The 144,179-nt window shown below is 42.2% G+C and overlaps 1 protein-coding gene across 4 annotated transcripts; it reads right to left on the reverse strand.

The window, feature by feature from the left end:
- Window positions 1–47,357: 47,357 nt before the first annotated feature.
- Window positions 47,358–112,445, reverse strand: KATNAL1 (katanin catalytic subunit A1 like 1). Of its 4 annotated transcripts, none has more exons than XM_060080184.1 (11): window positions 112,111–112,445; window positions 99,752–99,924; window positions 97,780–97,940; window positions 82,739–82,907; window positions 65,768–65,895; window positions 65,266–65,371; window positions 60,694–60,852; window positions 59,831–59,957; window positions 58,182–58,316; window positions 51,743–51,869; window positions 47,358–50,367 (listed from the first exon to the last, which is right to left on the reverse strand). In XM_060080184.1, the coding sequence occupies exons 2-11, from the start codon at window positions 99,911–99,913 to the stop codon at window positions 50,169–50,171; spliced, it is 1,473 nt and encodes a 490-aa protein (XP_059936167.1). In that variant the 5' UTR covers window positions 99,914–99,924; window positions 112,111–112,445; the 3' UTR covers window positions 47,358–50,168. The 4 variants fall into 4 exon arrangements, with proteins under 4 accessions (XP_059936167.1, XP_059936168.1, XP_059936166.1 ...); XM_060080185.1 differs by lacking the exon at window positions 112,111–112,445 and adding an exon at window positions 111,735–111,793; XM_060080183.1 differs by lacking the exon at window positions 112,111–112,445 and adding an exon at window positions 111,562–111,635.
- Window positions 112,446–144,179: the final 31,734 nt, after the last annotated feature.

Here is a 144,179-nt window from a genome sequence, read left to right on the forward strand (position 1 = left end):
GCGGTCTGCCCCCAGGTCCATACACTTAGCCCCACGCTGGATTGTTCCAGACCCGACACCACCTCCTGCAAGACCCTCACCAGTCTCCGTTTTCACCACGCTCCACCGTACCTACATTCCATGCACCCAGGCCTTCGTGAAGCGGCTGGGCCCACGCTGACCTCAGGGCCTTTGTGCATGCTGACCCTCTGCCTGTGTCTTCATCCCACTCGCTACCTGGCTGCATCCTCCCCCTTTGCCCCTCCGCCTACACATCCCCTCCTCAAAGGGACACCCTGACCACCTAGTCCAGGGACAGCACAACTGTCTTGGAGAGAGGGGGTTTGTTCATTTCCCACGGTCTGTGAGACCCGTGAGGACGCGCCCGGGTCCACTCCCTTCACCGTGGTCCACACTGGCACAGGGAGCTCGATGTCCATCTCTACTCAGGGTGGGGTACCTGTCAGAGGTGCCTGGGAGGGGACTTCAAGGCTGAAGTGAGAACTAGAAGAGGTCATACTGGAGGGCTAGCTGTCCAGCCGGCGACGGCCTCGGGTGTGGGCACGGCAAAGGCGAGGCTGAGAGTAAGGCGGCCCACCCCGCCTGGAGCGGTGGCAACTTGCCTCGAACCCACCAACTGCTCCCCACAAAGGGCCGGGGACGTTCCGGATCAGAGCTCGTAGGTGGTGTGCCATGGGGCCAACCAGTGCAGAGGAAGGGAACCGCCTAGACTTCCATCCGGGCCCCCTGTTGAAATGGACATGTAACTAGATGGTCCTTATCCACCAAGGGGCCTCATTGTCACCCACTCCTGGCTGCTGGGGAGGACCATCCATTCTGTCCTCTGGGCTCAGGGTCACCACACCGTCCAGTTCATAATCTCACCTTTACAGGACCCGGCGCAGTACAGGGGCGACTCACCAGCCTGGCCGTCGGGAAAGCAGGTTTGTGATCTGCCGTTACCTCCCTGATCTTGGACACGTCAGTTACCCTCTCTGGGCATGAAAATCTTCATCTTTCAAGTAAGAGGCTTAGATTAGGAAGGCAGTCTTTCAACATTTTTTTAAACAGTTGGATACTTTTTTTAATTAAAAAAATTGAACAAATCTTTTAAAAACTGAAATCTTTATGGAACTTCAATACCAAGAGCAGATAATGGTAAAACGCCGCTGCTGTAATAGGGATGGGCGGGCGCACCTATTCACTGTCCCCCCAAACTCCCTCACCCCATGGCTCCAAAGAACTGCCAGGGCCCCAAGGAGCGCAGTTTGAAACCTCCTGATGCAGGTGCTCACCAGGGACGTCCCTGCAGTGTCCCCCGTGCTCCCTGGAGGCAAGAGGCCTGAGATAGGGCTGGACCCCAGAGCTGCCAGGAGATGTCCCTGGGCCCTAAGGGCGTGGTGGCAGCACGGTCATTTTCCACGCAGCCGGGAGGCCACGGAATTCCTTCCACTCTGGGGCAGCTGTCACCAGGCATTAACGGTTGGCTTGTCTAAGCGTGAACGCTGGGGAGTCCCGACCAGAGGTGTGATGCGTTGCCTCGGCAGGTACGTGTGCTTGTGCTGCTGCAGTAAAGGTGCTGTCAGCCCGTACACGGGGCCTGATGAATGTCGGCTTTGGCAAGTCCTAACCCAGGCACTGATGCTAAATCACAGACAACATCCACTGAGCCCATCACCCCACAAACATCCACATCCGTGAATGAGAACGCCTCAGGGCTGTGACTAATTAATGCTGATCAAAAACAATTAAATATTAAATGTCAAAAAAAAAAAAAAGAACACCTCAGGGGAAGGGTACCACTTTGTGGTTCGCAGCCCAAGCTGTGCAGGCAGCTAGATTTAGGTCAAATCCCCCAGCTCGTTTTCTCATCTGTAAAATGGGAAAAATAATATCGACCTCCTAGGGTTGTTGTTGGAGTAAAGGAGAAAGCGTGCGCACAGCTCACAGCATGCTCAGATACCATTGTTATGAACGTCACGGGGCCTGTTTCCAAACAGCTGCCAGGAGGCATCACACACAAAGAGAACACACAACTACAGAAAACCCTGGACAGCACCCCAGCCATTTCTTAACCTGGATCTTAGAGCTATCTGTCTGCCTGTTTTGAATGCTAGATATGCTGCATATAAAATTATAGAGATAATCTGAGGGGTTTTTTAGAATTAATTAATTAACTTATTTTTGCTGCACGCGGGCTTTCTCTAGTTGCAGCGAGTGGGGGCTACTCTTCGTTGCGGTGCGTGGGCTTCTCGTTGCGGTGGCTTCTCTTGTTGTGGAGCACAGGCTCTAGGCGCGTGGGCTTCAGTAGTTGTGGCTCACGGGCTCTAGAATGTAGGCTCAGTAGTTGTGGCGCGCGGGCTTAGTTGCTCCGCGGCATGTGGGATCTTCCGGGACCAGGGTTCAAACCCGTGTCCCATGCATTGGCAGGTGGATTCTCAACCACTGCGCCACCAGGGAAGTCCTAATCTGAGGTTTTAAATGATGTTATCTGCCTGCCTCCAGAGAAGATTTACTTTTATTTTGAGTAGGCACTTGGGCAGATTATCTTAACCCATCCTACATGAGCTGATTCAAAGCTGGTTTCAGTCTGTGAAGGCTGGTCCATTCGTGATTCACCCTTATGCTTGGGGGTGACCCCTCTGTTGCCCCACTCAAAAGCCTGGAGTGTTTACTAAGCCCCCTCCTCCTTGGCAGGACCCAAGCTCAAATGTTTGTTCCTCTAGCCTCATGGGACTGAAAGTTCTACTCAGTTTCTCAGCCCCTCAGCTGGCACTTAGAAATTAGCAAATGCCTCATGGGGTAGGGGAACGGAAGGCTCCCCTCTCTGTAACTCCCCCTTCTCCTTGATTTTGGCCCCTCAAGTCCTGGCTGCCTTGGGAGCTCTCCGATAGCTTCAACAGAGTCTGTAAAAATAGTTCATCTGGTTTTTCTAGTTGTTCTCAAGGTGGGAGTTGATATGGTTATTAGGTAGTTCACCATACTGGAAGTGAAAGTCTCTATTTGAGTTAATGCTCATTTAGGTTTTTGGGGTTTTTTTAATTGTTCTGTTTTCCCATGCTTTGTTAATTTAAAGGTCTCACCGGGATGGTTGTGGGAAGTGAGCATCCATCTCTTTCATTCCAGTCTAGGATCAAATTCCTCAGGAGGCAGAAAGGTAGGATATGAGGAGGGTGTCTGGTCATGGATTCAGATGGCACCTTGTCATAACCCAAAGTCAAAGAAGGCATGTTGACTGCAGATTTCCTCAGCAGCTGAATTGTGGAGGCATTTTTCCTCAGCAAGTCCACACACTAGTTTGATTAATGCTAACTTATCCTCCAAATAATACAGCTTAGAAACAAGGTAAGAGAGCCATCTCCTGGTAAGAAATATGGTGATGTTGAGACTTACAGAGATTCTCAAACTGTGTGGGACCCGGAGGGTCCTGGGAAGACGGGGTTTGGGAAGGTGTTCAGAGTGAGTGCATTCCTGCCTCTGTCTTCACATCACCTTCAACCAGTGCAGCTCCCACTTTGTCCATTTTATGCACTGGATTTCTGATCCAGGTTTCCACCATGTGGAATCTGAGAAATTGTTCCATCAAACAAGTTTGAAACAGTTTCATCTTATCGATAATCTGAGTTCTCCAGACATAAGTGACTTTCCTAGGGCCGTACAAACGATTCCTGGTAACACCAGGACAAAACCCAGCTGTTCTGACCCCAGTTCAAGCACTTTCCACCACCCCACACTCTGTCACTTGGAGATTCAGTTTCCCAAAGGTTCTTTGCTTTAGAAAAATGTTTCTCTTTAAGAGCACTGTTCCTTGCTTTTTGTAGAGCTTTGTGGGCTCTTCTCATGAGCTCCCCCTGGAGGACATGGAGTGAACAAGGCTGCTGTCTTTCCACTGATGGGACCAGAGGCAGCAAAGCTCCCTGGAAGCACAGTAGTGCTTTGCAGCAGATGCCCCGGGAGACCGTGCCATCCTAGCTCTCGTGACTCACCATGTGACCTTGACAAGTCAGGCCGCCTCGCTGGTCCCAGTTTTCTCCTCCACAAAATTAGAAAACCAGGAAGCTGAAGATCTTTGCACTTTGTTGTAGGGGGTCCTTCAGAGAATCCCCCAAGAAGGCCCGAGGCACCCCGACGTGGGCACGTGATTCCTCCTTCTCTTGGGAAGCCAAGGATGTCAACAAACCCAGATTATTGGTCCGTTCCAAGAGATGAGCTACATCTCTGCCTCAAGGGAGGAGGATATATAACCTCAGAGTTCTGGGCTAACCTGTATCCCCCCCCAATTCCTGTATTGAAGCCCTAACCCCCAGTACCTCAGAAGGTGACTGTATTTGGAGGAAGGGCCTTTAAAGGGGTTAATTAAGGTAATACAATCACTAGTTTGGGTCCCAATCCAATATGACTGGTGCCCTTATAAGAAGCCAAGGAGAGAGGCCTCAGGAAAACCCAAATCTGCCGACACCTTGATCTTGGACTTCCAGCCTCCAGAACTGTGAGCAAATAAATTCCTGTTGTTCAAGCCCCCCAGTCTGTGGTACCTTGTACGGCAGCCCTAGCAATCTAAAACAATCAGCAAATTCCCTGCTCAATGACTGACCACCCCCCACCCCCACTTTGGGAATCATCCCTGTTTGCTTTTTTTTTTTTTTTTTTGCGGTACGCGGGCCTCTCACTGTTGTGGCCTCTCCCGTTGCGGAGCCCAGGCTCCAGACGCGCAGGCTCAGCGGCCATGGCTCACGGGCCCAGCCACTCCGCGGCATGTGGGATCCTCCTGGACTGGGGCACAAACCCGTGTCCCCTGCATTAGCAAGCAGACTCTCAACCACTGCACCACCAGTGAAGCCCGAGAAAGACTCTTAAACAGAACTCACTCCCTCTCCATTCTGATTAAGCAACAGAGTCTGTCCTTATGTGCATTGGTGGTCTTTACATCATAGCCCAAGGTAAGGGCTGCTGAGAGTCTAACATCCCATAATTAGTCCCCCACTGTCATCGGGACTAAAACCAGACAAAACCCAACATGCCTCGATAGGACCCACAAGAGACGACTGCTTGCATGACATGATCTGGGAAAGCCCCACAGGCTGGCCCACTCTCAAATTATCTCTTCCAGTCTGTGTCAGGCACAGTCCCCATGAGACCCGTATCAGAATGGACACAGGTCACCAGAGAGGGAAGCTGGCCCATGATCAGTAATCACCACCTTCGTACTGCCAGCCCGCCTTAATGAGAAGAGAGCTCTATGGGGGAATAGGACACAGACACTCTTTGATAGAAGTAGGAGAGTCAGGGAAAGATGCTAGAAACGGGGTATCACCTGGGATCATCACCTGGAATCACCAGGTCTCAGTGAGATGCTAGGGGAAGCCCCAGTGTCCCCCGAGTCAGACAGCCCGGCTTCCAATCCAGCGCCTCCACTCACCTATAGCTCTGTGATATTGAGAAGATTACGTAACTTCTCTAAGTAACAGCATCTAGAAAATGCAGATATTTTCTACTCCGTGGTGTTGGAGGCCTAAAGGAGCTCCCATGGGGAAGACTAAACAGTGCCTGGCTCGCTAACTATGCCTTTCTCTCCTCTGTGGGCAGGACTGTGGCGGCTTCCTCTTCCTCGTGGCCCTTTGGCCTCTTCCTCAGGGTACCCTCTCCCAAATCTCCCCCATCTTGCCTTTGCTTTTCCTCTAGTGACAGTTCAGGCAACATTAAGGGTCGATTCACCTGCAGCAGCTCTGGGCTGCAGTTGCAAGTGGATGCCCCTACCTGAGGCGCGCACACCGGAAATACTAACAAAGGCCAAATAGAATGACTTCTATGTCTTTTTTACTCCCCAAGGACTATCTACAAGGGCAACTCAGATGGCTATTAATTTTTTAATTGTGTTACAATCAGATCTACCTTTAGGCTTAATTGCAAGACTTGCATTTTTCACCTCTGAATCAATAGTGAGTTGTTAATTTTCTATTTCACCACGTGATGCTGTGCACAGTTATAATGTCAACAGTCTAGGAAGCCCCTGCTGTTCCCCAGCAGCATGCCGGGCACTAGGAAAACAGATTTGAGACTAATCCGTACCCTCTTGGCATTCACAGCCTAGGTGAGGAAATGGAAATTATGTATAAGAAGGATGAAAAGTGTATCAAAGAGAAAATGGTTAGGTGGTAAATGGGAAAGGCAGGTGGTGAGCCTGATAGGAGACTGACGTGCCCTTGGGACTTAGAACTGGAGGAAATCCGATTGCTGAGGCAACTATAAATCTACACAGGACAGGAGGTAGGGAAAGTTTCCTTAAAGGGAGAGGGTGGAAGGGAGCCTTGGCTGTAATCTTACAGAAGGTGTTCAAAGCTGAGGAATAAAGGTGTCAATCTGGAGCGACAGACATGGTAACCACAAAGGCAATGGTCCCCCCAAAGCAGGGGGCCTCCATCCCAGGGGGTACCAAAATGATCCACTGGGTAATGGGACAAAAACTAGAACTTCTCTGTACATCTTGTTTATCCTTTAAAATCTCTATATGTGGGTATGCTTTTTTTAAAAAAACATCTTTATTGGAGTATAATTGCTTTACAATGGTGTGTTAGTTTCTGCTTTATAACAAAGTGAATCAGCTATACAAATACATATATCCCCATATCTCCCTCTTGTGTCTCCCTCCCTCCTACCCACCCTATCCCACCCCTCTAGGTGGTCACAAAGCACTGAGCTGATCTCCCTGTGCTATGTGGCTGCTTCCCACAACCTATCTACTTTATGTTTGGTAGTGTATATATGTCCATGCCACTCTCTCACTTTGTCCCAGCTTACCCCTCTCCCTCCCTGTGTCCTCAAGTCCATTCTCTACGTCTGCATCTTTATTCCTATTCTGCTCCTAGGTTCATCAGAACCATTTTTTTTTAGATTCCATATATATGTGTTAGCATATGGTATTTGTTTTTCTCTTTCTGTCTTACTTCACTCTATATGACAGACTCTAGGTCCATCCACCTCACTACAAATAACTCAATTTCGTTTCTTTTTATGGCTGAGTAATATTCCATTGTATATATGTGCCACATCTTCTTTATCCATTCATCTGTCGATGGACACTTAGGTTGCTCTCATGACCTGGCTATTGTAAATAGAGCTGCAATGAACATTGGGGTGCATGTGTCTTTTTGAATTATGGTTTTCTCAGGGTATATGCCCAGTAGTGGGATTGCTGGGTCGTATGGTAATTCTATTTTTAGTTTTTTAAGGAACCTCCATACTGTTCTCCATAGTGGCTGTATCAATTTACATTCCCACCAACAGTGCAAGAGGGTTCCCTTTTCTCCACACCCTCTCCAGCATTTATTCTTTGTAGATTTTTTGATGATGGCATTCTGACTGCTGTGAGGTGATACCTCACTGTAGTTTTGACTTGCATTTCTCTAATGATCAGTGATGTTGAGCATCCTTTCATGTGTTTATTGGCAGTCTGAATATCTTCTTTGGAGAAATGTCTATTTAGGTCTTCTGCCCATTTTTGGATTGGGTTGTTTTTTTTGTTATTGAGCTGCATGAGCTGCTTGTAAATTTTGGAGATTTTTTTTTTTTTTCTTTTGGTGGTACGCGGGCCTCTCACTGTTGTGGCCTCTCCCATTGCAGAGCACAGGCTCCGGACGTGCAGGCTTAATGGCCATGGCTCATGGGCCCAGCCGCTGCGCGGCATGTGGGATCTTCCCGGACCGGGGCACGAACCCGCATCCCCTGCATTGGCAGGTGGACTCTCAACCGCTGCGCCACCAGGGAAGCCCTAAATTTTGGAGATTAATCCTTTGTCAGCTGCTTCATTTGCAAATATTATCTCCCATTCTGAGGGTTGTCTTTTTGCCACACCACATGGCTTGCAGGATCTTAGCTCCCCCAACCAGGAACTGAACCTGGGCCCACGGCAGTGAAAGTGCCATGTCCTAACCACTGGACAGCCAGAGAATTCCCCAGATATGTTTTTTTTTTTTTTTTTTAATTTGGCTGCACTGGGTCTTAGTTGTGGCATGTGGGATATTTTTACTTGTGGCATGCGGGATCTTTAGTTGTGGCATGCAGACTCTTAGTTGCGGCATGCATGTGGGATCTTAATTCCCTGACCAGGGATTGAACCCAGGCCCCCTGCATTGGGAGCATGGAGTCTTAGCCACTGAATCACCAGGGAAGTCCCTACCTGGGTATGCTTTCCAATGTGCAAAATATACTAGTCCAGAAGAATATGATTTGTAAATAATTAAATAGGTTCTTTGGGATTTCACACTCAAAATGTGTCTTTGCTGTGGAGCAGAAAAGTAATGATCAAAGTAATCTGGTGAGGGCTTCCCTGGTGGCGCAGTGGTTGAGAGTCCGCCTGCCGATGCAGGGGACACGGGTTCATGCCCCTGTCTGCGAAGATCCTACATGCTGCGGAGTGGCTGGGCCCGTGAGCCATGGATGCTGAGCCTGCGTGTCCAGAGCCTGTGCTCCGCAACGGGGGAGGCCACAACAGTGAGAGGCCCACGTAATGCAAAAAAAAAAAAAAAAAAGTAATCTGGTGACCACTGTAAAATCATTGGGGCTGGATTCTGCCCCCCCCCCCATATTCATATGAAATCCTAACCCTCACTACCTCAGAATGTGACTGTATTTGGAGAGGGGGTCATTCAAGTGGTAATTAAATTAAAATGAGGTCACTAGGGGGGGTCCTAATCCAATATGACCAGTATCCTTATAAGAAGAGGAAATTTAGACACAAACAGACAGAGGGGAGACCACATGAGGGAGAAGACGGCCGTCTGCAAGCCAAGGAGAGAGGCCTCAGAGGAAATCAACCCTCCTGACATCTTCATCTTGGACTTCCAGCCTCCAGAACTGTGAGAAAATGCATTTCTGTTGTTTAAGCCCCCCAGTCTGTGGCACTTTGTGAAGTGCCTAGCACTTTGTGAAGGTAGCTCTAGCATACTAAGACAACGGCCCTCATTCTGACCCCTGCTGGAAGGAGATTGGAAATCTCTCCCATCTGAGTCGAATCCTTCCCTCTTTGTATAGAGTCCTGTGGGTTCTCCATCTTCTGGCCTCACTATTCTAAGTGTACCTCATGGTGGAGTCCTTTGTAAGCAGCAAAGACATAGGAAATACCTCTCCTGCCTGGTCCCACACTACCGCCAGCCCAGCCTTCCACTTGCCCACCCCCACCGTATACACCTGGCCGTGGAGACACTTATTCCAGCCCCACCAGGACTGAGGCCATTGCTGGGTCAGTGACTTGCCCAATTTCACTAAATAAGTTGTTGGCTAAGACTGGTGTCAAAATCCATCCCTAATTATTCAATCTATAACCTTGGCAAACGTGTTCCCAATGTGTGCCAAGTGACTTCAAAACATTTTTGACCAGCTTCCCCTCTCCTAGAATAAGTATCCATTAGTAGCCTGAAAAAAAAAACCCTAAGAGTTCATTAAAATTATTAGTTGCCAGTGTGAATGTCTTTCTTTCACCTGAGCCCTCTTGGCTGGAGTTAATTTGTCATGATACTGTAGCTCAAATTTTATAATTAATTTGTCATGATACTGTAACCCAAATTTTATAATTACCTGGTTGTGGCACAGTCAAAAACTTTCAAGTGGTATAAAATGTCTGCTCTAAAGCAGGGTTAGAGGTTTGGAAAATAAACCATTTAAAAGAAGTTCTAAGTCTAGCCATCCTACTTAAACCTGTTACTCTTAGTGTAATTGGTCATGTGCATCTGTGCAGTTTTTTGGGGTTTTTTGTTTTTTAATTTATTTTTGGCTGCGTTGGGTCTTTGTTGCTGTGCGCGGGCTTTCTCTAGTTGCGGTGAGCGGGGGCTACTCTTCGTTGTGGTGCACGGGTTTCTCATTGTGGTAGCTTCTCTTGTTGCAGAGCACAGGCTCTAGGTGCACGGGCTTCAGGAGTTGTGGCGCGCAGGCTCAGTAGTTGTGGCGCACGGGCTTAGTTGCTCGGCGGCATGTGGGATCTTCCCGGACCAGGGCTTGAACCCGTGTCCCCTGCATTGGCAGGTGGATTCTTAACCACTGCACCACCAGGGAAGCCCTGTGCAGTATTTTTCTAGTAGTTGACACACAATGTGTTAGAATATTTGGCAAAAAAGAAGCATGAGATATTTTTATTCAGATTTTGATTCCTAAGCAAAAATGCACAAACGTAAAAAGAAATTCTTCCTGGGAGGTGATATTGATCTCATGAGGGGCAGTGGACACTGTTGTGAAGAAAACTCACTGGCTTTAAGCAAGGTATTTACGTCCTTTGGCCTCAATTGTCCCATCAACAAAGTGGGATTAAAACAGTTTCCTCGCCTGGGTGCTATAAGCATTGTGTTTGGTACCTAGTTAAGCTCAGGAATAGTCAAGAAATAACTTTTGGGAAAAAAAAAAAACGTAAAGTTGCATGACATACAGGCATACACATTTCTATTCCATTAATATCCTGTGACAAAGTGAGATGCAGAAATCTAATGAAAGGATACAATAGGAGCTGATTTTTCATTGAGAGTGGAAAAGTGGTTTCTTTCTCCATCCCAGAACCAAGGGCTGGTCAGAGGAAAGAATGGGGACAATTTCAACAGAAAATAACCAAATGTCGGAAGAAAATTTGCAAAAACAATTGATTTCCTTCCCAAGGACTGGAAGTGGCATAGGCAGTTGGGCAATAAAGGAGCTGCAGTCATTTTCTGTCCCATTTCTACAAATGGCAACAAAAACATGATGGCGGAGAACAACGCCAAGTGACAATCTTCATTTCATTCCTCGGGGATAGAAAACACATCCGTTTATTAAGTCTTTAAAAGCTATAACCACAGATTGCAGCAACAAGACGCTACAGAGAAAAGAGTGCTTGGGTTGAGCCAACCGTCTGTGGCAACCAAATGAAAAGATGATTCCCGTATGGAGGCGCAGCGGGCCAGTCCCCGGGAAGAGCATGAACGGAGTTCTCATTTACAGCGGAGATGCTGACATACGGTGTGTTTTCCTCCGCAGACAGGCAAGCTCCCTGGAAAAGGAAGATTAACGCAAGCGGAGAATATGAACTCTCCCTAGCAAACCATGTCCATTTTCTGCCTGGGGAGACCTCTAAGAAGTGGACGGCCCTGACCCTGGATTAGGAGGATGTGAATGGGTTCTGCCCCAAGTGCTGCCCCTGTTTCCCACCTCCGCCCAGCTTGACTTTCGCAGTGAAGCCTCACTTGCCCCATCATCCCTGGGCAAGAGCTTGTCCACCGTTTTACCAAAAACAGAGCCTTTCCCATTTAAACTGCAAAGGTTTGTTTATGTCAAGTTTAACATATTTTTGTAGAAATCTTTTCAAAATGAACATCAGACCCCCCTGAACTGAACATTAGTGAGATGGCACGTGAGTAAGTACAGAGCGCGTGGCACAGAACACACACCAGGCGGTGCCCTATGCCTGTTGCTCTGTTTATTCCTTTTTATAATTCAAGGTCATCAATGTGACTATTGCTGATGGAGGGACGCCTCTGCAGAAGTGGACAAGGTGCAAGATGAAGTGGAGAGATATAGAGGACTATGCTTTTCGAGTATTTGTGTCTGTGGTTTCTCTCCCCTCCCCCCTTTCACCATTAGGCTATTCATGGTCATTTCTCAGTCCCCTTCTCTACACTGTTTCGGGTACACAGGCTCAGTACCTTCCCTGAACAACAGATTTGTTCATAAAACTCTCTACGAGCAAACTCCACGAGGGCACTGACTGGGTAACGCCACCAGACACGCCCTGACACGGCAGCTGTTCTGCTTCCCCAAACCTCTGTCTCCCACTCTTGCCCCTCTCAGCAAGAGAAACGCCACCCTTCCAGCTGTTGAAGCCTCCAGACACGAAGTCCTTCTTGACAAGCCTCCTTCCTCGCTCCCCACCCCCAGGCAATCAGCAAATCCTGTAGCCCCTCCTTTCAGCATAGAGGCAGAAGCTGATCACGCCTCACCTCATCCTCCGCTACCACCTTGGCCCAAGGCACCGCCTCCTCTCCCCCAGATTACTGGCCTTGCCTTCCTATTCTCAGCTCATAAGCAGAGGGCATCCTTTTAATCATGTCACTCCTCAAACTCCTTTTAGTGCCCTGCGAGGGCCACTCACCTGGATCCTCATGACCGCGCTGCCCTTGTATCTGTACCCTCTTCCTCCTGGCTCACTCAGCTTCACCCAGCGCCCTGGCGCCCTTGCTGTGCTTCGCACAAGCCAGACACTTTGCTGCCTCGGGGCCTCTGCACTGGCCCTTTCTTCTGTCTACAGTGCTATTCACCTAGATGTGGACATGATTCTTCTCCCAGCTTCAGATCCCTGCTCAAACACTACTTTCTAGCAAGGCCCTCTCTCTTCCTCTCCTTATTCTGCTTGAACACTTGTCACTACCCAACAAAAAGTAGAGTTTGCTTGTATATCTTGTTTATTGCTTCCACCAACTAGAATGTGAGCTCCATGAGAACAGGGATTTTTTTTTTCATATCTTGTTCACTACTATATCCCTAACTCCTAAAACAGTACCTGGCACACAGCTGGTCATCAATAAATATTTGCTGAGTGAAGATTGTTTTACTGTAGTCACTGAGCCTGCTCCTAGACATATTGGGTAGTGATTAAGAGCAAGGATTTTAAAGTCAGACTAATGAAGATTCAAAAACCTGCTCTAACCCCATTTTAGCTGCGTGACCTTAGGCAAGGTGTGAACTTCTCTAAATGTAGTTTTATCCTCCTTAAAACAGGCATGACGGTGTACAAAAAAGTCTGTAAAGCACTGAGCACAGAACCTAGCAAACTCATCATTCAGTACATATGCCTTGTTATGAGTATTCTTCCCATGGCCAGCCCTCAGGGCAGGTGGCTATCATCTGTCCCCTGTTGACCACAAAACCCCCAGCTCATCTCCTTGACTCCAGCGTTTCCCCACACCCCAGCATCTTCTACACACTAGGACCAGAAATGATCTTCCAGAACACAAATCTAATTGGTAATACAGAGATCCAAAGAATCTCTCTTCCAAAAAAACCGACAATAAATTGTCAAAACCAACTTGGCCAGAAGTCACAAAGTTATCCAAAGGCTCGCAGTAATCTGGGAAGCTTTTATTCAACTTAAATGGCTAAATCTTGGTAAGAACAGTGAGGCTTATGGTGTTTTAACTTGCCCTGTTCCAATCTACCCACCTCCAGCTCCATGGTTGCCTTGAAAACCAGTCCTAGTAAAACCAGTCGCCTGAGAGCCATCAGACAGATGGAAATGGAGTCGGAGCTCCTCTGAAGCTTCGTTCCTGGGGAACTGTCAGTACTTGACCTCTCTGGTAGCTCCCTGGAAGACTCCACTTGCAAAGTCATCGTTGTTTCACCTGACTTGGCGTTCACTCCACCAAAATGCCTTTTCCCCGGGGGTGATGGTCAAAAGAAACATTTTGCGGCTGGGAGCTCTGTGGCTGCCTGAGGGCAGTGAACAACGGGGACAAACAATTAGCCAAAGAGCTTCAGAGGAAAAGCTGAGGAATGAATCTCCAGAGGGGCTTTGAAAAGCTTCCACATATTCATGGTAATCTCGAAGGCCACGTGCGTGTGCAGGGCTATGAGCGTGCCTAGGGCTGTGCGTATGCTCACAAAAGACCTCAGAAGGCCCTACGTGCTCACCTATAGCTGTCCTTGATGCTCTGCACAAGCAAGAAGTGAAAGCTGAGGCACAGCTGTCGACTGCCCGGCTGAGTGTTGGAGATGAGCCCCACCAAGCACACAGAGCCCTTGGCAAAGACTGGGAGATTTATTGGTTCTAGAAATTTAAGGAAATATCTGTCCATTCATTAACTGACCACTGAGCTAACTGAGCACAGAGTACGATGACTAAACATGAAAAAGATTACAGACTTTACAGAATTAGTTCAGAAAAGCTATTAAAAAAAAAAACCAAGGGCTTCGCTGGCGGTGCAGTGGTTGAGAGTCCGCCTGCCGATGCAGGGGACTTGGGCCTCTCACTATTGTGGTCTCTCCCTTTGCGGAGCACAGGCTCCGGACGCGCAGGCTCAGCGGCCATGGCTCACGGGCCCAGCCGCTCCGCAGCATGTGAGATCCTCCCGGACCGGGGCACGAACCCGCGTCCCCTGCATTGGCAGGCGGACTCTCAACCACTGCGCCACCAGGGAAGCCCTACAGGCGGTTTTTAATGGACACGCTTAACACCAAACCGGTAGGTGGGGTCCGAGTGGCCATTTTTTAAAATGGCTCAGCTCTGAACTGGTTAATTTTTGCTCGTGTTCAATAACTTTTAAAAATTAGAATATGCTCAGGGTTAAAAGACTTTCTCAATATCCCTGCCTCACAACTAAGAAGGAGCGTAGTTAGAATCCACTGCGTGTCATAACCTCAAGGTGACATTCTGACCCGACTTTGGAATGAACAGACTTAAAACAGTATTTCACAAGAAGAAACAATTCTATTATATCCTAAATTTTAAGAGCTTTTAACTTTGCCTTTTTTCTCCTCTTGTAACTATTAATGTAGATGGAGCATGGAAATCATCTTGCGGGAAGAATAGCATCCTTTGTTGGCTTATGTTTTTTCCTTTTGTTCACTATTGTGAAATGGAATTCTTTAATAGATGATGCTTAATGTTCTGTGTTAACCTCTCTTAAGGCTCTGTTGAGCATGACAAATGTGTGGATGATTACTTTTCGGTTTTCATTGAGAAGATAAAACATTAATATATTAAGTTTGTATTTTAAGCAAGTTCTTCTACACGAGGCCTTTAATTGTTTAGCCTTGTCGTTGACACATAGGAGTTCAGTTGCCCAGTTTCCAGCCGATGCGGCCCTTTCCCTTCAAGGTTCTGGGCTTCTCCACCGCCTTCTCCATCTGGCTTTCCCAGGAGGTAGAGTTGGTGTCCAGAGCAGTTCCCTCATGTGCTCACTTCTAACTGAGAACTACAGAGCAGTGGGGTGTCCCTCACAATTCGGGGGAGTAAGGGGTGCTGCTTTTGAATCGCACACTTCTCTCTAGCGTGAGCTCAATCCAACACACGAAGGATTGCAGATTCACTTCCTGTCTCATCAACTTGTCATGGAAAGTTTCGAGCTGCAAAACAGCCTGTTCTTTTACCTGCAAAGCTTGAAGCTCTTGGATCGAAGAAGGAAATAGCTTATTTGGGTTGAAAAAAGACAATTTGATTTTAGGATGGTTAAACACAGGGTTACTGAAACATTAAAACCAAACAACTTTTAGCCTAATAAGAGATTCGGGTGGTTCCGCTGGTAACTCATTAATGCCACCTAAAGCCAGGCCTCCTTCCTTTGGAGATGTACAATATTGAGGGGCTTACTGGGTGAGGGGAGAGGAAGCCGCCTTAGAGGCTCTCATGAGACAGGTCAGGAGAGCATATTGTGGAACAGGACTGTGAGCCGTGAGACAACAGCCACGTGGTCCAAAGTTATCTTATGCACAGATACACGTGTGCGCGTGAACAGACGCCCCCTCCCCTCCACACGCACACAGCCTACAAGCCTGTCGGTGTCTGCAAAAGTCACTTGCCTGCAAAGCCAACAGGACTCTCACTAACCACGTGGTCTGGCGAGACTCTGACAGATTAGGTTCGACCATAGTGATTTAAAACCTTATTATTACCGGGTTATTCAATTACTCACTGTGTGATCTTAGACAAAGTACCCAACCTTTCTGAGCCTCAGTTTCTTAATCTATGAAATTGATTAAATAATTCCTTTTAGGCAGGGTTGTTGGTGAGGATTAGCAATAACAGCTGAAACATCCAGCACAGTAAGTGGAACATAGCCAGTGCCCAATACACAGTGCAAATTGCTATGACTTTTATTCTCTCTTTTTTTTTTTTTTCCGGTACGCGGGCCTCTCACTGTTGTGGCCTCTCCCGTTACGGAGCACAGGCTCCGGACACGCAGGCTCAGCGGCCACAGCTCACGGGCCCAGCCGCTCCACGGCACGTGGGATCCTCCCGGACCAGGGCATGAACCCGTGTCCCCTGCATCGGCAGGCGGACTCTCAATTGCCGTGCCACCAGGGAAGCCCCCCTTTTATTCTTATTTTTAATCAGGGGATGAAGATCAGGGATTTGAGGAAAATGAATGTCAATTGTCTTTTTAAAAGAAATGTTGCAGGGCTAAAGTAGTTTTTCTTTAAAACGTTGCCTACAGTGTCCTTACCAGATCTTTAAGATTGTGACCCTGTGTGTGTGTGTGTGTGAGATAAAACCTGCTTTAACAGCTATTTTTTAAATTAATTATTTAATTATTTTTGGCTGCATTGGGTCTTTGTTGCTGCGTGTGGGTTTTCTCTAGTTGCGGCGAGCGGGGGCTACTCTTTGTTGCAGTGCGCGGGCTTCTGATTGCGGTGGCTTCTCTTGTTGTGGAGCACAGGCTCTAGGCGCGTGGGCTCAGTAGTTGTGGCTCGCAGGCTCTAGAGTACAGGTTCAGTAGTTGTGGCGCACGGGCTTAGTTGCTCCGCAGCATGTGGGATCTTCCCGGACCAGGGATCGAACCTGTGTCCCCTGAATTGGCAGGCGATTCTTAACCGCTGCACCTCCAGGGAAGTCCCACAGCTATTTTTAAATCTTTTAAAATGTGTTGAAATTACATGTTTACAGGAAAGGATGGGACTTGTTTCTGTTTCTGCAGGTAAGAAGCTTGCGAGTTGCCCCTCTGTCCTAACAAGTAAAAGTCGAACAGACTGAAAACCAACCCTACGATCCAATAACAGAGGGAGGGGACACAGGACAAACCTTGGCCCCCAAGATTTGGAGAGACATCCAGGCAAGTACAGGGAGGGGCAGCTGCCCAGAGCAGACTCAGTGGGAACCAGTGCCAGGAACCAGTGCCGGGAGGAAAACCTCAGCTGTGACGGACAAACCCCCAGAGGCTCCGCACAGACAAGACTGAGAGCTAAAAACTCCAGGGGGACCCAATCATAGGGGGCCCACAATCCTATGAGATTTACCTCCAGGAACTCGGCCAGGTTCCCACAGTAAATATCAGAGAAAAGCACCATCCCCTGCTCCCAGCAGCCGGAGGGGAAAAGGAACTGTGCTGAAATACCCAAGACATATTTCTCTTGGGACTGACACATACATACTACTATACATAAAATAGATAACTAATAAAGACCTACTGTATAGCACGGGGAACTCTACTCAATATTCTGCAATGGCCTATATGGGAAAAGAATCTAAGAAAGAATGAACATATGTATATGTATAACTGATTCACTGTGCTGTACACCTGAAACTAACACAACATTATAAGTTAACTCGACTCCAGTAAAAATAAAATAGAATAAAAGGAAATACACCGGAGCCCTCTATTCTTCTTAACAAGGCCTGCCATCGGGGAAACTAGGTAACAAGACCTGCTGGGGTATGCTCAGAGCCAGACTGACTGGGGAAGGGACACAGTCACCTCCAGCCCACCCTAGCCATCCTGTCCCACCTAAAAGAGGAGAAAAAAACCCTGAGAAACACTTGTGAAGCTCACAGGCCAGAGGCACAGACTCACGAAAGCACTGTCACCTAATCATAGAATTAGAACACGTCCCCACCCTTCACACCTCAGCGCCACATCACCGAAGGCCTATTTACGGCAGTTCCTTTTATCCAGCACACCATGTCTAGCTATTAAGAAAAATTACAAGGTCTACCAAGAGGCAAAAACCACAGAGACAGAGTGAGCATCAGAACCAGACATGGAAAGCACATTGGAATGATCAGACCAGGAATTTAAAACAACTCTGATTAATATGCTAAGGACTCTAGTGGAGAAAGAAGCAGCACACAGGACAGATGGGCAATGAAAGCGGCGAGACTGAACTCCTAAGACGGAACCAGAAAGAAAGGCTAGAGATCAAAAGCGCTGTAACAGAAATGAAGAATGCCTTTGATGGGCTTAGAGGCAGACCTTGTTTTATTGCACTTTGCTTTATTTTGAGTCACAGATACTGCGTTTGTTTTACCCGTTGAAGCAACCCTGCATAGAACAAATCTATCTGCACTATTTTCCCAACAGCATTTGCTCACTTTTATGTGTCTGTGTCACGTTTTGGTAATTCTCACAATATTTCAAGCTTTTTCATTATTATTATATTGGTTAGAGTGCTACGCGATCAGTGATCTTTGATGTTCCTATTGTAATTGTTTTGGAATGCTTCATACCACACCCACAGAAGATGGAGAACTTAATAAATGTGTGTTCTCCCCCCCCCTTTTTTTGGCTGCGCCACATGGCTTGTGGGATCTTAGTTCCCCAACCAGAGATTGAACCCACACCCTTGGCAGTGAAATCACGGAGTCCTAACCACTGGACCGCCAGGGAATTCCCAATAAATGTGTGTTCTGTCTGCTCACCAGGGCTATTACCCTCTCTCCCTCCCTATTCCTTGAGACACAACAATATTGAAATTAGGCCAATTAATAACCCTACAATGGCCTTTAAGTGTTCAAGTGAAAGAAAGCATTGAACATCTCTCATTTTAAATTAAAAGCTAGAAATGATTAAGCTTAGTGAGGAAGGCATATTGAAAGACTAGATAGGCCGAAAGCTAGGCTTCTTGAGCCAGTTAGCCAAGTTGTGAATAAAAAGGAAAAGTTCTTAAAGGAAAATGAGCATTGGCTTCAATTTAAAGTCACCATCTACATTAGTCCTTAACCAGAGTGTCAGCCTGTCCTCTGAAGCCAGGCATTGACTTTTCCTCTCCAGCTATGAAAGTCCTAGAAGGCTGTTTAGCCCACGTTGAAAACCTGGATGACAGCACGTCTGTTTACAACATGGTTTACTGAATATTTTAAACCCACAGTTGAGACCTACTGTACAGAAGAAGAAGAAAAAAGATTCCTTTCAAAATATTACTGCTCACTGGTGACTGTTGAGAAAAAAACCCCACCCACCTGGAATTCTGTACCCTACAAAATTATCCTTCAAAAGTGGAGGAGAAATAAAGACTTTTTCAGACAAACATGCAGGAAATTTGTTGTCAGTAGACCTGCAATATATGTCAAAAGAAGTTCTTTCAAGAGAATGAAAAAATATAGGTCAGAAACTCAGATCTATGTAAAGAAAGAAAGAATATCAAAGAAAGAACAAGTGGGGACTTCCCTGGTGGCACAGTGGTTAAGAATCCGCCTGCCAATGCAGGGGACACGGGTTCGAGCCGTGGTCCGAGAAGATCCCACATGCCACGGAGCAACTAAGCCCATGCAGCACAACTGCTGAGCCTGTGCTCTAGAGCCCGCAAGCCACAACTACTGAAGCCCGCGTGCCTAGAGCCCGTGCTCCGCAACAAGAGAAGCCACCGCAATGAGAAGCCCGCGCACTGCAATGAAGAGTAGCCCCCACTCGTCGCAACTAGAGAAAACCCACACGCAGCAATGAAGACCCAATGCAGCCAAAAATAAATAAATAAATAAATAAATAAAAGAATAAGTGAAGGTAAAAAACCAAAAACTTTTATTTTTCTTATTATCAATAATATTAGCAAAAACATATTGATTATGTATACTTATGTATTTGGTAACCTAGGTGAAATAGACCAATACCTTCAAAGACACAATCTGTCAAAAAAAATGGAAGATATGAATAGGCCTGTATCTATTAAAGAAATTGAATCAAGAATTAAAACCTTCCAACCCAGAAATCACCATGCCCAGATGGGTTCACTGGTGAATTCAACCGAACATTTAGAAAGAAATTATACCAATTTCCTACTATCTATTTCAGAGGATAGAAACAAAGGGAATACCTCTAGCTCATTCTATGAGGCCACTATTATCCTGATACCAAAATCATACAAAGACACTACAAATAAAAAAATTAAAGATCAGTATCTTTCATGAATATAGAAGCAAAAATCCTCAACAAAATATTAGCAAATTGAATCCAAAAAAGTGTAAAAAGAATTATACACCATGACCTAGTGGGATTTATTCCTAGTATGCAAAGCTGGTTCAACATTCAAAAATCAATTAATATAACCCATCACAACAAGAGACTGAAAAAGGAGCATGAGAATGTTCTGGAAGAGTTTAAGCCCAGCTCTCACCATTCCCCACCACCCTGTCTTGGGATTACTGAAGCCCACCTGTTCCCACAGAAATAGGCAGCAACAGCCCAGTTCTTGGTAGTATCACCTCCCCCCACCCCAGCTGAGCTGAGGTGCTGATGACCCCAGGACTGGAGCCTGGCAACCTGGGGGCCCTGAGGGTTTAAAGGTACAGCTCTGGGCAGTGCCATCGGTGAGGGGTGGCTGCAGTGTTTCTGTGGTTCCCGGGGCTTTACTCGGGAGCTTCCCTCTGCTCCCCTTAAACTCACGGCGGGAGACACACGAGGGCCTCCATCGTGGCTTCTTGGTAACACACGTTAGCAGAGAGGGAAGCGGACACGGTCAGGGAAACAGAGCTCCTAGGGCAAACCACACCTCTGCAGAGAACAACCACTAGAAGAAAGACATCAAGCCAACAGCATGCATCCCTGAAGCAGAAGTGTTGGGATAAATGGACCAAGGGGTAAGTTAACACAATAAATAAGCTGAAAGAGGTAAGAGAGCATAAAAGTCATGTGAACCGGGAAAAGAAGTTACCGAATAAGAAGCAAGTGCCTGATATACTCAAAGTGGGGCAGGAGGTCATTCCGAGATCCAGTGGAATTCTCAGCACAGCAGCTGGAACTCCAGCTCCCTTGTCTACCCCCCAGCGAGAGTGAGAGAGGTTACGGGGCTACCATTAGCCGCAGCCTTCCTCAGATGTTAAGGGTGTCCTCTGCAGACCTTCATCTGTCCCTCACCACACACCAGCGAGCTGCAGCGCAGACGTGGAGAACAGCGCACTGCACCACGTAGAGAGTTTATTTCTAAACCACGGGTCCGACTGGGTTATTCTCCAGCTTAAACACGTTTAGTGGCTTTCTGTCATCAGCAGAAGGAACTCAGAATGACATGTGAAGCTCTTTACATCCTGGCCCCAAACTACCTCCTGCCATTTCTCCTCTAAGCACCTTACGATCTAACAACACGGAAGTCTGCATCCCAGATGGCACAGCAAAGAGGTTCCTTCCAAGCACTGATTCTGCAGATCTGTGATCGCTGCCTGGAACCTCTCGGTGGGGAGGAGTGGGACAGACGGCCGTGGTCCATCGGCGTGTCTGCCAGGGGCTCACGAGGTGGGGAAAGCTTGCCGTGCTGTGAAGCAATGAGCCTCTGCCAGAAGTCCTCACACATACCATGGTTTTTCATAGCTTCGTGCCTTAGAAAATGCTGCTGCGCTCGCCTAGAAGGTTCTATCCCACTCTATCCACCAATTAAACTCCTACACATCCTTCTAGGCCCCAGCCCCTCACCAGGAGCCTTAGCGCCTTCCTTTCCACGAGGCCGCAGCTATGATTACAGGCACACATCACACAGCGCTGGGGTGTTGTCTATGGATTCATCTCTCCAACCGTGAACGCCTGGAGGGCAGGGACCAGGTTTCACTCTCCTCTTCATCCCCTGTGGGATGTGCAGTGCCTGTCACATAGAGACCATTTAATAAATGCTCGAGTTATTAATTAAATATGAACGTCTAGCTAGCTAATTAATCATAATGGATAATTATACATTACTAGAGGATCTGTCCAGGATGATTCCTTGGAATTCCTGCCTTGAGGGAAAGTAAAATTAGTCTAGTCTGGCTGGTCCTAGAGGCAGCTCAGCATCATTTAATTACAGGTCTTGTTAGGCCTCCTCTGAGCACCTGCCTGTCCTCTAGACTGAGGCTCCCCGCTGAAGGGTCCCCCGGTTTCCACCGCAGAGGCTGCCGGCCTAGCAGTGCCAGCCAGTGTCAAGCAGGGAATGTGTCCGAGATTAAAGGTTTGGTTTTCAAATCTCCTAGACCCCCAAAGATGACCCTGTACTGTGGAGGGAGACTTCACGTTCTTTAACAGGCAAAAGACCCGGGGCTGTCTGACCAGCCAGAATGAATGATTTTCGATATCAAGCTGAGCTTCCTGGAGGGTCGGGGCTCCATCCAGAGTGAGCACAGGGGTCCTGGGCGCCGTTGACTGTCTCGTCTCTCACTGCGCCCTCCCCCAGGCACATCCCCTGGGCTGCTTCGTCTCTGGGGGAGGTGTTTCCTCAACCTGGAATTCTCACCCCACTCCCGCCCCGCCCACCATCTACTGGTAAACACCTACTCACTGGTCTTTTAAAACTCAGGTCAGTAGGTTCATTTGTACCATTTTTTTAGATTCCATACATAAGCGATGTCATATGATATCTGTCTTTCTCTGTCTCACTTACTTCAAGCAGCAGGTCAAACGAACCTACTTACAAAGCAGAAATAGACCCAGATGTAGAAGACAAACTTATGGGTACCAGGGAGGGAAGGGAGGGAGGGATAAGTTGGCAGGTTGGGATTGACGTATACACACTAGTATGTATAAAATAGATAGATAAGATAGATAGGGCCTTCCCTGGTGGCGCAGTGGTTGAGAGTCCGCCTGCGGATGCAGGGGACACGGGTTCGTGCCCCGGTCCGGGAGGATCCCACATGCCGCGGAGCGGCTGGGCCCGTGAGCCATGGCCACTGAGCCTGCGCGTCCGGAGCCTGTGCTCCGCAACGGGAGAGGCCACAACAGTGAGAGGCCCGCATACTGCAAAAAAAAAAAAAAAAAAAAAAAGATAGATAGATAAGGACCTACTGTAGAGCACAGGGAACTCTACTCAATACTCTGTAATGACCTATATGGGAAAAGAATCTAAAAAAGAGTGGATATATGTATATGTATAACTGATTCGCTTTGCTGTACAGCAGAAACTAACACAACATCGTAAATCAACTATACTCCAATAAAAGTTAATTTTTAAAAATAACTTAAAAAAAAAAAATTCAGGTCAGGCATCACCTTGCTGAGGAATCCTCTCTGATCCCCCAGCCCCCAGGCCCAGGCCCCAGGAAGCACGGACCCTCCTTCTTTCAGGCCCTTCTAGCCAAGCCCCTCCCACTTGATGGTGTTATTTGTGGGACTGAGTCTGCAAAGATCCCTGCTGGGAGGCCAGGACAGTTAGGGACAAAGGGACAGGTTCTCCCACCATCGCAGGAAACAGTCCCAGGCCAAAGCCTGAGACAGCTACCCCAGCAGCAGGGCAGGCAGGCGGGGGCAGCTGGCACAGCCATGGTGGGCTGTGTGGTCCTGCTGGGCGTAGACCATCAAAGGCGGGCAGGGCCGGGCTTTGGTGCAAGCAGAGAGGGCTGGCCCCACTGAGGCTTCAGGCCTCCCCTGGGAATTTGTTTGCCCTCAATGTCGACATGCATCTTTGAAGCACTTCTTCCTTCCTGCCTCTGCTAGAGAAAGGAAACTAAGTTGGAGCACAAGAATAGATTGCCAGGTAGGGATTCCCTGGCCGTCCAGTGATTAGGCCTCTGCGCTTTCACTGCTGAGGGTGTGGGTTCAATGGGGAACTAAGATCCCGCAAGCTGTGGGACGTGGCCAAATTAAAAAAAAATATTGCCAAATCAATTAGGAATGCCAAATATATTGCATTCCTTTATTGCAAGGAATGCAAACCTCCTTGGCAGGCTGTAGAGGCCACCTGGGGTTGACGCGAGCTCAACCTGCCTCGCTGAGGGATGGGAGCCCCACGGGGTGACAACAGCCAGAGGCAGCAGAGAACACGCCCCCCGCCCCCCATCAGAAGAGCTTCGGAGCTAAGAGATCCTGAGTCAGTTGACCATAGGAGGATAAGAATTAGAGAAAATGGTACCAACTTTTTGTAGGCATTTCTTCCATGGTTGTTTTTCAAGAACTATCTGCTTCAGGAGTTAATACTAAGCTCAACTTTTTTAGGGGAGAGAACTCTTTCTGAAAATTACAGACAGAAAAGCATCTGGAATTCCCTCCCCCTCCCCTAAACCTGGTTTTGATTTCAGCCTGCCCATCCCGGCTGGGCGGCCAGGCACCCTAAGCACGGTGCAAGAGCGGGGCTCCTAGAGTTACAGAAACAGTGTTTTACAGCTGGCTTAGCTTTTAAAGATTAACTTAGAAAAATAGTAAATGCATAGCACTTATTATGTGCTGGGCCCTGTTCTAAAGTCTTCACGTGAATTATTTATTTAATCTTCCCAACAACCTTCTCGGGTAGCTACCATTATGATCTCCGTTTAACAGATAAGGAACCTGCGGCTGAAAAGTGCCAGCGACTTGCCCCAGGTCTCCCAGCTAGAGGCAGAAACAGCTGGGGTGAACAGCCAGCCAGCGGCCGGCCTCCAGAGCGCCCGCTTTGAACCACCACACCGTCCCACCTTCAGCATGAAAGCCAGGGTGAGGTGTGCAGGACACAGAGGATGGTCACCCCATCACGGTGGGGTGACGGAAAGGCTAAATTGGATTTGGGGGTGACTCTTCCAGGGCGAGGATGGATGAGGGAAAGGAATGAGAAGCCGGGGTGTCCGTGGGGCTCTGGTGAAAGAAGCGATCGCCTGGGATGACTAAGGGTAGCCAGGGGGCCGGTGTGGACGCGTCGGAGGGACAGTCACGGGTCAGAACTAGAGAGACGCAGAAGACAAGCAAAGCCAAGATGCATCCCTAAGTGGAGGATGAGAGCGGGTGCCACCGAGGGCCGAAACCACCACGGACAAGGAACCAGGAGGTGGGAACCCATGTGCAGAGGCGGTGATGGCCCAGCTGCAGCGTCCTGGTGTGTCCAAAGATCAGCCACCTGAAGGCCACGGGGTCAGGCTGGGCACGAGGAGGAGGTCTCGGTCAGGGGTGTCATATGGTAAGATGACCACAGGTGTTTGAAGTCTGACCACCGGCGCTGAAAACTGCACCCTAGAGAGACAAATCAGGATGGACTCCTTGGGAGCACGTGGTCAGGAAACACTTGGACTGGCCTCTGAATCCCACTGGGTGGGGAGGCCATGATTTTGGGCTTCTCCCTAAAAGGCCCCGGGGAAAATCTCCCTTCTGCGGCCACGGACTCACCTGCCGTGACCTCACTCACTGAGAGTGCTGATGACAGGGCAAACCTGCCACCAGGTCACGTCCTATACATTTTGGGCACTAAGCAAGTATTAAGCTATAAAGCAGGAGCATGGAAATCATTAGCAATGTACCAGTGATCTCATAATGTCACTGTGGAGACTTCCCAAGGAAAATAATTTCCTTTCCAGACACCAAGTATCATAATGATACAACCAAGACGGGTTTCTGTTTATTCCTGGCCAGTCTCCCTCAGATTTATGTTCCAATCCTGAGAGGGGGCCTCTCACTGCATTTCGGCACATTACTTAATCGAATGGTATGCTGGTTGACCCCAGTGTGTCTTAAGGTTGCGGTTATTTATGGATATGGTTTCGCCTGTGAGGTCACTGTGAGGCCTGATCTGCATATATCTGTCAGGAGAGCTGGGGTGCTATTTGCATAAGAAGCCCTAGATCTCTTGGGAGGGCCCACAAAGAGGACCGCTGCACTGCTGTTTAGGGACCAGCTACCCAAGGGAAGACTCTAGTCAAGCCCCAGAGGAGAGCACTTTGGGAACGCGGGGTCCCCACCCCACCTCAAGTCTAAAGTGAGCCAGTGAACACGGGCTCTGCTACAGAGGGCATCTCAGTGGGTACCGTGCATCATGGCACCACAAGAGGCTGCAGTCTTCCCAGGCCCTTCCTGGGAAAGGGGGTGTCCTTATGAGCCACACTGCACTGCAGTGGACTTTCACTAAATTTTATGAAAACCGTTTCTTAAGCACCTCCTGGGGCAGGTGGGGCGAGAGAGCAAGACCAGTAGGTGTGATTCCTGACCTCGAAGTCCCTTAACGGTCCTGTGAGGAAGAGAGACTTGTGCCGTGGAAGCCGGAGCAGTGGTTTATCTTATTGCTTTATGTCTTCCTGGTGGCCTGAGCCTTCTGTCATATGTAATGCCCCTCTTTGTCTCTAGGAATTTTCTTTGCTGTGAAGTCTACTTTACCAAATGTCAATATAGCCACTCCTGCTTTTTATTATTATTATTTGCATGGTATATCTTTTTCTATTCTTTTACTTTCAACCTACCCATGCTGTTGTATTTGGAGTTTCTTGTAAACAACATATGTTGGATTTTTTTATCCATTCAATGTCTGTCTTTTAATTGGTGTACTTAGACCATTCACATTTAAGGTAATTATTGATGTTTCAGGGCTTAAATCTGCCGCTTTATTATTTGTTTTCTGTTTGTTTCTTCTAACTCCACCATTTCTCTTTTCTTAGCTTCCTCTGGTTACTTGAGCATTTTTTAGGGTTCCGTCTTGATATATTTATAACGTCTTTGAGTATTTTGTTTGGCATAGTTTTCTCAGTAGTTGCTGTAGACATTACAATATACATATATAATTTATCACAGTCTACTGGTATCAGTGGTACTGGTGCCACTTTGAGTGAAGTATAGAAACCTTATTAGTCCTTTTACCTTCCCCATTTTTAAAAGTTCATTTTCTTAAGTATTTCCTCCTCCACATATATTGAATACTAGTCAAATGATGTTATAATTGCTTCAACCATCAAATATGTTTTAAGAAACTCATGAGAAGTAGGATAGTCTACTTACCCCTATTCTTACCCATTCTGAGGTTCTTGTTAAAGCTCCGAGGCTTCTTCTGTTATGTCCTTTATGTCTAGAGAACTTTCTAAAAGGATAGGTTTACTAGCAACAAAATCTCCTCGTTTTTTTTGTCTGAGAATGTCTTTATTTCCCCTTCATTCTTGAAAGATATTTTCAATAGATACAGAATTTGTGGTTGACAGTTCTTTGCTTTCAATACTTGAAAAATGTTGTGCCACTTCCTTCTGGCCACCATGTTTTCAGATGAGAAATCTGCTGTCATTTGATTATTGTCTCCATATAAGTAAAGCCTTGTTTCTCTCTGGCTGCTGTCAAGAATTTTCTTTTTTTGGTCTTTAGCTTTTAAAAGTTTATTACACATCTTGCCGTGGGTTTCACACCATTTGGGTTCATCCCATTTGGATTTCACTCAGCATCTTGAATCAACAGATTCTTGGCTCAACCCCACGGGTAACCGTCCCCGCAAAAGTAGGGCACCTACTCCCACTGCCCCTTGTCTCCCAGGATCAGTGTGAGCTCAGCTTCCCTCCAGGCTCCCACCGACACCTGGCAGTGGGGAGGTGAAGGGCTGACTCATGCTGTTTTGCTACTGCAGGGGTGGGGCAGACGCTCAGCTCCTTCCTGGGTCCTGCTGACACAGGGAAGTGGAAGAGGTGAATCAGCCTGCTGTCTAGCCCCATTCTGCTTCCCACCTCATTCTGTCTCCGATACCAGAGACAGGAATGTGGGGCTCAACTAGCTACTGGACTCCACCGCCACTACCCTGGCAGGGAAATTGGAGCTCTGCCTACTTCCGCTGAGCAGGGCACAGAAGATCAAGTACCCACTTGGTCCCTAGACATCACCCAGCCAGAGGATTAGAGCATCACTGCTTCTACCAAGTCAGAGAGGGAAGATTAGCCCTCTGCTTAGCTGTACTGAGCAGGGTCATCAGAGTGCTGCCGCCCGCTTCCACAGGGCAGCGGGGTTGTGGCAGAAGACCAGCTTCCTGCCTGGCCCTGCTGAAACTCGGGGGTGGAGGTGTAGTCTTTCCACTGGTGTTTGGCCAGAGCAAGGCGAGTATTGCCAAAAAGGGTTTCTGTTGTTAGGTCACCCCGTTCTCAGTCTTCGGGCTATGGGGAACAGGCTTTTCTTGAAGATATTTTTGGTCTGGGTGGGCCTGTGGGCAATTCCAGGTGGGACGTTTATGTAGAACCCTGTCTGGAATATACTGGAGGCAATAAAGAAACCCCGGGGCCCCACCACTGTGATGTTCCTCAAGTCCTGAGGACCCTGGGAAGTCTGCTTTCTTCTTTCTGCCTTTCAGAGCCTCCTTATGCTTTTCTGTTATGTCCACAGTCTTTTAGCTGTGAGAGGGAGATGCTGGGAGGAATGCAGCTACTTCATCTTGGCTGGAACCGAAGTCTGACCGTATCTGGCATATTTAGGAGAGATCAGATATGTTCCGAGAGACCCATAGTTCCCCTTGGGGTTACAGGCAATCTCAGAGTTCCCTCCTGACCAAGTGGGGTGGAGAAGTAGCTGAAAGAGCCAGTGAGCTTGCCAAAAGGTTACCATGACACGATAGGAAGTTTTTATTGCTTTGAACATAATGCCTTTCCCACAAATTAACACTAAGTCATGATCCAGGAACCCTGCACACTGAGCCAGTTTCAAAACATAAACTACAAACTTTATAGAGCACAGCTCACTTTCTCATGTTGGTCGGATACATTTGGTTGTTATTAATTACTCAGTAGGTGACCCAAGGCACTTAAAACACCACCATGAACACCATAAGTGAGTCAATGTTTCTAGAACCTAAATTCTAACATTTCTTAACTGTGGCTTTTTCAGCCTTGATCTTCAAAGGTATTTTATGAAGCATAACACACACAAGGCACCATGGTTGCATCCAAGCACGACGGGAGCAGCACGTGCGGTTAACTGATACGGGCTTTACTGGGAACTTGGTGTGAAGAAACTGAGTCAATAAGATGCCCATTGAAAAGGAGGACTTTGATATGCTGCAAGAAACAGTGACTTTTGTCCTCAATTTCTGACATGTCTTTTAACATGACGTTTTTAAACATCTGTTTCTGAAGCAGAGAAGGAAATCTCTAAGCAGCCATAACTCTTTGGTTGTGTCCCATGGCAACTACAGGCTGTATTTTTTTTTAATCCAACCAGGAAATCTTTCTTCTTCCTTTTAAACTAGTTCAAAGCAGAGCATTTAACGGGCATTTATATGTAGGGAGAGTTTGAGAGGCCACTTTTACAAATGGTGTCATGAGATGAGTCATGGTAAAGGATGTGATTCTGCTTTTGGCAGGTTTATGAATGGGGCTGCTTTATTAGCAAGCTGGGGACGAGGGGGTGCCACCTGATATTCTGAGTCAGTCCCACAGAAAAGGAAGGCAAATTGCAAGTGTACTTGTCAGGTACCTCGCTTCTGGGCACCTCTTTGAAGCAAGAGTAACTGTTCTGGCCCTTTGTTTGACTGAATGGCTTTCAGAACTGTGTTTCCAATCTCTACGACAGAAGCTTATATGGCTTCAGTGGCCGTGGATTACACAGAGAGGGGGTGTGTGTGTGTGCGTGTGTGTGTGTGCCTGCACAGTAGGGGGAGGTCAAGGTGGGTTTTTTTTCTCGGTGAAATATATGAGGTGCCATATGGTGGAACAACCTGAGAATACCAGGTGTGCCTGCATCGGAATCTAATGTGCTGTTACCATGGAGACCAGAGCTCCCTCGGCTATGCAGGACCTCTACTTCCCCCATCGGAGGCGCTTACTTGTCTAACAGAAACAGGGGCTCTGACATACAAAAGAAGTAAACCTTGCAGGTAAGCCTTCAGCAATTTCTAATTTGTTTTTCCTTGATTCTTTCTAAAGAGTTTTCTCCCTCTCTACTCATGGCTTATTTGAGCAAAGGCTTTGTTGAACTAGCAATAATAATAGCGGCATTTATTAAGATGGTGCTTTGTGTTATACATACTCTATCTACCCTCTGGAGGGAGTGTTTTATCTATATTTTTACAGAGGAGAAAACCAAGGCTTCAAGAAAATAGGATCTTTTCCCAAGTCATAAATCTCATAAACAGCTGTCCAAGTTGGAACTTGAACCCAGATCCATCTGACTTCAGCCTGTGCACTTAACTCCCTGCCAAAGGGCACTGAATTCATTACATCTGGAGTATGTCTTTTCAAAGGATCTCAAGCTTTTTAGTCCTATGAACTAAGAACTGAGAAGTAAAAGAAAAAGGATGTGAAGTTCCTGAAAGCTTTAGAATAGCCAAGTAATGACCTATTAACGGGACTAGCCACAACCACATTGAGAACAAATGGCTAAGATTTACTGAGCATCTGTATGTGTCACTCATTCTTTCAGAGAATACATATTGAGACCTACTTTATGCCAAGCATTGTTCTAAGTCCCGTGGATGCAATGGTGAGCAAAACTAATGAATCAGACAAAAATCCCTGCCTTACACTCCCCAGTTTGTGTCTGCGTCAGACACTTGGCCATGGGAACTCAGAAGTGGTAAAACATGGTCCTTACCCTGGAGTTTATGATTAAGAAGCCAAGACAGACGCACAGATAACCTAACTGTACTGCACTGAGATAAGTACTAGACTCCAGAGGGGTATGAAGTTCTGGGAATGGTGGCTACTGGGTGGGCATGGGGGCTTCCAAGTTTCTTCTTGCTAGCTTTAGATGGCTAGAGCCCTCAAGAGATTCCAGACCCACTGACCTGCCTGGAGGTCCTCTGGGACCCTCATGGCCAACTCTTGAGAAACAGGAACCCCTCAGGTAGCACATTCTCATGCAGGTCTTTGTCCTGTAGGGACTATCTTACCAGGTCTCCCTCACTTGTGTATCAGGCAATTGATAAGTATAGGATTTTACATCTGTTCCTAACTCACTGCATTTCTTTACATTTCATTTTGCTCATTCTAGCTCTTCCTTCCACCTGAGCTCTTTTTAAACATTATTTCAATAACCTTAAATATAATCTGTTCTTCCCAGCTTTGGGTCATCTAGAAATTTGATATCTTCACCTTCTATTAAAACACTGGGAGAACAGGGTCAAGGACAGGCCTAGAGAAAGGTATTAAAGCCTTCTTCCCAGGCCAGCAGAAATCCACCAGATAATACCCTTTGGTATAGTCATTTGACCAGCCAAGTACCCACATAACTATCACTGAGGTTACATCTCTCTACAGTGTCCATAAGGACGTCACTGGAGATGTTACCAAATGCCTTGGCAAAGTTCCTCCTTCCATCCCCACAGACACACACACACACACACACACACACACACACACACTTCTATCTTGGTAGATGGTTGAGGAGATTGCAGTTGCTATAAAATTCAAAATGTAAGATAAGAATACCGAATTATCTGGCTTTAGCCATGACAGTAAACTCAGGCCTGTTGTTTACACGTGAGTTTTGCTGAAATGGTGCCAGACTGTCAAACACAAATGAAAAGTTACCAAACAATTGTCCCACTTTGTTTTATTAATTTTTGAGTAGACAAGCAGTATCGGAGCCACACATAAATGGAGTTCATTGTTAGCATTAAATAAAACAACAAAGTAAATCTAATATATTTTAATGAAATGCACGGCCATGATTGTGCTGTATGGTAATTAAATAGAATTATAAGACATTAACAGCAATTGAAATAACTTTCTTACACAGTGGAAAATCCTGGGGGTGAGAACTCGGTGAAGGAAGATCCTTAAAAAAAAGGAAAAGATATGGGTAGGGGGAGGAAATTAGGGCCATCTAATAAGATCAGGGTTAGGGGTGGGTTTTGCCCTTATTTAAGCCAAGCAATTCCAAAGACTGGAGTTTCCAATCCCTGCCCCTGACTAAATTTACAAGCTGGGGATTTGGGCAGGGAGAATAGAGTCTAAGAATATTTGTTCAGCTCTTCTAAGAGAAAAGAAACTAAAGAGTTCTAAAAATCAAAAATCAACTAGAGCTGATTCTAGGAGTATTGTTAAGATGCTAAAAGGTGAAAGGCAGTGCCTTCCCTCTATTACAGCAACAAGAGGAAAGCGGGCCTTCCTGTTCAAGAACTTGGTGAGTCAGTTCAGATTATCTAGGAATCCATTAAAAGTTCAGGCACCTAGATCACTCCGAAGCCTACTGATCAAGACCTCAAGGAAGGGGGTTTAGGCATGTGTATTTTTAAAAGTTCCCTAAGTGGTCCTGACAATTACCCAAGTTGATTATCTAGAACCTTTATGCAGATAAATTCTGCACCTAAGGGTACTTACAAATCACAGCCAAAGAGAGAAGAAAGATGGGGGAAAGCAAGCTGAAGAAGTAGAAAACCCCAAGGGCTACAAGGCCAATGTGTGTAAGAAAGTTTAACCAGGTTGCCTTCCTAACGCCTACCACCACTCAGGGGAAAGGCACTCTGACGGAGACGGTCGAGGGGGAGCTCATTTTGATGCAGCATTGAGCAGGCCGTGTGGGATGTTAAAACATGAGGCTTGAGAAAAGCTAAGTGAGGGCACGAGCACTTCATTTGTGGAGAGAAGATGTTTTAGGAGGCGAGAGGAAGTGATAAAACAGAAAGAGGCCTTTCCAAAATGTAGTCAGACTGATCTTGCCTCTCGTCTGCAGAAGCCAAAGCAATTTTCAGTTAACTCCTTCCTCCTCTTTTCCCTTTCACTGCCACAGGCTAAGGGTGGAAACTCTGTGTCCAGGGAGGGGCGCTCTCTCTAGCCTAGAGCACAGCCCATAGGAGCCACAAAACCTCAACTACGCTGGCAGCTCTACAAGAAATTCCGTACTTCTGTGACCTATTTCGTCTAACACACTCACAAATGCAAACAAATATTTAAATTATGCTGGTCACAGATCTAAGAGATTTTAGAATGTGAAGTGTGATTGTCAACCAAGCTTTGTGCAGGTAGGTGCTTGCCTGTGAGCTGCCCCTCAGAGAAAGGGACTGCACTGTACACTGAAGGCTTACTGGGGCACATGGGCAGTCACCCCATTCGCTTTCCTTCTGAATCTTATTTGTGAGCCTCTCGTGCAATAGGCACTGTGTTTCCCCGGTAACCAGCCCCTCCCCAAAGTAGAGACAGCTCCTATTTTGCCTCTTTCTGTTGTGTCCCAGTCACAGTCCTCTACACGAGGCTCTTCCAGTAACTTCCATCTACTTTATCACTTTTTCGTTGGTCCCTGACCTCAGAACTTGAAATCTCTGAAGAGCAGAAGTGGGGTGCTAGGAAAGCCAGTGGCTAACTAAAGGTTATCCACATTTCCCACAGGCGGTGCTGGGTCTTGCTATTTTTTATCAGCTGAAGCCCACGAGGACATTAGAAGCCCATGGAATCCCCAGCGAATGGCTCTCACACACTTTAACATCTCCAGTATTGACAGTCATCCACCTACTGTTCCCCCCCAAAGGCTAAACATACTCCATACAGGTTTTATTTTAAATCAAATCAGCACAGGGTGCAGACTATAAAATAGAGATGCAATCTGCCTTGGCAGGAACTGTGACTTACTATTGTACTAAACAACTCCTGGTGTTCTGTTGATGCTACATGGTAAATTTAAATAAGTTGCCTCTAATATGAATGTAGCTGGGAAAAAAATTGATAGAAAATTGCACCCGTTTTCGTCCCAAGACCGACTACTCAGGTTCTGTGTTATTTCTGTCTCCAGAAGGGGTATGATTTCAGCAATGGTAAAAGCATTTTCTTATCCGATTAGCAAAGCACTTCTTCCCTGAGATTTTCACAAGTTGATGTTATGAAGAGAGAACTGCTGTGAGGTCTTGCTGTGTGACCTTGGGTAAGTCACCTCCCTAGGCCTTGGTTCCTCCACTAGAAAAATAAGAGCACGAGATCTCTAAATGTCCATCCAGCCCTACAGCTTTCTGGCCTTCTAATTCTAAAACTTCCAAAAATGAAAATTAAAAACAGAAAGCCAGTTGAACAGCCTGGTCAGCCAGGATGACAAAGTGGCTGTTAAGGGCAGTTACATGGGTGGGCACCACCTGTGCGGAGCGCATTCCTGTTCCCAATTACTCACCCCCTCCCCGGAGGAGGCTTGTACATCTCTAGCGTCCGCCATGGGACGCCTCTTGGAGAGAATATTTCCCAGTCCCACTGACAAAAGGTTTGGCCATATGACTTGTTTTGACCACCGGAACGTAACAGACACGATGTATACGACATCTCAAGAGGAGTTCGAAGAGTCTCTGAGGGCTTCTGAGACCTCCTGCTCTCCCCGCTGTGCCACGAGGACAGGGGCCACTGAAGGTTTTAGGGATCTCAAGAAGACACTGTGCAGGGAGCACAATCAGAGCGAAAGCAGAGCTGCAGATGACAGGAGAATAGGAAGCGTACCTTTTTTATTGCAGCCACTGAAATGTGGAGGTCATTTCACTCCCTCGGTCTCACCTAGAGGAAGCTGACTGACCCGCCGCTCCACGGGGCACATATGATAAACACCCAAAGAAGGACAAGGATGACCTGGCTAAGGTGTGCTCTTTGGATGAGCGCTCCTGGCGGCGGCCGCCTTGTAACTCGGCACCATGGACACCGGAAATACTCAACTCTCCGCATTTGCAGCACCGGCTGCCTCAGACAGGAATTTGGGGCTGGCAAGACGCCACCGTTACGGTGAGGCCCTCGGTTCACTATGCATCTAACTGGCGCTCAATCGGGTAAAGAGGGGCCCTGGACTTATCAGCCAGGATTCCCACGTGTCTGCAGAAAACCTTGATCCTATCCCTGAAGCCAAGTCATGCCACCTTCGAAACCTCACAGCGGTTCTCAGTTCAGAGAGGTCATCTCCAGGGGCCAGTCTGTGCTTCTATTGTTTTGCGGTTGTTCATCTGAATGAAAACGCGGTATTTTAAGATTTCGCATAGAACAAATGGCTTCTCACTCAGAATGAGGAACGCCAGATTCAACGATCTGCAAGGTCCCTTTCAGTTCTGAAACAGATCAGGCTTAAACCATTACCTAATCTGGACATCACTGTCCTCACCATTTGACAGGCGGATATCGTATCTATTAGTGGCACACATCAACTTTATGCAGCAAATCAGGGCAGAAAACAGATGAATTTTCCAAGTGAACTGACATCACAGTCTAGGTGAGATGAACATGGTTACAAGGCAAACCTGCGCCTACTTATCAGTCTTTGTTCAGAGTAATGTGTATTTTACTTTAAGAGAAAAAAAGAGAAAGAGAACTAATTCGATTTACATGTGAACACAGTCAAAATAAAGAACTCAAATCTGTTTTCATTCTTATACAGCCTGAGGGCAATGGCCAAAAGAAATTACTATTAAGTGTGAGTCATGCAAAATAGATTGTGTGAATTTCAATTTGAAATGTGTGAAGTTAATATACAACTGCAAATTAAGAAGTGCCTTTTGATTTATAAAGTAGGCTTGATCCACACGTGGAAAAAATTCTATCCCATAGACAACTCCAAGATGGGCTCCCAGGCTGCATGCGGACCTGGAGAAATGGAGGGGAATTTCGTAGCACTGAGAAGACCCTGTGACTGTGGAGCAGTGCCGTCATCCACGGCAGTCACAACCACAGCACCCAAGGCGTGCTGCTGTGGGGCCTGTATGCGCAGGGACTGTGGCCGGGCCACTGCCCCTCCTGAGAAGACCGGCAAGGCAGTCTCGTGACAACTCCACAACCAGTGCTCAAGATAAGGGACCTTTAAGCTACATACAAATGAACGGAAATGAAGTTTTGTGTTTACTAAGGCCAGGTCCACAGACCAACATCCAACTTTGCCATCATCACACAGTGAATGTTTCTTCGTGTCAGTGTTCTTCACAAGGGCTTGGCTTCCGGGGTCACAGTGAAGAAAGAGTCTTCTTGTAGGATTCTCACTGCCCGCTGGGGACGGAGCCCCTCCTGTGTGCGGAGTCCTGCGGGGGAGACGGCAATGACCCCCCGCTCCCTGCCCACCCAGAGCTCCCCGTCTAGTGTGTAACAGAACCTGCTCTGGTAAAAGGCAGCTAATAACTGTAACACAAGTCAGCAGGAAGACAGTGACCGTCACCGCTACTGGACTAGTATCCCCACTCTCGCCACACGGTAAACTCCTATTCGTGATTCAGGACATCACCTCCTCTGTGCTTCTCCTCCACACCATGGCTCAGTCACATGCTCACGGTGGCTGATGCATCTAGGATTCGGTGATGGTTTGTTTCAGGGCTTTCTCTACCGGGATGAGTTCCTTAAGGCAATGGCTGTGCCTCAAATCTACTGGGCATTCAATAAGTTAAACTGACTTTATATAGGTCTAAATAATAGACCTGCATAAATCAATTAATATCTGTATGAGATTCAAATTAGAAAACCTGGAGAAATAAGTCCTGGCTAGACCTTTCCAGGCGCCCTTTGTGCACAATCCCCCATGGATTACACAGAAAACTTCCTTACCCAGAAAACCTTGGAAAACTCCCCTTTATGGAAACTGAAACCCTCTGACATCATGTAATGCTTTTTCTTTCTGTGAAAAGCAAATGGGACTAACAAACTGCAACTCTGGTCTGTGATTCTTAAGCCAAGTACACGAAGCTCTACCTGTGTGACCTTCTCTAGGACATATGCATGTATCTGCAGTAAGGAAAGACAGTGAGACACAGTGTAGTTTGTAAATTCCATATTTAAAGTGCCTCTTCTTGAGAAATTACGCTTGCTTTTTTTGGTTCCTATTGTAAAGAGGGAGAAATTTGAGCCTTAGTCTGCTAAATGAGGCAAGAGAGTCCGAGCTGAGCGCTACTACAGCTCGTGTTTTGGTTCACGAAAGGTACTAAAAGCAGTGAGAACAGGACCCTCTCTTCATCCTGCCTCTCTTACCTTTGCTGGAAAAATAGCCTAAGAGCTCTCACAAGCATCTGGCAAAACACTTCTGTGTACACGGGTCTACCATGACCACTAGGGAAGCCACGCCAATATGGGGGTGATTGCAGAATCTCACCTTTGGTGAAAGGCTGAAAGCAGTGTGAGTACCACCTAGACACAGCTCAGGCTGTGTGTGTCAGGGAATGAAAGGGTAGTGGGACACTTTGGTCTATTTCTGGTGTCCTAAAATTTCTGTTACATCACAATAAAAGTATCGGAGCAAACTCTAGCTCAGGGAAGACAGTGGTCCCTAATTGTGGCAGATCCAAAGCAGCCATTCTCCCCTTGAGTCCAAATGGCGCACTGCCAAGCAAACAGACCCCATGCGCTCTGAGCACAGGGTCAGGAGTCTTCCTCACCACTGCATCTACGTATCTGAGAGGGACTGACAAAGAGCCAGGCTAGGCATCCAGAACTGCTTTATTTGCAGGAACAAACAAAACCCATATTAAATAAAAAGAGCTAACCAGTGATGTGCTGTGAACTGGCTCTGCAAGGGGGCGTGTGGAGGAGGAATCCTCACTTGTGCTGTTTGCTGATTTCTACGGTGTAAATACTCTCACTATAGCCAATTTCAAGCTATCAACAGGTTGAAAGACTTGCAGCATTAAAAAATATTCAACAATTGGCTCCGAGGGACATCCATGGTGGCGCAGTGGTTAAGAATCCACCTGCCAATGCAGGGGTCACGGGTTCGAGCCCTGGTCCGGGAAGATCCCACATGCCGCGGAGCAACTAAGCCCGTGTGCCACAACTACTGAGCCTGCGCTCTAGAGCCCACGAGCCACAGCTACTGAAGCCCGAGCACCTAGAGCCCGTGCTCCTCAACAAGAGAAACCACCGCAATGAGAAGCCCGCGCACCGCAGCAAAGAGTAGCCCCCGCTCGCCGCAACTAGAGAAAGCCCGCGCGCAGCAAGGAAGACCCAACGCAGCCAAAGAAAAAAAATTAAAAAACTTAAAAAAAAAATTGGCTCTGAGAAAGCGTGTGAGGAGCCAGCTCGAGCACACCAGCGCGGCTCACATTTACTACAGGTTTATTATGGGGCCAGAAACTGATAAGCACTTTATATTTCAAGTATCTCATTTCATCTTCCCAGCAGTCCTGTAAGGAAGGTCCACCATCATCATCTCCATCTGAAGGTGAGACGACAGAGGCACAGAGAGGATAAGCAACTTGCCCCGTGTCACCCAGCTGGGGAGCGGCGGAGCTGGGGCTGGAATCCCGGTCCTGACTCCCGAGCTGAAGCTCTCCCAGCCCCACAGTGCTCTCCTGGGACAGATCCTTGTTCCCAAAACAACAGAACTCTAGCCAAAGGGCCAGGACGGTGTGATGACCAGAGTGTGCACGGCCCAAATAAGACCAGACATTGGCAGTTCAGGCCAACCTCCCTCACCCAGTCACGGAACACACGGAGATTCCTTCCCTTTGAAAACTCAACCTCCTCCTTTCTTGATTCTTCCTTCCAGTCTGACTCTCACCCCTTTGCACTTCCCTGTCAGGAACGAGAGCCTCTGTCCTGCTCTTGGTCCCCCAACAAGCCCACTCACATTCAGCTGACCAGCTCTATCCCTCCGCGAACAAGGACAGGTCGGCCAGCAGCGCCCTCCTTGGGAGCGACAGCTACCTGCACGTGCCCCCAACCAGGACAGGAACAAACGTTCCCAGTGCAGGAAGCAGCGAGCACACCGCCCGGGGCACGCTTTCCACACATGGTGGAGGAACCGTGGCGGAAGCGGCCCAGGATCCCTGATAAATGAAGAGGAAGAAATGGACAGTGATATATTCATATCATATCCAGAAATCAGGAATTATTCCAAGTCTGAGGAGAAGTGAAAACCCAGGACGGGAAGTAAACTTGTCCTAAGTCATTTAAGGACCATCACCTCCAGACTAAGCAGAATCAGGAAAACAATCAGTGGCACTGACTATGAACTGGAATGTATGGGCAGGTGAGGGTCAGGGTGGCGGGCGGAGGGGAGACTCCCAGGCCCTGACCTCGAGGATTTGTTTCCATTGATCTGTGATTTTGTTGCCGAAAGCAGTGAGGTTATTATTAGAAACTCTAATATGTGCAATTTAAACCTGAAACAATTTTCCCTATTTAAATCTCTTCCACATTGCAATTATTCAAAAAATAGTGATCAAATGAATGGAAGGAATATATTTATATAAAGAAAATAGTTGGAATTTTGTGTTTCTAGGCTATGTTATTCACAGTGCAAATTATGAAACACATATATGCCTGTGTAATACATTATGAAGCTAATTCACAAAGATAGATTTTAGAGGTCTTGGGCAAACTCATCTTAAGAGGAACCCGTTTTGTGTTCCAGCTCTTACCAGGTTTAGGTTAGATTCTCCTCACTAGTGGAACTGTAGCCATTCACATTATAATGTGCACACGAGTATTCTTTAGAATAAAATGAAATGTAAACTAATGGTGAAAAAAAAATAATAAAAATCTTCCAAATGAAGAGGTTCAGTGGGCTTTGAAACTATTCATACAAAATGCAACCTTCCAATCAATTTGCAAGAACTGACTGACACCAGGGAAGATGCAAATTTAACAGCCAAAGTTAAATGAAAAGTTCTGCATAATTAGGGGCTGTGATTAAAAAATGAAGCTCATGATTTATAACCGCAGCCAATGATTTATTTCTTCCACTTGGATCGACACACTTTTGTGAGGTAACTTTTTCATCGACAAAAGTCATTAAAACTAAGCACTAAAGTTAACTAAATCGCTGTACCTAGTTAGCCTAGTCCAAGGTTGTTTTTTAAAAAGTGAACCATATTTAATCTCACGGTTCTCGATAAAAATATTATTCATGATTTTTGGAGGGCATTTTGTGCCAATAAAATTATTTTTCATGTTTTCATATTTACAGTCCTTAACTTTTCTAATTTTGTGCATATTTTTATAAATTACAAATATTCTGTAGATTATCAGTATAGTAAATATATTGTAATATAGTGTAAACTATCGTGTAAAACTCACAAACATCTTACTGATGGAGAGGCAGTGTCACAGGAGTTTGTACAGCACTGTCCCGGGTCACACGAAATGACCAGCACAATCCTGCCCTACAAGGCACACGCAATGAGCCACGTGTGAGTCAAGAGCCACGACTGACTTTCAGGCCGAGGGCTTTCAGGAGGCAGAGGTCAAGGCAAGCACTGCCTGGATTTCTATAAATACTGCTCTTCAAAAACTACCTTAATATATTTGTAAGCATGTTTCCTTTGTAAAGTAAAATAATTATCATATAAAAGCAAAAGGTAAAAGTCTCCCTTCCTGCAAGAGGCTTTTCATTTTAGTTTGATAAAGAAAAATTCAGGTGCTAAATTTCAAAAGGAATTCATCTATCATAAAAGATTTTTCTAAAATATTAAAAGTTCATTTACAGTACAAACTAATAAAATGTATAAGAAACTGGTATACTTTGAAATGCACAGAAAAGATATTTTCATTGTTTAATAATCCCACACTAAAAAAAATCAGGCGGAAAATGAGTTTTTATTGAGAATAGGAACTAAAGAGGTTGTTTCTTATGAGAAGCAAATATGTATTTCATACCATTCCCTAATGAGAACCTAGGAAAATGGTGCTTTTCTTTTACCATGAATATTTCTGGATGCAGTTTCTAGCCTTGAGCAAAGTCCATTCTTAGGTTGCTAGTTTCTGCAAATCTCTTCCAGAGCCGCTCTGCTGGATGACATTTTGCCCAATTAGTTGTCAGCATATTTCCTTTTACCTTCACTGCAATAACCTTACTTTTTCTAAGAAGATTTCACACCATCAACCCGTTCATTTAAAACTATACAAAAAGCTGTTCTCAAAGACCCACTGCTAGGCAACAGAAACCTGTGAACTAAATCTCAGGTGAAAAACAGTTCTCTTCGAAGAGAGATGAGAACAATTACGGTCATTTCCCAGGAAATTATTAATTTAATCCAGAATACATCATCATCTTGTTAGAATTTCTAAATAGAGGTCAAAACAAAAAAGACAACCTACAAGGACTTAAGCATTTTAATGAGTGTGTACATGTATATCTGAATACGTACAAACATGTATACACATTCAGCACACGACAGATCCCTGATGAACAGCTAATTCGGTTTGCTGTGTTTGATCAACGCATGTCTGTCCCCTGTGCTACAACTCCGGGAGACGGCACGGAATGTCGGTGTGCTGGGTTTTCAAGAGAGCACTGTTATTACCAGCTCTTTACAGAGAGACACAAACGAAGCCAGTTCTTACAGTAAAGGCAGAATAACTTGTACTAAATTCAGAACTAGCTTAGATTTTGAAACATGGGCTCTGCACATTGTAAACCAAACTAAAACATTTCACACACATTTATCTTTGAGGGAAAAAAGTTTGATTGGGGAAAAGGCTTTTAAAGGCTTACGGATTTCATGAGAAGGGTTTCCCAAGGCCTTAGAAACCAAGTTGTTCTTAAAAAGTAATTTCTACGAGTTAAGCACAAATGAATCATAAACTTATGGATTGAATTCACCTTGAAATACACAAGGGTTTAAAAATTAAAGGAAATATGCTTGGTAAAGTATGTTTGAGAAGTGTTATAAAATATATTTCAGAATGTTTGAAAAATAGCTGGAGGTATTTTACAAATCCCAAATGAAGCTTGATTCACCCATCTCTAATTACAACTCTAATTACTAACACTATAGTTTAGGATTTATGTTATGGAATACAGTAGTCATACCATGATTAGTTATTTGTTGAAAGAAGTTATTTAAGATGTGCTGATTGAAAGCATTTTGAACGTTCAGAGCTAAACTCAGCTCTGGGGTAGTTCTTCAAACACAGACACTGAAGCCAGGGCAAGTACACGGGGCTGCTCTCCTGGTAACTGATGGCGACCATACGTACAGCTGAGGACTTTGGAGCTGCCGCCCCCTCTATGCAGAACACGGTTGGGAATCTTATTAGCAAAAATAAACGACTGAGCTCTATATCACTTAAGTTGGTGATTTAAATATGATTCATGGAAACTCTTAGAATGATCAGTTCATTTCATAAAACCGGCCCTGAAAAAGAAATAGCTGTATATTTACACTCTGATATAACGTAGGGCAACTATATTCCCAAAGTCATGTTAATCCCACAACACAAGCCATTATTTTTTCCTATTATTATAAACATAAATACTGTAACAGAATATATCACTGTAGTCTGCCCAAAAGTCTCCTGGTAAAAAAAAAGTGTTACAGGAAAGGGATGGTAAAACGGTGATTAATAACCTCAGAAAAATGGGTGAATGTTAATATACTTATTTCAAGAATTGAGTACTTTTGCATTTAACGTTGTTGAAAGTAACCTTGGAATATGGCAAAGGACTAGGCTCTGGAACTAGATTGACTTAGGTTCCATTTTTTCTTCTACTTCTTAGGAGCCAAATGACTAGAGCAAATCACTCTATAAGCCTCAGTTTCTTTCTCTGCAACAAGAGAATAATAGTAAATACACCTTAGAACTAATGTGTGGATTTAATAAAGCAATAAAAGTACAGTATCTTGCATACAGTAAACATTATAAATGTTAGCGCCAGTCCTATGACGTTAATTTATCTGATACTTCTTATTCTTAACTATCATCAACTTAGGTGAACAGTCTGTATTGGCACCATGTCGCAGAGGCTTTAAGGTCCTTAATAAATGTTCCCCTGTCTGGCTTGCTTTCTTTATACCTTACCTGCAGCATTTGTTAAGATCAGAAATAGATATAAGTCCTATTTCCCAGTTCCGAATGTGATCTTGAACACAGATCTTAAAATCTCCCTGGGCACAGTTCCTTTACCTGTGACACGAGGGGACTGGACCAAGTCATTTGCTCCCAGGTTTGGGTCTGCTGGTCCAGGAGCATCTGACCGTGGTGATACCCAGGTAGGTAGGGAGGAAATCACAGTGCACCAGTCTCCTGAATCTGAGCCTGGGTTGATGCAATCAGCCAGGTGAGACTTGAGCCCACCCTGCCTTTCCACCCATCCATTTGCAAGGCAGCAGCTGCCGCTGGCCAGGCAACGCTTCTATCTTCCCTCGCGTTTCCATCTGAACTCCTGGCCCTGAGCAGGCCCCCCAGCACTCCAGTGTGCTCTGCCGTGAGCCATCTCAAGGCGGCACTGGCCGTACACCTGGAGAAAGTAGGAAGGACTGAAGGGAAGGCCCTAGCCACACATGTGTCCTACTTTTGTCCTTAATTAATTTTGTACCTCATTCTTTTTCTTCATATCCTTTAAGAGATCAAAACCTCAAGGGTGACAGCAAGAAAAAAAGTGGAGCCACGGAATTAAATTGTTGCTATAGATGCCTTCCAGCTATAAATATTATACAACTGCATGACAAAGTAATGATGCATAAATATCTACTTCACACTTGGTCTACCTGGAACACTCTGGGAACTAAAGATAAAGCTAGAAAGGGCACAGATGGCCTAGATAAATGACAGAAACACGAACGCTCAAAGAACAGATCTCCCTATCACTCCTCATCCCCAAATGGCTGTACTCCTAATTTACCCACAATCCTAACACGCCTAACAACTGTTTCTTTTCGTTAGGTTCACTGAAGACTGCAGGTCGGAAATTGGAAGAGAAATAAAGGTTGACAGCCTGATAACAGAAGAGTAAAAATGCTACAGAAGCAAACACCAAAACTCAAAGACCACTGAGTGACAGGCAGAAAAGCCTTGCTGTCCCTGCACTAGCTGCTGAGGGGAGCACAGCACATCACTCTGAATCACAAAGAAAAGGTTCCGTTCAAATTCTCTACTTTACAAAGTCAGAGAACAAGTGTGCTATCTTTTAGAAAGGTTTCAATAAAAACCAATTAAAAATAGATAAGCATATGAAAAGATGTTCAACATCATGTCATTAGAGAACTGAAAATTAAAACAGTAATGAGAACCCACGACACACCTATCAGCGTGGCACAGTCAGAACCCCGACAACACCAAATGCCGGTGAGGACGTGGAGCAACGGGGACGCTCACTCGTCACCGGTGGGAAGGCAAACGGTGCAGCCACTCGGAAAGGCAGGCTGGCAGTTTCTCACAAGACTAAACATACTCTTACCATACATTCCACCAACAGTACGCTTAGGTATTTACTCAAATGAGTTGAAAGCTTATGTCCAAACAAAACCCTGCACAGGAATGTTTACAGCAGTTTTATTCCTAAATGCTAAAACCTGGAAGCAACCAGGATGCCCTTCAGTAGGTGATGGATAAACAAACTGGCACACCCATGTAATGGAGTATTATTCCATGCTGAAAAGAAATGAACTATCAAGCCACAAAAAGACAAGGAGGAACCTTAAATGCATATGGCTAAGTGAAAGAACCCTGTCTTAAAAGGGTACATACTGCATGATTGCAGCTATATGACATTCTGGAAAAGGCAAACTGTGGAGATAGTAGGAAGATCAGTGGGTGCCAGGGGTTAAGAGGAGGGACAAAGATGAACAGGCAGAGCAGGGAGGATTTTAGGTCAGTGAAACAATTCTGTATGAGACTGTAGTGGTGGATATATGACATCATGCTTTTGTCAAAACCCAATGAACTGTAATATAAACTATGAACTTTAGTAATAATCAATACTGACCCAACTAAAACAAGCAAATCACACTAAAGCAAGATACTGATAAAAGGGGAAATGGTGGGGGTGGGGGAGGGGGAGAAGTATATGAGAACTCTCCTCATATACAGGTTAATTTTTCTGTAAACATAAAATTGCTCAAAAAATAAAGCCTGTGAACTAAAAAAAAATAGTTTTGGAGAATTCATAACATAAGACACAGTCATGTGGCGCAGATGTAGAGAATGGACTTGAGGACATGGGGAGGGGGAAGGGTAAGCTGGGACGAAGTGAGAGACTGGCATGGACATATATACACTACCAAACGTAAGGTAGATAGCTAGTGGGAAGCAGCCACATAGCACAGGGAGATCAGCTCGGTGCTCTGTGACCACCTAGAGGGGTGGGATAAGGAGGGTGGGAGGGAGACGCAAGAGGGAGGAGATATGGGGATATATGTATATGTATAGCTGATTCACTTTGTTATACAGCAGAAGCTAACACACCATTGTAAAGCAATTATACTCCAATAGAGATGTTAAAAAAAAAATGGAAACAGGAAAGAAAAAAAAAAAAGACACAGTCATGTGGAAAATTCACCTTATGGAACATCCACTTTGCAATGATGCTACACAAATACGTGTATTTGTTACACCAGTTAGAATTCATTGAAACGCCATTCTTATCTTACCCGCATCAACCTTGAAATTATTAGCATAATGCACGGCAAACACAAAATGTCAGGTTCACCATATGTGATTTTATAAGAACTGAAACTCCGGAAAAAGTCATCCCTTACTAGTGAGGGATCTGTTACTCCCACTGGCGGCAATAAGTGGACCAGCGACTGTAGATCAAATATGAACCACAAAGAAAACACCGACAAGCCACACTCTAGAAGTTTATTACCATACTACAACCTATGCACAGACACAGCGAAGCTCATGAAGCTAGTGATGTAGCCGCACAAAATGTAAGGAAAAGCACACTTAATAAATACAATTTGGAAACGTCTTTTTCTTTAAATTAGGTTCAAAATACTGGGAGACAGACACTGAAACAAGAATCTTAACAGAACACTTACAGCACATAGTGATCTCGCTGGACACTGTGTCCGCACAATGTTCACCGAAGGCGACGGCTGCTGCCCTGCTGCCGTGTGGACAGACGTGTCACGTGTCCACCTCGCTGTGTTTCCATGAAGTACTTAGGTCCCGAGACTTTTACTGCTATCACATGAGTCTGTATTTATGAAGCTATGAGAAAACGGGAGGAGGTGTGCTGTGTTTGAAACCACTCCTTGACATGAGACACATCGAGTGATGAAGCTGTCCCAACAAAGAGGGGAAGACTCACCCAGACATTCCGTAGAGGCTTCACTTGGAATATATGGCTTTCCCAGAGGAAGAACAACAAATATTTTCAAGTGAAATTTCAGTGTTAAAAAAGGTGAGTGAGAGAGGAGAGAGAAGGAAGCGCTTAGACGAACACATAGGTATAGTAGATGACGAACTGAATTTCAATATGGTTTCAATTCATTCGCACCTAAAACTAAGCCTGTTTGACTGAGGTAGACTCTGGAAATAACACGTGCAAAGACTCAGGTTTTCCAAAGGGCAATATTTAGTCACTTCAGAGGTTGTAAAACAAAAGTGCATTTTATAATTTTGAACATAAAATCAAATGGGAGTCCTTTCATAGGAGGAAAACCTCCACATTAATTCCCTACCAAATTTCCATATGTACAGAAGCCTACACACTGCTGGTGACAAAGCAGAATCTAGGTTATTTCTATACATATAAAATAAAATCAATCAACAAAGGAGAAAGGTAAAATAAAAAGAATAAATTTGATGATGTTACCTTAATATTTTTCCTGTTTTTATTAACAAGTCATCTGGAAACTGAGAAATATTCCTAAAGTTAAAGAGTTGTCCGGAGCCAAAAAACCTAATAAAAATTCAAAGAATGATTGTTAATTTGTGAATGTTTAAAAACATATGTGTTATCTTAGGGACTTTATTTTTAAATATTCATATAGTTTTCACAAGAGAAAACAATATTAAAAGTAAACGTCCTAAAAAATCAAATAAATAAGTACGAAAAGCCTAATTTAAAAGTATAAATAAGTAAACATAGTAATTATTACAGTTTTTAGCTTTTTCTGCAAAAAAAAATAATTAGCGGAGATAAGAATAAAACATTTGGGGTTTAAATATTTGTATTCCCCTAACACGCCCTCCAACTATAATTCCTACCTTTTTCTATTGTGACAGATTCTTAGATTCACATAAATATTATGTACATCACAAATTAAGTGGTATGTAAAAACTACTACACAGTTAAAACCATTATGGAACAGAAGACACAAAACAAATGTTAAAAGAAGGATTACTATTGTTTCTTCATATGGTTAAAGTGGCCCCTTCTTGGAAAAGGCCAGCAATTATCCTTAACATTTATGCCTGTCACACAGGAAATACCCTGAGGTGACTTATCATTCACAAGAGAAAAGGAGGAGTGGGAATCTACTATTATGCCAGAAGATTCAATAATCAAGACAACACAGAAGGAGCCAAAGCCCACATGACAAGCAATACCTGCCTCATCCTTCACTTTACCTCAAGGTTATTAGGGTAAGGAAAGTGAAACAGAACTGCGTCAACTGGTCTATGATTCTCATCATGGATACGGCAGTGTATACAGAAACTTCCAAGGAGGGAATTCAAACAAACTCAAGCTGTTCAAAACCTACAGTATCAATACTCTCTGTTCAAAAGAGTCAGGCTACATGTAGCAAAGTGAAAGAGTGACACTTATATTGAAAATCTGGGCTGTATACACACATTTTTCCTGATGTAGATGTATGGTTTTTTACGGTAGATTCACCAGACACTTGCTTGCTCACTTTTTGAGTAATTAGTGATTTCAGCCTACTTTTGGACAAATATCACATCACAAAAACTGCAGTCTCTGGAGCCCAAATGAAACCCCCAGTTAGGCGGCTAGACCACAACATGTTACCTCTTCCAAGCTGTCTTGGCATTTTGGGAGGTAGAGGTCCAAGCCCAAAGTGTATTTGGTCATTCTGGAATGCCCACACTGCTGCTGACTGAAGATAAAGTCTGTGATGCCATCGTCTATTTTCTACGTGGATTACTAGAAGGTTTCAGCCTACATTAGAGAGCCATTTGTCTGGCACATTCCATTAATATTCATTTCCTTTTAAAAGTAAAGGAATTGTGCAAGCAAAATGTTTGCAATAAACATGCAACACATTTACATGTTGACATAACTGCATGTGTATGTGTTTACAATAAACATGTAGCTTGGGAAATGACAAAAATTGTTCATGAAAATAGCCAAGATCTATAATAGTTCTGTTGTTCAAGCAAATGGATACCACTTCTAATTTTAAAGCAAATTTAAAGAGAGAAAAACTTTTATATGTTATCTTTCCAAAGCAACACGCAGGTCACTATGCCTTCCATTTATAAACTGAAATCGTTTCATTAGTGGGAGCCAGAAGCTACACGGTGTAAGTACAGGAAGTATCCAGTCGGTACTGCACTGCCTGGTCCAACTCTGTGGCCACAGAGCGCCCACCCAAGGGACAGGTACACAGTAAGTAACCAACGTGAGCCTGCTAAAACGGAGGACTATCTGATCAGATGATCTGTGAGACAGAAGTGTAGAAAACTTAGTCTCGACATCACTGTGTTGAAGAATCCCAAACACTCAGGTTTTCAGATGAATTAAAGGAACCAAATCTTTCTAATTTGATAATACAACAGAAAAAATAAAATAAAACACACAAATGCTCTCATTCTGGGTAAGGCAACACAGTCTTGCAATAAAGACAATGTACATACCATGTGCAGGAAAGGTTGGACGGAACGCCCTAGGGATCTCCTCAGGATCCTTTAAGGGGTTAATACATACAAAGCATTTACCATCCACTGACAGAGCAAAACGAGAAACAAGGGAAAGAAAAAAGCACACCGACTGACTTAACACAGTAAAGATAAGCTCCTAGGAGGCTTGAGTCTCCAAATACTGCTCAACTGATAGTTTTTAAAAAATCAAAATTACCATGTCATTATGCATGAAGAATTCAGAAAAAAATGGAAATGTAAGCCAAGACAAATAACACGAAATCTAGAAAAATGGTCTGACTAATCAACTAAACTATGCAAACAAGTTTTGGCAATCAAAACACTAAGGTTTTAACGACTGCCCCTAGGACTTCGGGAAAAAAATAACTTACTCCGGATGGCAATAGTCTGCAAGATTATCTTAGTGGGATTATTTATTTCTTTATTTTAAAAGGTCATGAATAAAAGGAAAGTTCTCTCATTTCAACTTTTAAGATGAACTAAATCAATTAAAATAAAATCATGATATCTCATGATTTTAACTCTTATAAATCTATGCCTCAGAGGAAAGGGGGGTAATTTAAAACATTAGATAAATACTGTGGTATGTGGTTCTAAGTAGGGGGAAGAAATCTCTTAAGGAAGCTGCTAAGAGTTTAACTGTCAAAAAAACTATATGTTATTTTTGGTTTTAAACTAGTAGTTGCTGTCCAAAATTGAAAATTCAGGATATCATCAAATACAAATTTTTTTTAAGTAATGAATTTATTTATTTATGGCTGTGTTGGGTCTTTGTTTCTGTGCGAGGGCTTTCTCTAGTTGTGGCAAGCGGGGGCCACTCTTCATCGCGGTGTGCGGGCCTCTCACTATCGCGGCCTCTCTCGTTGCGGAGCACAGGCTCCAGACGGGCAGGCTCAGTAATTGTGGCTCACGGGCCCGGTCGCTCCGCGGCATGTGGGATCTTCCCAGACCAGGGCTCGAACCCGTGTCCCCTGCATTGGCAGGCAGATTCTCAACCACTGCACACCAGGGAAGCCCAAAATACAAATTTTTTAAAGCTTGACTATTAAAGCAGAGGTTGCCCAATCAAAATAGGATAAATGTAATTTTTAAAAACTAACACTAGGCTACTCTACTGGTGACTAGATACAAGGCCTCTCCTTTTCTGGCCTCCTTCTACGGTCTAATTCCTGCTGAAAAGAATGGGCATGCCATATTTCTAACCTAATCTTAGCGTGCGTACAAGCACTCAACCTAGACAAGGAATGATCCTTAAATGTTCGTTGTTCATTATGCATGATGTTATTTTGTTAATAAACAAGCTGTCTCCAAAACCATAAAGATTTTGCTTTGTTTGTTTTGCATTAGCCACAAGAGAGTGGACTTGTGTAGAATACCGAAGCATTTATTTAGAATATGAAAGGCAAATGCAGCAAAAACCAATGTTTGAGCTGAGAAAAATCAAGGGTTTATCTATTGAACATATTGAAAGAAAAGTGAAAACAAACTCAGAAGTCTAGAATGAAAAAGAGCATCTTACACAAACATGATGTTCTTTCCACCCTTCCAATGTGAAATATTGCCAGCAAAAAAAAAATACTGAAGACCGGAGAAGCCACTTGGCAAAAGGATTCAAAAACCACAAAGCATGAGGCTATTCCCCCATAAAGCTCAATAAGTGATTAAATAGCTAGTAGAGGGAATGGTGAGGGAAGGGAAGGGAAAATTCAAACTATATAATAGACTCTAACAGTAGTAGGTGAATTCTAAAGGTTTAACTAGCAGATTCATTATTTAATCCAAAACCATAATTCTTAACAACAAATAATAGATCTGACACAAACACAGTTTTGATGTTAAAAGCCAACAGATATAGGTCTCTCGTGTTCAGAGCAAAGAATAGAAAAAACTAAAAAACAATGAACACTAGTGAGAAACAGAGCTCCTTCTACATTTTCTGTAAACAAGTTTCTACGATAGCACACTGGTCGCTTTCTTCAGCCCCCGATACTCTGGTTAGGGTGTGCAACTATAATGCATGGATATGTGGATATCAGGCTCTCTATGTAAGCTTTTCTTACTTCTCAAGTATATGTATGTTCTTTTGTGTTTTAAATTTTTTCTTTAAGAGAAAATCTCTCCAATGTAAGGTTCCAAACCTGTTTTTTTTTAAAAAATTGCTGGAATTTCTTCACATTTGATAAACAAAAATACCAGAAATGAAAGAGCTGACAGAAATTCAAGCAGATCCAAATTCAACCATCCACTTTTCATATTTCTCCAAGTCTGCAGCAGAGACAGACTTAGCAATTTTCTTAAGAGCCAATTCAAAGTCTCCTTTGGTAACAGGCATCTGAAGTTCCTCTTTAGAAAGTGCACGGATCTCTTCTGGACTTAGGCCATTGATTCGTCGTCTCATTGCCATTAAAGAGGCATCCCTAAAAATATACCAAAATCAGTGAATACTTATTGTTGCAAAGGTTTTAAACATATTCAATTGTGATAATGTTAAGGGAAAGCCTTCAAAAGGTCATTTTATATGTTTTTACCATGCTGCTCAGAATTTTCCACTTCAGAGACATCCTGAGGGCTCAGGAAAGGTTAAAACAGGATGCAAAGGACTTAAACATGAAAAGTACTGTAATGAATCCTAAAAGTCTAGGTTGGGCTCAGATGGTACTGAATTTTCTTTTCCCCACTTGCTCCTCAAAGACAGCCCAGAAGTCTAGGAAACTGAAGGAGAATTATGAAATACCGAATTGCATACTTGGAAATAAACATACAGCTAATGTTAAGATAACTCAAATCTTATACCAGTTTGTCTACAACCTAATTAGAGGAGGTAAAGCCAGGAACCTCTCTCTCTCTGGAGCATGAATATATCTAAATACAGTGGATGTGGAATTCCCTACGTGGAATATTTGTGGGCAAGTGAAGAGAGGAAATCTGGCTTCTCTGGATCCTATTTTCAGCTCATTCTGATCACTTGTAAATAATTACACAGGTTAGGAAGAAGTGTTCAACTAGTGCTCACAAAAAAGCTATTAGGCAGCCAAACCAACCAAAACTTCAAATTTTTATACATTTTACTATAGTAATAGTAGAAGCTATTGTGAGCTTATCGAGTGCCACTAAACTTACACGTGTATAGGACAAATACTCGTAGAAAAATTGAGTAACACAGATGTTATGGTTTTAAGGAAAGGCTACGATGTCAATTTAAGTATTGTTAGGGAAGTTAAGTACTAAAAACAAATCCTCTTCACTGAGTGATGTGAATTGTCTAAAAGTTATGATGTCACTAAATTGCAAGTGAAATTTGTATTTATATATATATATATACACACACACAGATAAAATTGATCACCTTTGTTCATCTGCGTGTAGTAAAATGATGCCAACCAAAACAAAATGATATTATTTTATGTTGATGCAGCTAGTCTCCAATTTAGGGCTAAATTAACCTTAGGTTGTCAAAGCCATTTATTACCAAGTTAGGCAAAACAATTTCTTAAAAATCAAAGGCTCTAAAAGGTGAACTACAGTTGACCCTTGAACAACACGGGGGTTAGGGCTGCAGACCCTTGGCACAGCTGAAAATCCAGGAATAACTTATAGTCAGCCCTCTGAACGGGCGATTCCTCCTTATCCACAATTCCAGATTCAACCAACCACAGATCCTGTTTAGTGAAAAAAATCCACACAGTTCAAGCCTTCATCGTTCAAGGGTCAACTCCACATTGACTTTAAGACAAGTCCTCCTGATAAATCCATAACTAATGTCTAACATCACGGATCATTAAAAAAAAATACCTGCAAACATTAGTTATATCAGCACCAGAATAGCCCTCAATCTTCTCTGCTATATCTTCCAGTTGAATATCAGGATCCAATTCAACCTCACGAAGATTGATTTTCAGAAGCTCAGTTCTTCCTTTTGCTGTTAGAAGATTTTTTTTGGTGGTTATTATTAGATGTTTTACTTTACAAATCATTTTGATAAGAAATCACCTATTTAACCTTCAGGAAAAGAAAGAGTCTAATGCAAAGAAAAGTCAACAACTGTGAGTCCACTAATATTACTAATTCACTGCATGACTAGTGGAATCATTTAACTTCCTGTGTACCTTGGCTGTAATAACTAATAATTGAAACAAAACTCAGAGTTTTCCTAATAGATTGTGAAGATATTTGCTATGAGAACAAAGGATCTGAGATTCTTTATGAAAAATAAAAACATTAGTATTCAAGCACCAGAAATGCTTTTGTAAAAAAAATATTTAGCCTAGCTTTACGAAACTAGATTGCATGGAGTGTAACTCCTGTGAGTTACTTTGCTCACCTTTTAGTATAACATAGGAAAAGATTTCCAGAACTCTAATCAGTATTTTTAAAAAATCTAGTTTTCTTTTCCTAGCAATCAGCAATTGGCACAAAACGCTTATTAATATATTTTTTACTTGGAGAGCCGGCCCACAGACATTTGCTGTTCCAATATGATTGAAATGTGTATCGAGTAAGCTGAAACAAACAATTTTTTAATAACCAATCTTGCTTGCTGTTTCACCATCAGTTTTTGTGACAAATTTGCTTAATACAGCACACTAAGATAATGCAAAATTAGCTTGGATCCAGCTCTCTACGATTTCCTGATATACAAAATGAAATTTAATTTTCTCAATTTTTATCTTGAAAAATTTTAAATCTTCAGGTAAAAAAAAAATAGTGAACACTCATTAACCTTTTCTCTAGATTCACCAATTGTCAACATTTTGCCATTATCACTCCCTTGCCCTCTCCTCTCATCCCCACTCTGATTTATGAACTGAGAGCTAGCTATAGGCAACACAACACTTTACCTTGAATTCTTCAGCATGTATCTCCTAAGAACAAAGGCATCCATACAATCATCACACTTCACAGGAAATTTAACATTGGTACGTTAGTATCATCTAATACACAATCCAGATTAAAATGTCCGCATTTGTCCCAGGCCTTTATTACTTTCTTAAAAACCATTACACATCACATTAAAGTTATTGTCTCTCTTTAGTCTTCTTCAAACAGTTCCCCAGTGTTACTTTGTTTCGTCTTTCATGCCACTGATAATGCCCCCCAAAATGATCTTACAGAGTTAAGGCATTCCAGTGAAGACCCCAACAGGTCTGTTTGTGGAACCTGACAGGCAGATATGAAGATGTTAATGGAAGGAACCAAGGATAACCAAGACACTCTGGAAGAACAATAGCAAGGCAGGAGGAACTGCTCTACTACAAAGCAATAGGATTCAAATCTGTCTAACACTCTTGCATAGAGACAAGCAGATCTGTGACACAGAACGGAGAGCCTACGAGCAGAGCAGAGGATATACTATGGACACCTGATAGCAAAGAGCAAAATGGCAGACGTAAACATAACCATATCAACAATCACATTATATGTCAATGGACAAAATCTTCCAATTCAAAAGCAAAGATAAACTATACAAATAGCAAGACCCAATGATATGCTGTCTACAAGAACTGCACTGCAAATACAAACACGTACAAGGTGAAAATTAAAGGAAGGAAGCAGATATATCATGCAAACAGTAGCAAAACAAAGATGGTGAGGCTATATTAATATCAAAGTAAACATCAAGTCAAAGGATTTAATCAGAGGTGAAGAGACGTTTCATAAAGGTAGAAGAATCAAGAAGATATAATAATGATAACTGTTTATGTACCTAATGACAGAACTTCAAACTGCATGAAGCAAAAATTTACAGAATTAGGGGCTTCCCTGGTGGCGCAGTGGTTGCGAGTCCGCCTGCCGATGCAGGGGACACGGGTTCGTGCCCCGGTCTGGGAAGATCCCACATGCCGCGGAGCGGCTGGGCCCGTGAGCCATGGCCGCTGAGCCTGCGCGTCCGGAGCCTGTGCTCCGCAATGGGAGAGGCCACAACAGTGAGAGGCCTGTGTACCACAAAAAGAAAAAAATTTACAGAATTAAAGTGAAAAATAAACAAATTCACAATCATACTTAAAGAGTTTTAACCACCCACTCTCAATAATTGATAGAAGGAACCAGAGCAAAAAATCATTAAGGATCTAGAAGATTTAAACAATACTATCACAACAACTTGATCTAACTGACATTTATGGAATATTGTCTCAACAAGTGCAGAATAAATATTCTATTCAACTACAGCTGAAACATTCAGCAAGATACACTATATGCTGAATCATAAAATCTCAACAAAATTCAAAAATTGACATCTTACAGAGTAGTTCCTAATTATAGTGGAATTAAATTAGAAATCAACAACAAGACATCTAGAAAATCCTCAAATATTTGGATACTAAAAAACCACATACTTCTTTTTTTTTTTTTTCAGCCTTGCCTCACGGCTTGTGGGATCTTAGCTCCCCAACCAGGGATTGAACATGGGCCCTCAGTGGTGAGAGGACGGAGTCCTAACCACTGGACCGCCAGGGAATTCCCTAAACCACATACTTCTAAATAACTCAAGAGTCGAAGAAAATAAGAAAAAGGAGAATTTTTAAATATTTCTAATTGAATAGTAAAGAAAATATAACAAAATTTGTGGGATGAAGCCAAAGCAGTGCTTTAAGAGAAATACAACCTTAAATGTTTATATTAAAAAAAAAAAGAACAAAGGTTTCAACTCAACAGTCTAAGTTTCTAACTTCATAAAAAAAGAGAAAATTAAACTCAGGAGTATAAGGGAGAAATAAGAAGAGATAAAAATCAATGAAATAGGGCCTCCCTGGTGGCGCAGTGGTTAAGAGTCCGCCTGCCGATGCAGGGGATACGGGTTCGTGCCCCGGTCTGGGAGGATCCCATATGCCGCGGAGCGGCTGGGCCCGTGAGCCATGGCCGCTGGGCCTGCGCATCCGGAGCCTGTGCTCCGCAACGGGAGAGGCCACAACAGTGAGAGGCCCACATACCGCAAAAAGAAAAAAAAAAAAAAAATCAATGAAATACAAAACAGAACATTAACAAAGCAAGAAGTTGGTTCTTTGAAAAGATTAATAACACTGATAAATGTCTAGCAAGAATGATCAAGAACAACAGGGATAAAACACAAATTACCTCTTCTAGGAATGAAAATTGAGCCATTATTATAGATCATACAGACGAAACAGAAAATAAGGTGTGTGGATTTGTACTGTGTCAACTTCAGTGAAGTTAGAATTTCACTTCTCAGAATTCTCTTCATTACACAGCTCTGGGTTAGTGGGGACCACATCAGTCATTATGGACGAGATGTGAAAGGCAGAACTGAAATCAACTCAGAAAGTTAGTTCAGGGCATGAAGAGCATTTGCAGCTGAGGCCCTATTGTCGCTTGTCTGCCGGCTCATCTTTTTTTTTTTTTTTTTTGCCGTACGCGGGCCTCTCACTGTTGTGGCCTCTCCCATTGCGGAGCACAGGCTCCGGACACGCAGGCTCAGCGGCCATGGCTCACGGGCCCAGCCGCTCCGTGGCATGTGGGATCTTCCCGGACTGGGGCACGAACCCGTGTCCCCTGCATCGGCAGGCAGACTCTCAACCACTGCACCACCAGGGAAGCCCTGGCTCATCTTTTTAGTGAGGGGCAGCACCTGGGCCTCCAACTCTTTCCAGCTCCTGTCAGATTTCCTCCTTCAGCTTGACTCCTAAGCCAGGTGTACCTTTAGTACTGTTACAGAGAGTGCCAGCTTCTTCTAAAGGACACCCCAATCATCAAAGTTGTAACTCTTAGAGGTAATGAGCACCCAGTGTGGGTTCCAGTCTATCCTCATGAGTTCCAGCTCATCCCCACAGGTTACAGTTTGTTCTGGTTTCCACCATTTCATCTTCTCTTCCTACTGCCCTCCCTACTGACTTCAGGCTCCAGAACCAGACATGAAATCAACAGCCTCACACAAACCATTTAGTCAGCTTCCATGTTTGTATTAGGTCAAATCCCAATAAACCTGACAACCTAGAGGAAAGGGACAAATTTTTTGAAAAACACAAACTACCAAAGCCTACTCAATGAAAAATAGATAACCTGACAGGATAACCCTATATCTAATTTTTTTTTAAATCAATGGAACAGAACAGAGAATTCAGAAATAGACCCACATATATGCCACAAAATAATTTTCAACAAAGGTGCCAAAGTAACTCAATGGAAAAATAAAACTCCTTTTAACAAGTGATGCTAGAACAACTCAATATATATATGAAAAAAATGAAACTCAACCCCCAGTTGACACATATACAAAAAATTAATTCAATATGGATCACAGATTTAACTCTAATTTCTAAAGGAAAATATAGGAGAAAACCTTTGACTACTTGTGGTAAGCAAAGATTTCTTAAGATACAAAAAGCACTATCCATAAAAGAAAAACCTGACAAGAGGACTTAATCAAAATTAACACTTCTGCTTATCAAAAGACACCATAAAGAAAATTGAAAGGCAAACCACAAATTGAAAGAAAATACAGCATTTCACACTTACTAGAATGACTAAAATTAAAATACTGGCGATACCAAATGTTGGCAAAAATATGGAAGTATTGGAATTCTCATTCATTGATGGTGGGAGTATAAAATGGTACAACCACTTAGGAAAATGGTTTGTGCATTATAAAGTTAAAGACATACCTACCCTATGATACACCTATTCTCTTCTTATCTATATTACCCAAAAGAATTGAAAACATTCATCTATAAAAAGATCTATACAAAAATATTTATAGCTTAATTCATAATAGCCAAAAACTAGAAATAACTCAAATGTCCATCAAAAAGAGAATAAACAAATTGTCATGTAATCACACCACAAATAAACTACTGATACATGTAACCACATGGATGAATTTCAGAAACATTATGTTGTATGGAAGTAGCCAGATGCACAAGAGTACATATGTCATGATTCCATTTATATGAAGTTTGATAATAGGTAAAACTAATCTATGGTGATAAAAATCAGGAAGGTGAATGTCTGTTAGGGGTTTGAATCAACTGGTAGGGGCACAGAGAAACTTTCTGAGGCGAAAGAAATGTGCACATCTTGAGTAGGGTACTGATTAAACAAGAGTATTCATTTGTCAAAACTCATCAAACTATACACTTAAGATTTGTACATTTCACACTGTATGTAAATTTTATCTCAATATAAAAAGAAAAAACTCACTTATGAAAATGTCAACATTCATCAACAGAATGAAATATTTTTTCAAAGCAGCATACTTCAAAAAAGATCCCAAGAGAACTTTATTTTTAATCACTGAAGTTTTTTTCATTATAAAAATGTTTTAAAATTTTCACATTTTTATCAACGTACATTGTTTTTTGTAGTACAGGGACAAAAACTTGCATCATGTAAGGTTTTTTTTTTTGCAGTGCGCAGGCCTCTCACTGCTGTGGCCTCTCCCACTGCGAAGCACAGGCTCCAGACGCGCAGGCTCACGGGCCCAGCCGCTCTGCAGCATGTGGGATTCTCCCGGACCAGGGCACGAACCCGCGACCCCTGCATTGGCAGGTGGACTCTCAACCACTGTGCCACCAGGGAAGCCCCACGTAAGTTTTAATGAAGACTCAAGTTTAAAAGTAAAACTTAGGGACTTCCCTTGGTGGCACAGTGGTTAAGAATCCACCTGCCAATGCAAGGGACATGGGGTTCGATCCCTGGTTGGGGAAGATCCCACATGCCATGGAGCAGCTAAGCCCATGCACCGCACTACTGAGCCTGAGCTCTAGAGCCCATGAGCCACAGCTCCTGAGCTCGCATGCCACAACTACTGAGCCCACACGCCACAACTACTAAAGCCTGTGTGCTCTAGGGCCCACGTGCCACAACTACTGAGCCCGTGTGCTGCAACTACTGAAGCCCACGCAACTAGAGCCTGTGCTCTGCAACGAGAGAAGCCACCACAATAAGACCACACACCACAACGAAGAGTAGCCCCCACTTGCCGCAACTAGAGAAAGCCTGTGCACAGCAACAAAGACCTAATGCAGCCAAAAAAATAAAATAAATAAATAAAGTAAAACTTAGATGTCCTATCAACTTATTAACACAACCACTCCTCTGAATGTAAGAAACTTCAGCAGAGTACTGAGGCCTCTGTTTCCATAAATAACAAATGGGTTTATTTGATGCTATAAACTTCTTTAAGCAGAATGCCAAGGGAATAAAGACCTACAGAAATAGAAGAATGTAACAGAGAGTAAAAGAAAGATCAAAATATAGTAAAAGGAAGGCATCATACCTGTTGGGAGAGGTATATATATCCTTTTTTCTAATCTCCTTCGCAATGCTTCATCAATGTCCCATGGGAAATTAGTGGCAGCCAATACCATAACCATTTTGGAAGGATCGTCATTCTCTAAAGCTCCTCCAACTCCTATATACAGTAAGGGGGAAAGAAGAGTGTTTTTCTTACAGTCCTTTATTCTTTCATTCAACTAACATTTCTAAGCATCAGCCACAGGCTTGGTGGTAGGCTCAATGACAAACATGATGCAGTTCTTCTGACCTCTGGATGGTGTCAGAACCAGACAAATCAACAGATAACTATAGAACAAATACAACACAGTCACTCCTTTCTCTCATATTATACTTTAACAGAAATTAAGATGGTTAACTCATTGAGGGAAGGAACTCCTGGTACTACATTATTTTATGTATCTTATAGTGCCTGGCACTGTATGCAACACATGTTTTAAGTATTCAATTAGTACCTATGGTTGGTGGATAACCACAGCTATTTTAAAACAATGCACTGTGGGGCTTCCCTGGTGGCACAGTGGTTGAGAGTCCGCCTGCCGATGCAGGGGATACGGGTTCGTGCCCCGGTCTGGGAAGATCCCACATGCCGCGGAGAGGCTGGGCCCGTGAGCCATGGCCGCTGGGCCTGTGCGTCCGGAGCCTGTGCTCCGCAATGGGGGAGGCCACAACAGTGAGAGGCCCGCGTACAGCAAAAAAAAAAAAAAAAATGCACTGTGGATATACATACATACATATACATACATATATATATATATATATATATATACACACACACACACACACATATAAATAAATATATACTTTTTTTTGACACACTTTATGTTTTCTCATAATTTGCTTAAATAGCCTCTTATTCACCATACAACTACCAGTGATATATCTCTAAAAAGTAGCTCTGGGCCCATCACTCTCTTCCTCCAATGGCTCCCCAAAGCCTTTTCTTCTTTGTCTGAATAACTTCTACCAATATTTCAAAGCCCAAGTCAGTTATTCCCTTCTATGACTCCCTTAGTCCGGGTGGTACCTCTCGTACTGTGTTTTCACTACACCCAGAGTTTAGTTCTACTACAGAACTCATAATGTATTGTAATTGTCTGTGAAGTGCCTGCTTCTCAACTAGATCAGTGGTTCTCAAACATTTTGGTCCCAGAATCCTTTTTATACCCTTAAAGACTATTGACCTCCAAAGAGCCTTTGTGTGCATGTAGTATATCAACATTTATTATTAAAAACTAAAAATGAGACTTGTGAGAGAATGAAAGTGAAAAAGGTAAATAACATCTTGATATTACTATGAAAATAGTTTGGCCTTTGCACACCTTTTAAAAGAGCCTTAAAGACCCCTGGGACCCTGAGCCACATCTCTAAAGGCTTTGCTCTAAACAGTAAGCTCCTTGAACGCCACAACAGTCCTTTTCTTTTTAACCTCAGAACCTGAGATGGTGCAAGTAAGCAATAGATGCTTTCTGAGTGCATGAACAAATGTACAAATACGTGGATGAACAAATGATTACAAATACATTCAGGTTGCCTTCTAGTCCAGTCGCTGAGAATTTCCAAAGTATGAATATAGACAAAGTTCAAAAAGGAACCAAAACAGTTTAGAGACAGTAATTAAATATCAATTACCATCCATCTGAATGAGTAGCTCAGACTTGACCCTGCGACTTGCCTCATGCTCATCAGAGGTTCCTCTTCGACTGCAGATAGAATCTATCTCATCAATGAAGATGGTGGTGGGGGCATAAAACCTAGCCTTTGTGAAAATAGTTTAAAGAAATCATTTAGTGACCTCCTGAAATAATCTGAAGTTTTTAAAAGACGTTTCCTCTGACTAAAACAATGGTGAAAAAGAGCAGAAATTTCTCACTGCTTTAATGCCATCATTTGCTTATAGACAGAGGTTAAATTAATCAGTCATATCAGAAACAGGAAAATTTCTAAACATAAAAGATAAGTTATATGGTTGGTGAAGTCAGGTGACAGATACACGAGGATTCACGGTACTATTCTTTCTACTTTTGTGTTTGAAAATTTCCATAATACAAAAAGTTTCTAAAGAAAATCATCAATCTATCCTCAAATATGCAGTCTTAAGTAGCTACTGCAAACTACTTTGAAAAAGGAACAAACTTTAACGATAGATCAATTTCTAACTGATTTTCAAAATATATGTTAAAATATACTTCTGCTCACCAGCTCATTAGAGATCCAGAAATATCAGTCAAACCACACACATTTCCAAAGTCTCTTCTACCCTCACTGGATGGGATGCCAAAGGGCTTTTACCTCAGAGAGGAAGGTACGCTGAAGACACATCAACCACTCCACAAAACCCACCGCCCCGTGTCTTATTAGTGTGTCAAGAACTGTGAAACTACAAGTACACTTGCTCTTTCTTAAAAAGATCCCTGGGTGAACGGATCTAGATTAAAGGGATACCATGTGCCTACACAAACAGTGCTTTGAAATGTGAATATAACATCACTCACCATTTCAAACAACAGACGAACTAACTTCTCAGATTCCCCTCTGTATTTCGACGTCAGCGTGGAAGACGAGACGTTGAAGAATGTTGTGCCACACTCAGTGGCGACAGCTTTAGCCAGCATGGTCTTACCAGTGCCTGGGGGCCCGGCCATCAGCACACCCTGAAATTCGAAAGGACACATGAAATGATTTACCAGATTAAAGTGCTTTCTTATAAAATATCAGCAACTATTAATGTACACGAAACTCTTCCCATCAAAAGATAAGCTCAACTGTCACAGTAAAATCATGGTGCATTTGGCACGAATATCATTTCATAGACAGAAAAAACAAAAATGAAGAATGGTTTCACAAAATGTCTCAAATCAGAGGTACTCAGAGACGGGCTAACAAAGGGCCTAGACAACAAGGAATCTCCTGGTACATTTAGAAAGAACCCACCGATTTTACTGAACCTGGCGGAAGACAAATATGTATGGTCTTGAGCACCGCTTAAGAGTGACTGCTCTGTTTAAGCAATGAAAAAAAGATGACATTTTCTACCACATGGAGCAGAATTATATATCCCTTGCCCTCCTAAGGTACAAAACCTATCTTCTACAACACACTTACAATATACACTTTTAATCAGAAATAAAGATCCATTCATCAGTTAATAAATAAGGCAGCTAAAATCTAGTGGTGATTCAAACATAATCAAATTAGCTAGCCTTTTATCAGTTTAACTGTGCTAGGCAGTTAAGAGTTTACATAAAATAGGGTTAGTAATGAAAAAGCCACTAAATATAACATAGACTAATATATAAATTTTAGTTACTTCTCACCTTTGAAACAAACAGAAAAATGTTCCATAAAAATAAATCAATGAGGAGTAAAAATTATCCAAGAACACCAATCCTCTAGTCTTGAAGACTAACGGATTTTTAAATACTTATTACTTTCTTCTAACACTTTTAATGAGTTCAGATATATAGTTAACACTACATTTCTTTTGCATAATAGTTTGTGATCTTAAGAGGAATTTGGAGCCATTTGTTAATTTAATTCAATAAGCTTTGGGGGATTTAAACTTTGAAAACTATGTGCATATCAAAATTTCATAAACTCTAAATTCAGAAACCATCCAAACGCTCTTCTAGCTATAGAATTTTGATACCCAGGACAACCAGGGATCACTAGGATTTGAAACACTAGTTTTACAAGAAAAATTTTGCTTTGCAAGAAGCCTTTATACATGAGATTGATATTTTGAAAACTGTAAAGACAACTAATGGTATTGGCACAGCTATGGAAAAGTTCCTATTTCTCTTTCCACTATCCCCTCTCAATGCCCTCTCAGTTCCCGTAATGTCATTAATGTGGTCACATCCAGCAGGAGATAATTTCCAGGGTTAGCATCTGTGCGCGCACACAGCTCATAGATACAGTACAGCGTTTATAAATTTCCCCTCCTCCTGACATTACCCTGTCAATTATCCCCTCTATTTCCTGTATCTCCTCCTCTGTGGGCTCTATTTATTTTAAAAATAAAATCCCTCTCTTGACCCTACAAATCCTCTGGCTGCTATCTACCTCTTCCTTCCCCTTCCCAGCCAACCTTCTTAAAGAAATGGCTTATGTTTACTATTTGTGCTTCACAAGCTACAGTCTCACTTGTACCTCTACTCCTACACTAAAAATACCTAATTTACTAATCCAGTGGTCACTTTTCTTTCCTTTCCTGTTTTGAGTTTTACGTATTCTTTTTTTTTGGCTGCGCCACTGCGCAGTACACTGGATCTTAGTTCCCTGACCAGGGATGGAACCCGCACCCACTGCTTGGAAGCACGGAGTCTTAACCACTGGATCTCCAGAGAAGTCCCAACCAATGGTCACTTTTCAACTCACAGCTTCCTTCCCTCTCTCTGACCTTTGATGGTGCCGATACCTGGTGTTCATTCCCTTCTCCCTGAAACCCCTTCTCCCTAGGTTGGTTCAATGACACGGTTCTTTCCTGATGCTTCTCCTACTCATGACCATCTTCAGTGGCTTTCAGGTCTCCTCTTCCCCCTGCCCTTTATATTCCCAAAGCAATTCTAAATCTTTTGCTCTTTTGAAAGCCCTTTATAAAACTCCTTGAACGATTTCATCCATACCCAAATTATCAACCACCACTTATATCTCACAATTTTAATTTAAACTTAAACTGTAGCCCGAGCTCCAGACCTCTATTTCCAATTACCCACTGAGTTTTCACCTCAATATATTTTGTTTCTATTTAAACCTGCTCCTCTCCTCAATTTCCAGTATCAGTTCACTGTACCCTATTTAATGAAGAATTTGGCTGGTCCTTTTCCCTAGTTCCTGGGAGGCAGACTCTAAACCCTTGGAATTTCCCAAGTGATAGGAGTGTCTTTGTTGTTCATGTTGGGCCCTGAAATTTTAGGCTAATAAGGTGGCTCATGGTGGGTCCCTATATAGATTATGCTAATGAGATGACTCAGGATGGGGGCTGGCCTTGCCCAAAAAACCAACCATGTGATTAGCAGGTTGGGGCTTTGAGCCATGTGATATCAACCACACCTCTGGGGAGAGAAGGGAGACTGGAGATTGAGACGACATATGGGCAACAATTCAATCAATTATGACTATGCAATGAAACCTCAGTAAAAACTCTGGACACTGAAGCCTGAGTGAGCTTCCCTGTTGGCAGTACTGTATATACTGTCACACATCCATGTGCTAGGAGGGTAAAGCATCCTGCTTGCCAGGGAAAGAAACACAGAAGCTACACTTTCAGCATCCTCCCAGATCTCATCCTATGCATTTCTTCCTTTGGCTAGTTCTGATTTGCCTCCTTTTGCTATAACAAAAACTATAGTCGGAAGTACAATGCTTTCCTAAGTTCTGTGAGTCATTCTAGAGAATTATCAAACCTGAGGGTGCAGTGAGAACCCCCAAATTTATAGCCAGCTGTCAGAGTGAGGGTGACCTGGGGACCCCCAAATTTGTGGTTGGCATCTGAAGTGAGGGCAGTCTTGTGGAAAACTAACCTCAACCTGTGAAGTTTGGCCCAATTTTGGGTAGTTGGTATCCGAGCAACTGCACACTCCTTCAATTCAAGCCTGGAATCTAAGAGTCATACAACTTGTTCCTCTTCCTACCCCTGTAAACCATCACGTCATAATGTTATCACTTACACCTTTTAAGTATCTCTCACAAATCCACTCATTCTTCATTGGCCAAATAACGAATGCCTTTGTTCAGGTCCTCATTGTTTGGCTAGACTATTGCAACAGCCTCCTGACCAGACTCCTCTCTGGTCAGACGGGTATCCATCTATGCCCGTCTCCAATTCAGCCTGCACACTGCTGCCAAGGCGATCTTCACACATTTGCAAATTACCCTCTTGCTAAAGGTTTACAGGGCTCGTCATGATACATAGGTTATACCTACCATTCCAGCTGTTTTAAAACTCCTTTAAATACCTATTTTATCAAGGCCTTATTATTTATTTTAAACATTGTTTTTAAAGTTATAATAAAGGGGAAATTTATGATAATATGGTCCCCAAATTAGGTAAATCTATAACAAACAGTCTATAAAAGTTTTTAAGTTGTGAGAAGCAATCAAGATGCCATGGGTGTTCCAAGCCATTTATGTAAACACACAATTTCTCCTCCTCTCTACTTTTAGGCACATCAAACAAGGAAGAGGTATGCGAAGGTAAAAGACCTTCCCAGCTAATTCAGAAGGGCAAAGTAAGATCATGCTTTTATTTCACTCTACCAGTCAGAGTAAAGAAAGACTCTGCCTATGGCTAAGACCAAAAAAAGTTCCAGGCAGCAGCTGCTGGAAGGGTTTCTAATATGCTAAAATGAAACACTGAACTTAGGAGGAACCAGTCCTGGGCAAGCTAGAAAGATATAAACATTCTGATAACATCTGAGAATTACACCAAGCCTAGATGAAGTGATCAAACTAATTAATTACTGAGAAATACGCCGGCTTTTAAAAAGATAATTTATTTGATCAAACACTTTTTCTATGACTGTGCACTATTACTATTTAATTTGCTTGCTAACTTTTTTTTTTTTTTTTTTTTGCGGTACGCGGGCCTCTCACTGCTGTGGCCTCTCCTGTTGCAGAGCACAGGCTCCGGACACGCAGGCTCAGAGGCCATGGCTCACGGACCTAGCGGCTCCGCGGCATGTGGGATCTTCCCGGACTGGGGCACGAACCCGTGTCCCCTGCATCAGCAGGTGGACTCTCAACCACTGCATCACCAAGGAAGCCCCTTGCTAACATTTTATTTACAAAAACAGACATCTAGAAAATTCTTAAAACTCATCTCTAGCTCAGCGCCCCTGAGGGAAGTGACTTAAAGACTATAGTTCCAACACTCCAGGCCCCTCTCCTGCCAGGCAGAGGCAGTACATCGCAACTACAAATCCAAATCCAGGTATCTGAGGGATGCCCGACCTCCCCCAACCTTTACAAACTGTGTTAATAAATACACAAAGAAACTACAGTGCTGCCTTTCTTTACCATGCAAGCAGCAGTTTTATACCTATATTATTTCAATAAATTCTCACCTTCCATGGCCTTCTAATCCCTTTGAAAAAGTCAGGCATCCACATGGGAAGAACAACAGCTTCCCTTAGCAACTTCTTAGCTTCTTCCAGATCAGCTATGTCATCCCTTTGTAAGAAGAGCAAAGTTTCATGCTTATTCAGGGACACCTGTGATTTATGATCAATACTAATTCTTTTAATTTTTTTAAATTATGAAATTTTTCTTACATTAAGAACATTATTCTAATTTTTACTGTATAAAATGATCAGTGAAAACATATTGCAATTATAAATTAGGACATGTCATTCAACTAACAAACTTTGTCAGTTATGTCAACATCAAATTAGTATGAAAATGTCTTGGTTATATTCTGGAAGAAGAACTGTCCTACCAATTCTGCACACTCATATTATGGATGAAGTCATCATCAGGAGATGAATGGATAACAAGATAAGACTCACACCAAGCCAACCTACAATTTGTTTTCTCCACTACTGTAATTCAAGAACTTAACAGACTAACCAATGAATGCTAGGATTCCTAGAGACAATGTCTCTCTCAAGGGCTTCCACCAGATCCTTATCATATGCAGCACCATCAAATTTTGGAATTTCACCATCACTTGCACCGTCTGGCATATTTTTCCTTCCCTGGGGACAGGTACAAAAAAATGCTGATCAATAACAAGATAATTTTAATTAATATCATTAAGCTTTCAAAATATTGCAATGTAACCATTTTAAATGGCTTACTATTTTTTTAAATACTGTTTGCTAATTACCCAAATGCCATCCTCCCCTATTTAGTTCATTAGAAATAGATGAACTGGCCAACTTTATTAGACACTTCAAATTTACATTCTTGAGGGGACAGTTGCATGTAAGACTGAAATGATCTAGATGCCTCTAAATTTGTGGATGCATGGGATTTCTACCACCACTAAAAAATACTTGAGTATTAACACAAAAGAAGAAAAGAAATCAATTGAAAACCTACTGCATGGCAAGAAATCTCACATATATTATCTCATTTAATACAACTACCCTACAAGGTAGATATTATAACCCTATTTTTACAGATAAGGAACTGGGACTCAGAAAGTTAAGTAACTTAAGTTCACAACTATTAAATGTCAGAGTACAGATTTTAACTCAGATCTTCCTGACTCCCCAGATCCATGCTTTTTCACAGCATCAGACCACCTCATGCCTGGCTGAGTCAGCTTAAAGCTTAAAAGCAGGTTATGGCGGAGAGGGATAAATTAGGAGGATGAGATTAGCAAACACACATTACTATATATAAAATAGGTAACCAGCAAGGACCTACTGTATAGCACTATACAGTACTATACTCAATATTTTGTAATAACCTATAAGGAAAAAGAATCTGAAATATATATATATATATAATGTGTATAATGAATCACTGTGCTGTACACCTGAAACTAACACAACATTGTAAATCAACTATACTTCATTTGAAAAAACAAAAGACTAGGTTATGCATGGCAGAACTATCCTCCTAAGCATCCAAGAAAGAGGCTGCAGATGAGGAAAGAGGTGGGACTCTGAACTGCATCTTACAAAGCCTTTTCCCTGTCACTGTAAGTACCCACTGAGGGTTGAGGGTTTCTTCCTAGTAAGGTCCTTGGACCACATCATAAAGTCACTGTCATGACAATGATAAAAGGACCTTTTAAAATAGTATCATTAGGACCATTAAAGCAATACACTTTACCCCAAATTCTTTATTTAATAATATAGTAGCTTTAAAAAAGAATTATATCCTATAGTTTCTATGGAGTTCTGCCAAGATTTACTCGGCTCTGAAGAGCTTTAAATGAAACACGCTCAGCTGCCAGAGACAGTTCAACCACTGGAACTACTTCAGCAGACACAGCCAAGCACCTCCCCAGAGCTTCAGCTCCACAGTTACTGTTAATGTAAAAATGAAAGGAAATATGGTCCAAAAATGAGTCAGTTTCCTAAGCTTCAATCTGAAGAGAGAGAACAGGAGGAACCTCTCCTACCACACTCCATCTGAGATAAACCATAAACTAGATCCTAAGTGCTGAGAGAGGCCTAAATGGCTCCCTTTGGGTAAACACTCTAGCTCTTTAAGCCACTAGGTAAATGACCAAACAGTACTCTGGTGACTTGACCCCAAAATGAATAATTTACTGTCCCTGAGTAGCATGGCAACGGTATTAAGCTAAGTTTTCAGAAAGATTCTTGTATTTCAGATGACAGAACCCAATACTGACACTTAAAAGGAATAAACTTCTGGCATGCCTACACAACAAAAATAACATCAACAAATTTAAAATAAGCACAGCCTAGAATCACATTTTATAATAATGGTAGGCCAAGGCTAGTCACATTCAAACAAATCACTGGGAACACTGTGTAATCATTTTAAAACTGTTCTAGAAATAAATCAAAAAAAGAATGCAACAGACACTGATATATCTGGGACTTAACAAGCTTTGATATGACACTGTAACTTTATTTCATTTATTTATTTTTGGCTGCGTTGGGTCTTCACTGCTGCGCATGGGTTTTCTCTAGTTGCGGCGAGCGGGGGCTACTCTTCATTGCAATGCACGGGCTTCTCATTGCAGTGGCTTCTCTTGTTGTGGAGCACGGGCTCTAGGCACGTGGGCTTCAGCAGTTGTGGCACACAGGCTCAGTAGTTGTGGCTAACGGGCTCAGTAGTTGTGGCTCACGGGCTCGGTAGTTGTGGCACACGGGCTTAGTCGCTCCTTGGCATGTGGGATCTTCCTAGACCAGGGATCAAACCCGTGACCCCTGCATTGGCAGACAGATTCTTAACCACTGCATCACCAGAGAAGTCCTGACACTGTAATTTTAGACTTACCAAAAAATTAGTATTAAAAAATATAGGCAGACCGTCATTTAAATATGAATGTCCATGTGGTGGGGAAGGATTTGATAACACTACCAAGGGAAAGGAAAAGCTGCACACTTATCTGGAAGTAATAGGAATCATAGGATTTTAAGAACAATAAACATGTGACCATCTATGTCCAACACATTCAGTTCCAGATCAGTGAATGAAAATACATTACCTGCCCTCACTGAGCATCCAGTCTTGTGGTGGAAACAATTAAGTAAACAAACCCCAAACATACATAATTATAAACTGTTAAGTGCTATGAAAAAACTGAATGGTCACTATAGCTAAAAGGTATTGAGCAAAAAGAATAAGTTGGAGAGATGATCAGAGGCCAGCTCACTGGGCCCCTATAGGCCATGGGAAGGAATTTAGATTTTATTCTAAGTACATGGGGAAGTTTTTGAAATGTGCTAAGCAGGGGAATGACAGGATCTGATTTACATTTTAAAATGACCCTGCTAGCTGCGATATGGAAAAAGGATGGGCTGGAGGGAGAAGGAGAAGCAGAAAAACAAAGGCCTATTGCAGTAGTCAAGGTCAAGGCTCTCAATTCACAGAAGAGGATAGTGTATAAAGCTAGTCAAAAAAAAAAAAAAAAGGTTCTGAAGAACCTAGGGGCAGGACAGGAATAAAGACAAAGACTTAAGGTGGACTTGAGTACATGGGGAGGGGGAAGGGTAAGCTGGGACGAAGTGAGAGAATGGCATGGACTTATATACATTACCAAATGTAAAATACATAGCTAGTGGGAAGCAGCCCCATAGCACAGGGAGATCAGCTCCGTGCTTTGTGACCACCTAGAGGGGTGGGATAGGGAGGGTGGGAGGGAGACCCAAGAGGGAGGAGATATGGGGATATATGTATATGTATAGCTGATTCAGTTTGTTACACAGCAGAAACTAACACACCATTGTAAAGCAATTATACGCTAATAAAGATGTTAAAAAAAAGAAGCTAGTCAAAGGACTTGCCCTTGCACCCGAAGTTTCTCAATGGTAGAAATGAGACCTAAATACAAATTAAGTAGTACAAAGAAGATTCTAGAACTTTTTCAAACCAAAATGGTGAGGTTACTAAACAACAAATTAAGGAAACTAAAAATAAATAATTTATTTGGTTATATTGGGAAATCAACAAAATGGGCGACAATTATCCTTCATAACAAATACTCAGATAAATTAAATAGGGATATCAAATATAAGTTAGTAGCTCTGGTTTCAGTTAACCAACTAGATTAACTACAACACCTAAAAGAAGTTTAGTTTTCAGGCAATAAAGCTAACCTCACCCAAGATATTATTACCTGTACAGTTTATAATAACAGCTGCAACATCACTGAAATGATCTTAGAAATCTTTGCTTAAATTTTCACATTAATTAATTAGCAAAAATTTGATTATTAGCATGAAGGCTGATATACTTTTTCTCATTAAAGCAAAGTATTAGCTTCTTTTTACGAGTGTCTAAACTACCCATATCAAAAAGTTTGTTTATGATCTTTCATTAGTATTCTATTTGAGGAAGATGAGGCTAAAATTAATGACCAACTCAATATTATAGAGTTAATTAATGACACAGATTGGCCTAAAATGCAAATAATAGATTTTATATTTCATTGTGTGGCATCTAAGACAAACATGCTCAGTTACTAGCTCTGGGTCTTACATTTTAAGAAAAATGTTGACAAATTATACTGAGAGAAGAGTGATAAAGGGTTCAAAACCCATGTCATATGGAGGAGGATCAGGGACCCTAGAGACATTTAAGCTGAAGAAGAAAATGTTAACGGAGCAACACAACCCACTGACCTCCTTACCTGTATGTACTCTCTATTACTCCAAAGGAAAGAACCAGGACCAGTACAAAGTGACAGAAGAGGTAAATTTCAGATCGACAAAAGAAAGAATTTTCTAACAATGAGTCCATCCATCAAGGGAGTCATCTCTCTTGTAGGTAGTGAGCTACCCGATGTTAGAATCACTGGCTAATTAGTAATAAAAACCACCGGCCCCCAATCGCAGGGATGTCTGAGCTGAATTATAGCTGACCTTTGGTTCTTTGGGTAAAGCCACTGCCTCTCACTTGTCCACTTATTCATCTGTTTCCTGAGTTCAACAGCCCAAGGCAAGTGCAAAATTGCTTGGGAATCTCATTGTTTCTCTCTCTCTTTTTTTTTTTACGTGATCTTTATTCTGTATCATACCTGTGTTAGTTCCCCACTGTCATGTTACCTTTACAGCTAACACTCGTTTACAGCTTGCTATATGCCAGGCACTGTTCTAAGCACTTGACATAACAATCTTAAAGGTCCTATGAGTTAGGTACTCGTACTATTTCTACCTCATAGATGAGAAAACTGAGGCACCAAGAGCTTGAGTAAATTGTCCAAGGACACACAGCTAGATCCTAGGCAGTCTGGCTTCAGAACCAGTGCTTTCAACCCCTTTGTACACTATGGCATAAGGCTGCACACTTTGGGCTACTCCTACCCCAGTGTGAGAAGCAAACACAGGAAAAGTTAGACAAGATCTCTAAACTGATATTTTAGAGATAAGACTTTATTAATTACAAGGGAAAGTATGTTGATAAATGCAAAACGCTTACTAATTTCAGTGTCATGCCTTGCACTGGAGTGTTCATACAAAATACATTTAAGTTGAAATAATGAATCCATAGCATTCTGCTTACTTATCAATAAATGCATTCTTGCAGCAATATTTATGAATACTTACTCTGTACCAGGCACTATTCTAGGTACTGGGAAATAGCAGTGATCCAAGCAGACAAAAATCCTGCCCTCAGAGGCATACACTCACATTAGGGGACACAATACACAAACAAGTAAAACACAGTAAAACATTTAGGGACAGGACAGCAAGTAACTACTTTACTATAATCTAATGCAATAAAATTGAAGATAATAAAAATAAAAGCAAAAACCAACACTATTAATCAGTTGCCATGAGAGAAAAAATTTGTGGAGTGATTTAATATCCAAAGGACAGAACAGGATATTTCTTAAAAACAAGTCACTGATAATACGAATGGCCAATAAACATATGAAAGAACTTTTTTTTTTTTTTTTTGCGGTACGCAGGCCTCTCACTGTTGTGGCCTCTACCGTTGCGGAGCCCGGACGCGCAGGCTCAGAAGCCATGGCTCACGGGCCCAGCCGCTCCGCGGCATGTGGGATCTTCCCGGACCGGAGCACGAACCCGTGTCCCCTGCATCGGCAGGCAGACTCTCAACCACTGTACCACCAGGGAAGCCCATGAAAGAACTTTTAACCTCAGAAGTTATCAGATAAGTACACCATACATGGTAGATATGCTGATAAAATCACAACGAGATTCACCCACAAGAGAGAGACAATATCAAGTGTTGGTGAGGATGTGGAGCAACTAGAACTTTCGTGCTCTGCAGGCAGACGTGGAAATTGGTATAATCATTTTGGAAAACTAGTTGGTGTTACCTACTAAAGTTTAACATATGCATATCCTATGGCCCATCAATTCCACTCCTAGGTATATGCTCACTAGAAAGGTATATATGCTCACATATATACCAAAGGATAAGTACAAAACTATCCAAGGTAGCATTATTAATAATAGTTTCAAACTGAAAGCAATCCAAAAATTCACTAATAGTAAAACAGATTCAACTGTGGTATAATACTGTATATTAACGAAAATAAACAAACTTCAGATATATGCAACAGGATGGCAAAATCTCACCAACATATGTTGAGCAAAAAAAGCCAGACAAAAAAAGAATACTTACTGTATGTAAAGTTTCAAAACAGGTATAACTAATTTATGGTATTAGAAATCAGAATAGTGGTTATCTTTGGAAACAAAGTAGCAGAATAGTGGTTACTTTTGAGAAAGAAGTGTCAGGGATCAGAAGGGATCCTGAGTATGGCTTCTGAGGTGCTAAATATTCTATTCTTGACCCCTGAGTGATAGTTACATGGATTACATGGTAGTTACAGAGGTTAAATGCAGTCAGACGAAGCGGACTCTTACTGGTCTGTAAGAGCCAATTATTAAATTTGCAGGAATTTTTCTATAAAAAACAGCCATTGATAAAAATTAAATTACACAAACAGAATAAATTATATTAAAAACAAAAGTGGTAATTACTCAAAACTCCTCACTTCTAACTATTTAACTATTACCTATGCACTTAAGGTTACTTAAGTCTACTGTGTCTACACTATAGAATGGTAGGCTACTACCCATCTTATCTTGACTCTGAGTTCAGTGACCTCATGTTGGTAGCTTGAAATCCATCATAATGAAAGTATTTATACCAGAGAAACCAGCAAATGCTACAAAACGGGGCTTGATTTCTTGTTTTGCTAACTGTCTAGACTTAAAGTAATGGGGAAAATATTACATTTAAAAGTGTGTCATTTCTATAGTTGTTACAATGTAAATAGCACAAAAGATGAAGGAAATAATTTTCCAGTATTTGAAAACCATGATCTGATTCATCAAAGTTGCTCAAGTGATTGATCAATGAGTGAAGTTCCCACATATGTTTCTGTTGTTTCACTTTCATCTGACTCATTAATAAAAACAAAATATCAACCAATATCCTAACAGAACTACATTCCTAATCATCTGTCAACTGCAACCACAGGTACCTACATTTGCAAGAGTTAAGCAAAAAGCAGCAAAGGCATTCAGTGAGGGTCCATTGGCTCTATAAAGTTTACACTAAAGAGTACTGTATATTTTATTATTTGTAAATTATATGCTGCACATCCTTTATATCAGTCAGGTTTATAATAAATTTGTGTGTGAATATGTACATGTTTATATACACATACACTTTTTTCCTTCAGAAAACTAGTTATTAAACATTTACCAGTACACTGCTGGTTAGATGATCATCATTCATCAAATACACCCTTATAATGTATACACTTTTCTTCAATAAAAAGATTTTTTTTAAGTCACTATTCACTTGTATAACCACCGATCAACAGTTCTCAAAAGAATAGTCCAGGGGCATCCCTGGTGGCGCAGTGGTTGAGAATCTGCCTGCCAATGCAGGGGACACGGGTTCGAGCCCTGGTCTGGGAAGATCCCACATGTCGCGGAGCAACTGGGCCCATGAGCCACAATTACTGAGCCTGCATGTCTGGAGCCCGTGCTCCTCAACAAGAGATGCCGCGATAGTGAGAGGCCCACGCACCGTGATGAAGAGTGGCCTCCACTTGCCACAACTAGAGAAAGCCCTCACACAGAAACGAAGACCCAACACAGCCATAAATAAATAAATAAATAAAATTAAAAGAATACTCCAACCGAGTTTACAATGTCTCTCCATATCAGACATCCCTACATTTAATCAGAGAAGGAAAATATTCAAAAAATGGCCATTTGTTATAATTCAATGAAATGAAGTCCTTTAAGTTTAATAGCTTTAAATTAAGTCTCTGAAGATGATTTACCATACTTTAATCTGAATTCTATCTAAAAGCACATACAGCTTTAATCATGAGATCATAATGGAAGCACTGCTCATTTCACTAAGAGTTAATTAACCATAAAGCCATAGTCTTGTAAATACTTGAGAACCAGAATTTTAATTAAATTTATTTTTGGTTTATAATATCAAAACATCTATTCTGCTACCTAATATTTTACTTTTAGACTATCCTTCTTAAATTAAAAAATGCATTTGTTATTTCTATGTATATTTCTACACTGACTCTAGACTTAGATAGTAAAATAAAAATAACCATTTTTCTCAGGTACATTCAAATAAGACTAAAAAATATGGTGGTAAAGGTTAATTTATTCATCTGATTCCCTCTCATCAATAATAATCAAGTTGAGGCCAGGAGTCACATATTAAAGTTTGCCTTCCTAGTACCTAGAAGTATGACTAACACAAAGTACGCACTTAATAAAGGTACATTAAGTAAATGGTGTAACGAACTGGCCTCGTGATGACTCTGTACCTCAGGGGAAAAAACTGTAAGGCTTGAATAACAGATCTATACACAGTGACTGTTATTTATTGAAAAATAGCATTTTTAAGATTGGACCTAACTTGAAGCCTGTTAGCAGTTTTTAAAAAAAAAGAAGAAAAAGGGGCCTCCCTGGTGGCGCAGTGGTTAAGAGTCCGCCTGCCGATGCAGGGGATACGGGTTCGTGCCCCGGTCTGGGAGGATCCCATATGCCGCGGAGCGGCTGGGCCCGTGAGCCATGGCCGCTGGGCCTGCGCATCCGGAGCCTGTGCTCCGCAACGGGAGAGGCCACAACAGTGAGAGACCCGCATACAGCAAAAAGAAAAAAAAAAAAAGAAAAAGATTTAATCACTCTCAGAAAGTGAACTGGTACTCTTAAAAGAAATAGATATTTGTGATACATTAAAATAAGACAGCAAGCATTTTCAATTAAGAGGCTACATAGCATAATGGTTAAAAGCTCAGGTATTAGAGTTCAAATCCAAGTTCCACCACCTACTTGCAGTTGTAACTTCAGTGTCTCAATTTCTTCATACACAGTACAGGGAAAATAACACTGAGTTCACAGGAATTTGTAGGGAGGACTGGTACAGGTTAAGAATGCTCAAGGCAGAGTGAGACCTGTTGCTACTGCTTTTATTACTAGCTGCTTCCTCATACAGTTCACAAGACTAAACTAAGAATCCAAAGATACTGAGAGTCTTAAGCAAAACATGTAATTTCTCCTGTCCTCTCTTTTTTTAACATCTATAAAGTTAAGTGGCTAGAGCAGAAAAGCAGCTTTCAAACTTTTGACCATGACACAAAGTAATAAATTCATCTTAGATCATGAGCTAGTATATACAAATAAATAACTACATTTTTACATACTTATATAACAAATTCTTTTCTCAAAGTAATTCTGTCCTTATAATGGGCAATGAAGTCTGAATTTTCTAGTCTATTTCATTTTTTTTAAAGCTGGTTGCAATGCACAAAACTGATTTAAAAAAACCAACAACACTGAGTACCCTTCAGTACTCGATTTCAAATTAGCTTTCAATGGCAATGGATATCTGTCAGTTTCATCTAAACTGCCTCAAACCCTATCATCGCTTCCAGTGAGTTTAAGGACTCCAGTATTCTAATGAATATCTGAGTGCTTACAATGATCATAACTGAACCAAGCACACCTTTCAAACTCTAATGAAGTTTCTCTGAGGTTTTTTTTTTTAATTGTAATCCCTTTTGTTTCCAGAGTGACTCAGAAAGTCTCTTTTATCTTCAAACAACTGTTCTTTTTCTTTTATTAAAGGGCTTATTTTCCAGTGACATTCTGAGTACTTACATGTGAATGAAGAACTAAGATTTACAAAATTATTTGGAACTTTTTAAGTAAAAGACAATTTACAATATCCAGAGAAATTTATCTGACATTCAATAAATGCTGCCTGGTTGTTTTGTTCTTTGCTTAAGAATCACATTTTAAAATAAACATTTATTTAATTTTTCTGGAATTCTTTTCAAATCCAACCAGACTTTTAATCTAGTTTGGTAGGGATACTACATAATATGAAAAATACTAAAATAAAGAGGAAAAAGATCTGTGATTCACAAAGCTCCATTCCTTACTCTATGACTTTGGATAAGATACTTTAGCTGTATCTCAGTTTCTTCATTTGTCAAAATGGGGATAAAATGACTGCCTACTACTTGGGATTATTTCATAAATTATTGTATAATCACTCCAAATGGTACCTAGCAGGGAAGCATCCAATAAACCATGACCAATATTCTTCTCTTGTGTTATGTGAAGTTAAGATAAAGACTGAAAGTTCCTTACCTGGTTCTAAAAGTTTACTTAAAAGCTACTAGCAGAGTGATGGGTGGACATCAGCCACTACTTTATTCTCTAAACTGCAAACCAAGGTTAACAGCACAAAAATGAAGAAGAGAGGAAGAAACAAAGATGATATATAAGATACAGATTTTTAAGTATCCATTATGCGGTTTTCGAGAATGGGGAGAACCAGTTCAATTTCATCAGCAGGAAAATTTATTTATTTATTAGTACCCCTCACTAATCCCAAAAGGATCTGAAATGGAATCACTTACTGTTTTATGACATAATAGCTTGAACAAATTACAAACATAAAAAAATCTAATTCATTTTCAGTGTCCTAGTGAGGTAGAGAGAATATGTCTTTGGCTCTATCTCCTAAATAGAAATACTCAGAAAACATCAGTTTTATTCCATTATGGTCTAAAAAACCACAAGGTGTAGGAAGTTGGTCTGTGTAGAGTCCTTACCACTGACTGAAATCATATATAGTAAAAATATTCAAATATAGTATGTAATTTTTAAGGATAACCACTTGCTATTAGTTATAAGCTGTATTTTCACGATAAATATCATGGCATAAATGTGATGACATATAGAACCCCTAGCTAGGAAAATAAAACTTCTTTGTGGCAATTCAATAACATCCTCATTCACTTATGACATCATAAAGGAAACAGGAAATGCTATCACTAAAAATTTATTTTTGTCTTTTCATTAAAATTAAGGCTAAGAGAAATGTCAGGTCATCCTGGCTCCTTACTCTGAAAAATTATTTTCAGCACATTTTCCTAAAGTCCATTTTAAGGACAGCACAGAATTTCTACCCAGTATTACGTTTATTCACCAATCAATTTCCCAGATAAAGTAAATGTACATACTGAACCCAAACCAAAGGAAATTTTCTCATTAAGAAAAATAATCTTGTTTTACCCTAAAATTTAAAGATAAATCAAAGTTTAAAAAATTTTTTATCAATAGTAAAGCATATGTATCATCTTATTCTGTGAACACCGTAGACACATCTACTTCCTTATAAATCTTTCCCCTACAATTATGTTTTCATTTTAATTCAGAATACTAGTTAAAATATCTTTTAAGTTTTAAAACTTTATTTTGAATATTTCTATAAAAGCTCAGGACTTCCCTGGCAGTCCAGTGGTTTGGACTCTGCACTTCCACTGCAGGGGGCACAGGCTCGAACCCTGGTCGGGGAACTAAAACCTGGCCAAAAAAAAGCTCCATTTTAGAGGGCAGACAGTAAAAGCAAGAAGAACTACAATACTGCAGCCTGTGGAACATAAAGCACATTCACAGAAAGACAGACAAGATGAAAAGGCAGAGGGCTATGTACCAGATGAAGGAACAAGATAAAACCCCAGAAAAACAACTAAATGAAGTGGAGATAGGCAACCTTCCAGAAAAAGAATACAGAAAAATGATAGTGAAGATGATCCAGGACCTTGGAAAAAGAATGGAGGCAAAGATCGAGAAAATGCAAGAAATGTTTAACAAAGACCTAGAAGAATTAAAGAACAAAAAAACAGAGATGAACAATACAATAACTGAAATGGAAACTACACTAGAAGGAATCAATAGCAGAATAACTGAGGCAGAAGAATGGATAAGTGACCTGGAAGACAGAATGGTGGAATTCACTGTTGCAGAACAGAATAAAGAAAAAAGAATGAAAAGAAATGAAGACAGCCTAAGAGACCTCTGGGACAACATTAAATGCAACAACATTCACATTATAGGGGTCCCAGAAGGAGAAGAGAGAGAGAAAGGACCAGAGAAAATATTTGAAGAGATTATAGTCAAAAACTTCCCTAACATGGGAAAGGAAAGAGCCACCCAAGTCCAGGAAGCACAGCGAGTCCCATACAGGATAAACCCAAGGAGAAACACGCCAAGACACATAGTAATCAAATTGGCAAAAATTAAAGACAAAGAAAAATTATTGAAAGCAGCAAGGGAAAAATGACAAATAACATACAAGGGAACTCCCATAAGGTTAACAGCTGATTTCTCAGCAGAAACTCTACAAGCCAGAAGGGAGTGGCATGATATACTTAAAGTGATGAAAGGGAAGAACCTACAACCAAGATTACTCTACCTGGCAAGAATCTCATTCAGATTCGATGGAGAAATCAAAAGCTTTACAGACAAGCAAAGGCTAAGAGAATTCAGCACCACCAAACCAGCTCTACAACAAATGCTAAAGGAACTTCTCTAAGTGGGAAACACAAGAGAAGAAAAGGATCCAAAAAACAAACCCAAAACAATTAAGAAAATGGTCATAGGAACATACATATTGATAATTACCTTAAACGTGAATGGATTAAATGCTCCAACCAAAAGACACAGGCTTGCTGAATGGATACAAAAACAAGGTCCATATATATGCTGTCTACAAGAGACCCACTTCAGACCTAGGGACACATACAGACTGAAAGTGAGGGGATGGAAAAAGATATTCCATGCAAACAGAAATCTAAAGAAAGCTGGAGTAGCAATATTCATATCAGATAAAACAGACTTTAAAATAATGTTACAAGAGACAAGGAAGGACACTACATAATGATCAAGGGATCATTCCAAGAAGAAGATATAACAATTATAAATATGTATGCACCCAACATAGGAGAATCTCAATACATAAGGCAACTGCTAACAGCTATTAAAGAGGAAATCAACAGTAACACAATAATAGTGGGGGACTTTAACATCTCACTTACACCAATGGACAGATCATCCAAAATGAAAATAAATAAGGAAACAGAAGCTTTAAATGACACAATAGACCAGATAGATTTAATTGATACTTATAGGACATTCCATCCAAAAACAGCAGATTATACTTCCTTCTCAAGTGCACATGGAACACTCTCCAGGACAGATCACATCCTGGGTCACAAATCAAGCCTCAGTAAATTTAAGAAAACTGAAATCACATAAAGCATCTTTTCTGACCACAACACTATGAGATTAGAAATGAATTACAGGGAAAAAAATATAAAAAACACATACACATGGAGGCTAAACAATACATTATTAAATAACCAACAGATCACTGAAGAAATCAAAGAGGAAATCAAAAAATACCTAGAGACAAATGACAATGAAAACACGATGATCCAAAACCTATGAGATGCAGCAAAAGCAGTTCTAAGAGGGAAGTTTACAGTCATACAAGCCTACCTCAAGAAACAAGAAAAATCTCAAACAATCTAAACTTACACCTAAAGGAACTAGGGAAAGAAGAACAAACAAAACCCAAAGTTAGCAGAAGGAAAGAAATCATAAAGATCAGAGCAGAAATAAATGAATAGACACAAAGAAAACAAAAGCAAAGATCAATAATACTAAAAGCTGGTTCTTTGAGAAGATAAACAAAATTGATAAACCATTAGCCAGACTCATCAAGAAAAAGAGGGAGAGGACTCAAATCAATAAAATTAGAAATGAAAAAGGAGAAGTTACAACAGACACTGCAGAAATACAAAGCATCCTAAGAGACTACTACAAGCAACTCTATGCCAATAAAATGGACAACCTGGAAGAAATGGACAAATTCTTAGAAAGGTATAACCTTCCAAGACAGAACCAGGAAAAAACAGAAAATATGAACAGACCAATCACAAGTAATGAAATTGAAACTGTGATTAAAAATCTTCCAACAGGGCTTCCCTGGTGGCGCAGTGGTTGAGAGTCCGCCTGCCGATGCGGGGGACACGGGTTCATGCTCCAGTCCGGGAAGATCCCACATGCTGCAGAGCGCTGGGCCCATGAGCCATGGCCACTGAGCCTGTGCGTCTGGAGCCTGTGCTCCGCAATGGGAGAGGCCACAACAGTGAGAGGCCCGCATACGGCAAAAAAAAAAAAAAAAAATCTTCCAACAAACAAAAGTCCAGGACCAGATGGCTTCACAGGTGAATTCTATCAAACATTTAAAGAAGAGCTAACACCTATCCTTCTCATACTCTTCCAAAAAATTTCAGAGGAAGGAACACTCCAAACTCATTCTATGAGGCCACCATCACCCTGATACCAAAACCAGACAAAGATACTACAAAAAAAGAAAATTACAGACCAATATCACTGATGAATATAGATGCACGAATCCTCAACAAAATACTAGCAAACAGAATCCAACAACAAATTAAAAGGATCATACACCACGATCAAGTGGGATTTATCCCAGGGATGCAAGGATTCTTCAATATACACAAATCAATCAATGTGATATACCATATTAACAAATTGAAGAATAAAAACCATATGATCACCTCAATAGATACAGAAAAAGCTTTTGACAAAATTCAACATCCGTTCATGATAAAAACTCTCCAGAAAGTGGGTAAAGAAGGAAACTACTTCAACATAATAAAGGCCAAATATGACAAACCCACAGCCAACATCATTCTCAATGATGAAAAACTGAAAGCATTTCCTCTAAGATCAGGAACGAGACAAGGATGTCCACTCTCACCACTATTATGCAACATAGTTTTGGAAGTCCTAGCCACAGCAATCAGAGAAGAAAAAGAAATACACATTGGAAAAGAAGAAGTAAAACTGTCAATGTTTGCATATTACATGACACTATACATAGAGAACCCTAAAAATGCCACCAGAGAACTACTAGAGCTAATCAATGAATTTGGTAAAGTTGCAGGATACAAAATTAATGCACAGAAATCTCTTGCATTCCTATACACTAATGATGAAAAATCTGAAAGAGAAATTATGGAAACACTCCCACTTACCACTGCAACAAAAAGAATAAAATACCTAGGAATAAACCTACCTACGGACACAAAAGACCTGTATGCAGAAAACTGTAAGACACTGATGAAAAAAATTAAAGATGATACCAACAGATGGAGAGATATACCATGTTCTTGGATTGGAAAAATCAATATTGTGAAAATGACTATAGTACCCAAAGCAATCTACAGATTCAGTGCAATCCCTATCAAATTACCAAGGGCATTTTTTATGGAACTAGAACAAATCATCTCAAAATTTGTATGGAGAAACAAAAGACCCCGAATGGCCAAAGCAGTCTTGAGGGGAAAAAACGGAGCTGGAGGAATCAGACTCCCTGACTTCAGACTATATTACAAAGCTGCAGTAATCAAGACAATATGGTACTGGCACAAAATCAGAAACACAGATCAATGGAACAAGATAGAAAGCCCAGAGATAAACCCACGCACCTATGGTCAACTAATCCATGACAAAGGAGGCAAAGATATACAATGGAGAAAAGACAGTCTCTTCAATATGTGGTGCTGGGAAAACTGGACAGCTACATGTAAAAGAATGAAATCAGAATGCTCCCTAGTGCCATACACAAAAATAAACTCAAAATGGATTAGCGACCTAAATGTACGATCAGACACTATAAAACTCTTAGAGGAAAACACTCTTTGACATAAATCACAGCAAGATCTTTTTTGATCCACCTCCTAGAGTAATGGAAATAAAAACAAAAATAAACAAATGGGACCTAATGAAACTTAAAAGCTTTTGCACAGCAAAGGAAACCATAAACAAGACGAAAAGACAACCCTCAGATTGGGAGAAAATATTTGCAAACGCATCAACGGACAAAGGATTAATCTCCAAAATATATAAACAGCTCATGTAGCTCAATATTAAAGAAACAAACAACCCAATCAAAAAATGGGCAGAAGACCTAAATAGACATGTCTCCAAAGAAGACATACAGATGGCCAAGAAGCACATGAAAAGCTGCTCAACATCACTAATTATTAGAGAAATGCAAATCAAAACTACAATGAGGTATCACCTCACACCAGTTAGAATGGGCATCATCAGAAAATCTACAAACAACAAATGCTGGAGAGGGTGTGGAGAAAAGGGAACCCTCTTGCACTGTTGGTGGGAATGTAAATTGATACAGCCACTATGGAGAACAGTATGGAGGCTCCTTAAAAAACTAAAAATAGAATTATCATATGATCAAGCAATCCCACTACTGGGCATATACCCAGAGAAAACCATAATTCAAAAAGAGTCATGCACCCCAATGTTCATTGTAGCACAATTTACAATAGCCAGGTCATGGAAGCAACCTAAATGCCCATCGACAGAGGAATGGATAAAGAAGATGTGGCACATATATACAATGGAATATTACTCAGCCATAAAAAGGAATGAAATTAGGTCATTTGTTGAGACATGGATGGACCTAGAGACTGTCACACAGAGTGAAGTAAGTCAGAAAGAGAAAAACAAATATCATATATTAACGCATGTACGTGGAACCTAGAAAAATGGTACAGATGAACCGGTTTGCAGGGCAGACGTTGAGACACAGATGTAGAGAACAAACGTATGGACACCAAGGGGGAAAGCCGCAGGGGGGTGGGAAAAAAAAATCAAACTACCTCCTCGTCCTCCTCTAAGTAAACGTGGACTACTATGTAAGATTCAAAATTATTTCCTATTTAATTTTGTCATTTTTTATCTTTAATTATCAGAATTGTGATGATATTTAATACAATTTTGAAATTCAAAAAATAAAAAGCTCCATTTTACTTAAGATTTCTGTGTGTGTGTATTAAGAAATATATACACCTCTGAGGTTACTGACAGTGCAGAATGGCCGTCAAAATGCAAAGACTGCATAGGTTTTTGATTCAAAGTTTTTAAAAAAATCTCTTCCATGTCAAAACCAGGGTCCTCTGAAAAGCAACAAACGTCACGGGCTTAAAGTGAGTGGGTTACAAAGAGGTAGTCTTGCCTTGTCATCTCTCCCTCTTGCTCTACAATCCTTGTCCCTACTTGTAGAGGGTTTTTCGCTCTTTGATATAGCATGTGCTCGGCCTACAGGTCCCCGGGCTCCTCCTCCTGGCATTTCTTTCCTCAGAGGTCTTACTTCTCGATTGGGACGCCTTATCTGAGGTGGAGCTCTGACAAAAAAATAAATATATAAAATTAAAATTAATCGAAGGCAAAAGTATTTCAATACTACCTTAGTCAATAAAACTATTAAATCAATAAGCCCACAAGGTCAATTTTTCCCCCTTTTGCCAATTCATGGCCACAACTATTAGGTCAGTTTTTAAAGTGCTTTTCTGTAAAGTATACTGGTTGATACAAACACTAAATACATATAAATGACACATACAGCAGCAATTATTTTGTCAAAAATAACATTCACCAATAGAGGGCAATACAGACTATTCCCATCTAATAATCTTAATAGTGTAACAGAAAATCAATTCCTTTATTCATTACTGTCCTAAGCCAAATAAGTAACTTAAAAAAATTATTAAAAGCTGAAAGGACAAGGATTCAAAATGTATTTATTTGCATAGCTTACTAGTTTATCCTTTACAACCAAAATGATTTTCTCTGCTTCCATGTTGGAAAAACCATTTCATTCATCAAATTACAAACAGCAGGGCTTAATGAAATCTTCTTAATTTATGTGCAAAGTTTATGTGTAAAAATATTACTCATGCTTTGAGCATGTCAAAAATCACAGGATCATTCAAATTATACAGGCCCCCAAATGTGAATCAAGAATTTTGATAACTATATGTGGCAAAGGATGTTAATTCTATTTATGGTGGTGATCATTTCGCAATATACACAAATATTGAATCATTATGTGGTACACCTGAAACTAATGTAATATATGTCAATTATACAGCAGTTTTAAAAAAGAATTTTGATAAATACATACATATAACTATGCTTACAAAGTGGCATATTTTGTCTCATGTAATGTGAAACGTGTCTTCTTCAAATAGTGAAATTATGGGGTTTCTCAGAACAGTATTTATTTGCCTCTCTCTGGGTATTGGGGGAAACTCCATCACTTTGTGTCTAATCTCTTAGTGCTTCCTCCCTGAACTGTCTCTGTCTCTGTTTTCCTACCTTTACTCTCTTTACAGCTCTGCCTGTATTTGCAGCCCTTCACATCCCATATGTGTGTTCCTTTTCCACCCAAGTGCCAAAATCTATTCTTATCCCTTTTCCAGCTTCATGCTTTTAATTCATCTAACTCATCACGGAGTTTCTCTTCCTGGTACCAGAAAAGGTCTCACATGTGTATAACTCAATGAACTCAGCAAAACAGGAAAATGGATGAAAAGCCAGGAAGGTTGAAAACTCAAGGTAAAAAATAGTTTACATATTGCAGCATCTTCAGGCTACTGGAATTAGACTACTACATGAAAGTGCTGAGGATGAGAGAGGCTGGTGAAAAGTGTATGTCTTTCTACTAGGTTACCGTACACTGACATCTGAATCCTTGGAGTCCAATCCAGTTAAACAGTTATTTACTGAACACCCGCACCTGTTAGGAGGTATATATCCTCTACTGTGCTAGGCCCTAGGAGGAGACAAAGATGAATAAGCAATCTTGTGGGGAAAAAATCCACAGGAAAGGAACTTGAAAATCGTGTATAGTGAAATAGTTATAAGGCATTCTCAAATTTAAAGGTATTATTATGTTTTTGGTTCTAGCGCATTATTAGTCTTTTAAGTATTCTGTCAATAAGGTAAAAATGTAATGAAACTGGTAAAGAATAAAAAACTAAAAACATTATGTTGCTCTATTCCTAGTATTTCATTGCAACCATTGTTTTTTGAATGAATTTCTGTTTTGATGAAGAGATGTAAAGTCATAGAACTTTACTGTTATATATATACATACATATCTGTGTATGTATAATGTCCTTCCTGAATCGGATTCCTGGCCAAAGACAATAAAAAGCGACTGACAATCTCTTGCACACAGAACACACGTCAAGTTTGCCCTTCTGTTAGCAGCTGCGCCTGCTATTTAAATAGTCTGTCCTTGTTTGTGGTCCTGCTTTCTGGAGGCACAGCCAGCCCGAAGCTTTGGCTCACAAACAGCAGGCCCATCCTTCACAGCTGCGCTGCCAGGCTGCTCGGTGGCCTCGCTGAGGAGGGGTGAATTGCAGGGACTCTAGAAGCGTTTCTTCTGCCTCCTCAGCTTGTGCTTTCCCGCCTCAGCTGGCTAGTTAGTGGTCACTGAGGAGTCCTGCTTGTAGTCTGTTCTGCACACACACCCAGTTCAGTAAAGCTGTGCTGCGAGAATTACGTCAAAGCTCGTACACAGGCTGCACTCCGAGCGTTTGCTGCTGCTGACCTTGTCCTGCCACTCGATATTCTGACGGGCTCATAAACGGTCTGGATGAAACTGCTCAGGAGGCCAGATGTGGCATTTGTGGCAAGTCCCATGTCTCACAGAAAGTGTGCCTGTGCTTTGCAGGTCTTCGGTGCCGTCGCACTGCAGTGTGATATTACATTCGAAACAGACTCTGTCAGCTTCCCAAAGGACATCCTTGGCTCTGTTCTGTACTTCTTTCCATGTAGGGCATCACTGCCCAATGGCAGGCTTCAATTTAAGGACTCAGTGACAGCTTCCAGGCTGTAAAAAATAAGTCTCAGGGCTTCTTTTACTGGTCTCTTTTTAAAAAGAGACTTTATGAGTAGGGTTGCACAGCATCGTCAGCCTCTGCCCCAATGGTCAAACACAGGCAGACACCCTGCTAGCTTACAGCATTTCAAATATAGAGAATAACTGGAGATCTGCAGATAAAAGAGTAGCATGTCTACACTGAGCTCAGTTCTCCTACTGGAGGATATTTCCCCGCAGGAATGGGAAGAAAGGTGCCTTACCCTATCATATGCAAATAAGCCTGACTTCCTCCAAAAGCCAATACTCCCTTTCTAAGCAATATTAAATATCAATATTATATGTACATGTTCTTACAGCACTGCTTGTAATAGTAAACACCTGGAAACAACCCAAAGGTCCAGTATCAGAATAGATGCATAAATTATTATACATTCACATAATGGGATACTATATTCACGTGAACATGAATTACAGCCACATGCAGTAATAATAGATCAATCTCAGGACCACAATGCTGAGTGAAAAAGTAAGTTCAAAGAACACATACAGCATGATTCTAAGCAAAACAGGATACTGTGTGGAGATTAAAATGTATGTGCTAAAAGTAGAAAGACAGGCAAAGGAATGATAAACCTCAAATCCAGGACAGTGGCTAACTCTGAAAGAGGAGGGAAAGGAACAGGACGCAGAGGAGCTCACAGGGGGCCTTCAAGGTAACGCTAATGTTCTTTATCTTAAACTCCATGGTGGGTACATAGATCCTACTGTATTATAACTCCTTATTCCTTACATAAATTTTATTATTCATATTATTTACTTGGTAGTTAATAAACTTTAAATATGATGATATAACAACACCACTAATTAAATTATTTGAGCGCCTAAAAAAATGAAATTATAGGGTTGCTACAAAGTTGTTGGCATGTTCTAGAAACACACATGTGGTGGAGATGTGGGCTCAGAGTACACACCCTCAGTTGAACCTGCTGTATTACTGCCTGGCAGATCTCCATAAAAGATTGGGCAACAGAAATAGAACTGTCTGTCAGACAGCACCACTCATCCAGGATTCCAGAAGTCAAAGGGAAAGAGACCTCTTCTGAACATGCCTTCATTCCACACCATATTTAGAAACAGGGTCAAAGATACTATCACAATTTTCTCCAATTGCTATACAAGCACCTTCTTAAGATTCCCATCTATTCAGCTCTTTCTATTTCTTCCAGCTTTCTGTTTCATGATTATTCTAAATTCTTTGGTTATATCTGTTTGTTCATACATTGTTAGAATTCTAGTATAAGAATAAGAAATTTGGAACAGGTCCCATATATGCCCAAGAACATAAATCAAATTACTGAAACTTCTGGAAAAGGAAGGAAAATAATCTTACTTTGTTATGACATTAATCTATATGAATTAAACAGGAAAATACATACCTCTCTATAGCTAATGGAAAAAAACACGAGTTCCAAGTAGTTCATACTGATAGTTTTACTATAAGGACTTGGAGTCAATATATGAGACTTTTGAGTCCAAGAGAAATTGTTTGGTAAGAAATCAGGAGGCAAGAAAACAAAGCTTAAACAGAAATTAGAGGACTTGTTATTTGAAATTAATAATTAAGAATTTTAATGTCCACTCTCATCAAATATATGACTGCTATTTTTTCAAATCAGAAAATATATGTTTATCTAATAAGGACAGGAACTATACTGGCTGTTGACATAAAAACGTTGCAAACACTATTCCTCCCTTCACAGAGAAACAGCATGGTGATCTGGAGTTAGCATTAGATTTAGAATCCTAAACCCTGGGTGCCTTCCTACTCCCAGGTCCACCAATTACTGATTATATGAGTGTATCACTTAACATCTACAAACCTCATACTCTTCCTCTGTAAATGGGGATGATTAATACTTAACAGAATTTTTTAAATCTATTTTTCATTGAGGTATACCATATATTCAGTAAAATGTACATATATTAGGTATACAACTCAATAAATTTTGGTACTGTATAACCACCTGTAGAACAAAGAGCATTTCCCAATACCCCAGAAAGTTTTTTTCACGGCCCCTGTTAGCAAATATCAGCTGGTAAAGGTAACCACTATTTTGACCTTCCTATCATAGATTAGAGTTGCCTGTTCTAGTTTCACAAAATGGAATCCTATAGTACATACTCTTTCAACATTACCTGTGAAATTCATCCATGTTCCTGTATATAGCCGTTTATCTTTCTTCACTGCTCTGGAGTATTCTATTGCATAAATATACAACTTATCAATTCTGTGAATGGACACCTGAGCTGTTTTCCGTTTGAGGTTTATTATTAAAGCCTCTATGAATATGGGAATTATGCTCATCGTAAACAGAAGCATTCATTTCTTTGGGATCTGTACCCAGGAGCAGAATAGCTGCATCATAAAGTGTATGTAAGATTAGCTTTAGTAAATATAGCCAATGGTATTCCAGAGTAGTGATGCCATTCTACACTCCCATCAGCCATGTACGAGAGTGCCAGTTGTCCCACCCTAGTCATTCTGGGGGGGGGGGGCGTGTAATGGTGTCTCACTGTGGTTCTACCTTGCCTTTCTTGAATGGCTACAGATGTTAAACACCTTTTCAACAAGATGCTTATTAGCCATGGGAATATCTTCTTTTGTATAGTATCTGTTCCAGTCTTTAGTCCATTTTTTTTCAACTGGGTTGCCTGACTTTTTCTTATTGATTTATTGATTGTTGTTCTTTATATATTCTGGATACAAGTCCTTTGTCATACATATGCATTGCAAACATCTTCTACCAGTATATGGCTTTCCTTTTTTTTACTGCCTTTCTACCAGTATATGGCTTGTCTTAATGGCGTATCTCTTGATGAAAAGAAGTTCATAATTTTAGAATTCTGATTTACTGATCTTTTATCTTTAACGCCTTATTGTCCAGTTTAATAAATCTTTGCTATCCCAAGAAGATGGTAATATGCCTTCCATGTTTTCTTCCGGAAGTTTTATTTTTTTACCGTTTTACATTTTAGGTGGTGATCTATTTCAAATTAGTTTTTCTATATGATGTGAGGTAAGGGGTCAGGATTTTCCTCACCACATGGACATTCAATTAACCCGGAAGCATTTACTGACAAGACCCACCTTTCCCTACTGAACTGCAGTGGTGCCTCTTCATAAATCAAGTGACTCCATAGAATCTAACCTTTAAGAAGTCCCAGTTCTGGGCCTCCCTGGTGGCGCAGTGGTTGAGAGTCCGCCTGCCGATGCAGGGGACGCGGGTTCGTGCCCCGATCCCGGAGGATCCCACATGCCGCGGAGCGGCTGGGCTCGCGAGCCATGGCCGCGGAGCCTGTGTGTCCGGAGCCTGTGCTCCGCAACGGGAGAGGCCACGGCAGTGAGAGGCCCGCGTACCGCAAAAAAAAAAAAAATTAAAAAAAAAAAGAAGTCCCAGTTCTAAAAAGAACTTTAGAAGTTTTAATTATTTGCTATCAGAAAATTATAAACAAATATTTTAGTATGATATATTCCAGAGTCTGTTCAAAATATTAATTTTTCAACAAATACCTGAACTTTTGATGAATGCAAGATACTACGCTACGTAATAGAAAAGGCTTTTCGTATACTGGGTTAAGTCTTCCCTCACTATCTAACAAACAAATCAATCACACTCAGAAACACATGGAGTACTATAAGCCATGCTGATACGAGTTGTTTTATATCCTCAAGGGTACTTTTTGTGCAAAAAATCTCTTCAAACGTTTACTTTGATTTTTTAAATATTCAATTTATTAAAGTTAAAACTGCAAAAATTCAGTTAGTCCTTAAAGCTTTTAGATTCACTTACAAATCTTTTTCTATGTACAAGAGTAGCAGATTTTAGAAGTCACTTTTAAGAGGCTTTTGAATAATGTTTGATGCCATTTACAAACCTGGCTAATGCCACTAAAATTTTTAACATTCGTTTATAAATGTCATATATTTTGTTTCCTTCTTAGTTCTTCAATTGTCTTACTTAACACAGCATAACTTACATATAAATACTTTCATAAACTTAGTAAGTTAAACTTATAAATGAGGTAAGCCTAATTTCTCCTAAATGTTCCCCAAAAGTACTTAACATAAATTTTCATGTAAAATCACAGATCTAAATTATTCCATAATACACTTAAAATTGGAATTGCATGCTTATCACCCTCATTAGCCGTATTGTCTTAAATTACAAGTACATAAAAATAATCAATAAATATGTACATATCCCTTAACAAAAAATACTACTATTACAGTTTTGAGTCTCTTAGACATTTCTACTCTTAATTCTAAATGTCACTGGAGTTGAAAGATGCTTACCCACTACAGAAGACAATTAACCAAGTTAACCAAGGTAATATTTAGCCAAAAATTTCAGTGGGTATGAGATCTGGAGCTGCAGACATACTTCTCACACCAAATATTATACAGTCCCATTTAGTATCACGGGGGCTGCCCTCTTAGCATTTTGATGCTACCCACAACTAGGTATTTCAGCAAGAACAGGGGCGAGATTCTTGTCAGAGACTCTGATGGGACATACTAATCCTTATTTAAAGTTGCTAAGCCAGTCATTCTATCACTTCTAAGGTAGGGGAAGGGGATGATAACATTACTAATTATTTCATCTAATGGCAGAATGCCACTACTCCCAGGCAGGTTGATTATTTACTTTTACCTTGCTCTTCTTTGGATCTAAAGATAGGCCCTTGCCTTTTCCATTTAACTCTAAAGACCTCTGAACTTGAAAAACTTAAAATATTTAGTTTATCTTATGTCTAACTCTAAAGACCTTAAAACTAGATGGACAATGGCATTCTTTCAGAGTATAGGGACTACACAACTTTTACAGATTGTATTAAAATACTATCAGTTGAACTTTAAATATCTCATAGTTCTCTGTCTCGTTTATAGTCAAGTTCTGAAAATATTCTACTGATTTTCAAAACACTGGAATACAAAAAAATATGATATAGTCCATGCATTCAAGAAGCTTATAGTTTAGCTAAAAATGTATACATATTTTATGTATTATATTGGACATCCCTTTCTATCCACATATAAATCCTGCAACTAAAGCCTTGCTGAAGAAGAGTTCCCAACTAAACTATAAATAAAAGTCCTCAAAAACAACAAACTCGAGCATAAGACCCTCAAGAACTTATGATAAATATATAGATACAGTTTATCTCTAATGAATTGAATTTTCTATCTTTCAGTTTTCTTTTCTGTAACATTAAAAAAAAATTCTGGATAAAATGTAACAAATATCCTGTTTATACATAGGTGATCTTACCAGAAGATAAGAGAAGTACCTAACAGCCAAAATATAAATAAAATACAGCTGACAGCATGGCAGTCCTCGAGGGTTTCCAGGTCTCAGCCACCTAAGGGCTTGAGATTTACTGAGCACAAAGTGAGGCCTGAGACAAGGCCTGAGGCCTACAAATGTCAAAGCTGAACTGAGACTGGCAAGTGAAGCCAGGACGCTCAAAGGGCAGACTTTAAACACGCACATGGAAGAAACAAGTACGTCTGTCCATCTGAGCCTATGTTCTATGTGTGTGGAGTAAGGTACAAGTCTCCCCTAGAAACAGTAACCAGGGCCTGCACTCCTGTGGTTTGGGATTTAGTTTTACACTCCGTTAAGTGAAGAAATTTACCTAAATGTGGTCCAGGCGGGTGACATCCTGAAGGCACCTGGCTGAACCCAACACAGACCCTCTGAGGAGTGACATCCCCCTAAACAAGCCACACATTAGAATGACTCAAACCTTGAAGGGACATTCTCAACTTTACCACAAACAAGAGCCATCAGAAATAACCAAAAAGATAAGGCTCCAAATAACTTCTGATAATAGAACTATCAGTTATGAACTATAAAAATGAATGTTTACAATGGTTAAAAGCATAAAAAAGAATTTGAAACGAAAGAAACACAAGTCTTAAGTAGTGTTAAATAAAAATAAATCCATATTCAGATCATCTGTAGTGAAACCATTTAACACCAAGACAAAAAATAAAATCATAAAACAATGAGAGAAAAGAGAAGTTATCTACAAACGACAATTAGTCTGCTCATGCAAACCAGAAGGCACAATCCTCCTACCACTAATGTTATCTGCAAAGCACAGAGAGAGTGGGGCTGGATATAAGGAGCTGAAGCGAATACAGAACGAGCAGGGGGACAGCACTAGGGAACAAGAGGAGGAGAGAAGAGAGGAAGGGGCCACAGTTAGAAAAAAAGAAACAAGAGGAAGGAAAAAAGAACAGTACAGTGTGAACAGAAGCCAAAAGAAGAGGCGCATTCCAAAGAAGAAAGATGGTAAACACTATCAACTGTTACCAAAGTGAAATACCTTAACTTGAGAATCTGGCATTCCATTTTAAATTAGGAAGCTGTCTTCAAGAAGTCAGTCCCATACTGCAATGAATAGAGATCCAGGCTTTCTACTCACTAAGGAAAGAGAAGCAGTGAAAGGCAACAGGGAGCGTACACACCACGGCAGTTTGCCAGAGGAAAGGAGAAGGGAGGAAACAGTGGTCAAGGGCAGCAAGGCGAAGACTGCTTTCAAGAAAAACAAAACAGATGTGTTACGATTTCATTCTGACTTACCACTATCTTGTTCCCATTCCTTAGTTTATCTCTAATGAATTAAAATTTCTATCTTTCAGCTGTCTTTTCTGTAATATATTAAAAAAAAAACAATAGAAATACCAAGTTTTTAGGCACTCATTGCAATAAATACCTAGAATTCCAAAATAAGATTTCAAATGAATGACTACTGAGTTCTGCAAAATAAGACAAATGCTTCCTAGAAAATTTACATAAAAGAAACAAAATAGCCAAATGGAACGGACGTCCCCTCTTGGGACACTTCAGGTGAGAATTTAAACCCTGGAAAACACCTGCACCCTGCCCTCACTCTCAGATGATCTTGCTTGCTTTTCTTCCCTCATTGAAATAATCAGGAGAGAACTTCCACAAGCGCTCACCTCCACATCGGCCTCCACATCTGCGTCCACAGCCGTTATAACTAACTGCCTCCCCTCCAGCGACTCTGAATCAGCTTTCCTGCACCCGCCCCACCTGTACACGGCATCGTGCCTCCTCTTGTCTACTCAGGGACATTGCTCCAGCAGTACCTCTTTCTCCCAGGCATCGTCAATCTTCCCCTTTCTGTTGCAGCATTCTTATCAGCATACAAAAGTCTCTGAAACAGCAACAAATTTTGATTCCATGTCCCCAACTACCACTCAATTTCCATGCTCCCCTTTTCAACAAGACTCGCTGAAAGAACGGCACGCGTTCACTGTTTTCAATGCCTCTCTTCCCGTTCTCTGAGCCCACTCCGTTATTCTCCACCATGCCACCAAAACCACTCATCATGGTCGCCAGTGAGCTCCATGTTGCTAAATCCAATCCAATTCTCAATCCTTATCTTACTTCATCTACATGCAGCATTTGATAAAGTTGCTTAGAATCTTTAAGCTTCTAAAAAAAAATAGGGATGATATTAATAGTACCTATTTTAGAGGGTGGTTGTGAAGATCAAGAAAAAAACCATGTAGAGAGTCTATTAGCATAGTACCTGGTTCACAGTTAAAAACGACTCAATAAAGGTCAATGATTATGGTTAATCAGCGCTGCTACCTAATTCTTCCCATAGTCTAAATATAGAGTCCACCCCACACTCCAGAAACAGAATTCTGGAAGAGAATATGACTCCAGAGTGTTTAGAAATGAGTATAATCTCAACCTGCCAATCATACTCAGCAATAACCTACTCTACCATATGAAGAATGACCTTAAAAGTTCTTTCTTAAAATTCCATACTTGCTGAGGATTCCTAAGTAACTACTACTAATCCCAATCTCTCTTAAACTCTGGTTCTCATTTCCAATTCCTATTCAACAGCTTCCTCGAGATATTTAATTACCTGCACCAATTCTCTCATTCTCTTATCTCATTAATCACCAAATCCAGTCCATTCTACCTCAGTAATGGCTCTCATACCCATTTTACAAGACTGTAAGCTCAGGAAGGCAGGGACTGTGTCTGTTTCTGCATCCCACCATATCCCCACCATAGTACTGGCACCCAGCATAGTATTTGGTATACAATAGGTGCCAGCATCCTAGGTTAAGCTTTCCAGAATGTCTGGATTATTTTTCTGATGGTTTCTTGAGGCCAAGGTCTGTGCTGGGTTTTCTTTTATTACCTTTATACTTTCCACACGGCCAAAAATAAAGTTGAGTATATGATGAATGCTCATAAAATATACGTTGGATAGGGCAATAATAGTGTTTTTCTTCCTAAGACTTTAAAACAATTTTACAAAACAATCTCATCATGATGTACATTTTACAGAGGTGAAAAGTGAGGCACAGAGAAGTGAAATTAACTTGGAGGACCACTCAATTAGTGGTGGAACTGATACAAAAGCTTGCTCTCCTACCTCCCAATCCCGGGAAAATTTCCCAGAGCCTGGGTGAGATACCAGTAAGGATGAGATGGCAGTTTACTATCTATCGGTACTTGACCTTGACCTTAACTGATCTTTTTCCAGTGCAAACTGGGATTTAATATGCAAGCAGTTACTTAATCTATTAGGGTACCCAAAGAAAACATAAAGCAACAATTTTAATACCAAGTCAACAAGAATTTCCTCCTTGCTGGAATGCTACAGAATAGCACAAATTTGATAAAAATCAATCATCCTATCTATCTGTATACAGAAACACTCTATGCCATTTCCCTTGGCTCCAGATGAAATAACGTTAGAGAGCCTATCAGAGTTCTCTTTTTCAACCTGTATGGAATAAGCCAAATGATTATTTTCAGGCTTGTGTATCCTGTTGCTACTGCCTTATCTCCCAAAAGATGTAACTTTAAAAGACCTAACACATTTATTTTTTAAGTTGAATAAAGAATACTTTATTGAATATAATCTATGTCAAATACTGTTCCAATACAGAAAATCTTAGTTTCATGGCCTCAGGTCTCACCAGGAGAGATCATTTTTAAATGGCCTCATTAAAGAGAATGTGGTTAATAAACTTACATGGAAAATATTATAAAATAATTTAATTAATACAAGATACCTTTTAACTTAGGACACTAAGAATGATCTGGAGGCTTCATCTCTTTGGAGTTTAATTCTCATACTGCCAGAACCTCCCATTATAATCCTACTTTTGTAGCTCAATTTCCTCATACTTAAGGCAATAAATCTAATTCACTTTAAAAGGTTGTTCTGATATATCCAAGCAGCTGCTGGTAAACAGGATCATGATTAAACCCAGAGGACACATGACATATAAGGTATAACTTCGAACAACGTGGCAAACCACCACGGAAAACCACCAGTGGTAATGGACACTACCTCACTGTGCCGTAACAGGGAGAGAGGAGAAGTTTTGTGTTAAAGTCCATGAGGTGAAAAGGCAGACCCACAAGCAGGGCTACCAAATTAGTGGCTAACAATAAACCCAACAGATGCGTCCCGGAAACATTTTGTACAAAACAAGGTAAATTACACTTTCCGACTGGCCTACGCTGCAATTTCAGGGTGGTATTCTCAAAGAGAAATGTTTTTAATTACATTATTTATTTCATCAAGCATTTTCAGCTTCTTTATTCTCCTACCACCTCTAGTGAGAATTTAATCAAGTGGTTAACAGAACTATATATTATATATTAGGATATATAGATAAATATCAAAATAGACCCATAGATACCACCAAGTATGTGTAGCCAAGTAACATGGCAGAGTGGGTATAAATAAGACTCCTGAAGTTGAGGAGATCTGGGTTCAAATCCTGGCTCTGCCACCTTCTTGTTCAGATGACTTTGGGAAAATAACAAACTTTGTAAGCTTCAATTTCCTCAGCTTCATACGATTTATTCATAACAATAGATCAGCAATAGTAATATGGGTACACAATACAAGTAGCTACTTCAGAGGATCACTGTAGGTTTAAATAAGATAGTGCTTGTAAAACATAAATTGACAGATAACTAGTTATCACGCTCTTCCTAAAAATGATTGCCCACTTCATGAGACTTGGACATTTAAAAATCCATATTCTCTCTGCCAGAGTTATTCAAAATGATTCAGAAAACTAAGGATTTATATAGAATGTACAGGAAGGAAAAAAATTCCTTAAGGAATTTTACAAATGAGGCTATGTCATTTTTTAAATTCTGTTAGTCTCTTACTATTTATCTGAAAGAATGCTGTAGTCTTTTATTTCAGAGTTGATGATTCACTTATTACATGCCAGTTACTGTCCTAAACATTAAATTTTCTTAATTAATTCCATGAGGTAGACATCCCCATTTTACAGACAGTGAAGCTAATGTTTAGAGGTTAAATAACTTGCACAAGGTCATAAAGCAAAGAGGTGTCAGAAGTAGAATTCAAACTCAGATCTCGTGGGCTCCAGTCAATTGTCTTCCCATTACACCAAGAATACCTAAGGACTATATCCACTTTTCACTATCTCTAGGTGGAAATTTTATTACTTTTGTTTTATACGACCTGTAGAAGAAACAAAATTATAAAAGGAAAAAATTATACAATTTTAACCTCCCATAACTTTTAACCCTAAACTTACAATCTTAATATTTGCTTATTCTATCAGCTCATGCACACATTCTGTGCTACAAACCTGTGTAAAGTTTACTTCATTAACATCTGCCTTACATAGGTATCACTATGATGTTATTACTTGGTGAAGGATCTGTGGATTTGCTTATGTAAAGATTTTATTCTTAAAGTTTAAAACTGCTAATCCCATGATACTACTCAAGGTATTAAACAGAATTCCTTCACTGGTAGAACCCTGTGGAGTTGTTGGGTGTTTTTCGATTGTTGTTGATATATGTGGAAATGGGAATCTTTTTTCCCCAGGCAATATACAGTCTTAGATTTGCTTTTATTAAGGATTTCTGACCCACAGAGAAAAAAAAATACACACAATGGTTACACACAAGGGAAACTTTTTTTAAAATTTAGTGTGGAGGAAGGAGGTTTGGAGAAACATATTCTGGTCCATTCATCTTCCACTTTCATTGAGAATAACGATTAAAACACAAGTATAAAAATAAGTCAGATCTGTGCTATGGGCAGTTAAAGGAGGCCAAAGAAAAAGAAATAATTGCACTGGTGTTTCTCTAATGAGGAGAAGTTTTCAGGAAAGTGTTCATCAATGGGAAAATGCCAGCCACACTTTCTATTCAGTCTGAGCCACAGATATTAGATATTAGAGTTATTATCTGTGGCCACTGCCTTCTGAAATACATCATGGTGCTCTAGCAATTACGAACAGGTACTTCCTATGCTGAAAGTTATTCCCAGGACCAGATGGCTTCACTGGCAAATTCTACCAAACATTGAAAAAAGAATTAATGCCAATCCTTCTTAAACTCTTCCAAAAAACTGAGGAAGAGGGAACACTTCCAAACTCATTTTATGAAGCCAGCATTACTCTGATACCAAAGCCAGATAAGGACACGATGAGAAAAGAAAACTATAGACCAATATCCTCAATGAATACAGAGGCAAAAATTCTCAACAGAATATTAGCAAACCAAATTCAAATATAACATGACCAAGTGGGATTTGTCCTTGGGATGCCAGGGTGGTTCAACATATACAAATCAATAAATATGATACACCACATCAACAGAATAAAAGATAAAAATCATACTATCATCTCGATAGATGAAGAAAAGCATTTGACAAAATACGACATCCTTTCATGATAAAAACCCTCAACAAATTGAAGGAACATACGTCAGCGTGATAAAGGCCATATGCAATAACAGCTAACATTATACTCAACACTGAAAAATTGCAAGTTTCTCTTCTTGAACAGCAACAAGATAAGAATGCCCACACTCTCATCACTCTTATTCAGCATAATACTGGAAGTCCTAGCTAGAGTAATTAGGCAAAACAAAGAAATAAAAGGCATCCAAATTGGAAAGGAATAAGTCTTTTAAAGCAAAAAAGCTCTGATGCTGACATTATGAAATCTAAAAGAACTCGCTTAACTGATAAATTTATCAGTTAAACTAAAATTTAGGACTAGCAGTAGATTTCTATTGTTTTGATTACAGTAGTAAAACATTCCAAAAGCAAGATAGATGACAAATGATATACTTCTGTTCTTTATCAAATACAAACCCTGTAAACACACATGTGTGAAAATTATAAATATGTATTAAATTTACATGCTCCCCCAAACAGTTTTTCATACTTTGTTCAAATAAAGCTTTACTCTCTTCACTCTGAATATCAATTAACTATAGAAGTACCTAAAGAGAATATGAAGTCCCATTTACCTGTGTTCTGCAGGTACAGGGGGCGGCCAAACAGCAGGATCTCTAAATGGTTCATCTTGACAGGACACAGGGAAATCTGGGGGCTTGTCGATTTTAAAACTTTCCAAAGTGCTGACAATACTTTTAACTTGTTCATATTCTTCCAATAATTCCTGCCGAACCTTAAAAAAAATAGCCTTTATGCTACAAAATATTTATATAAATTGCAAATAACAAATTGCTATAGAATTCTAGTTTTCTTACTGTCATTCAAAGTATGCAAAATGAGTAATTAAAACATAGTTTAAAAAGACAACTATTTAAAGTTACATAGGAGGCCAGGAATTGGTCTGAAGACATACGTTTAATATATATCTTTTCTTAGTGCAAGTCGTTATATATCTTTCATGAAGAAATTCTTTCTACCAAAGAATGTGATGACCATTAAGACAATTTAAAACAAGCAACTAAGTTAGTAAGAAGTTAACCATTCCCAGAAATCCATAATGTTATGTTAAATACTTTTAATATATTTGTAAATAGCTTCCTCAAAAATTCTCAGCCAAATGCTGATAGGAAATCAGCATTTCCTACCCCCAATATCACAAAATACGAAATGCCTGTCGTGAGCATCTGAAAGCCTGAAGTGGTGTAATATTGATACTAAGAATTACCCATTTCCAATTTAAATTCTGCCTCACCAAAGTCTGAGTTCTTTTCCCCTTGTTTAAAATCTTTCAAGTCCTGGCTAAAGTTTATTTTGAGCCCAAAGGCAAGATTTTTCCCACACTTAAAAAACTTCATTGAGCACCAACTATGTGGAAATTCTCATGTTTTCAAACTTTGAGCCCAAACTAATTTTCAAAGACAAGCAGATAATAGATTGAAAATTACATTTATAAATTAATTTTAACAATTTTAATTTTCTTAACCAGAAAGCACACTTTCCTATAAAGCAGAGCATAAGAAACTTTCCCTTAACTTTATCTCAAATAATATATAGAAAGGAACATATAAAGGAGTCACAGAACCAAAGAAAAATCTAAATTCAACTAATATATGCAATTATATGCTACACTTAGAGAAATGAAATTTCAGAACCTAGTGGAAAGAAACACAGTAGAAGTACCAGAACAGAAATGGTCACTATTTAACACAATTAAGAACAGGTCAAAAATATTTCCATGCTAGATTAATAAACAACTCTTGCCTGGGGCTAGGATGCAGGATAGAACACAACTAAAAATTTCAACTTGAGTTAAAGCGAGTGTATTGTTCTCACTCAACATAATTTGGTTAACACTTAAGTTGGAAAATAAGCCAAATTTACCCTGAAAACTTAGTAAAACATCAATTTCTGACCAGTGGAAAACTTAAAAGAAACACTTGAAAGGCATTAGCACATAAATGAAACTTCAAAGAAATGCCTGACTTTGTACTTTTAATTTTAAAAGGATTTTAAGTTTTAAGAGTAAGTGGGGAAATTCTAATTCAAGTTTTTATTAACTGTAATATTATATAACCAAGTTGTATAGTCAAGAGACACAGCAAATATATTAGTGTTTTTTATTAGATTACTGACTCCTTTGTATTTATAAGGAGTCTTTCAAAAGAAGAGGAAATCTTCTTAAAGGAAAAGTTTTATGAAATGAGTCAAAATTACATGTAAAATGAAAGGGGAAAGGGCAAGTAGAAATACCTTATTTCAAAAATTTGTAATCACACACAATTAGTCAACTGATCAGGAAAAAGAATTAAAAGTAGATTCAATTTGAATTAAATACCTTCAAAATATGTCTCATAAAATATATTATCAAAAGTATATAAAATATTAACTGGGAAAGAAAATTATTCAGAGCACATTTTCAATATATTTCAGTATTCAGACAAATAAGAGCTATTTACAAAAATCTCAAGCTAATTTTCTAACTCTTATCTTTCAAGTGTAACAGACCACTGCCCTCATTCACTGAATACTTGAACGTGATCTTACCTGCTGCCATTTGCCTTTGACAGCTGGGTCTCTGACTGACTGGCAATGTCTCTGAATCTGCTGTATCACCCCCTGGTAATATACCATTGATGAGTCATAATTTCCAAGAAGTGCATATTCTCTTCCTTTCTTTGCATTGTCACAAATCTCAGCCAAATTCATCTTTCAGAGACCTAAACATAAAATATGACTTTTTATTAAGTTTTCAGTACTGACTTTAAAGCATTTCTTATTATGATTTAAAAGATCTGCTTAAAACTACTTTGAAAGTCAAAATGGTTCTCTCACTCTTTGAGGTTATCTGAACGCATCTTATAATAGTGAACAAAATTCCCAATTTTGGAAATACAAAGGAGATCACAAATGAACACACAAAGAGATAGTAAGGAGACAAATTACACAGCTCTGAACTATCGATTTATGTTACAGGTACAAAAATTAGACACTAGTTCTCCTTGCTCATTAATAATTACTACAAGCTGCAATAATAGTAAAGATGAACTTGTTTTATTTTAGTCCACTTATTCTTGACAATGTAAAAATAAATATATGAATATCTCACATTTTCCAATGACATCAATTAAAACTGCAGAAACTATTTCTCACTAAAACTATTTGGCCCCAAGAACAAAAAGTTAAGGAACTTTTGGACTTAAAGAACACATTTTAAAAGAACAGCCTATAGTTGTCCATGCATCGTTTGTATACATTTAATTGTTCCATACAATTTAAATCTAAGCAAAAACCTGTGAATTAAACTACCTGAGCTCTTTTTGCTCCTCATGTTGTAATCTTCTATGACCTTGTCATTTGTAGCTTTTTGTCTGTGCAAATAACTATCAATAATCTTTCCCCTTCTATAAGATGCTAGGAAAAAATATCATCTGAACCTCTGGTTTCCGCCAAAGCCCTCCAGCCCAGTAATTCTGGCTTTTCTTCCAGGCTTCTCTAAAGTCTCCCAAGATCATCCAAGGCTTCTAAGCAAAGTTGCTTTCCACCAAAAACTACAAAGAGTAGGAAGTCCAGAGATACAGGAGAATGACATCTTGGGAAAGAGTCCAAATTGACCTACTCTTATTTCCTGGAACAGTAAACCAATGAATACACTTGGTAGAGAAAAATCAAAATATTTCTCCATGCCTTCCTGAGAGAATTAAATTTTGATGTGGGTAGCTTGGCCCTTCCTCTCTACTTCTTATCTATTCTTAAGGGGCTCAAAAACTCTTCCTCAAAACTAACTGTCTCTAGTTCTAGTCATTTCAGCTGACTCCAGTACATTTTTGAGAATAAAATTGTTGCCTTTATGTGCTTTGGCATATTATTTGCCCCTTCTCCAGGCATAGGTTCCTTGAAGGCGGCATCTATGTTACTTGAGAATCACACTGCAGCAAATAGTACACTACTGTTTCACAGTAAGAAATGTCAACATTCAGTAGATCTACCCACAGAAAATAGGACAACCACGGAAAGCTTCCTCTTCAAATTAGAACAATTCTTCAAATTAGTCACTGTGAGACAAAAGCATTAATTCTGCTAATATGTACAGGCACACAAATATGCAGACTGAAAATATCTCGATGGAAAGCAGGGGTCAGCAAACTTTTTCTGTGAAGGGCCAGAGAGTAAATATTTTTAGTTTTGAGGGGCAATGGGCAAAATTGAGGATATTATGTAAGTACCTATATAATGAGACAAAAATGTCCACAATTTTTATCGACAAAATTCAAAGTATTATAGTAGTAATAGTTGAGTACAACGTTTTGCAAAACAGGTCTACTAATAAGAATGGAACTCTTTTGCGGGGGGATAGTTCATGTAGTTCAGATTCAAAGTTACTGTTCCCTATCATCAAAATCAATTGCAAATGTTCATATGTTAATGATGTTCTTTAATAATACTTATGCATTTCATGTTTAAAAGTGTCTTTTTACCCAGATAGGTACTGTCACATAATGATATCAAATCACAAGCATATGATTTCATCCAGCATATTCACTGTTTGGAAAGCATTTAAAGATTTTATTCTTCTCTTGATATGTCTTTTAGCATGTCATTACATTGCATGTTAATCACTTGCAATTGAAGGGTAAGTGGAAGTATCTCAATTACACAGTTAAATGGATTTCATAATATGGAAATTTCCTTTGCACTTGCATCAAAGTAGTTTGAGCTCAAAAAAATATACTGAAAATCTGGGTGGGAATGGAGATCTCACTTCTTTTGCTTTAACTTTTGACAGCAAGGAAAGCTATATAAAATAGCTTGGTATTACTTGCGATTCAAACATTAGTTGGCACTGAAATAACTTTTAGTTTTGCATATAAGCACTGTTTGGCCCTGTAATTTTCCATTGATTCATAAAGAAACATTATCAAGTCTGCAGCCAAACTGATTTCCAAAGCCATTCAGTGTTCAGTAATAGTGGGTGAGAGCAGTTCCTCTCATTCAGAAAAATTTCAAATCAGCCCTTAGCTCAAATGATGACAATAGAACTTTACCACTACAAGCCACCAAACTGCTGTGTGGCAGGGGCAAGTCTATTTCTGACAAAAATTCATGGAACTGACAATGGCTAAGTCCTCAAGAGCAACACTCGAGCCTTAAGACACTAATGGTTCCTTACTACATGATAGATTCAAATATTCTTTGCAAATCACCTGCTGATTAAAAAAAAAAAAAGTGAAGGGCTTCCCTGGTGGCACAGTGGTTAAGAATCTGCCTGCCAATGCAGGGGACACGGGTTCGAGCCCTGGTCCGGGAAGATCCCACATGGCACAGAGCAACTAAGCCTGTGCACCACAACTACTGAGCCTGTGCTCTAGAGCCCGTGAGCCACAAGTACTGAGCCAGCGTGCTGCAACTACTGAAGCCCGTGCACCTACAGCCCGTGCTCCGCAACAAGAGAAGCCACCGCAATGAGAAGCCCATGCGCCGCAACGAAGAGTAGCCCCTGCTCACCGCAACTAGAGATAGCCTGTGTGCAGCAACGAAGACCCAACACAGCCAAAAATAAATAAAATAAAAAATAAATAAATTAAAAAAAAACAGTGAAGAGCCCAAAACTTTAACCATGCTACACTTTCACAGCTTTGTAAATTTGTTCACCTAAGCCTTTTTCTGTTCTACACATATTTTTTGCCACCCCAAGTTTCAACACATCTTAACAGATTCCACTTCAGGTTATACAGAATTCGTGTTTTCTCAACTTTTTATAAGTATTCCTGTCTGTAGCTATTCCACAAACACTATTCATTAAATGTAATTTTTCAGTAACTTCAAACTCAGCATTGACTTCTCAAATAAACACTTAAGCTGTTTTGGTAACATCTGTCAATTCATCAAGAGCCAAGGAAAACCAATCAAAATCATTTGCCTTGTTTTTTTTAATTGATTATTGATGTCCTCAACTCTTCTAGCAACTGTTCTCACCAGAAGGCTAATAGTCATAAGCAAGTTTGTTTTCTCCAGACACATTTCTTTGGCTGCTACAGTCAAAGAAGATTTACTTAAATTACCATTGGTAAATGACTTCCTTGTTTGGCCAACAAATGAGACACTCAGAAACTTACTCTGGGGTGCAGCCTGATTTTCGTTTTTTAATTTTGTGAAGAAATTCTGCTTAAAAAGATATTCCTTTTTAAGTTTTCTAACCACTGCTTTCCTATGGGTTGGGAATACCATGACGAGGGATTAGTCTGGTAATGTCAGTGTAAATTGTATGTCTTTAGCACAGCTATAGTGTCATTGCATAATAATCACAATGCTTTGTCATTTAGTTCGATATTCTACACTCCACTGTGCTTTAAAAGTATAAATATGTCAAGTCCATTTTTCTCATCTTTTCTTGTTTTGACATGATGGGAATCCGTTGACAATAAATGAAGTAAAATGTCACAGTACAGTGGTGTGCAGGGCACGTGAAACACTGTGATCATAGTGCACACCAAGCAGCAGTGCAAAGCAATGAGAACATCACACAGTCTCTACTCCAAGTACTGAACTCTGCACAAAAGTAGCCATAAACAATATGTAAACAAATGAGTGTGGTTGTGTTCCAATAAAACTTTATTTACAGACACTGATATCTGAATTTCATTTATTTTCATGTCACAGAACACTATTCTTCTTTTGACTTAACCATTAAAAAAAATGAAAATAACATTCTTAGTTCATGGGCCATATAAAAATAAGGAACAGACTGAATCTGGCCCCCAGACTATAGTTTGCCAACTCCTGCTTTCAGCCTGTCCTAAGAATCTAGGAAAATTAACACATATTAACCCAAAAGAAGTAGAAGGAAGAACATAATAATGTTAAGAGCAAAAATCAATAAAATAGAACAGAAAAAAAGAAATTTCTATGTAGCCAAAAGCTGGTTCTTTGGAAAGATCATTAAAAATGATTAAACCTCTAGTATTACTGACCAAGAAAGGGAGAGAGAAAACACAAATTACCAAAATCAGAAATGGAGGGGTTATCACTACAAACTTTAGAGCTATTAAGAGGGCTTAATGAAATGGACAAATTCTATGAGAGTCACAACATACCAAAGCTATTTCTCAAGAAGAAACAGAGTAATTAATCTGAATAGCCCTCTGTCAATCAATGAAATTCAATTTGTAATTTAAAATCTTTCCACCAAAAAAAACCCCAAAAAACAAAACAAACAAACAAAAAAAACCCAAACACTCCAAATCCAAAAGGTTTCACAAGTGAATTCTCTCAAGTACTCAGGGAAAAAATAAGCCAATTCCAAACAAACTCTTTCAGAAAAAGGAAGAGGTGGAAAAACCTCCAACTCATATTTTAAGGCCAGCTTTACCCTGATACCAAAACCAGACATTATAAGAAATTTACCTACCAGTATCCCTCAGGAACACGGATACAAAAATATTGAAATTTTAGCTAATCAAATCCAGTATATAAAAAGGATAACACATTATGACCAAGTGGGGTTTATACCAAAAATTCAAGGTGGTTTCTATTAAAAAACCAATCAGTATAATTTTTTTTTTTTTTTTTTGCGGTACGCAGGCCTCTCGCTGTTGTGGCCTCTCCCGTTACGGAGCACAGGCTCCAGACGCGCAGGCTCAGCGGCCATGGCTCACGGGCCCAGCCGCTCCGCGGCACGTGGGATCTTCCCGGACCGGGGCACGAACCCGTGTCCCCTGCATCGGCAGGCGGACTCTCAACCACTGCGCCACCAGGGAAGCCCTGCCTGTTTTTTTTAAAATAAGCTTTATTGAGGTATAGTTTTTATGCAATGAAATTCACTAATTTTAAGAGTACAATTTGATTTCTTTTGAAAAATGCATACAACTGCATACATTCTTCTGTTCACTAAAGATTTGTCTCTTCTGGAATGTGACGTAAATAGAATGATACAGTATATATTCTGGTGTCTGATTTCTTTCATTTAGAATCATACTTTTGGGATTCAACCATGCTGTTTATATATCAGTAATTTAATGCTTTTATTGCTGAGTAGTATCTCATTATAGGGATATATCAAATTTGTTTATTCATTCACCAGTTCTCCATATGGCACTTCACAGAAATAAACACAAAAGTACAGGATACATCCTTGACCAAGGCTTCACAGTATTTCCACTGAGGTTACAACCAAAATTTCAAGGTACAAGAAATACAATCCATCATGAGGGTGAGTCAAATGCTACAACATATAGCTGAATCTGTGCTACTATCAAAAGCACTTGATAATGTAATAGTTACTATAAAATAAGTACATCTAAAAACATAGGGTCATTTAAAAATGAATAGGCACATGTGAAAAAGAATCGAAAAGAACTTCTAGCATTCACAGAGCTATAGAGACTGCCCGGAATGCAGCATATAGAGATAGAATAAGTAAGCAAAGATAAGAAATGCAGAGAGCAGAAAGATACGATCCATCATATGTCTAATATGAATTTTAGAAGGCAAAAAGGAGAGAGCAGTATCCAATATATAATGGCTAAAAGATTTCCGAAATCTATAGAGGACAGTAACTCTCTGTTTCAAAATAAATAAAAATAAATCCACATCTAGAGACCGTGTAGTAAAACTGAGGAACCTAAAAGCAATAGGGAGAAATGATATATTATCAACAAAGGAAAAATAATATATTGACAGCTAACTTTTCAAAAAGAACGCTGGAAGCTTGGAGGTAGCAGAAAAGTATGTTGCATGTGCTGGAGGTGGGAGCCGCCAACCTAGAATCGCACACCAAGCTAAACTCTTCAAGCGTGCAGGCAACAGAAAAAGTTCAGACAGAAAAACCCGGGTAGGGATCCAGGCACCACAAATTTTCAGTGTGACCTCAGGCAAATCATGTAATTTCTCACTTCTACATCTATAAAAGAGGGAGAATAATATTTCTCACCATAAGGTGATTGTAAAAATTAAGTGTGATAATACATTAGCATCATTCCTAGCGTATGATGACATTGAATCAACGTAAACTATTTTACTCCACACTCAACATTAAAACAGAGGTTTGGAGCAGCTAATGTTTCCTCAAAAATAACAGTAAATCAACGGATCCAGTTTTCATTATAAATTCCTAGAAGCTATACCACAACTTTAATAACTTTTAACCATAATCTTGAAATATAAGAGGGTTTTTAAAAGTCTCCTTTAGTTTAGGTTAGAAGAGTTTCTAGGACTTTTAAACGGTCAGGTTACATGTAAAGGAGGCATGAAATATTTTAGCAATGTCGCACACTTGACAACACTTCTCTTATTGAGGTATAATTTATCATGTATTCAAAAATGAATCAGCATCTTCTTGCAACATTTACTACTGAACTGATCCAGTCGTGCTGCCCTACACAGAACGATCCAAGTAATATCTTCAAGGAGAGTTCTATTCTCAGAATGAAAAGAAGAGCTCAGTTCAAGTTCATGCTCAGACCAAGAAGAAAAAAATATTGCTTCACTTGGTTCTAGATAACTATGACTTGTCTCTTTCATGACTCAGATCTAAACATAACAAATAAACCCCTGGTTCCAAGCTCTCTCTCCAGCTGCATCTCCAACCACACCCTTCCCCCCGCCATCCTGCACAAAACACACGCACACGCGTGCATGCACACGCATGCACACACAGCTTTCTCCCCCAACATACTTGGATTTTTTTTTTTTTTTTTGCGGTACGCGGGCCTCTCACTGTTGTGGCCTCTCCCGTTGCAGAGCACAGGTTCCGGACGTGCAGACTCAACGGCCACGGCTCACGGGCCCAGCCGCTCCGCGGCACGTGGGAATCTTCCCGGACGGGGCCACGAACCCGTGTTCCCTGCATTGGCAGGCGGACTCTCAACCACTGCGCCACCAGGGAAGCCCAGACATTGTTACTATTAACGGTCGACATAAAATAACATTTTATAGCACTTAAGGAAGCTTCATTTAAAAGAATAATTGATGAATCTTTTTATATAGATCAAATTATCATTTTGTAATGTAACTACTACCTGATCTACCTGCTTAATATGGTCAAGGAAAGTCACAGAACATGGCCTTTTGTCAAAGAGAACTGACAATCCTGCCATGTTGTTGGTGAGGAAGGTGGGGAAGGGGAAGAGAAAGGCATTCGGTTGTGGAGCACTTCAGGTTTACCTCCGTTAAACTGTCCAATCTTCCCAAAAATCTTATAGATAGCGTGAACATCTTTTTTGAGTGGGCGCAGGTCTGGAAACATGTGCATGATCACCTGGAAAATAAGCTGTAGTTCCAGAAGTGGACAACAGATCCATCTGACCCCTCCCACTGCACCACACTCAGGAAATGATCCTTGGAGAAATGTTCTCTGTAAAAGAATATCACTGTACATGTTGAGAAAATAAAGTATGGATCCAAAAGATCTGTAAGGGCCTTTCTCGTTTTAGTGTGATATTTACACAAATAGACAGCAATGATCAGTTTAAATGAATAAATCTAAAGTTATTGAGGAATGGTCCAATCCTAAGTCCTTGGCCTGAATTCTCTTCTCTTCAGGAACACAGTAGGATATTGGTTTCCTCAATATTTTAAGCTTCCCCTTAGTAAACCAATCAAATTTTAAGGAAAAAAAAAATGACACCGCCTGGTGTTTTGCTGTCATCTAATCAATGAAACAATTCTTACTTGTCCTAGCTCAGGTCCCCTTCCAGTGTGGCTATTTCAAATCTCCACTATTCTCCGTTCCAAACCCCAATCTCATCTCTCATCAATTGACCTTTACTTCTATCCACCTCTTAGGGGCCATAAGCTTTGAACTCTCACCTTTTACCACCCAACCTATAAATACGTGTATCTATTCGCATCTCTTCCTTTTTCAGAGCTTCTCCCCTCCTATCAACATGTTGTTACTAGCATGCTAGTAACTGGCATGCATGTTACTAGCATGCTGCCTAGTAACACAGCTAGAACTTAGTTGCTGCTTATGAAACGTACCAAATTCATTCTAGCCTAATTCTTCCACCCTGCTCATCCCTTCCTTTCCTACTTTCTCAGGGATCTCGATCAGCTCTCTCCTCGCTCTTCGTCGCCTACATCGTCACACATTTCCTCTTTATTGGCTCTTTCCTTAATAGCTTGTCATCAATCTTTAAAAAAAAAAAAAACACCCTACAAACCTCTTTTAGTTTGCCTCAACTCTTTTTCTTCACAGTCAAGCTTCTTTAAAAAGAAGTGTGACTGGAAATTTTATGTTAAGGAAGTACTGTTGAATTTTTTAAGTAGGTAATACTACAGTTCTATATATTTTTTAAAGAATCCTTAACTTTCAAAGATACATAATGAAATAATTACAGATAAAAAGATATGATATCTGAGTCTAGCTTTAAAATAATCCATGGGACTTCCCTGGTGGTGCAGTGGTTAAGAATCCGCCTGCCAATGCAGGGAACACTGTTCGATCCCTGGTCCGGGAAGATCCCACATGCCGCGGAGCAACTAAGCCCATGCGCCACAACTACTGAGCCCGCGAGCCACAACTACTGAGCCCGCGCGCCTAGAGCCCGTGCTCCACAACAAGAGAAGCCACCGCGATGAGAAGCCCACGCACCACAACGAAGAGTAGCCCCTGCTCACTGCAACTAGAGAAAGCCCACGTGCAGCAACGAACACTCAATGCAGCCAAAAATAAAAATTAATTAATTAAAAAAGAAAGAAATAAAATTATCCAACTGCGGGCAGAGATTACAGATGAAACAAAATTGGTCATGTGTTCATTCTCCAAGCTAGGTGATGGCTTCATGGGGCTCATTATTCTGTTTTCTTTTGTATATGTATTAATACGGAAACTCTTTTCAAGTAGCCTATGCCCAGATTCCTCTTCTTCATTTTTGCAAAGTTTAGAAATGATGTGCAGTCACCAGATCCATTGGACACATTTCAATCTTTGCCTTACTCACCCTCTCTGAGGCACCTGGATCACTCCCTCCCTGCTTCCTACTTTCCTCTCCTACCTCATTTGTTATGATGCTCTCTGTGGTTCTTCTCCTTGCTCTCTGCCTCCTGACCTCTCAGCCTCATCTGTGGGCTCCCACTTCCTTTCAAACACACCCCCCTCTCCCCAGAAACTCAACCCCCCTGTAAATGCTGCTGTTTCCCAAGAGTTCCACATCCAAACCTCTTCTTTTTTCATAGCTACACATTCCTCCTATGTGAGCTGGTCCATTCTCTCCTATAACTACTTATCTACACTTCAACCTCTACCTCTGATCTCTGTCCTGAACTCTGGATACAAATGCCTCCTTACCTGAATATCCCACAGGAACCTTGAACAAATACTCAAAAGTAAACGGATTTATCTTTGTCTTTTGCCCCAGATAAAAACCTGTTCCTCCTGATCTCAATCAGTGGTTTCACTATCCCATTAGTCATCCTAGCCAGAAAACTAAGAATCATTTGTCTTAGGATTCCAAATCTTTCTAGCCCCCAATTATCAAGTCATTATCAATTTTACCTCTTAAATACTCCTGCAATCCATCTCTTCCCATAACTCCAACTGCTTACTTTAGGCTCTTTTCATTTCCTTACTGGACTTTTTTTTTTTTCCCCCTAAAACTGGTTTTCCTACCACCACTCTCCTGGACCCATTCTCCACACTGGAGCCGGAGGTCTTTCTAAAGTACAAACCCAATAAATGGCACTACTCTATCAGAAATTCTTCAACAGTCACCCCATGTTGAGGAAAAATTCTAAACGCTTTGTCATGGTACCAAGTACTTCGAGATCTGGTCTCTCCCACTATATTGCAAGTATTCTGGGATTTAGTCATCAGAATGACCTAGGGTTCCGCAAACACAAAGCACTCCAATTTTTCCTTTGCTTTTGTTATGCCATTTGCCTAGAATGGCTTTCCTCAGCCTCTCTCCAGTAAAAGCTTAAGCAACTTTCCTAACACAAGTCAAATGTCACATCATTCTGGAGGCTTCTCCTAATCTCCCTAGACAGAGTCAGGATCTTTCTTCCAAAGGGTGTGGAGAATGGCATGAGTGGTTGAGATCATGACTGAGATGAGCTAGACCCACTTGGGTTGGAATCCCAGGTTCACACCTTATCAGCTATGACTTTGGGCAAGGTCTCTAAGGCTGTTTCCTCATCTCTAGATAACAGCAGCGACTTCACAGATAGCTGTGAGGATTAAATAAGGGGTTGCATGCAAAATATGCCAAGGAGTACCTCCCACAGAGTAAGTATTCAATACACGTCACTGTGATATTACCACATATTCCCACTCGAGGCTCAGAGCAATTTGCACCTCTCTCCCACACTACTGTGATGACATGAATGTGTGCCTACGCAGAACACAGACTATATTCTATCATCTCTTAATTCCCACCACCTGGCATGTATTGCCTGGCACATAATAGGTCCTTAACAAATCTTGAATGAATGAATAAACAAATCTTGAATGAATAAATAAGATATTTCAAATCCTTATACTGTATACCATAAGGTCTTGATTTTTTTTCTAGTGGTCTTACTAAACCTACTTTTTATCTCCTCCTATGAAACTGCTACTTTAAGTATAGTTCACAGAGGCCAACTTCATTTAATGGAAATAAAAGGAATTTTATAGTGGCCTTATGTTGTTTTCTTGTTTTAAAACATACACACACAAAATAAGCCCACAATACATCAATAATTTTCCAACATACCACTGTAAAATGCCAAATTTCTAGGATGGTATTCTACCTATTGAAAAATGTTAAAGGGTAGACAAGGCAGGTTTTCTAAATCTGTGTCAGCTTCCTTACCGCCAGGGCCTGAGCAAACTTCAGGCGCTAAGGTGTATTCCAGAGCATTAAAAAAAAGAAAGAAAGAAAGAACATGGCACTTTTCATTCTGAAAAATGGTCCTGAGAAATTCTGAAAAATGTTATAAAAAAGAAAATAATTATTACTACCCACTACCAAAAAAAAATGAAATAAAAAGACAAGTCTGTATTTCAAAAACATTAGTGATTTAAAGTTGAACTGAGGTTTCAAATAGAATCAAAATATGTGTCGGCAGTGTTCAGGCTAGTAGGCAGAGGTGGATCTTGACCCTCAATAAGTAAAATGCAAAACGCAAAACGGTAAAAATATCAGATACTACCATATAACAGCATGGTATCTTTTCTCTACTTCTACACTTAACCTTTAAACATTAATGCCCTTTGAGTAATTATTAATCAATGGGTTTAATTAATGCAAACACCTCCTAACTACTTCAGAACAAATCTGATCGAATACCTAGAAATAAAGGAGGGAATCAGGGAAAAGGAGAAACGCCTGTTAAAATATAGTTTTTCGGGTCTCCCATCAAACGTGTGCCATACATACGGTTCTGCACCGAGAGGCAGCAACCTGGGGGGGAGAGGCGCCGAAGGCCCGAGGCCCTGCAGCCTGGGCGGTCGCTCCTCCCAGAGACTATGCGGGGCGGTGGCCGGGCCGGGGTGGGGCCAGTGCTGCAACCGGGGCGGGCCAAATGGCGGGGCGGAAAGCCCGAGTCTCACCTCCACTTCCCCTTCCCAGCGCTCAGAACCCAGTTCCGCGACCACCCCAGAGCCCCCCCTCAACACAAAGAGGAAGATTGTCTCTCCCCGCTCGGCTCAAAGTTTATCGGTCTTTCCCAGCTGTCGGGGACGCCGGGCTTTGTAGTTCTCCCGTCCAGGCCGCCCCGCCAAGGCCGCGAGCCCAAGGAGCCACTGAACTACAATCCCCATCATGCCATGCGTGCCCGCGGCTCTCCCCGTCCCGCACGGCACGCACTGCCTCCCCCGCCGCGCACGGCCCCCGCCTCTCCCGCGGCGGGAGTAGGGGTGGGGCTGTCAAACCGGATACCCCACCACCGGCTCTGTAGCTGGCGCCCGTCTCCTTCGGATTCATTACCTAGGTGCCGCAGATCGACCGACCGTTTTGCTGCGGTCCAGGTGGGGTGGGGGTGGGGCATAGGCCGCCGCCGCCGCGGAGTCCGTTAGTTCGCGACGTGCGTGTAGAGGCGGCGGCGGCGGCGGCGTACGGTTGCCATGGCAGCCGTGGGCCTGTAGGGCGTGGGGCTCGAAGTCAGCTCTGGGGAGGAGCCTGGGAACCCACCCAGGTGCCGAGGCAGGGAGGCACTAGGGTGCGCCTAGGAGCGGAGGGAGACGGTGGCATTGAGGGGGACGGGGGACGAAATTGAACTCCAGTGCTGCCGATGAGCCCTGCGCGGCAGCGTCCAATCCCCGTGGCAGGACGCGTGTCCGTTCTCTCGGCGAGCGCGTCGAGCCTGCTCTATTCTGAGAGGATGCCTGTGGCGTCAGAGGAAGGAGCGGCGCCAGGCTCCTTAAAGGTCGCTGGTCCAGCCCTTCCCTCGCCGCCTATCCCGGCATCCCCGCGGGCCCTGCCTCGAGGCATGTTTGGAACCTAAGTCACCTCTTTTGGGGTTTTTCACCAGTAAAACCGAATTTGCAACCTCTCACACCTCCTTTCTGCCATTTTCTGTTTAGGATAGAAACGAATCATTTGTAAAGTGTAATGCATGCGGCCTTTAGGGTTATTCGGGAGGCTTGAGAATTTGTAAATGGCATTGATTTCACTTGAACATTGATCTATAATATTTCTTAAATAATCGTATGTGGGCTGGCCGTGAGCCGTCTCAGGGATGCCGTGAGTCTAAAACCCACTTCGTTCAGGCCCTGCCGCTACACTGGGTGGCTGATAACCAGGGGCAACTTAATTGGTCTGGTGCTCAACGGTTAATCTGCAAAAATGGAGATAAGAGCCATTTCACAGTGCTCGTGAGAAATAAAAGCACTGATGCTGATGAAGCATTCTAAAACAAAGCCTGGCATTCAACAGTAACTTTTAAATTTTAGTTTTTTGATCCATCCTGATAAGAGCTGGAAGGGTGGGCGCCTGGAGGTAAGGGTGTGGTTCGACTGAAGAGGGAATTTTTCTGTAGTGGTAGAAAAGCTCTATATCTTGCTTAGATTTGGGTTCCAAGGGTATATGCATTTGTCAAAACTCATGAAATGCTACACTTGAGATTTGTACATTTCACTGTAGGTAAATTTACCTCAAAAAAAGAACATTAAAATAGCCGCTATTATTATTAGAGCTGTAGACTCTAATAGAGACCACAGACATATTCTAGGTCCAATCTCCAGAATATGCAGGTGAGGAAAATGAGGCCTACAGATTTAAATAAATGGAGGAGGAAGGAGACATTACTGACCCTGTCATTTTCTAGTAATAAAAGCCTCTTGAGAATTTATGATGGAAAATAGCAAGCTGCTGTGTGTCATCAGTTTTCAGTTGGGGTCACCCTGTCCATAGAGATTTTGTGGAAGGCCAGTGTTCTCTCCAAGACTGCATATTCCTTGGGGGCTTACAATTTCAAGGTCACTTCTGGCTCTGAGCTCTTGTTTTCTCTAAATAGTTAGACTGCCTCACATCTCACCTCCTGCAACGCTTTTTTCTCCTGCTGACACACATGTGGAAAGCAGACTCTTTTCTGTGGTTGTTCGTATAGCAGACTCTTCTGAAGGTTTGGAGCAATCAAAGCGTTCTGAATGAAAGATGCAAATAACCTAAAATTATAATTCCCTGCTCTTAAAAGTCCTTCAGTATCCCAGCGGCCTTGGTATCCACCGACCCCCATCCTCTTTCAGTATGAACCGCAGCTTCCCACTCTCCATCATCTCTGTGGTCCCATCCCTCCCCTCCTCTTTTCTCTCCTTATATAGTACTTTAACTTATCTCTGTCTCCGAATCTATACTTAGGGTCACCTTCCATTCCTAAACTGTTTATCAAAGTATTTTCCTACACACAAAAAAGTGCCTTGCCAAGAGAAACTGTAATGCCAGCTATTAAAATAATTGTCTTCACCCCAGAATATTTCTGCGTATTCTATTTGATTCAGCCCACAGTATAGTTACTCAATAAGTAAGCAGCTTATGCACATGATGTGTTTAGGCTACCTACGGAGTGGATTCAGTTATGAGAACTATTTAGTATAAGTGAGGAAGCAGTTGATAGTAGCTAGAATCTGATATCCAAGAGGAAGAAAAGAAACCAAAGTCTTCGTGATCACAGCTTATATCGTGCAGAAGAAATGACAGCATTCAAACAAGAAACTCCAGAACAAAACCTGAGTATGAAGCAATCACAGAAGCAACACCCGGACCTGTCACCTCTAGCAATTTGGTCACAACTGTGCATATATCTTAAGGCTATAAATAAACTCTCCTTTACTCCTGGGGAAGATGATACTGATCAGCTCCCAGCTGAACACGTTGAGTCAGGGTGACAGGTTCACCTGATCCACTGATCCTTCACCTGGTTTCCTGTGTTCACAGTCACTTGCATTTGCAAAGCAGCTGGCTGGGGTCGCAGTGCAGCCTACAACCATGAAGAGGTCTCCAAACGCAAGGTCCCAACGCATAACCCTCCTTGTTTTCTGAAGTTGGGATCCCAGAGCCTCCATGCAGCAGGACAAGCCCCTTGAGGAGAGTGGATGACAGCAGCGAAAGGAAACAGCTGCTTTGCAGGAAGCTGAAGGAGGGCAGTCACGCACAGGAAGACCACGAGCCACTGAAGCACAGCCTTAAAACACAGCATGGCTCTGGACGGCTGGGAAACTACGGGGACTGCCTGTAAACTTTAGTTGGGTGTTTTCACTGGATACTTTCTACCAGTTGAAGTGATAGTTAAACACACTGTGCAAATTCAAAAGATGGGGCTGAAAGTAATAACAGATTAATCTCCCAAGATAGACAATATGGTCAAGAGCCACCGCCCTCATTAAAGAGACTTTGCAGGAATTCCCTGGCGGTCCAGTGGTGAGGACTCATCGCTTTCACTGCTGTGGCCCGAGTTCTATCCCTGGTCAGGGAACTAAGATCCCACAAGCCACAAAGCAGCAAAAAAAAAAAAAAGAGAGAGAGACTTGGCGCTTCTGGTTCAAAGCCAGAAGTTTTCCCTCAGTTCTCAGCCCCTGGCCTTGGTAGCCTTTGACTTTACCGCCCTCCCTCCTTTGTGCTCCGTGACCTTGGTTCTCTTCAAAGCATCGTCACTGAGTTCTTCACCAGCTCTCCTACCTGCTCCTTAAACATGGGAATGGTTCCCAGCGTTCAGCCCATAGAGCCTGTCTATGTACAAGGCTTCATGTCTTCCCCTGGCAACACTCAGATTTCCCTCACTGGTTCTGGCCCCCAGGTCCCAGCGCTGCACCAAGCATGCAGGGGCTTGTTCTATGGTTCCTAATGTTCTCTTCACCTGGAATGCTCCCCCCTCCACTACATTCTACCTATTCCATCAAAACTAACTCAGGCCTTTACATGGAACCTTTCCAGATCATTCCTGCTCACAATCCTACTGTCCTGCCCTGTACTCACAATATTTCCCACCTATGTCACCCCCGGACAACTAACCATACTGCCTCGTGACAGATCATATATTCATTACTCATCGGCTTTTGTCTTTTCTCCTCACTATGTTTCAAGCTCCTCTGATGTGCATTTCCGGGTATTCCCCAAAACATCTTTATAACATTAACCTGTTCTGTAAAAAGGACGCAGATATTTTTGGTTGGTGGTTCCTTAGCTTGTCCCCTTAGTGCAACCTCCTCTCTGGCGGTCCTCCCCCTTCTAGTACTATACAGGACACATGCAGCCTCTTAATACATCCTGAATCCTGTGGAAAGGTGGGGGGGGCGCCCATATGTATTCAGGGGAGAGGTACCTTGGGAGACAATCCCCTTAAGACTTTTGGTATGGAAGGAGTTCAGGAGATAAGGGGCACTGAGTCCAATGTGCAAAGTCACCATTACCCTTGAAGGTGTCCTAGAGCAGAATTTAGCAGCTCCCATCAGCTTTTTAATATGTAAAATGTGCTAGGCTAAGGTAGCGTCGGGTAAGACGAAATAGAATAGAAAGTGATTGAAAATTAAATGCAGACTGTATCTCATATTCCAGCAAAGCGTTGTGAGGCAGTTACTGAGCTACAGCTTTTCAGCTTCAAACCTACCCTCTACTGCTTTGAGTTGCTGGTGCTGGAACTGCACAAACCACACTTCTCCTTTGTCATCGGGCTGCCGGGGGCCCTGGAGGCAGAGCCTGTGCCGGAGGAAAGGGAGGGACTTGCTCCTTGCCGGTGGCTCCCTGTCCCTGCCAGCAGCAACCCCCCCGACAGCCCTCTAGCCTGGCAGCAGTGTTTCCTGTCTGCAGTTTCTTACGGCTCTTCCAGAACCAGCCTCATCCCGCCTCTTCTCCCTCTACCCCCAACGTACCCCCATCAGCCAGGCAGCGCCCCCTTCAGAAGTCGGGGGCCCAGCTCCATGGTGCCTCTCCTTGAAGCTGCTGGGTTCTGGGTGGTGGTCCAGTGGTCCCTGGTGGCCCAGTGGTTAGGACTCCGAGCTCTCACTGCCAAGGGCCTGGGTTCAATCCCTGGTCAGGGAACTAAAATTCCACGAGCTGCACGGCACAGCCCAAAAAAAAAAAAAAAAAAAAAGCTGCTGGGTTCTGATAACCACAGCCTCCTCTCTGCTCTGATCTCCAGCTCCCAAGGCAGTAGCTGCTTCTTGCAGCTTATTTGTTCAGTCCTCCAACATCTGTTTAACCAATTCCCTACGTTAAATTCTCTCTGTTGAAACACACTCTGGTTTCTTTTTTCCTGACTGGTGGACCGTGACCAATATGGATCATGAAGGAAAATATATTTCCTACTGTGAATGTCGGTGGAAAAGAGTCAAGAACACTACCTTAGAGGAGTCGGGGTTCTTCACTAAACAAGCAGGTGTCCTGCATGTCGAGGGACCAGTCCTGACAGGGAGATGTGCTCTGCAGTTCAGGTCTGCGAAAAGCAAAGACCCAGCTCCTCCCCAGAAGCTGTCCCTGTTGGATGCCAGGCCTCATCTGGCCCCTGAGCCTCACTGCCCATGAGCCTGCAGTGTTCTCCCAGAGCTTGGCTTGAACCCCAAGCTTCGTCTGGAATCTGACCTCTCTCAGAATGTGGAAACTCAGCTTTTTCACTTGCTACCCTTGTATTCCTCATTGGCAAGTGGGAGGAAGCAAATAGCGAATGATGCAAAAAGCCAGGAAGTGGTACCAGAGGCCTCATAAAGTGAACTGGGATTTGGTGAATGGAAGGGAAGGATTAAAAAGATGTTCAGGGCAGCAATTTTGTCTCTCTGATGCTGTCTTTTCTTAAAGGTAATGGAGGAGATAATAAGAGAAGGAAATGAAGAAACTTGTACCTGTGTTTCTGTCTTATCCAGCCAAAATGAGGCTTTGCTCTGTTTTATTCACGAGCTGTACTTCTGCTTCAGTGCTCCCATTAGAAGGGAGACTTTCTTTAAAGACCAGAACTATTTTAGACCAGCCTCACTTAATCACATATTCCTAATGAAAAGAACTGCTCCCCATTTTAGGGATTCAGAATATTTCCTATGTGTGCCAAAATAAACACAAAACCTCTTGGCAGTAGCCTATGGGGATTCTCCTTGCTTGTGATTCTGTATTTCTTTATGCTAATTTAGAAATATGAACAGAAAACTCAGGATTCAAGGTTGTTAAGTGGATTTGTAGCACTCTGGAGTGTTGTGGGTACATAACTCAATGAATGAACCCATAGTCCCCTGTGACAGCTGGAGTCATGGGATTTCTTTGAGCACTGCAGTAAGTCATTGTGAATACTCTGCAAGGTGCTAATACATTTGCAATGCTTCTTTCCCCTAACTATTGTAGGACCTTATATTTAGTAGAAGGATACATAACCAAATGTGCATTACTCGAAAATGCTGGCAAGAGTTACTTCGTTTGTGACAAGCAGAATATCTTCTAGCGAATTGAAAAGCACGTCACCTTCTGATTCAGCCACTGAAGCATGTTACGATGTAGGTGGCGTGTCACAGAGGAAAAGCAGCTTGTGATCAGGTTTTCTAATCTTAGAAGGCAGTCTTGTGGCAAGCAACCTCAGCCATGAAACATTGCAGGTCTGAATGAAAAACGGAACAGTTCAGCTGGGATCTCCTTCCTCCTTCCCATTGCAAGAAAATACAAGCCACTCTAGAGGGACCCTCCCATTCCTGGAATACCTCTTTTTCCCCCCTGGTTTCCTGTGTCCTGTTCTACTGTGACTATAGAATGGAGAATGATGGGGTTGGGAGGCGCAAATTCCATTTCCTTTTCTGGCTCTTGTCTTTCTGCTACATTTTAGGTCTTCTTTGTGATTTATGTGCATAAATGCTACGACATCATAAATACTGGCTGCATGAATCATTCCTAAATGGTTAACTACTCAAGCAAACCGTTCATCATCCCATCTCTCCTTGGTATTCCCTGCTTGTATTCACCAGGCTCCCACCTTCCTTTCTCAAATCTCACCTCAAATTTCATGTTTCCAGAAAACCCTCACTAAGAGCTGTGATAAAGAATTCTAGGGCTTCCCTGGTGGTGCATTGGTTGGGAGTCCGCCTGCTGGTGCAGGGGGCATGGGTTCATGCCCCGGTCTGGGAGGATCCCACGTGCCGCGGAGCGGCTGGGCCCCGTGAGCCATGGCCGCTGAGCCTGCGCGTCCGGAGCCTGTGCTCCGCAACGGGAGAGGCCACAACAGTGAGAGGCTCGCGTAGAGCAAAAAAAAAAAAAAGAATTCTAACAGCCCTTACTCAACCTCATCTCTGTCCCTTTTCCCCCAACTCACGGGTTACCTGTTCCCACTCTCTGAAAGGGAAGTTACAATGACATGAAGTAGGACAGCAATCACACAAGTTTTGTAAAGTGTCTTCTTGATCTGTGCCAGGATTTACAGCCTCATGGCCAATAAGCATTTCAGTTTTGTTTTGTTTAACATGTAAAACAGACATGAAAAGCATAGAGTTGCATAACAACAACACCTGGTACCCACCACATCCTGATTTGCATTTTGATTATTTTTCAGATGCATGTTTTTTGCTATTACTCTATGTTGTAAGCATTCTATAACATTGTTTTATGGGTTTTCAAGCTTTATATAAATGTTATACTATGCTTTCTTGAGATTGCCTTTTTCTGTTCAAAGTTGTGTTTCTGAGGTTCATCTATGTTTATAAACATAAAGTTAGTTCATTCATTTTATTTATTTTATTTGTGTATTATTTCTGGCTGCGTTGGGTCTTTGTTGCTGCATGTGGGCTTTCTCTAGTTGCGGCAAGCGGGGGCTACTCTTCGTTGTGGTGTGCAGGCTTCTCATTGTGGTGGCTTCTCTTGCTGCGGAGCACGGGCTCTAGGTGCACGGGCTTCAGTAGTTGTGGCTCCTGGGCTTAGCTGCTCCGCAGCATGTGGGATCTTGCCGGACCAGGGCTGGAACCGGTGTCCCCTGCACTGGCAGGCGTATTGTTAACCACCGTGCCACCAGGGAAGCCCAGTTCATTCATTCTAATTGCTGTAACAATATAATACAGTTCGTCCATTTTCTATTGATGGATATTTAGGTCGTTTTGAACCTTGATGTCTTCAGGCATTCAGGCTGCTATAACAAAAAAACAGACTGGACGGCATATAAACAACAGAAATTTATTTTTCACAGTTCTGGAAGCTAGGAACCAGCAGATTCGGTGTGAGATTTCTAGTCATGGACAGCTGTCTTCTTGCTGTGTCCTCACATGGCAGATGGGGAGAGGGAGCCCTCTGGAGTCTCTTTTAAAAGGGCAATAATCCCATTCACGAGGGCTCCATCCTCATGACCTAATCACCTCCCAAACGCCCCACCTCTAAACACATACCATTACATTGGGGGTTAGGACTTCAACATATGAACTGGGGAGGTGGGACAGAAACATTCAGTCTATAGCAGTCCACCCTTGGCCCTCCAAAATTTATGTTGTACTCACATGTCAACTCAAAAGTGTCAAGTCCAAAATCTCCTCCAAATACCATCTAAATCAGATATGGGTGAGACTCAAGGTAAGATTTATCCTCAGGCAAATTCCCCAGCTGTGAGCCTGTGAAAGCAAATGTGCCTTGTGCTTCCAAAATACAAAGTGGTAGGATGGACACGGGACAGATATTCCCAGTCCAAAGAGGAGAAATGGGAAAGGAGAGAGCAGAGACAGGTCCCACCCCTGTGGCTCCATGGCTTGTTGGTCCCATCCTTTGAAACCTAGCTGGAGGCCGCCATGCCCTCAGGGCTCCTACCCTCTTTGGACAGTATGGATGCTGCCAAAGTTTGCTGCCCGAGCCGCACCTGGGGCAGCCGAGGAGCATCCTGCCTGAGTGCAGGTTGCAGACATGTGAGGTAAAGCAGTGCCGCCAGCTATCCCTGAGCTTCTGAGAGCGCCAGCGGCCCCTCCTGCTCTCTCCCGCCCTGAACACAGGCCTGTGATGCAAGTAGCAGCCCCGACAATCTCTGAATCACCTTGAGGGGGAAGGAGGGTCATTCTTCCGTTGTCTTGGAGAAGACCTCCTGGCTTCTATGGAGATGGCGGATCCATACCCACCTCCTTATCGAATGCTCGCTTGGCCACATACTTAGTGTTCTCTCCCAAAGAGCCCTTCTCATTCTTTTCAATACGGACACTCTGAGAATTTTACAAATCTTTAAGTTCTGTTTCCTTTTTTTAGTAACAATTTCATCTTTTTTTTTTTTTTTTTTTTTTTTTTGCTGTACACGGGCCTCTCACTGCTGTGGCCAACAATTTCATCTTTAAGTCATTTCTCTCTTTTCACATTTTACCCTAAATAGTCAGGAAGAAATCAGGCTACTTCTGCAACTCTTTGCTTAGAAACTGCTTCAGCTAAATATCCAAATTCATTGCTTGCAAGTTCTAACTTCCAAAAAACATTAGAACGTGAACACAATTCAGTTCTTTGCCACTTTATAAAATGTACGGCCTGGGCTTCCCTGGTGGCGCAGTGGTTGAGAGTCCGCCTGCCGATGCAGGGGACACGGGTTCGTGCCCCGGTCCGGGAAGATCCCACATGCCGCGGAGCGGCTGGGCCCGTGCGCCATGGCTGCTGAGCCTGCGCGTCCGGAGCCTGTGCTCCGCAACGGGAGAGGCCACAACAGTGAGAGGCCCATGTACCGCAAAAAAAAAAAAAAAAAAAAAAAAAAAAAGGTCACACAACCACACACAGTCACACAGTGAGTGAATAACTAGAACTATATGGGATTCTAAGTCATAATACGACCACTTGTTACAAGGGAATAGCAATCAGAAACCTGGATTCTAACCCCAGCGCTGCTAGCTACTTAGCTGTGTGATCCTGGACGTGTCATTCAGCCTTTCTGAACTTAATTTCTTCACCTGTAAAAAATGTACATGATAATACCTTCCTTGGCTGCCTCACAGGGTCTTTCTGAGGACAAAGCTGGTGGTATGTTGAACGTGCTTTATAACTGGGAGGGTGTTCCACAGATGTCCGGTCTCAGCAATCTTTGCTAACAAAATAAGGAGAGTAATAGTTGTTATCATCTTTTTACTTTGACAGGGCCTTTCATTGCAGCCTTTCAATAATTTTGCAGCATATTATTACCAATACAACACCCTTGTTGCTACCATCTCTACAGGTATGCCGGCAACTGGCCAATGAGGGAGGAGGAAGTTTCTTTCTTCTAGAATGAATTTAGAGCAGTGTCATCTGGAGAAATTTAAATATACAGGCATCCAGGCCTCACACTGAGGCCAATTAAATTTTAATCTGGGGGTGGGCAGGAACTGGGCATCAGGAGTTTTTAAAGTTCCTCAAGAGGACTGACATGGGCACACCTCTATATTTAAAATGGAGTACCTAGATAAACAACAAAGACCTACTGTAGAGCACAGGGAACTATATTCAATATCCTGTAATAAACCATAATGGAAAAGAAAAAAAATGGATTACCAACAAGGACCTACTGTAGAGCACAGGGAGTTCTGCTCAATATTATGCAACAACCTAAATGGGAAAAGAATTGAAAAAAGAATAGATACGTGTATACGTATAACTGAATCACTTTGCTGTACACCTGAAACTATCACAATATTGTTAATCAACTATACTCCAATATAAAATAAAAAGTTTAAAAAATAAATAAATAAATAGAGTTCCCCAAGAGATTCTAATTTGCTGCTGAGCTTGGGACCCACCACTGTAGAGACTACAAGTCTGTCTACTTGTTCCAGAGAAGGAAGCGCGTAACCTGAGGATGTCCGAGGTCACTTGGGAAAGTGGTCCAGAAGTTGGACCTCGGACCTCAAAGATCCTAAAGTGCCACCATCACATATGCAGCAGACCTCCTTTCTGGACTGGGACCTTTGGAGGAAAGCCTGGGCAATGTGTGTGGTGGGAAAGATGCTAAACACACGGGAGAAGCCTGAACAGTGCAGAGTACCCTTCCTTATCACTGTTCCTCTATTAAGGTCTGCTTCTCAGTAACTTACTGCTTCCACAGTAACTTCCCTACATCATAAGGACTGGAAAAGTGAATACATTTATTTAAAAAAAGAAATCTCAGAAAATAAGCAAATATTCTACAAGTGGCCAATCCTATAATTTTTCCCACCGATAATAAGGAAATACTCATGTGTTATTTAATGTTAACTTCTTCCACTCAATTCCAATGCACTTGCAAATTAACATGTTCTGTATGTTTCATTATAGAGTTAACCAAATAAGCATAAAATTACGAGTGTCATATATTTCATATCTATTAAAAGTATTTAGTTTCTAGTAAAAACACAGGTTTAGCTGTTTGGTTCAAATTTCTTAAAAGAAATTTCCATTATTGGAAGAAAATATCCAGCAAAAAGCCAGGGTATTACTATAATCAGAACTTTGCTTTTGTGTCTTCATAGGAGACAAAGTAACACTTCCTCAAATACTCACTTCTGAATTCCCTTCTCATATCAGAAATGGAGAAACAAAGTAAATAAAATGATTTGATTTTTCAGGATCCCCCTTTAGATGTGGGCACCAGATTTTGATACTTTTACGGGTGGTGGGGGACATCCTTACCCTTAAACTGGTCCCATTAGAAACTATCTCAGGCTGAGTTACATGGTCTCATTTGATCACTTCTCTTATAAGACTTGAAACAATTTGGTTGGAGTAAACTCCTCTTACAAATCCTGGAGATTTAAATACTAAAGAGATTTATCTCTCATCTGAGAAGAGTTTATGGTCCAGAGCAATGGCCTGGAGACAAATACTCCGGCCTCTGTGACCCCACAAAAGCAGTAATTAGGCAGCACTTTATCCTAATGCAGTGAGGGTGCAAAAGATGGAGCAGGGCTACTCTCTGGGGTTTAGGAATGAAACTGGCTTCCCGGAGAGTCAACAGAAGAAATCAGGCAACCTAAAAATATTTAAAGAGCTAGGACACCCAGGGGAGAATTTCCAACTATTTAAGTGGAAAAGATTAGCATCTGCTAAGTCCGAAAAGGAGATTTTTAATGAAAAACTCAGCAAAGTGCAGACTTTATGACATCTTTAAAAAAAATAATAATAATTAAGATCATACCTATCATATACAGAGTAATCAGAGACTTTATATTTTCTCTACAATGACCTAAGGAAAAGAATCTAAAAATAGACTCTACAGATAATGAGCTGTTCTTTCTCCAGAGTTTGTTAGAATCCAACACCTTTATCATACAGGCGGTACGTTCCATCTCATCATCTCTCAGGCATAAATCTTGACATGGTCAAGATCTTTTCCTCTGGCCTCTAATTACAATTCTGTTTCTTATTCCTCAACATTGTCTACATTTCATATGCTCCTCATATGAATGAGATGCATTGTGTGTTGTGGTTAAACGCTTGGGCACCAGGCCCAGCTGCTTGGCCCAAACTCTCTGACCTTGGCAATGATTTCCCCACTTTGTGCTTTGGTTTCCTTGGCTGTAAAATGGGAATAACAGCCTCAGTGGGTTGTCAGGAGAATTAAAGCAGTTATGCCATGGAAAAACACTTGGGAAAGTGTCCGGCACACAGTCAGAGCTCAATAAATATTTGCTATTGTTATCACCACACTTTGCATTTCCTTAGTGCTTACAAAAAATATTTAAGATCTATACATATGTTTTAAAAGATGCATGGTCTAACAAAGGATTGTTTTCAGATTCTTGGATTTGCTTGCATTGAAAGTCTCCACACACCATTGAATTACACATTTAGAGGATTTTTTTTTTTTTACATATAATCCTAAAGCCCAGGAAGTATTCTATAATGTGATCCCTGATCTCAACCTGTTTATACTGGTTATTTAAGAAAGAGAATATAGGCTCATGAAACGCTCCTTAAAAGTCAAAAGCAGATCGTGATTGTGTATAAAGTGAGTAGTTCAGACCATAACAGCTACAAAAATATGGAAGAGAAAGAACTCGGAGGGTACAAAGTCTTCACTGTGTACATAAAGTTGACAGAGAATAGCACGTGGAGCACGACACACAGGTAAGGAAGATGAAGGGATGTTCCAACAGGAGGGTCGCCATGAAGATGAGGGCAAGTGAATGGAACCGCCCACCTGAAACAGATGGCCTGTGCTTAGAATTAGGTGAGATGGGTTGACAAAGCCACTCCAGGTACAGGCTGCATGGCTGAGGGCTTCAAAGGCCAGACTGAAGCGTTTGATTTCGCCCCAAGAGGTCCTGAAATTGTGTTAGTTGGGAAGTGGCATAAACACAGTTACATGCAAGACAGGTTAATGTGGGGAGAGACCAGAAGCAAGGAGAAACGTTGGATGGCTTTTAATAATAATTTAAACATGAGGTGATGAGGTCCTGAACCAAGGCGGGGACCTTGGGAACAGGAAGGGACGGTCATGAAAGGCATGACTGTCCCCTTCACTTCATTTTCGCAGCCGAAGTGTTCCCTAGACTGTGTTACCGGAGCACACCAGGTGCCCCCAGGAAACAATTCCAGCGTCCTGGTGGACCCTCCCGTCCTGATCCTCATCTGCTTCCTCTTGCCCTTCTGTCCTACGTGTGTGTCACATAGATTCCAGACAGTAAGATAAGATCATATTCGTCTTGCTCCCTCTGAAGGTCATATAGTATTTCCCAATTGTGTAGGGTTTTAAAATTATTTTTTATTTGAATTGCTGAATAATTTTTAATTAACAAGTCATTAGTTAGTAGTTTAAAAGGTTAGAAGAGTATGTACTTTCAATGGATGTAGTTTATTGTACCTAAATTATTCCTCAATAAAGTTGATAAGGGGCTTCCCTGGTGGCGCAGGGGTTAAGAATCCGCCTGCCAATGCAGGGAACACGGGTTCGAGCCCTGGTCCGGGAGGATCCCATGCTCGGCCACCACCACCTACGAGTGCATCTCATCTTCACGAGGAGAACAAGGATCTTAGCGTATTCTTTGCATCTCCCACAGCTCTTAACACAAAACCTCGTACAGAGACACTTAGTAAACATTCATTGAGAGAATTAACGTTTCCTATACTCACTATTTCCCTTTTATGTATATAAAAGGAAAATAGTGCAACACTCATAATGTCTCTTTTTCAGAGAGACTCTGAGTTTTTCTTAGATTCTCAGCCTGTTTTTCAAGCACAAATGGATTCACGACTGTGTCAATCATATTCTCCAACTTGTGCACGTACCAAACACACCCCACCTGTCACTGCACAAACAGAAATCTCCTCTATGATTGCGTCTGCTGGGGGGCAACAGGCAAGTGGTTGGTGCTTTTAACTTTTTCTGGAGGGAGGGCTAGCTATGATAGTTTCAGTTCTCTGAAAAATGAATCCAAAACAATAAAACAGGCTGAATGTTTTCCTCCAGTAGAAGAAAAGCAAGCAAATCCTACTACAGGTAAATTGAAATCTTCAAATAGACCCATAACGCATCGCTGAGACATTCTTGAGATAATGGCTTTAGTTAGACTGGGGCCACAAATCTTTACATTTCTTCATTCGCCTGGCAGGACTAATGAGATTTTATGGCGGGCAAACTGTTTATCCCTTGGGTGACATTGGCAAGAACAAGTATATGTTTATCAATCAAGAGTTTTCTGCACTGCAGCTTCCTTCCTCACAAAAGACTGCCCCAGCCGAGATCACAGTGTTTACTACACCAGAGAACCTCAGTTCTTCGCGTAAACACTCCGCCCGTCCCCTTGGGTTGGCCAGATCTACTCATTCCTTCCTACAGTCACATTATTCCATAAAAGGCGCTGGCAGAAGAAATGGAAAAAAGCAAAGAGAAGAAAAGAAAGTTTCACAAGGGACCTGGGAAGAGATGCAGGGCTGACGGCTGTGCATCTGGAATACGATATGCACCCCATGGGCCATTAGGAAGAGAGCTGCCTGCGGTACCGTCACGCTAACCAGGCAGGGCAGGCTGTGCTCCCGTCAGCCGAGTGTGGGAATAAGAGGAGGGTGGCTGCTCCTCCAGCCTGGGACAAGGATTTGTTTAGAGGCTCTTTAGAGGCTCCATGTTGCCCACGAGAGGCTGCAATGTCTTTTCTCAGCATGTCAGTAGCACAAACTCACGTATTTGACAACTGCCCTCATACACTCCTATGATGACATGTCCATTCTCCCTTTGGAAAGAGTCCCCAGTTCTCAGACCAAAGAGATCTGGAGAAATGGCTCAGCAAAAGTCAATGAACAGCTTCTAGATCTGGGTAAGATGGAGTAAGCTCCCTCTCTCTACCCTGGCTCACCCACTGAATTCCGGGACAGGATGCAGGGGGCAGCTATCTGAGGACCAAGCAGGTTGATGGGGAGAGAAAACATGAATTCATAGTATCATCAGCTGTCTGCGGATCCACCATTTTCCCCCTGGAATTCCCTGGAAGGGACGCAAGGCAGCCTGAAGCCCAGAAGTGGGCATCAGCGTGGACCGAGAACAGTCCAGCAGAAATCTTCTAGTTCAGCCTCCAGGTGTGAGACAGGAGTCTTCTGGCCGGGTAGACAGCAGTGTAAGTTCACAGCCTCGGGAGCTTCCTGCGTGAAATCTGAAACCGGCCCCTGTACAGAGAGGGCAGGGAGAGACAGAGGAAAGAAGCAGACTCCTCCAGGTTGGTAGGTGGCAGGTTTAATAAGCAAGGGGACTTACATAAGATGCTCATCTTGAGCGGCCGCAAGACAAACGGATCACTGTACCAGCCCGCCAGAATCTTAAAAGATTATAAGAAGCCCTGCCGGGGTCCAGTCACGTATACCGTCCAGATGGTCTCAACAACACCTGACTCTCAAGGCTGTGTCCTTGGAACAGCTCCCACTGCGGGAATGGTGGGCAGAATGTACATTCAGGGGAGGGGAGGGCGTTAGGAACCTCTGCCTGCCCCGGTCCAGCTCGTGGGTCAACTGGAGGTCACATCCTCTCCATCACCTCCTCTAACAAGCATGGAAGGCACGCAGCATGGAGAATGCTGGGGAAGGGGACACTTCCTCTCCAATTAAAGAGTATGGTTTTCCCTCTCTCAGTGCCCCCACCATTTGGCCCTGGACATGCGCAGAGTCACAAGAATTGCACAGGAGAACAGGGAAAATAAAAGCCCAGCTTTCTGCATGGACAACCAAAAAGGGAAACCCCAGGAAACTGGAAAATACCAGGGAGATTATAGAGAGAAAGGAGCTTGGGAAAACAAACCATGACGTTATCTGCTAAATTCTGGGCTCGCCGCCATGCCACGCGTGCTTGGATTTGATCACAAACAGTGTAACAAAGACTCAGAACTGAATTAACAGATACATCACCATCTAGGTCCCAGCCTGACCATGAGATGGTGGGCATTCAGGAGAAATGTGACTAGCACTGCAAAGACTTTGAAAGTGGAACTGACATTAGAACCACAACCCACAGAAATCTGGTCAGAACTTGCAGACTGAGCCCAACTGTGTCGATTGCTTAAAACAACAACAACAACATTCTCTACCCGATTTAAACAAGACCCAGTATCTCATAATATTCAAAATGTCTGTGATATGATCCAAAAATATTTGGCATATGAACCAGGAAAATCTCAATTCACATGGGAAAATGCAACCAATGGATATCAGTGCCAAGATGATACAGATGCGAAAGTTATCTGACAAAGACTTTAAAGCAACAATTATAAAAATGCTCCAAGAAGTAAAAACAAATACTCTAGAAAGCCTCAGCAAAAAACAATAGGAGATGAATCAAATAGATATTTTAGAACTGAAACTACATTAACAAAAATGTAAAATTCACTGAATGGGTTAAAAAACAGAATGGAGATAAGAGAGGGAAAAGTTGATCAACTTGAAGATTGAGCAATAGAAATTATCCAATCTTAACAAGAATATATATATATATATATATATGTATAACTGAACCAGTTTACTGTACACTTTACCTGAAACTAACATAACACTGTAAATCAACCATATTTCAATAAAAAAAATTTTTAAAGACAGGCAAAAATAAAATAAAAAACTGAAAAGAGAGAGAGAGAGCATGAAGATTGAAAACAAAAATGAACAGAGCTTCAGAGTCCTATGGAACAATCCCAAAAAGTCTAATATTTGTGGCATTAGAGTCCCAGAGGATAGGAAAAAAGTATGATGTAGAAAAATAGATGAAAAATAGACTGAAAACTTCCCAAATTTATCAAAAGCCATAAACCAATAGATTCCAGAATCTCAGGAGACCCCAAACAGGATAAACCCAAGAAATCCATGCCCAGACATATCATAATTAAACTGCTGAAAAAGCACTCAGAGAAAAACAACATATTATGTTGGAACAACCGTTGAACAACTGGAATTCTCATCTGAAACAACTAGAGGGGAGAAAGTAGTTGAACAACAGTGTTTGTGTGCAGAAAGAAAAAAAAACCTGTCATCCTGGAATCCTATATTCTAAGAAAATATCCTTCAGGAATGAAGGTGAAATGAAAACCTTCTCAGGTGAATGAAAAATAAGAGAATTCATCCGAAGCAGACTTGCTCTGGAAGAATTGCTAAAGGGCTAAAGAAAGATCTTCAGACAAAATCACCCTGTGTGAAAGAAGCCAGACTCAAAAGGTATGTACTATAATGATTTCATGTATATGATGCTCTCAATGGGATAAAGCTATGGTGATGGAGAACTGATCAGTGGTTGCTAGGAGTCAGGGGTGGGGTGAGGGTGTGAGTAAATGGGGTAGCAGGAGAGAATTCTGGAAGGACCAGGCTGTCTGTAACCTGACTGTGATGGTGGTTATAAAGATCTCTACATGCGGGCTTCCCTGGTGACGCAGTGGTTGAGAGTCCGCCTGCTGATGCAGGGGACACGGGTTCGTGCCCCGGTCCAGGAGGATCCCACATGCCGCGGAGCGGCTGGGCCCGTGAGCCATGGCCGCTGGGCCTGTGCGTCCGGAGCCTGTGCTCCGCAACGGGACAGGCCACAGCAGTGAGAGGCCTGCGTACCGCAAAAAAAAAAAAAAAAAAAGATCTCTACATGCAGTAAAACGCGTGGAACTCTGCAGACACATACATACAAAGTCAATACTGCTCCATATTAATTTCTTTTAAAAAGTCAACAAACAGAGATGTTGCTCAAGAACCGCCTGGTCTTTGAATAATACTTGAGTCTTCACCACCTCCCTTGGACGCCTGCTTGCAAGGGCAATCAATAAGGCCATGGCCATGGTCAATGGCAGGCTGTTTCTGCTGCCCTTGAGTGCAGCTGATAGCTGGATTTACCCTCCCCACCTGCCTGGCTACCAGTTCAAGGGAAGAGTGTATCACATGCTTGAACTGGGCAGTGAATAAGAAGTCAGGAGTCATTTTGACAGCGTTAGAGTTCTACAAAAACTGTAAAGCTCACCTCCCCCCATCCCTGCCCCCAAACAAGAAAAAACCCACTGGACTCATCAGCATCAGGGCTTATGGATCTATATGACCCCTCATCGTCGGAGCACAGGCTTCTGGGGCTGCTTCTTAGCAGCTGCACCCACAGAAGTGCAGCAAAACCTGGCGGGCCCCGGAGCCCCTCCCCCACTGCACCACTCCGGTGTTTGGCCGACGGGTAGAGTATTTCTCTTACGACACATACCCTTTCAGTCAAAGTAATGATCCTCCTTTTGTGTTCGGTGGTTGGTATCACCATTTTTGCCTTTGACAGACCCATCTGAGGAAGAGGAAATCTGCACATCTGCAGGGGAAGAGGTAAGATGAAAGCAAAGTCTTGAGCACCTCGCGGATACCGCATTGTTTAAAAGTTGTCTTAATGTGACTCTCTCCCCCTAAGGCAGGAATGGTGCTTTCCTCAGTCTTGTATCTCCAGAGATGGACACAGTGACAGACGGGGCGCTCGCATCAATGTGGGCTGCAAGCTGGTGATGGATACAAACGTGGTGGAATAAATGGGCTGCGTGGCTGATAGAGGACAAGTCCTGCAAACACATCAGGGGCCGAGCTCCCCTGTCCAACCCTGTCTCTTGCCACTGATGGGAGGTGATGGGCAGTGGTGATCCGGTGGCCTAGGAGAGACAAGGGTCTAACAGAGGGGCTTAGTATGGCCAGGGGGAGGCAGGAGAATTGGACCACAGCAGGTGACTCACCATCCAGCCCCAGGCACTGGCATGAGCTGCCCGCTCTGGGTCGAGGAGGAAGGAAATAAGCAGCAGAAAACAGTCAGCGGATAAGATGCACTAAGTCAATGTGCAAACCCCACCGTCCTCTAAATCATTTTCTGTTCCCTGGATGGGCCTTCAAAGTGTGGCCCGTCTTCAAATATGGTTAAGAAACACTGTCCTGTGTCTCCTTCTTAAAGATTTATAATACATATTCGCTAGATTAACTCCTCTGAAAAGCCCCACCATAAAGAAGTATGTTGAGGGCTTCCCTGGTGGCGCAGTGGTTGAGAGTCCGCCTGCCGATGCAGGGGACACGGGTTCGTGCCCCGGTCCAGGAGGATCCCACATGCCGCGGAGCGGCTGGGCCCGTGAGCCATGGCCGCTGAGCCTGCGCGTCCGGAGCCTGTGCTCCGCAATGCGAGAGGCCACAACAGTGAGAGGCCCGCGTACCGCAAAAAACAAAAAAACAAACAACAACAAGAAGTATGTTGAAGTTTTTGAAAGATTTAATTGCGGTATCATTAGCATAAGCGCACACCTTAAGTGTTCAGGTCATTGAGTTTTGAAAGTTGAATGAATCGACCACCACCCAAAACAAGATACAAGATGTTTCCATCACCCCAGGAAGTCTCCTCGTTCCAGTCCATCCCCTCTCCTGGTCCAGCAGTAAACAGTGTCTGACTTCTCATCATCACCATAGTCTGGCTTTGCTACTTCTTAGACTTCACAAAAATCTAATCATGTTGCATGGATTTATTTCTCTGTGTGTGGGTGGCAGGCCTGGCTTCTTTTGCTCAGCGTGAGATCTCTTACTTTCACCAAAGCTATTGTGTATATCAGCTCATCCTCTTTTTTGTAATTGCTGGGCTGTATTCCATTGTGTATGGATAAATACATATATCTCATGGTCTGCTTATCCACCCACCTTTTCACAGAAATGGAATTGTTTCCGGGCCTTGCCTATTATGAATAAGGCAGGTATGAACATTCTTGTTCAAGTTCTTTTGTGGTCATATGCTTTCATTTTTCTTGGATAAATACTTAAGAGAGAAATGACTGGGTCATAGGGTAGATATATTTAACTTCATAAAAACTGCCAAAACAGTTCTCCAAAGTGGTTGCACCTGTTTAACTTTTTAAACTTAGTATTTCCTGCATTCATTTGACAACAGAACCCTACACATCTATAAAATGAGCAGGTACGATCAGATAGCTTTTAAGATTCCTCCCAGCTTTACACTATGAGAAAATGGCCAAGGCATCAGAAGTGTAATTGTTTTGTCTTCTCTGTGTATATCTTTTTTTTTTTTTTTTTTTGCAGTATGCGGGCCTCTCACTGCTGTGGCCTCTCCCGTTGCGGAGCACAGGCTCCGGACGCGCAGGCTCAGCGTCCATGGCTCACGGGCCATGGCTCACAGGCCCAGCCGCTCCGCGGCATGTGGGATCTTCCCGGACCAGGGCATGAACCCGCGTCCCCTGCATCGGCAGGCGGACTCTCAACCACTGTGCCACCAGGGAAGCCCCAGAACATAAGGTTTTTATATGGTATGTCTACTTTTGTGTAAGTTTGAAAGTCTTCATCAGGAAGTGTTTTTACAATTTTATCAGTGACCATTTACTGAATGCCTACAACAGGGGTTAAGTGGTTGCCTGCTATCAGGGGCAGATCCAAGTTTTGTGAGGCCTGAAGCTCTTACAATTTGGAGACCCCTCTTTAAGAAAAAGCATGAACACAAAATTCTCTTGGAAGGGCCTGTGTGGTGAGAGGTCTGAAAACGGGGTTTCATCACCTTCATGGTAAATCTACCTCTGTCTGCCATGTGTTTGTGCTGGCTGGCCCAGTGATTTTTCCTCTTTTAGCCTTTTTTCCCCTGTTTTTATTATGAACATTTCAAATGAAGCAAAAATTAGAGCAATGAAGACAATGATCTTTATGCACCTACCATCCTGCTTCTACGACGAGCAGTCCTTGGCGAGCATCAGTTCATCCACAGTCCCATCCACCCGCCTCCACACACAGTGTTATTTTGAAGCAAATCTCTAGCATCATTTTATCCCTAAAACATTTCAGTATGCGTCTCTAAAAGATAAGGGCTCTTTCAGAAACATACCACAATATCATTACCTGGAAAATAATAATTCCCTAAGCAATTCAGTGTTCAAATTTCTCTAATTGTCTCAAATATTTTTTTACAGTGTGTTTGAATCAGGAACCGTATAAAATGTATTGCAACTGGTTGATAAGTCTCTCTTAGTCTATACGTTTGCCCTCCCAATGTTTTACTTTCCTTGCAATTTCTGTTGCAGAAACTGAGTCATTTTGTCCTGTAGGGCTTCCCACAGTCTGCATCTTGCTAACTGCATTCCTGTGGTATCATTTCAACGTGTTCCCCTATCTCCTTTCTTTCCTATAAATTGGTAGTTATATCTAGAAGCTTGATCAGATTCAGGTTTGACTTTCTGACAAGAATTCTTCTTAGGTGAGTGCTTCTATAGGAAGGCACCAGATAAATTGTGTTTCTTTTAGTCAGGTTCGTAGCCACTGCTTGATCTAATGTTTGGTTTGTATTGAAACATGAGCCCCTTTGGGCAGGTGGTGGGTACCAGCCAGGGTGCTGTTCCTTTTTACCCCAGGCCCGCTTCACACTTCACAGTTTACCTGGCTTGGCTCACAAACGCCCTGAGCTTTCGGGAGGATTAGGGTGGCGACTGCAGCAGACAAAGATAAACAAGGGGCAGGCCTTGTACCAAAGGAGTTTACAGTGTGGTTGTCATGAGCACAGGAAAGTAACAATAAAAGAAGTGTCATAAAGTGGTACAAATAGCTCCTGCAGCGCTCCCGCTGGGGGGTACAGAGGAGGCACGTACCAGGTAAGGACTGTGACCCAGACACTGGCTTCTCTAACCGAAACAGAATATTGTACTGATGACAGCTCTGTAGTCCCAGATACAAGTCGGCATCCCCCCCTCCCCGGGCTTCCTTTGCAAACCATCCTGTCCATCCTTCTCCACTGTTTTAGGGGCCAAAGGACTCACGGCCAGGTTTCTGCCTCCCTCTCTGTTACATGTGACATGCTGCCTTGTGGTACGACCACCCGTTACAACATATTTTCCAACCGTGAAGAAAGGGAAGAAGAGATCAACCATCAACTGCTGCGGGGAATCCAGGAAGAAGAATATCTATTGCACGTCTACTCCCGGGCGGGCACGGAGTGTTTTCTCTGTTATGCGTATCTAATGCACACCTGAGAGGTCAGCGTCTGTGGCAAATGCTACTAGCTACTTACCCAGTATCTGCATTCGCCTTCTTTCTTTCTAACAGAATCCCAATTTGATTCACAAAGTGCCCGCTACCACCTGCTCACTAAGATGCCCTCGTAGCTGGGAGTGACCGTGTGGATGGATGCTGACCACCGGGTTCTAGCTGGAAGTCGGCTGGGGATTTCTGAGACAGTTTGGGGGGCTGCCCTTTCTTCCTTTCCCTCCTTCACCTTCCTGCCTGGGATGTAGAGTTGAGTGGGAGGTACAGCAGCTACCTCGTAGCTGTGAGGACACGAACGTGAGGACGAAAGCCTCACACTGAGGATCGTGCAGCAGGAAGAAAAAAGCGACCTTCCTGGTGTCACCAACCCTCCCCCAAACGCCTGCCTCTGGAATTCCTGAGAAGTGTGAAAAAAAGGAAAGCCTTACTTGGTTAAACCACCATAGTCAGCCTTCTGTTACAAACAGCCCGAATGTTATCTATCTGACAGTTGTTATTATTATGATAATTTGACTTACCTTTTAAGATACTAACGTTCAGATAGGTAAAGAAACACAGCCAATTCGCACAGCCAGAATAAGGCATAGCTGGTATCCAGCACTTACTCCCGTCCCCTGCCACCTGATTATCAATGGATGAACCTTTTGCAATTCCATGATACACTGGGCAAGCCAGAGGCTCTCTCAGTGTTTGAAAGCCAGGTGGTAAAGGCATTTGCCCTTCCCCTAGAGTCTCTGCCATTCTTCTCTTCAGCACTGGACCATCGCCGTCTTCTGCCAGTCAGTCAGACCCTAGGTTTCTGGCAGTGAGGACCCTGTCCCTTTCTTTCCAGGCCAGTCTTCCTGAAAATAGACCAACGGCAGCTTCTGGAAATCCCTTCTCCCCTCAAATGCCTCCTCTACTGGACTTTACCACACTGACCACGTTCTACCACTGGAGCATAATCAGAACACCCCTGGGAAAATAGAGCTCTCTTGCCCAGTAATTCCCCACAAGGCATTCCACAAAACCCTAGTCTCAAGCGAAGTTACTATGTATTACTGGATTTACTTAAGACTAAGATGTACAATCTTTCACATTTTAACATCTCTGAAATCAGGATGTTTGTTATAATCGATGTACCATATAATCATCATTGACCATTTTTCTCTTTAATATCTCTGAGATCATAATGCATCTTATAGGCACTGGTGTCTTAATTTTGGAATATGGTACCTTTGGAAAAGGTTCCATGGTCAAATAAGTTTGGGGAACTTATTAGTAATGAATAAACTAATTCAAGCTAAAGTTTTGAATGCAGACCTTCTCAGAGCCTTTAATATGCTAAAGTGCATCTCAAGAGATTTGCTAAGATTATGTGGGCATGAAATTCTCTCTCTCTCTCTCTCTCTCTCTCTCTTTTTTTGTGCACCTTATAGTGCTAGTGTTATATGGAACACAAATTGTTAAACACTGCATTAAGCCATTATATTCTGGATTAATTGATCAGATTTGCTAACCAACTCTCCTCCATCAGAGAATTCTGTGACAGTTGGTTAGAAAATATGTAATATGTAACTTGTGAAACTGTCAAGTCTGAAGCATGGCTCTTTAATGGGAGGGTCCAAGACCTCACAGAGGCACCATTCACCTGAGTCAGTCACTGGAAAACAGCAGATACCTATTGGAGGGACTGTTGGAAAGTAGGGCTGCAGTAATGCTAAGCTTTACCTACTCGACTCTTTTTATCAGCAGTCAAGCCTGCTTGCCCTCATCCAGACCAAAGAGACAAGAGTGTGATTAGAGTCACAACTCCTTAATGCCTGGGGACTGTGTCTGATCCCCAGAACCTTAGGACAACATCCTTGGTCTCAGAGATACACAGAATCCTGATGTGGCTCCTGCAATGCTGATATCTCAGTGCTGTAATGCTGAAGACCCAAAACATATAAAATTCTGAGTACTTTTAAAATTCCCCAGGTAATTCCAGTATGCAAACACAATCGAGGGCCATACTTTCACAGGAAGGAACTGACTTGATTAAACAGAGTTTAACTCTAACAGCTGGTGAACGATGTATTTAGCTGTTGCAGTAATCTAAGCCCTCGGCAATCACGGCAAAAATGATGGTGGAAATAGAAACGGGAGATGGAGGCAAGAACTATTTCAGAGAAAGAATCCGCAGGGAGGGGCTTAAAAATAACTCTGATTCTGAGAAGACTGAACGAATATTGTACCACTAAAAAGCACAGGACAGTGGGGGCAGGGGTGGGGAGGTCCTGAGTTTTGGAGAGATCATTGCTTGAGTTTACACGTGGAGCTGTAGTTTTTAGAATGAGATCCAAGTGGAGATGTCCAGGAGGCAGCTGGAGATGGGGACTAGGTTGCAGAGGGCAGATTATAAACTTTGAAGTCATTTGTGCCCGGGCGATGTTTGAAGCCTTAGGAGTTTAAAGATAGTCTTTCCCACAATGTGATCCTGTTCAGGTGACCACAAGTGTATAACTGCTGGGAGTGAGTGTGAAAGACTTGAAGTTCAAGTTCAAGTTCAGTGCTGCCAACCAGCTGTGTAGCCTTGCACAAGATCCTCTACCTTCCGAGCCTCAGTTTCCTTAACTGGAAAACAGGAACAACCATAGCAACCTCTCCGGGCTGTTGCAAATATTAAACAAGGAAATCTTTGTAAAGCGCTTGGCATAATGCCTGGTGCAAAGTATGACCTTGAGCCTTGCTAGGTCTCTCTGATGCCCCTGGCCCCACCCCCATGCAACGCCCACGCAGGTCACCATACAAGTCCACTTCTCTTCGGTGTCAAGAGTCAGTTCAGCAGCAACAAACAATCAATTTGCACTCACCTCGATGGTATGTGAAGATCAAAGCTCGGCAGGCCCATTTAATTTTCTTCCATGATCAACAGGCCGTGTGGATAAGGAATGAGCAGGAGATGTCATCTCTCTGTGCTGAAGTATGACCTTAGATTCCATTGCCAATGACTTTTCATCAAGGAGGCAGAAAGAAATAAGACTCTTCTCTTTCTTAAGAGCTGAATAATATCACCCAAGAAGTGGCTTATCGATGACTCAGCCTCAACCTGGAAGCATCCGGCGTGATCGCACTCATGTCAGAGCTGGAGCTCATGCGGAGCCTCTCTATCTTTACCCCAGTGATGTAACTGAGAACTTCCTAAGTAAGATCACAGATGACACCAAGCTGTGAGGCATTAGTAAAAAGGCAGAACAGAAGTCAAAATAGCATTAACCGAACAAAGAGTTCATGAAGAGGGTGAGGTTCAACACGAACAAGTGTGACATTTTTTTAAAACAACCTACGTAGACAAAAAGGAGGATATCTATTGACTAATTCACTGGAGCATCACTTGTTTCACCCGGAGCTGTAGCAAGGTAAGCAAGGATGACCAAGGGTGGCCGGGGTGCCTGGGTGCTCCCGATGCGTTAACACATAACAGAGAAGAAAGCAGTAGACAGAAGGAAAGGGAAGGCGAGGCAGGATGAGAAAGAGACGGGGAGTGGATGATCCTAGTTGACTGGAATTCTAATTCGCTTACACAGTGAACACGTAATTTGTGGAGCACGTGGTGTGTGCAGGCCCTGCATCCGCTGCTGGGCCTGGGGCAGCGAACAAGACATCCAGAATTCTGCCCTCGTGCCTTCCTCTCTCCCGACCTGACTTCTAAATGTTGATGGGCCTGTGATGAGTCCTGACACCTCTTCTTTCTCTCCGCACTCACCCCCCTTGGCAACGTCGTCCGCTACCCAGGCTTTCCGCACCATCCGCCTGCTGATGACTCACAGATCCAGACCTCCATCCCAGACGCAGGTGACCAGTAGTCTACCTGTCCTCTCAACGGATCACAAACTTGGTCCACGGGAAGCGGAGTCTCGAGGGTTCCTTGTCGCTGCCCAAACCTCTCCTTCCCCACTCCACACACGGCAGCAGACAGCCGAAACAAGAGGAGCTGTCCTTGTCTCCTGCATCCCAGGTCCTGTTGGTTTTCATGCTTCAGAATGAGGATTAGACCCTACAGCTGAGGAGCGGCAAGTCCTGATAATCTCAGTCTAAAGATGACGGCAAACAGCTGGGCAGACACCTCCCCACTTCCTGCTCTGTGCTCCCCGCCAGCCCCGAGGTCAACCTGGCAGCCTAGGGAAGGAGCCACGGCGTCCGGGGTGTGCTGTTTCTGGAGCGGCAGCTGCAGTGTCGATGAGGGCAGGTTACCACGGGGGAAGCAAGGAGATGGAGCCCCAGGTGATATGGGAGCCTCTGATACACAGGTCTGTGACCTTTCTCCGTGAAGGGCCAGATGAAATACTGTAGGATTTGCTGCGCGCACAGAGTGGTCTCTGTCCCAGCGGCTCAACACGGCCGTTTTAGTGAAAGCAGCCACGGGCGTAATGAACGAGACACACGAAGGAGCAAGGCTGTGTTCTAATAAAGCTATTTATGGACACAAATGTCCGTTTCCTATGATTTTCACACATCACAAAAGAGTATTCTTCTTTTGATTGTTTTCCAACCACTTCAAAGTTTAAAACAAACAAACAGGGCTTCCCTGGTGGCGCAGTGGTTGAGAGTCCGCCTGCCGATGCAGGGGACACGGGTTCGTGCCCCGGTCTGGGAGGATCCCACGTGCCGCGAAGTGGCTGGGCCCGTGAGCCATGGCCGCTGAGCCTGCGCGTCCGGAGCCTGTGCTCCGCAACGGGAGAAGCCACAACTGCGAGAGGCCCGCGTACCGCAAAAACAAAAAAAAAAAACAGAAAAAAAAAAACGTATCTCACAGGCTCTGTGAAAACAGGCAGCGGGCCAGTTGTGGGCCCTGGTCTGTAGTTTGCCAACCCTTAATCCAAGAGAGTCTTGCAGACCCTGGTGCACCTGGTCCCCAGTAGACACCTGATGAGCCACAGGGCTTCCTGCCCAACCCCCAGAGGAGGAGAGCCCAGCGGGGAGTGTGTCCTCTGGAGGCTGAGGACACACGTGGCGCGTAAGGCAAGGGCCTGCTTCCTCAGTGCGGCTCTGCGGGCAGGACCCTTGGGGAAGCTGCCGTGGCCCCAGGAGGAATAGGACTGACTTGTACTTGTAACTGACTCTCAAAGAAAAACCCCCGTCTCTTGAACTCCAGCTGTCTCTGCAGTAAATGTAAACTGTAGCAACATGGCTGCAGGTGATTTATGGGAGCTCCTGCACAGGGTTTTGCAATTTAAAATTTTCCACTATTGTTGGTGTAACAACAACAAAAAAGAAGTTATTCAGATGAAAACAGGCTGAGCGCTGATACCAGTTAACAAGGGAGGCTGCAGAATGTCTATCCCGGGATCTTTAAAACTCTGATCAGCAACCATCTGTTCTGGAGGTTTAAGGAGGGCCCATCCCGCCTTCGGGGGCTGCGGGGATAACCGCTCCGAGTTTCCTCCATCTCCGTAATTCCAGGCTACAAAAGGAGACAGAGGCCTACAGGGAGGAGCGGTTAGAAAGAGCAGCTCTTCTTTCCTTTTCTCCGACAGCAGAAACAGTGAAGATTAACTCCCCAAATCCCTGTGTAACACTGAATACCCAGCAAAAGAAGTTTCCTTTGAAATTGCATCTGGCTGCGTGAGAGGTCCACAAAGCCTGTATTTTAATGCCGAAATAACTCCAGTTATTTGAGCTGCTGTTACTGCTGAAAGATTTTTGAGGAGGAGGAAGGAAAAGCATGCTCACGATGACAAGGAATTTGTCGGAAAGGACTCGGTACAAACAAGGTGCTGATTTTTTTCCCTACAAGAGGGGTGGGTACAGTGGAGGAATTGTCCCCGTCCCTGAAGAGAGACAGATGGACCTTTTCACGTCACAGATTTCTCTGCATCAGGTGGCCCCTGAGTCTCTCTGCTGAGTGTCTGTAAGTCAGGCCATTCTCTCTCCACCTTCTGAGTTTTCCCTGGTGCTAGAGATGCTGCAAATCCAGATGTGATTGGCAAACGGTCCTGACATCACAGAGAGCAAAATGCAGTGCTGCTTGCTATGCTGGGGCTGATTTCAAACCGCTGCGTTAACAAGAGCCAGCACTGAGCCCCCACCCCCACCCCAAATTAGACTGTATAATCCATTTTTTAAAAATAACGCAGGGATAGATACTATGTAAGGTTTTCCGAAATTTCTCTCTGTCCGTCACCTTTTCATGATCAGTTTTGCTGCCGCGGTACACAGCAGAAGGTTGGCAGTTCTGTGGTATTTTTTATACTATGTCATCATCCGTCCAAGTGTCCAGATAAATCACTTAACAGGGAGGTTGTAGAGACACTGATAAGTTAGCTCCATAACCATCCAGCTGAGCTAAGAGTCTGCACTCACTCACTCCCTTCTGTCCTGGACAGAATCGTGTGGTTTACATTTGCCAGAAATAGATGTGCAAATATTTTCTCTTGGCTGGACTTCCTTCTCTCTATTGTGGTATCAATAATTATGAAAAGATGAATACAGAAGAAGAGCAGCGTCGCTTTCGATAATCATCACCCCTCATCAAGAACCTACTGCAGACCTGCCTCCAGAATACGGCCTCCCCTCCCGCCCCCAACATCTGCACAAGTAGGCATCATTCATCCATTTGTACAGCTACGTAAACTAACCTGCAGGAAGTTAACTTGTCTGGGCTCATATTTCTGGTATGAAGTGGAGGCTGGCTTCCAGCCGAGCTCTGTTGGCCGGCAGCGCCTCGCTCTTTCCAATATTCAGCAAAGCCTCGCTAAGTAACATATTTGACTGACTCAGCACTTTCCGTGACTGTCCCTCTAGCACATTCACTTACCTCTTTCCATGAACCCCTTCCCACCTCTTTCAAAATTGTTACTTTTCCTTGTAATTGCACAACGATGACTTTAAAGAAAAAGTCCAGGGCTTCCCTGGTGGCGCAGTGGTTAAGAATCCGCCTGCCGATGCAGGGGACACGGGTTCGTGCCCCAGTCTGGGAAGATCCCACATGCCGCGGAGCGGCTGCGTCTAGAGCCTGTGCTCCACAACGGGAGAGGCCACAACAGCGAGAGGCCCGCGTACCGCAAAAAAAAAAAAAAAAAAAAGAAAAAAGAAAAGAAAAATTCCAAACGCGGGGTACCCCTCTCTCTCACAACTATTTTCAGTTTCTATGCTTTCTTCCAGTCTTCGCCTACATGGACTTAACTAGTGTATCGTTTCAAATACTAAAAATGTATAACCTTCTTTTGCATTTAACATTATATCATGAATACATTCCCATGTTTCTACATAGTTGTTATAATTGCTAATTTAACAACTGCATAATATTCCATCAAGTTGAATAGACCCCAATTTCTTAAGCCATTTCTCAAACCATTTCTCCTCTGTTGTTTATAATGTTTCCTACTACAAGTAAAGTTACAATAAACGTTTTTCAAGTATATACCCTTTTTCCTTTCAGTGAGATTCTTCCTTAGGCTAAATTCCCAAAAGTATAATTACCAGACCAGAGGGTTTGAATATTTTATGTCTGGCTGTCCTTCTTACATCTTGAATGCATACATATGAGTTCCAGCATTCCCCTCCTCATCTTCTAAGCATAATCGGGGAGAGACGTTCAGTCCATCGCTTCATTCCCCTCACACTTGACAAGGCATCAGGCTGGAGTGGGGTCTGCTCTCACTCGTGGATGCGGACAATTTCGGAATGTAAGTGAGTTAGTCTTCTCCAGAAATCCTTGTGTTACCCATTCAGATACCAGGCCAGAAAGATAAAAATAGTTGCTCAGTGCTGGCAAGGGTATGAAGAATTAGACACATGAATAAGCTATAAAGTGGTAGACCTCTCTGGAAGGCAATTTGGCAATACATAGGAAAAGCTCTAAAAATGTATACTTGTTTAAGCCAACCATTCTACTTTAATAATTTAATCCCACAGGGGAAAAGTCAAGGAGAGGTACAACTATTTAGCTACAAACATATTCCTTATAGCATTTCGTGTAAGAGCAAAAGTAGAAACACATTTATGTCCAACAAAAAGAATCGGCTTAAAAACTTATGGTATCTGTATAATGGAGTGCTATGCAGTTATTTTAGATTATAATTGTACGGACTTCCCTGGCAGTCCAGTGGTAAAGAATCCGCCTTCCAATGCAGGGGACGCGGCTTCCATCCCTGGTCAGGAAACTAAGATCCCCCACGCCATGGGGCAACGAAGCCCGCGAGCCACAACTATTGAGCCCGGGTGCCTCAACTAGAGAGCCCACATGCCACAAACTACAGAGCACACGTGGTCTGGAGCTCATGTGCCACAACTAGAGAGAGAAAAACCCACACGCCACAACTAGAGAGAAGCCTGCGCGCCGCAACAGAAGATCCTCCACACCTCAATGAAGATCCCACCTGTCGCAACTAAGACCTGATGCAGCCATAAAAATAAATAAGTGAAAATAAATAAATTCCCTTTCTTTAAAAAAATATATATAATTGTAGATGACCTAATAGGTTAATGACATAAACACAGGTTCACAATATATTTAATGAAAAAACAAGTCACAAACTAGCACTTATTATATTCTTTATTTGTGTAAAATGTATAGAGATGAAATAGTTATAGAAATGTTTCAATTATTAACAGCAGTTATTGGATATACCTCCATATTGGAATTATGGTTGCTTAATGGTCTTGCTTTAAAAAAATTTTTATACCACATATATTATTGCTTTTGTAATAAGAAATAAAGTTTATTTTTTCTTATTTATACCCATTTCTAAAGCCTACATGAGCACAAAAATTCTTTTCATACTCCTCCCAGTTGGGACAGGTACAAGAAGAATTGTCTGTGTCATCTTGTAGATTCTGTGTGTACTTCCTCATCCACATGTCCAAACATCCAGGGGATAACAAAGGTGTAACAATGACAGCAAAGGAAATGAGGACGCCTCGACCCCTATAATCAGGGACCTGGACATCTCTCCCTGCAGAAGTAAGGAGGGACTCCTTGAGAAAATAAGGGTAGCAGGAATAAATACTGTCTCCCCTCTCTGTATTAATTATCTATTGTTGCACAGTGAATCACCCCCAGACTCAGGAACTTAAAACAACAGACGTGTATGATCTCTCACAGTTTCTGAGAGTCAGGAATCTGGGAGTGAGCTCACAGAGTGGCTCTGACTCAGGCACCTCACGAGACTGTAGTCAAGCCAGGGCTGCAGTCATCGTGAGGCTCGACTGGGGCTGGAGGAGCCACGCTGCAGGGCACCACACAGTTGTTATGAGACAGGCTGGGACCTGGGGCCTGGGGCCCTTTGCGGCAGTGCTGCAATACTTGCACCTGGACAAAGGTCTCCTTGAGTAACAAAATACAAAGAAACTATAAGAGACTAAAACTAACTGCGTGCAAGGCAGTTAGGGCAAGTTATGGACAACAAGATACAAAGAGACCAAAAATCCAACTGCCACTTCTGAGGAGCCAGGAGCAAAAGCAGGGGACTGTGCATGCCCCCTGCACACACCACCACCAAAAGGGTGGGCAGACCCCCTAAGCCAGCCCTCCGGCCCGAGCCCTGGACCCGCCCCTCCCCTCCCCCCATGTAAGGGACCAGCTCGCCGTCCCCTTGGGGAGCAGGCAAGCAAGGAAACCTGTGGTTTGTTCTCGCTCCCCACTGCTGCAGCAGGGGCCCCGATAAGGCCCTGCCTGAATTTCTTGTCTGGGCTCTGATCAATTTCTATTGATTAAGGAGGCCAAGAACCCTGGTCAGGAACAGCTGGGGACCTGAGTTCCTCACTGGCTCTTGGCTAGCAGCCTCATTCCCTCGTGCACCTCTCCGTACACGGTGTGTCCTCATGACATGACAGCTGGCTTCCTGAATGGGGGATTCAAGAGAGAGTGAGAGAGAAAGCACTTGACATGGAAGCTGCAGTGTGTTTTAAAACCTAATCTTGGAAATAAACTCCAGTCACTTCTGTATCCTATTGGTCACACAGACCAACTCTGATACAGTGTGGGAGGGGCCAGGCAGGAGTGTGAACATCAGGAAGGGTCTTCTTGGAGGCTGCCTACCACTCTCCCCAACCCAAGTGCTACATCACTGAAAGCCCCTCAGCCAGAGAACTGGGGGCTCAGAAACTAAAAGCCACCTAGAAGAAGTAAAGCTGGGGGACCATGGTTAAAAATGAATCTAGGGCCTCCCTGGTGGCGCAAGTGGTTGAGAGTCCGCCTGCCGATGCAGGGGATACGGGTTCGTGCCCCGGTCTGGGAGGATCCCATATGCCGC

This window comes from Mesoplodon densirostris, chromosome 17 (assembly GCF_025265405.1).
Source record: "Mesoplodon densirostris isolate mMesDen1 chromosome 17, mMesDen1 primary haplotype, whole genome shotgun sequence".
Taxonomy (NCBI): Eukaryota; Metazoa; Chordata; class Mammalia; order Artiodactyla; family Ziphiidae; genus Mesoplodon; species Mesoplodon densirostris.

Bases quoted from the DNA above. Each gene is read 5' to 3' on its own strand.
- KATNAL1 (XM_060080184.1), bottom strand. From the start codon at position 99,913: ATGAATTTGGCTGAGATTTGTGACAATGCAAAGAAAGGAAGAGAATAT. The intron at 65,372-65,767 runs GTTAGTCTGTTA...CTTCTTACAAAG, and splicing joins AGGAATCCTAGCATTCATTG to GGATGACATAGCTGATCTGG. The intron at 60,853-65,265 runs GTGAGAATTTAT...TTCGAATTTCAG, and splicing joins GGATTAGAAGGCCATGGAAG to GGTGTGCTGATGGCCGGGCC.